The following is a 103,292-nucleotide window of genomic DNA, read 5'->3' as shown; positions in this document are numbered from 1 at the left end:
TTTTCACATTTATTAACTCTAACAACACCCATGACAAACAGATTTATCGTATCTCATCACGCGGAAATCTGTGAAAGGTCAAATCAGGATTTTTTGCCTTTGATGTTCCACAATCGGTGTAGACACAAAGTGCACGTGGAGACGACATGCTGACCACGAAATCTTCTTCGCTAAACACAATAAACCTATCTGAAAAATCTCACGAAACTAGAACGATGTACTTCCCTATTTACTACTATTATTTAACGCTATTTGTTGCAAAAGAACTCTGTAGACTGTGAACAAGAATGACTAACAAACACAGAGACTGCGGCAAAGCTCTCTTCGCGCTGTTTACGCGGCTTTTTTCCTAATCAGAAAAATATGGTTGTCACAAGCAATACTTTTGTAGAGCCTCCTTACACACTCATTAATCATTTTCTTATCATTTATTTATTTTCATTATTGTTAAAAAGTATATTTTACATAATATACTGCGTGAATGATGAATCGTCTGCTGGTGCGTGCTCATATGCGCGACAAGCTGAAGGAAACTCATAGGTGGCGCCGCTGAGCGGTTGGGTAACAGAACTAACGGCCTGTTACCCAAGCTTTCGTCCCCCCATCTTAACACAGAACCGTTCTTCTATAGGAAGTCTATATTCGTTGGTATCAGGTATGGCATTGTTGGACTGTTACCGGTTGCGCGCTTGAAAATTTCTTCGTATTTTGAACGGCCTATTTTCGTCACTACTATACTAATTTAGATAAAATATTATTAACTATATCAGTAATCATCAATAATATAGTCATCTTTAAGATAGTAATTCAATTCAGAATCATTAAAGTATGTATGCAACAAACTTATTTAATATAAACAATAAAACATTTTAATTATATATCAAGTAAGCAATATTTAGCTTAAATATTTTTAGTAACCTTTTTTTCGTTATAATTTATATAAAATCTAATCATCAATTATTGCTTTAACTAACTGATCATTTCGTCAGAAATTCATCTTCATATCTATCATTATAAGAAGTCGAAAAATCCGACAATTTGGCACTTTTCCTTGCGGTAAAAAGTGTTCCATTATGTGTGAAGAACATGCTGATGTATATGCCCGAAATATAACAAAATGTGTCACAATTTTACTGGGATTTACTCCCATTGTATATTTCTTCTTTTTTTACTTATTCCTAATTAAAAATAGTTAATAGAGATTGATTAAATTATTAATTAAATTCTAAGCTATTTCTGAATCCCATTTTTTGCATAAGAACTTGATTAAAATCGATAGAATCAATAAGAATCAATGAAATTTCTATACAAAAAAGGACTAGAAAAGGTAATAGAAACTAATGTTTGATATTAACCATTGACTTTAATTGTTGTTTTTCGTATTAAAATCCATTGACTCCTGTTGATTCTAATCAATTTAAATAGAGCCCTTATATAGAAAAAATAGGATTAAGAATTAGCATCGAATATGTTGATAATTTAATCGATCGATATTGATTTTTTTTCCAGGGTTCTTCTTGGCTCACTTCTTTTTACAAAAGAGTGTGCAGTGTCCCTTTTTACAAAAGAGCGTATATGCGAAATAAAATCTAGTGTACGAAAAACAGCACCCGATTTTCCAGAAAATTTTCGCGTAAGTATGCTAAAGGTCATTTCTTGCAAGCTAAAGTTTTTTTCTTGTGTATGCTAAAAATAACTTTTTGTACAAGCTGTACAAGTTATAATTTTATTTTAGTGTTTCGCATATGTTATAGAAGTCTTTTCGCGTGTGTTAAAACCATCATATGTAGGTACATACAAGTACGTAAAATGCGCTACTATATACTATTTACAAAAAAAATGAAGTAAACAGCAAGAGAGCAAAACACCAGGTGATTGCAGCACAAGTTCTACTCATTGCCAATAAAATAAGAAGAAGAAGAAGCAAAAGAGCAGCTGAATTAGAACGCGTCAAAAGTGAGGTTAACTGCGATTAAATTTTGAATTATGGTTATTATTGTATAGTAGTTTAGATTGGTAACAGTGAGGAGTATATATCCTAGCAAGGCAATATAATAATATTGAAAAGGTGTTTGAATGAGAAGTAGAAATAGCTGCTTATGAAAAATATTCATTTGTAAAAGTTTTGAATAAATACATCTTTATTAGAGAGAAGAAAATACAGTGAGAGTAAATTTTTTTTTAAACAAATAGAATTAATAAAATTACTATGTAGTAATCCTCCTCTCTTAAAAAAATGATGGCCTTTGTTGAGAAACATTTAATACGTGATACTGATTGGTTGCTGGTTGGTTGCCTAGGCAACGAGATCAGAACCGCGCTTTAAATTCATAACCCTCGAAACAGTTATAACTCATAACCCTGGTAGAAATGTTTCAGGTGTTTAAAATGAAATGTGGAAACCTTGATAGCAGATAAAATATATGTAATATAACTAGCAAGAAATTTTAGTAAAAATTAATCATTACCAAGAGTGTGTAGTATTACAACATGTGTATTGAAAAGTAGCACCCTAATCCTATTTGAAGTAGTGATAAAGCGTGTGAATATTATTTAGTTATTTTTTTAAATAACAGTGAGAAGTTCAATTAAAAGAATAAAGAGTTTGAAGATATACTGTGTCTCTGTGCCCAAAGTCGCCCTCGGTGAGGTTTGAGAGATGAATTTAAAGAAAAGTTCACTATCCGAGTCAGTAAGTTTAAGTCAATCATTATACAATGCTCTTTGAATTGTAAAAAGGCTACTAGACATGTTACATAGAAATATGTAACCTAGATGATTCTGATTTAACTGTTTTCGTATTTCACATCCAGGCTCATGCGAATTTTTTAATTGAGCAGGTCAAATTTTACTTATACCCAGTTACGCAGAAACTACTATCTCTAGCACACTGTATTTCTGGTTTCTAGCATATTTTGACTTGGAGAAAGTGATAAATGTTTTGGCTTTTTTGTCAAGGTTTTAGGTAATTAGAATTTTGACTTTTAACAGTTGTGAGAGATTTTGAGACCGATACCTGTTTCTCCATTTTTGCATTTTTTCTCATTCGAAAACTAACAGGTCTAGAGAGCTCATATTTTGCATATAGATTTCTTTTGTGATTGTGAAAAGATATTTAAAGTTGAATTGACCTTACCTGAAAAACTTCTGATTTCGACTCCGACACTGATGTGAATGCAAACTCATGGTATACGACTAAATAATTATCATGGGTGTTGTAGTAGAACACAAAAGTATTTCAGTTAAGGTCGATTCAACTTTAAATATCTTTTCACAATCACAAAAGAAATCTATATGCAAAATATGAGCTCTCTAGACCTGTTAGTTTTCGAATGAGAAAAAATGCAAAAATGGAGAAACAGGTAATGGTCTCAAAATCTCTCACAACTGTTAAAAGTCAAAATTCTAATTAATGCCTTGACAAAAAATCTAAAATACTTATCACTTTTTTCATGTAAAAATACACTGGAAAGCAGAAATACAATGTGCTAGAGATGGTAGTTTATGTGTAACTGTCTACAAGCAAAATTTGATACGCTAAATTAAAAAATTCATATGGGCCTCGATGTGAAAATATGAATGAAAACAGTTAAATCATATTCATGTAGGTTACATGTTTTCTAGGTAGCATAGTAAGTATCTGTAAAATTTCAGTTGTATAGCTTTTTTATAATGCAAATAAATAGCATTGTAATGATAGACAAACCCACTGACTCTTATACTGAACTTTTCTTCAAATTCATTATTCAAACCAATGATGACGACATTGAGCATTATTAATATATTTATTATAAAATAGTTTTGAGGGATTTAGTAACATGTTACATGCTTATAAAATATTAGCAGACGTTAGTGTGCTGCCCAACACTTATAATAGATTTTCTACCAGGGTTATTAGACAGAGATAGAATCAAGAACGCGCGAAGCGCGCCTTCATTCCTATATGATAAGTAATATATGCTACTACTGTCAAAATCTTTTTTTCTACATTGAACATTTTATGCACTTGTTGCAAAATCATGATTGATTTTTATTTATTGGGAATGGCATTATGTTTTCTAATAAACATCTATCCAAATGAAACTTTATCGCTTCAAAAAGCTATTTTGTTTTTGTTTTGCCAAGCATCTTCTTTTATTCTTAAAAGTTCTAATCAGTTTTTAAATGTTGTTTTCGTAACCATACTTCCCAGATGAGCTGTGTTACCATCAGTAATTTCTTTCATTACTTTTGGCCTTTCTTGCACAATTTTTGATTCTTCAAATTTTATGCAGTGAGTATAAGTTTTAGATAACAAAGTATCAGATTGTCATATGATTTGAGGCAATCAAAAAGTTTGATTATCATTTCATGATGAAGAATTCGATAAATTTATTTGATGTTATAAATGGTTCACATTCCTCCATTGTCTGTGACATAAATTGGTATCATAAAGAGATTGTACTCAAAGTACTGCTTTACTGCAAATAATTTTATTTATTTATTAGAAGCCATATGTATAAGCCTTTATAAGGCTTTTTTTTTTTTTTTTTTTTTTATTTAGCTTACCCAAGTTCCACGTGGAACTTATACAGCAATACAAAAAATAATATACATGTAAATACAGTAATTTTTACATAATAGCCTTATGATTATGTTTTACAAACTTAGATTGAGTATCATATGTTTAATTGACAGTTCTTGAAATAATCGCAAATAAACTGCAGTACATTCGGTTTTAGTGTGGCAAGAAAGGATTTGATTGTGAAAGGTGGGAACATTTTTTCTTTTTTTAAACGTGACAATAATACTGTTCTTTGTGCCTCGAATATTGGACAGTTCCACAATATGTGATTAAGGTCTTCTGAATCATAGCCACATTCGCATTTGGCGCTCGAAACAATATTTACTCGAAACAAAGATGCAGCGAGGTTATAATGATCCGCTCTGCATCTGTTGATTGTGACTATGTAGTCTCTAGGAAGGCTTGATTTGTGGAACCAGGGTTTGACATTTTCAGTCCTATACATTTCAAAGTATTCTCTACCTTTCTTTTGGGCCTGTTCTTTGTTAATTGAATCGGTATTGACGAATGCTGTTTTCTTGGCTGATGCTAAAATGTCGGAGTAAGGCACGCGAGAGTAGTTTGAGAAGTTTTTTTCAGTGGCTCTTTTGGCTACGGTATCGGCCCGTTCGTTCCCCTCTATTCCTACATGTGCTGGTATCCAATAAAAATAAAGTTCGTTTTGTGGATTCTTTTTTTTGAAATGGTTATAATTAGACTTAATTTTAAGAATAAAGGGATTAGTATGTATGCCTGTAATAGAACTTGTCAAACTCTCCAGCGCACTTTTGGAATCGGAAAATATAGCTACGTTTCGGTTATCGTGTTGTAGTGCTATTTCGGAGGCTTCATAAAGTGCAATACATTCTGCTGTATATATAGAAGCATACCTATTAATGCTTTTACCTAGTTCTGTGCCCCCAGCTATTGTGGTCATGTTTTTGATGCATTGGTTCAGAATTCTTTTCCTGTCGTTCTTTTTTGATGGTTCTGTCACGTACATTAGTTTGTCATAAATTAGACTACTCTTGTTGGATAGGATTTTACCGAAATATTTGTCGCCTAGATACCTCGCTCGCTCCTGGATCAAAGTAAGCTTAGATTCGGCTAATATAACATTGGTTGGAGTTGACCTTCTATAGCCAAGCGCAACTCTAATGGCATTATATTGAATTTGTTCCATTTTTTTTTGCGTATTGTTTTGTTTTTGGGAAGTACAGAAAAATACCATATTCCATGAGCGATCTAACGAAGCTTTTGTAAATAATAATCAGCGTTTCTGGGTCTGATCCCCACCAAGTGCCACAGAGATATTTCATAATATTGATGGCGCTGTTACATCGTGATAAAATCATGTTGACGTGATTGGCGAATGTTAACTTATAGTCGTAAACGAGACCCAAGAATCGTACATTGTCTTTTGATTTTATTTCACAGTTGTCAATGTAGATAGCTGTTTCACCCGGTAAGATATTTTTATTATTGAAGTGTATTAAGTTTGTTTTTGCAGGCGAAAGCTCGAGGCCTAGTTTATATAAGTTCTGTTGGACTACTTTAACCGCTTCTTCTATGATGCTTTTGCATTTTACAAATGGGACTATACGTGAATAGATAGCTGTATCATCTGCAAACTGTGAAATAGTGACGCTCTTGGGTACGTTTTCGGCTATCTTTGTGACATATATTAAGTAAAAAAGCGGGCTTAGAACCCCTCCCTGTGGGACACCTTTGTTAACTTTTATTAGTTCTCGACCCTCGATATGTGTGTGTATCCATCTCTCGCGAGTTAAAAACTTTGCATATCTAATCATCTTTTTTGAGCATTTAATTTCCGCTAATTTATTGAGTAGGATATCGCTTAGCACATTGTTGAATGCCCCAGAAATGTCTAAAAAAGCAGCAAGGAGATCCTCTTTTTTAGCCAGTGCTTCTTGTATTTCGAGGGTGAGATTTGTCAGGTTGTCTGTGCATGACCTCCCTTTGCGAAATCCAGACTGATTTGTGGGGATGATATTATTTATCTCGACCCAATACTCAAGTCGATTTTTAACCATTCTTTCAAATAGTTTAGAGAGGCAGGGGGTTAATGAAATCGGTCTTAGCCCGCTACCATCTGGTTAAAAGTCGATCGTTCACTTCGTAGATAAACCAGATGAAATCGGTCTTAGCCCGCTACCATCTGGTTTATCTACGAAGTGAACGATCGACTCGGTCCAAGTGGTTGGAAAGTCACTCTCTTGAAACATTTCATTATAAATGTCAAGGAGTAGCAGTTTGTATTTTATAGAAAGAGCGCGTAAAATTTCGTAGTCAATCCCATCTATTCCAGGGGAGGAGTCCTTTTTACCTGAGCTTAATGCTATGTTAAGCTCGGAAAAAGAAAACTGGACGTCGAAAAATAAGTTATTATCGCACGAAGGTATGTAATCCGCGTCGACGCCTACCCAAGGAGGAGCAATTTTATCCAAACAGCTGCGTGCTTTTTCGTTATAGTCATCTTCTACCGTAGGATATTTTATTTTAATCGAACTATTTTTTAAAATTTTAAATGTATTCCAGACTCGCTTCTGGCTTGTTCTAAAGTTGAGAGACTTTGCAAAGTTTTTATGATACTCTATTTTTTTCTTTTTAAAAGTTAGTTTCGCGAGTGTACAATTTTTATTGTAATCGATCAGGTCTTCGAGGTTGTTAGATAATTCCCATTTTTTATAAGATTCGCGCCTCAGTCTTTTTATTTTGTTGCATTCAGGGTCCCACCAGGGAACGGGGTTACTAATCCGCTTTTTGTGGTTATAATTTTTCTTTCGTGGTGTCGCCACTTTAATCGATTTTGTAATAGCGTCTACAAAAAAATCATATTTTTTTGACGGGGCCAACGTATCATACTCATTCTTAAAGAAGTTACTATAGTATTCAGTTAGTTCATTTTCGAATTTTTTCCAATCGGTTTTAAGTGACTTTAATCTGTAAGATTGTTTATGATACGCGTGTTTCCGAGCGTCTACGTACAACAAAATAGGATAGTGGTCGGATGCGAAAGTTTCGTCGTACACTTTAACGTCGATCTTGTCTGCTAAGCTAATGGTAGAGAAAACGAGGTCTATATTTGATTTGAAATTGGTTCGCGCGTTCACGTGCGTGAGTGTGTTATGATTGTGTAGGAAAAGGTTATTGTCGGTCATACTATTATATAGTCTTTCACCGTTCGAATCCGTATGTCTGCAGTTCCATAGTTGATTGTGAGCGTTGAAGTCTCCCATGAGGATAGTATTGTTGTTGTCTGTGCTTCCAGTGATCGCATTCCATTCGTGTTGCTCAAGCGTGCTTCCAGATATTTTATAGCATGCGAGTAGATCCAAGGAGGGCTCGAAGTTTGTTAATCTTATCCCTCCCATCTCAATGTCAGGCACATGTGTCGGGAATTGAACTATCACTGAGAATTTGATGTCTTTTCGTATAAGATAGAGAATACCTCCTCCTTAGGTGTCCTCTCTGTCTTTCCTGTAGGTATTAAATCCTGCAATCTTAAAATTATCCTTGGGTTTAAGCCACGATTCCACACAAACTAGGATGTCTATTTCTTGTAAAATGTGGCCCAGTTCATTCTTGCGCGGTTTGATACTTCTAGGGTTCCAAAAAAGTAATTTGAGAAAAGTGTCTTTTGGGTTCATTTACACAGCTAGATGTATTTTCTATTAATTTAGGGTTCGTCGATATCAAGAAGCTGGTCACTATTCGAAAATGATTCATTATCGTCTGAATTGATAAGCCGATTCTTTATTTTTGTAATACGAGATTTCATATGTCGGTTGTTAATATAGCTATAGATTTCGCTCAAGCTATTGTGAAGTCCTGAGAGGTCAGTTGTAAAATCCGAAGCAATACTTTTTATGTCGGATCTTCCATATGTTTTCAGGATAAAACTTGCCAGTGCGTCTAGGTTCCAATGGTGTTCTTCGCTGTTTGACTCGATGTAGCTTTTAGCTGGTTCTAGATGTTCTTTAATTTCCTCTATGGTATGAGTCACTTTTCTTGCCGGCTTATTTTCAGACGGTTTCTCTGAAGGCTTGGCTCTCTTTCGTAGCTTTCTGTTGATTTTATCTTTTTTTTCATCTGGATTGTCCTTGATATTGCTGGATGTTGAATCGGTTGTTAATGAGAGAGGTCTCTTGGTCGGAGTAGGAGGAGGAGGCATATTATACTTATCGTCCTCTTGCATCCTATTTGCCGGGTCAAGTAGTTGATTGGCTGGTGTTGGATGCTTATTGTTGTTCGCTGTTGACTCTATCCCAGTTTGCGTGGCGTAGTTTGTTTCTATAGTTCTACAGTATTTTTGGGTGTGCCCTTCTTCTTTGCAGAGGAAACACGTAAGCTTGTTGGTGGAAAAATAAATCCAGAAGGTCATGTCGTCATAATTTATTTTAACAGTTTCTGGCAGTTTTGAGATGTCATCAGGGTGTATATACATCTGTCTTCTAAAACTCATTAGATGTGAGAAGCCTTCCTTAGTAACTGAAGAGGCCTTAATTTGCGTGATTTTGGAGAGGGGCGTAACGCCTCGTTCTTTTAACTCCTTCTCTATAACAGCTGCTGGAATGAGCGGCTGTACATTCGAAATAAGAATCCGTTTAGATTTGGTATATAAAGGTCTTATATCGAGAGTGTGCTCTTTGATTGTAACTTTTTTTACATTGTAGACGAGTTTGTCTGCTAGTTCCGAGGAGCTTAAGTACAGGCAAGTTCTCCTTTGCGAAATTCTTGAAACATATTTGATGTTGATGGGAAGAACTATTTTTCCAATTGCAATGCAGTAATCTTCAATTGTTAACCCTTCAATTGAGTTTAGAACAATTGCTTGTTCCTTAGTCGGGTATTTTTCTTGTTGCACAATATTGGCATAGGTAGCAGCAGACTGCACCTCTTGCGTTGTTGTTGACATTTTTAATTTTTTAGTTTCTTATTTAATAGAGAGGATTTTGTGCCACAGGTAGCCTCTGATTTGAGGCACCTGTGGTACTAACTTGATAGAGTGTAGATGAAAAGACTATAGAATATTTTCAAGTGTTATCATTAGAATTTGACTTATACATGAATTCCACAGAAAGTAAACACGCGAGCGAACGCTCTTCGGGAGCAGTGATAAACACGTCTTACTCGGTCAGAGTTTCGCGCGAGACTCCCTTTATAAGGCTTCCTATTCGTCATGTTGCATGAGAGCAGCGCCCCTAGCGGATTTGCAGGTGAACCCTCCACGATCCCCCTTTTGGCCGTTTGAATGGTAAAAATATAGCATTTTATTATTTATACGTTTTTCTGAAGCAAAAAATGTGAACAACATAAAAGTGTCACGCGTCAAATTGCACCAGTAAATCATCGGATATTGGAGTAGCTCTACATAAAACTCCAAAAGATCCTGATATTAGAAAACAATGGGTCTAGAGCTGCAACCTAACCAAAACAGTTGGGGAGCAAACCATTTATCTGCTGCTGTGATCTTAAAAAAAGTGATTATTTTCCAAGTAAGGATTACACAGCCCCACAATAAAAAAAAATTGTAAGTCCCAAAAACTTGACCACGGTACTTATATGTTTTTGGGATCGCTGAATCCGAATCCAGGGTCATTTTAACCCCATCAGATCTTAAGTCAAGGTTAAATAGGGGTCAAATTATCAAAATACATGAAGAAAAGACTAAACCATGGTATCTTTGGGTTTTTGGGGTCGCTGAATGCGAATCCGGGATCAGTTTAACCCCATCAGAACTTTCTCAAGGTCAATTGAAGGTCAAATTATCGAAATACATGAAAAATACACTAAAACCATGGTATTTTGGGATTTTTTCGGGCGCTGAATCTGAATCCGGGCTTATTACAACCCTATCAGGTCATGGTCAAGGTCAGTTGAAGGTCAAATCATAAAGATTCATAAAAAGTAAAATCAAACCATGACATTTAGGGATTTTTGGGGTCGCTGAATCCGAATCCAGGGTCAGTATAGTCCCATAAGGTTATATTTATGGTCAGTTCAAGGTTAGTTCAAGGTCATGGACATAAAGAGAGTGAAAAAAATAGTTATAAACTGAAACAATGCAAAAGGTAATGTAAACCATAAAGCAAAGAACAATATATATGCAAGTACAATCGTATCCTTCAAAACTATATTATAGTTTGCTGCTCCTTCATTTACTTTAAATTTGTTAGAAGTATATGCAATTCAATAAAATACCCGTAAAAATATTAAGCCCATTACTCTTTTTTATGGTAACGAACTATTTTATTGGCAAATGATCTACGAAGTGGATTACGCTTCCGCTTCTCCGATGTTGATGGTAGATCTCTTTTTAACGACCAAGAGTAATCTGCTAACATATTTACGTCCCATCTTCCTTGGTACCTGCGCTCCATTTCCTTGATATCTTGGTGAAATCTCTCTCCCTGCTCTTCGCTGTAATCACCTAGGTTTTCTGGAAACTCATCAACATGCGAATATAAAAAGTGTAATTTTAGATTCATTAGGCAGTCTTGATTTTTGTAACTATTTACTAAATTTAAAACTATTTGTTCGTAATTTGGGCTCTTATGATTTCCAAGAAAATTTTTAGTTACGTCCTCTAAACATAACCATGCTTCTCTCTCTGTATGATTCATTTTCGTAACAAAAATTTCATCATTTATCATCTTACGAATCTGAGGGCCATCGAAAATTCCTTCATTTACTTTAGCATCACTTAATTTGGGAAACTGATTTCGCAGATACTTAAAGCAGCTACCATCTTTGTCTAAAGATTTTACCCATTGTTTCATAAGTCCCAATTTAATGTGCAGAGGTGGTATAAGAATTTTTGATGGATCAACAAGTGGCTTTTCTTTTATATTCTTAGAATCCGGTTCGAACTTTTTTCTAAGGGGCCAGACACTCTTTATGTAATGATTCTTTCTATCCCTACTATCTCATTCACATAAATAGCAAGGATATTTTGTGAATTCCGATTGTTGCTTTTCTATCTGTAATTTCGTTGCGGAATATATCCAACTCGCCTAACCCTTTACTTTTTTAAAAGTTAATTTTTTTTAGAGATTTTAATCCTTTATAGTAGATTTTTTTTGATTATTTTATATTCAACGTCGTAAAAATAAAATATAAGCATCTTTAGTACTTTTCGACCACAGCTTTTTTGTAACATTCTTATCACTAATATGAAATCACTGACTGTTCTAATATACACCACCCTCGAATTATTTCTACACCTCGACACCAAAAACCAGGAAGCGCACCACCTAGACCTCGTCATCGGCCACCCTGTACACCTGGACACCGCGTTCAAATGATTTATACACCTATAGACATCAAAAACCACGGAGCGAAATAGATAGAACAAGCAAGTATAGTATAACAACGCGGATACGATACCCCCCACCACGCCACCCTCAGCACACCTGTGCAGGTGAGAATAGGCCCCGCCCCACCTGTGCAGGTGAGAATAGGCCCCGCCTCCACCTGTGCAGGTGAGAATAGGCCCCGCTCTCATGGAATGTTCTTGAAGCTAGAAGCTTTTGACGTCATCGCAAGGCCTGCCGCCCCCCCCCCCCCCTGTGCAGGTGAAGCCACTCACCTGTGCAGGTGAGAATCGATAAAGAAGGTCACTGCAGGGTACCCCGGGAGGCTCGTTGAGGCTCCAGGCGGTAAACTCCAGTGTTCCAGGAGTCCGCGCTCAAGGTCGAGTCAATGCGTGGAATATTCTAGTCAGGCTGACGTCACCGGCCGACGTGCAACTCGTCGCATCTTTTCGTCGACTCGCGGATCACATTACACCTGTTATTCTTTCTTTATGCGCGCTATGAATTAGTTCGATGACTTTGTATCGCAGCGGCTAATATCAAAGGGTTTCTAGTTTCACGCTTATTTTTTAAGACGATGCATTATTGCTTGTATTAAATACAGCTATGTACATGTTGATCACGATGCGCAGACATCAGTCTGGGGTGTCGGATTGCGTATACTCTAGAAAATTCGTGCGTACATTTCACATAGTATGAATCAGACATACACCCTCAATTATTTTTCAAGATGATTCATTTTCTACGAATTATTTTTCTGATTAATAAGTGCGTGTATAATAAAACTTATTTACATTGGATTTTCGCTTGTTTTGCTGCCCTTATAAAAGGAAAGCGACTTCATTGTTTTTCATTCTATTCATACCATTTAGAGAGTGATCATCATGTCTGCGTACGATTGCAAGGAGCTTGTGAATATTATGCTAGAAGCCTATGGGCTTATAGCTCAAAGTTCTAGAAACGTCCTTGAAAAAGTGGATAAGTGGGTAAAGCTTAATAATAAAAATTTAAGACATTTGAGACTATTGCTTCAAAGTGCTGCAAGTGGCCCCGAAAAATAAAAGTTCCTATCAACAATCGCGTTTCTCAAGGGCTTTAAGGACAAGCTAAAGTGTTTACTGAAACGTGGTGAAGGTGTGCGTGAACGACGACGTGATAGATTAAAATGGCAGGATTTAGAGGTAGCATTCAACAATCGTATGATATCTGGATTGATTACAAACTTGAAACAGTTAGATATAGTAGCATTTATGAAAGACTCTCAAGTTTTATTTCAAAGCCGAATCAAGACTGCTATTAAGAAAGATAGGGTATCATCATATAAAGCTTATGAAAACGACCCGATTTTCAGAGATCTACAATACCCTGTGCTGCCAAAACATATACCTAAGTTTGAAAAACAAAGTGGTATTTCGGTTAATGTTTACACTTTAAAAAAAAATGGAGGAGCATTCAAAGTTGTACCAACGCACTTGACATCATGTAAAAAAGAAACTCATATTAACCTTTTACTGGCACAAAATTAATATGCAGATGAGAAAGAGGAGGTTGATGACAATCTTACAGTTTATCATTACGTTTGGATTAAGGATTTGTCCCGCTTAGTATCCAGACAATTATAAAGACAACACGTTAAACTACACATCTGTAATCGATGCTTACATTATTTCCGAACTGAATCACAATTACAGGCACATGAACGTGATTGCTCACTACTAAATAAATGTCGAGTAAACTTGCCAAATACCAAAAATTCGATTCTGCAATTTAAAAATTTCAATAACAAAGAAAGAGTACCATTGTTAAAATAAAACATACCATTTGCAGTTTACGCTGATTTCGAATGTATCCTCAAAGATATAAAAGTTGGAAATGCTTATCAGCAGCATGAAGCTTTTAGCATAGGATATTATATGAAATGCAGTTACGATGATTCACTCTCGTATTATCGTAGCTATAGAGGACCTAATCCTGCAAAATGGTTTGTTGACGAGCTTTTACAACTTGCTGAAAACATTGAAACAGTATTTTGGTGTCCCATACCTATTGAGACATTGACTTGGGAGCAAGAGCAGTCTTTCCAGCGAGCTACATCTTGTCACATTTGTGAGAAAGTTCTGGAGCTTGATAGAGTACGTGATCACTGGCATCTCACTGGAAGGTAATATTTTCACGTAATAATAATAATAACAACAATAGCGCCCCGATGACAAGTACTATACTTAAATGTGTTTCAGATATCGAGGAGCAGCCCATGAGAAGTGTAACTTGAACTATCAAGATTCTCGCTCTGTTCCAGTGATCTTTCACAACCTCACTGGATATGATTCACACTTTTTAATCAGAGATATTGCTCAATGTATACCTAGTAGAGTCAACCTACTGCCTATAAATAAGGAGAAATTTATATCATTTACGAAACACATTGATGGTAGTGATATCAATTTCAAATTTATCGACTCTTTTCAATTTATGGCATCGTCACTAGACACGTTGTCATCTTACCTCGAAGATGTGAATATCCTCAAGCAAGAGTTTAACAAAGATAACCAGCTGACTGAAGAGAAATATCAATTGCTAAGGAGAAAAGGCGTTTTCCCTTACGATTATGTGAATTCATTGGAAAAACTCAACGTTTCCGAGCTACCGCCAAAAGATGCATTCTACAATAAATTAAACACCTGGAGCAATGGAGTTTACCGCCTGGAGCCCCAACGAGCCTCCCGGGTACCCTGCAGTGACCTTCTTTATCGATTCTCACCTGCACAGGGGGGGCGGCAGGCCTTGCGATGACGTCAAAAGCTTCTAGAACATTCCATGAGAGCGGGGCCTATTCTCACCTGCACAGGTGGGGGCGGGGCCTATTCTCACCTGCACAGGTGGGGCGGGGCCTATTCTCACCTGCACAGGTGGGGCGGGGCCTATTCTCACCTGCACAGGTGTGCTGAGGGTGGCGTGGTGGGGGGTCCCGTATCTGCGTCGTTATACTACTCAAGCATAAGTGAATTGCGTAGTAAAGTTCCCGATCAGCATTGGGAAATTTTATAAAAAGTGTAATGAATTCTTAGTAAATGCTTTTTTTTTCAATAAGTATTTTCATAGAATTCTTAATGTGCCCTGTTGAAAATTCCATGTGGATATTATATATGGATATCCATCTAGTTTTTTCAAAAGTCAAGTTTTAGTAATTTAGTTCTAGTTTTTTCCATATGGATATCCATGTGGATATCCATATGGAATATCCACATGGAATCCACATACATCCACATGGAATCCACATACATCCATATGGAATCCACATGAATCCATATAGATTATCCATATGGAAAATCCACCTGGATATCCAGGTATATATTTTCAACAGGGAGAGCTTCAGGTTTTAACGAATGTCCGCTTCAGAAGCATTCATAAAGAATTATTATTTTCCCTAGTGAAAAAAAATGTAATAAATTGTAATAAATTGTAATAAAACGTAAAAATGTAAAAATATGTAAGAAACTGTACCTTTTTGTTGGATTTAGGACCTTTTTTCTCATACGGTTTTTGTACACTTTCTTACATTTTTAGATTTGTTAACTTTTTTTACATTTTATTAGATTTTATTAGATTTTATTAGATTTTATTGGATATGTTATTTTACCGCCTAATATAGTCATATATTTTTTTAATTATTAATTTTATAACAAAATGTAACAATGCATAAGAAATTGTAAGAAAAAGTAAAATCTTAGATAATATTACGCTTACAGACAATTTTTTAAATTTTGTTATACGTTTTTACGTATTGTTACATTTGTCGCTTCAAGAAGTGACTCCATATGAAATCCTGGATCAATGGATTTGTAATGAATTGTAACAAAACGTAACAAAATGTAATAAAATGTAGCAAACTGCAATAAAATGTAAAAAAGATCCGAAAACCAATAAAAACGTACAAAATGGTACAATTTGTTACATTTTCTTATATTTTATCACATTTTTTATTTCCACTAGGGTTTAAATGAAATTTCGCAGCAGATGCTCTGGTGCCAAAACAGAAGTCATACAGTAATCACCAAGTATTCCTTAGTATTTAGCATGGATCAATTATTACCACTAAAGAAATTGTTATTTATTGCTAAGAAGCTGGTAGTGAATAAGCGATGCAGTATGGTTATTAAACTTTTTATTTGACGATAGTAAATGTGCAAGGGTACACTGCGTGTTGTCGCTATGCGCGCTCGGCGGGACCTGCCGCGGTGATCGACGAGTAGTACATGCGGGGACTAATATGCCCTAAATGGCGCTAACAAAAGAAACTCTCGTGTGTAGCTTCTATTACACTTTACACTCCCACTTAGAAGATGCACACGACGCCTATATCTCTTCGTAATCGTTCGAAGCTTTCTTTTGGTAACGCTTTTGTTAGGACGTCTGCTAGTTATTCTTTAGTACAGACATACTTTATGTTATAAAAATTATCCTGATTTTTCTCTTACGAAGTTGTACTTTATATCGATATGTTTCGTACGACAATGGAACTGGGGATTCTTAATTATTTTTATCGTAATTTGATTATCAATATAAAGGACTAGTGTTTCTATTTTACATGTGATTAATTCGTGAAACAGTCTATCTAGCGAAATTAAATCGCTTCTTAGTTATACCCTGACGTTGATTTTCTCGTATCGTAGTCACCTGCGAAATCAGTGTCACTATATGGTACCATATTTACTTTTTTGCTAGTGCAATTTTGCCCATAAAGCAACCCGTAGGCTGATATTCCCTTTATGTATTTTAACATGCGTTTAACGCCATTCTAGTAGGCTTTTTTTGGTTCTTCAGCATATCTGCTAAAATCTCCCACTGAATAAGAAATATCCGGTCTACTTATCATTGCAAGAAACATCAAGCTACCGATTGCTTTTTTATTTGGGACATTAGTAATTATTTTATCGTTTTCAAAAGATTCTAACTTTGATTGTGTGTCAAATGGTACACTGATTTCATGAGCGTCTGTCATGTTGAATTTTTGAATGATTTTCAAAGCATATTGTTTTTGATTAATGAACAAATTACCATTTGGCATGTGAACAATTTCTATTCCCAAGAATTTGTTTAATTTACTGACAGTTATTTTCCGATTCGCTCTTGAGTGACTTAATAGATTATCGATTCGCTTTACATTTTTACAGGCCATTGCTAATATTAACTTGTCTCTAGAATCTCGGCTTACAAACACGCATGGGTCCGCCTTTGTCTGATACAAATCGAATGATTCGAGGCACTTTAGAAATTTTTCTTTCCAGCATTTTCCTGCTTGCTTCAGCCCGTACAATCTTTTGTTTAATTTGCATACCTCAGTTCTATTATTATTTGAAAAACCTTCCGGTTGATATATATATATATATATATATATATATATATATATATATATATATATATATATATATATATATATATACACGCACACACACATGTATATTGTCTCATGCAAAACGCCGTTAAGATACGCTGCTTTTACATCGAGTTGTTTCAGGAATATTTTGTCGTTAGCAGCTACAGGCAAAAGTGCTCTGATTGAGTCATAGCGTGCGACGGGACTGAAAGTTTCATCGAAGTCTATGCCTGGACGTTGTGCACAACCCTTTACTACGAGTCTGGTTTTAAAACGCTTAGAATCATTTTCCTTTCCATCTTTTATTTTGTAGACCTATGTATTGTTACGTCGCGCGGAGCTTGAACCAGTTGCCAAGTTTGACTTTCTATAAGAAAATAGAACTCTTCCTTCAAGGCTTTTTGCCATTCTATTGAATTTTCGCCGTTAATTGCTTCATTGTACGCAATAGGTTCACACGTCTGAGAAACGAATAATTCCTCCATACAAATGTTGTTTTCTAGAAAAAAATCGTCTCGATATTTTTGCAGTACTCGGATGTTTTCCCTGTTGCGAAGCCTATTGCGTATTGGTTCGTCGTTTAAAAGATTATTTTTATTATCCAAGATATCTACATTTGCTTCCGCGTTTTCATTCTTGTCTATCAAATCTTGCTCTAGCGCTTCATTTCCGTTTTGGTTTAACTCTCCGTTTTCAATAGGTTCTATACTGTTTTCATGCGCGCCTTCTACAGTTTAAAAAATCCTAAAATAACAGTCCGCATTTTTATCTTTAAAATCAGATCCAACATTTGGAGGCTTCAATTCGTCTTTGAAAACTAAATCTCGATGCAACTCAACCTTATTCGTGTCTGGAAACAATATTCGATACGCTTTCACATTTTCGTTGTAACCTACCAAAATGCCAAGCTTTGCTTTCGCATCCCATTTGACTCTTTTTTGTTTGGGAATGTGCACGTATACTTGTGTCCTTATTACCCGTAAGTGTCAGAAGTTTGCTCTTTTATTGAACCAGACTTTGAAAGGCGTTTTACCCTCTACACTAGTTCTTCTTGTCTAGTGAGTTTCTGATTAGAATAGTTCGTGCCGCTTCTATGAGGGTCCGGTTTTCGCGTTCGGCCTTTCCGTTTTGCTCAGGAGTGTAAGCAACGGTTCGTGTTTGATACCGTATTTAGTTGTTAATTCATTCATGTCTTTATTTATAAATTCGAGACTATTATCTGTCCTTAGAACGTTTACCTTTTTACCGGTTTCATTTTCGAATCTCAAAAGAAAATTCTCAAATTAATCTTTAACTTGACTTTTGTTTTTATTAAATAGGTTTTCACGAAACTAGAATAATCGTCCTTTAGTAAACAGAAATATTTGGAACTTCCCAAAGAATTCACCTCCATGGGCCCGCATAGATCGGCATGAACTAATTCTCCAACCCTTAGTGTTTTTGATTCGCTTTGGGGAAACGGCAAACGATGTACTTTTCCTAACACGCACGAATCACAGAGCGGTGCTACCTTTGTGCCATGCCATCGTTCTTTATCCACTCACGAAGTTGTTTTTCGTATTTTGTATTTGCGTCAGTATCCCCTGCGATTTCAGTTGTATTCGGGGCCACTAGCTTCACGTGGTCTCCTGTTACGATCTCGTTTATTCCCTTTAATGTGAAGATTATTCGAAGTTGAAATTTCCATACTCCACAATTTTCGTTGCCTTTCATACTGTTTATTTTTATCGTTTCACTTTTCATTTTGTTCAGTTATTTTATAGCACCTATCACTTGACACCTATTCACTCTGAGTCTGGGCCCATAACCTGTTATTTATTGCTAAAAAGCGGGTAGTAAATAAGCGATGCAGTATGGTTATGAAACTATTTATTTGACGATAGCAAATGTGCAAGTATTCGTAAAACGCATACTTTTTTAGTTAAAAATCGTTGAATTTTTAGATTTCACAAGAGCAAACGAAAAAAACAGCTCGAAAAATCGCGACTAATCGTATTTTGTGAAAACTTTATTGATATTCAACTCAAAAAGTATGCGTTTTACTAAAAAAGTTGTAGAAGCACTTTCGTTTCAAAAATACCTAAATAATGTAACTAAATTTTTTTAAATTGCAAATAACGATTATTTGTTTATTGCAAATCAGTAATTTGTTTATAACAAAAAAACTAACGGGTTTCGGGCTACGTAACCAACAAATTTTGATTCAGCATCCCAAAAAACATAGAACAACTTCAAGTTACTGAGGGGAGCTCAAAATTTACACTCAGATGGCACCAGCGCCCGGACTAGATCGTCGCGCCCCTTTGTCGTGCAGCTCGCGCTGATTGGAAAAATCAAATCGCGTCGAAAAGGCCCTTAGTTGCGCGCGTTTGGGGATGTGTATGCATAGGTGGCTCCTGTTTTTTTCGTGCGTCCGCTTTGCGCGGCCGGGTTTTTCTTTCTTTTTTTCGCAATTATGCTGTGCTTTTCGGCGCTAATACGCACTTGTCGCATTACGATGCTTTGAGCTGGCCACAAAACCGAGCTACTGACGCGGCGAGACAGCTATAATGAAATTCATAATACACGGGTAAAGTGTATAATTTAAAGCGATTCGGAAGGCGTATCTCGTAGAAACCGATATCTGAATTTCACTTATACAAGGATCGTCTCTTGATTCACTTTTAATTAGACTCTGCGGCATTATCTTGTAAAACCAATCGATAAATATTCGATGGCCGAGAGTCACTCGAACTTCTCATTCGCGGTACATCGATATTCAAAATGAATACACTGCTGCCGTGCTTCTCAATTTTTCCCCATCCTCTATTATCCTTATGCACATTTATTTAGCCTTGCTCAACGCGGCTCTTGATTATGCCGAGTCTACTTAATTCGATAAGTGAGTACAACAACGTATATCCTAGAGACAGTAAAATTGAAGCGTGTCTGATCAAAAGGCCTCTTCGCGGAGTATAAGGCAGGCCTCGAAAAATTTCCGATGTTATAAGCTCAAGTAATGTGATATTTGACCACAAGACTGAAAATGCGAGCCTCACTGAACTTGAAATGCCTGTATTTGAAAAGTCCATAGAAGAATCTGATATAGAAGAATCAGGTGAATATTCTGAATATGGTAGCTTTGAAAGTGAAAACTCTGAAGGTGAAAAAGTTGAAAGGAGTAGTGAGAAGTCTGGAGAAGAAGATTTGACTGTAAATTTAGAAATGGAAAATCAGCCTGGGAATTTTGAAAATCAGGCTGAAGCCCCAGTCAGAAGAACTTTAGAAGATCGAGGAAAACTCAAAGCACCTGTAAGATGTGGTGATTGTGTAACTGATTCAGCATTATTAATGCAAGATTTTGATACTGATTTGATAGGCGAAGTAAATGATATTTCTGTCACTAAGGCCCTTAAGGATATGAATTAGAAGAAAGCTATGTCAGAAGAATTTAAGTCATTAGTAGAAATGAAGACATGGATCTTGACCAATAAACCAAAGGATATTAAGCCTTTAACGTGTCGCTGGATATTATGCAAAAAGGAAAATCGAACCCTACTGGAAATGAAAAATGTAAAAAACTGTGAAAAATTGTGAAGAAACGTGAAAGGATGTAAAAAATCATAATTGTATATCAACATTTGGAACATTGCTAACAAGAAAATTGTCACTCGAACTTCTCACTCGCGGTACATCGATATTCAAAATGAATACACTGCTGCCGTGCTTCTCAATTTTTCCCCATCCTCTATTCTCCTTATGCACATTTATTTAGCCTTGCTCAACGCGGCTCTTGATTATGCCGAGTCTACTTAATTCGATAAGTGAGTACAACAACGTATATCCTAGAGACAATAAAATTGAAGCGTGTCTGATCAAAAGGCCTCTTCGCGGAGTATAAGGCAGGCCTCGAAAAATTTCCCATCAGCGCGAGAAAATCGATAACTGCGCGCGCGTATACACACACACACACACATACATTGCGTGTGGAGCGGCATATGGCGAGTATATAGCACAATAGGCTTGCGTTGTCCCAGACGAGCACTTTACCGGCGGCGGCGAATTAATGCGCGCAGGGGCACGAGTTCGTGCTTCTTGCGATATATGCGTATACGCGCGTAATACGATGAGGTGCGAGCGATAAATTTCCAGGGGAGAGAATGCTGTACACAGTCTCCGGATGGTGGAGGGAAACACGACAGTTTTTCGGGGATATTGTGATTTTTGGGGATTCGAATGCGAGGATTTAGCTTCGGTTTTCTATACTGCAGAGCTCGATGCATTATTTTAATGTTTCTTTCTTCGTGAGATTTGTATCAGCGTTCTATACAAGAAATCAATTATACATCCGTTATTATATTAACTAGACAGGTAGTATACAATCCAATGATTTATCCCGTCCGTACATTTCTACGTGACATACTTATCATTAAAATTTCAAAATTAAAAAAAAAATATTCCCGACAAGACCGACATTGTCCATCCGTACAATATATTGCATAAAATATGTCATAAAAATTGTATGTATTTCCCCATATCACGCAAAACTCATCCGTCGAAACAAAAGAGCAAAAAATTGCCCCTAAAACAGCTCGAGCCGACAAGTCCGACGATGTTTATTGAGCGGAATACAAATAACGTTGGTTCAAAGCAGTATCTATCACACACGCGAGAGCAGAGAGTAGAGCGAGAGAAAGCGTGATCCTTGGCTGCGGGGATTTCCTAAGCCTGCATTCATCAAGCGCTCAGCACGTATATGGGGAATTCTACGGGAAAAATGCCATTTTCTGGTTGGAGAAACCGAAAAAGACAAATGTTGGGGCACACTCCCGCAACTTTTTTTTCTTATTGTACGTGTTTATAGAACCATGCAAAATCACGTTCCAACATCTAAAAAGTGCCTTGTGACACTGTTTTCTAGGCCCTTCAAATTTGTCGAAAAACAGCCATTGTTCAAGGGCATGCACCTAATGCATAAGGGCACAAACAGAAAGTGTATTACGGTAGAATGAACTAACGGGAAAAGAGCTTCAATTTAAAAAAAATGCGTTAAAAATGCTTGATTTGGTCAAAAGTTACGCACAAATGATTATGAAAATTGCAGGATTTTTCAAAGTCAAGATATTTGTATCTTAAGTTTTTATAAAATTTTATAAACATGTGACTAAAAATAAATTGTACATAATAATAAACAAATAACTATACATACATATTTCATTTCTGATATAATATAACTTTATTAATATCACTGTAAAATATGAAATTATATTTTTAACAATAAGTAATACTCTCAAATTTTTACTCAACATATTGCGCACTTATAGTACGTAATATCATTAAATGTCTATAGTTATTTATTACCTATGTTTTTGAGAGAGAAAAAAGCGTTTTCTTTCGACATAGTAAAGGTCACACATTTTACTCTGAGCATTTCATAATTTCAAACAGATGTTCGGGGGATCATGGAAGCTTCACCTGAAAATCCAGTAGATGGCGTCGCTCTCTTAACATGACGAATATGGGTTCACCTGAATACCTCCTCGCGGTTTTTCATTTTGTGCATATGATTTCTTAGATGTATTATTATACAAACTCCCTTCACCCCTGAGACATTGATTATTATATTATATTCCATTTTTAGGCACAGAAAGTTGTAATTACTTTGCCTTTTACTCAAGTATTCAAAAAGTAATTTTCACTTGTGAAGTTCTCTTGTAATAAATAATTTTAACTTCCAGTAAGAGACAAGGTAATGATAACTATCTGTATATAGTTAAAAATAAAACAGCCCAAGTGGAACAAAATTCTGTGCCAAACTGTGCCAAAACCGTGCCAAAACCGTGCCAATATATGTCAAAATTGTGTCAAAACATTTTGGACATTTGACACACTTATGGCACAGTTTTGCACAATATTGGCACAGTTTGTCATACTGAAAATTAATAAAATTTGTGCAAATTTTATCGCAATGTCCGGCACAGTTTGGTACAGATTGTCACAATATTGGCACAGATTAACACAATATTGGCACAGTTTGGCACAGTTTTGGCATAGTTTGGCACAGAATTTTTTTTTTCACTAAGGAAGTTGTTTAGAATTATTAAAATCCATAAAATTCACATAAAGAGAGCCTAAATAGGTATTACCATCCGGATGATAACACCAAAACTCTGGTTGTGAGCTCCAAAATTTTTATTTTCCAATAATTTTATTTAAACAAAATTTTATATCGAATACTTAAATGTGTTGATTTGTACCAAACTGTGCCAAACTGTGCCATAAGTGTGTCAAATGTCCAAAATGTTCATGTTTTGGCACAGTTTGGCACAGTTTTGGCACAGCTCTGGCACAGTTATGGCACCGATTGACATATTTTTTATTTCCACTGGGGTTTCCATAAAATATTTACAAGCTTTTTACAGTTGATTGACTCAATAGACATATTTTATATGTTTGGTAGTCACACTTTCAAAACAACCACTGAGCAAAACCATAAACTGCGAACTCATTTATGTGGTACCCCTCACAAGTATGTGTGTATATGCATATATAAAGAATCTGTATTATATTACACATAACATCATAGTTATAGCAATACTCTATTTCATTGTTTTACATCACTCTATATTTCTCCGTTGAATTTCAAAGAATTCAGATAGTTGGAGGATTACAAATATAAGATTCGTTGTCTCAGCAAGGATCAATGCATGACAAAGCCAGAAGACGCAGATCGAACTGCGTTCTAATCAAAAGAAAAAAAAGAGTATGTCGAAGCGTGGCATCCGCACCTTATCGTGCGTGCGAATTTTTTTTCGTCCCAGGTGAAAGGGAGAGCGCGAGAAGATGCAGCGAGCGAACAGCGCATACATTCCGCCGCGTCGCGTCATCGTCTCTTGATCAGCTTTCGATGCTAAGCTTGCGCGGTGCGAGTCGATATCACGCGAGCCGACTACGCTCTCGGCTGCATGAGTCACACTTCTATACTGGGTGATCTGGGCATCTCTGCACTGATAGTGTGCGCACACTTCTACCTTAGTCAGCTAACTTACCTGGAGGCTGAGCGAAGGGTTGTGCGAGTGTGGTAGTGTGTCGGCGAGATGCGCTGCTAGAGGTGGGAAAAGAAAATGGCCAATCAGGGACGTTTGTACCTGGCCAAGGGTGTAGAAGTGAGGAGAGGCGGATCTCCTATAGTCTATCTACTGTCAAACTCGAACTTTTTTTGTTTTGATTGCAAAATAAATCTGGGATGTTAAAAATCTACTTGAATACCACGATTGTCGAGTTTTTACACATATCTAACAAATACTATGTTTTTTTTCCTTGTTTCGTAACAGTGATATGTTACTTAAAGCTTCGAGTGCTTTTTCGAGTTTTTGCCTAAAAAATAACTCGATTGGTTATATGGACTGATTTTTCAGCCTATGAACATTTTTTTGCTTTTGTAATCTATTGAATCTGTTCAATCCGTATGATAACTCAAAATCTACACACTTATAATATATTATTTATGTCTTTGGTTTAATTATTTGCACCATAATGTCGTAACCAAATGTAAAACTCAACTTTTGACTCACACACCTCTAGTGCAAACACGAAACATTTTTTCATGTTGTTACAAATTTATAAAAATATTTTTGATGACAATTTTCATATTTTTTCACAGTTTTTCACATTGTTTCACATTTTTACACATTTGCGTTTTTAGCAAAAAATGAGCATTTTCGTATAACACTTATGCACAGTATTTCACATTTGTCATAAGTATGTTTTTTCGAGTTTGTCCTCGACATAACGACACAACTCTACTTTAAAATGAATTTCGTATGTGCCGGTGATTACTCTAGGATTTTCTTTTGTTTATTTTCAACGAAATATTGCCTTTAAATCCATTTCAAGACAGTATATAAAGTGCTCCTCATAAGAAAGAAATACATCTTATTGTTAGAAGCGTATAAGGTATTATCTCAGGCGGTTAGACGTTTGACTGGCACGCTGGAGACGGTTCGATCCTACCTTAGGTCTCTCTTTTTATTTTCAATTAATCCTTTAGTTTGCCAAATATTTGTAAGGAACCGTGAAAAATCGTGTTTGTGCCCTTATGCATTAGGTGCATGCCCTTGAACAATGGCTATTTTTCGGCAAATTTGAAGGGCCTAGAAAACAGTGTCACAAGGCACTTTTTAGATGTTGGAACGTGGTTTTGCATGGTTCTATAAACACGTACAATAAGAAAAAAAAAGTTGCGGGAGTGTGCCCCAACATTTGTCTTTTTCGGTTTCTCCAACCAGAAAATGGCATTTTTCCCGTAGAATTCCCCATATACGTGCTGAGCGCTTGATGAATGCAGGCTTAGGAAATCCCCGCAGCCAAGGATCACGCTTTCTCTCGCTCTACTCTCTGCTCTCGCGTGTGTGATAGATACTGCTTTGAACCAACGTTATTTGTATTCCGCTCAATAAACATCGTCGGACTTGTCGGCTCGAGCTGTTTTAGGGGCAATTTTTTGCTCTTTTGTTTTGACGGATGAGTTTTGCGTGATATGGGGAAATACATACAATTTTTATGACATATTTTATGCAATATATTGTACGGATGGACAATGTCGGTCTTGTCGGGAATATTTTTTTTTTAATTTTGAAATTTTAATGATAAGTATGTCACGTAGAAATGTACGGACGGGATAAATCATTGGATTGTATACTACCTGTCTAGTTAATATAATAACGGATGTATAATTGATTTCTTGTATAGAACGCTGATACAAATCTCACGAAGAAAGAAACATTAAAATAATGCATCGAGCTCTGCAGTATAGAAAACCGAAGCTAAATCCTCGCATTCGAATCCCCAAAAATCACAATATCCCCGAAAAACTGTCGTGTTTCCCTCCACCATCCGGAGACTGTGTACAGCATTCTCTCCCCTGGAAATTTATCGCTCGCACCTCATCGTATTACGCGCGTATACGCATATATCGCAAGAAGCACGAACTCGTGCCCCTGCGCGCATTAATTCGCCGCCGCCGGTAAAGTGCTCGTCTGGGACAACGCAAGCCTATTGTGCTATATACTCGCCATATGCCGCTCCACACGCAATGTATGTGTGTGTGTGTGTGTATACGCGCGCGCAGTTATGGATTTTCTCGCGCTGATGGGAAATTTTTCGAGGCCTGCCTTATACTCCGCGAAGAGGCCTTTTGATCAGACACGCTTCAATTTTATTGTCTCTAGGATATACGTTGTTGTACTCACTTATCGAATTAAGTATACTCGGCATAATCAAGAGCCGCGTTGAGCAAGGCTAAATAAACGTGCATAAGGAGAATAGAGGATGGGGAAAAATTGAGAAGCACGGCAGCAGTGTATTCATTTTGAATATCGATGTACCGCGAGTGAGAAGTTCGAGTGACAATTTTCTTGTTAGCAATGTTCCAAATATTGATATAAAATTATGATTTTTTACATCCTTTCACGTTTCTTCACAATTTTTCACAGTTTTTTACATTTTTCATTTCCAGTAGGGTTCGATTTTCCTTTTTGCATAATATCCAGCGACACGTTAAAGGCTTAATATCCTTTGGTTTATTGGTCAAGATCCATGTCTTCATTTCTACTAATGACTTAAATTCTTCTGACATAGCTTTCTTCTAATTCATATCCTTAAGGGCCTTAGTGACAGAAATATCATTTACTTCGCCTATCAAATCAGTATCAAAATCTTGCATTAATAATGCTGAATCAGTTACACAATCACCACATCTTACAGGTGCTTTGAGTTTTCCTCGATCTTCTAAAGTTCTTCTGACTGGGGCTTCAGCCTGATTTTCAAAATTCCCAGGCTGATTTTCCATTTCTAAATTTACAGTCAAATCTTCTTCTCCAGACTTCTCACTACTCCTTTCAACTTTTTCACCTTCAGAGTTTTCACTTTCAAAGCTACCATATTCAGAATATTCACCTGATTCTTCTATATCAGATTCTTCTATGGACTTTTCAAATACAGGCATTTCAAGTTCAGTGAGGCTCGCATTTTCAGTCTTGTGGTCAAATATCACATTACTTGAGCTTATAACATCGGAAATTTTATTTATAAAAACTCTGTAACCTAGAGAATCTGTATCATAACCAACAAATAAACCTTTCATTGATTTTGTTTTCAATCTCCCTTCTTTTATGATCTTCTATTAGTACATAACAACCACATCCAAAGGTTTTTAGTTTACTGACATCTATTTCTCTACTAAACCATAAATTAGCTGGACTTTTTCCTTTTACTGTACTTGTGCCAGTGTGATTAATTGGTAACAGAACGTAGTTGACAGCTTAGTCTCACAGATTTTCACCTAGGCTTCGAGCGTGTATAACTGACCTCGCAGCTTCAACTACAGTTCTCATTTCCCTTTCAATACGCCCATTTTGTTGTGGTGTATATGGACTAAATTTGCTGTGAAAAACGCCAAGACTTTTTAAAATTTGCTGTGTGTCACGATTTTTAATCTCAGTGCCATTATCTGACTACAATACTTTGACTTTTGTTTCTTAATAAATATACTGTCCTAAAATGTGTATAATCATCTTTAAACAGCAAAAAATATTTTGCTTCTCCTAAAGAGTAAGTGTTTATTTCACATAAATCTAAGTGTACTAGATCTAGTGGCTTTGTTGATACTTTTGGATTTATTGGATGCGTAAGTCTATGCTACTTCCCATAAGTGCACCCTGGACATACATACTCATTTCAATCATCTTAAATTTAATTCTATTTCTACTTTATACGTCTCGCACTTGTGCAACATTTTTTTGTGCAAGCTTTTCATGCCACTTTCTTAAGGAAACATTTTTCGGATTCTTGGCGAAATTGCATTTAAACATTAACATTGGACTTATTAACTTGTTTCGATACAAAAGCATAACTTTCGAATCATTTGAGGAAGCAAATCACTTTGTCGAGACGGGAATACATGAGGTGGACTCTAACTGGAGGGCTTTCATTCCCAACAATGGGATGTATATTACAGGAATTATATTTGGGGTTGGTAGCGAAACCACTGGGGATGATATTCTCGCAGGTCTTGACCCTATCTCACAAAATGTCATCGATAAGGTGGAAAGAATCTACAAAGTAACTAAGACTCAGGACAATGTCCCCCTCCCCTACAGACAAGGTAAAAATTTTTGCTAAGGGCAAATTACCAAAATACATCTCCATGCTTGGAGTTTTCCACCGAGTATTCTACTTTGTCCCCGCGGTTCTCAGATGCTATAATTGCCAAAGATTTGGCCAAGGTGTGTTAATTGTGGTGAGGGTGAGCATTTGGATTCCACGTCACCTTGTCCCAACGATCCCAAGTGTCCTAACTGCAGTGGCCCACATAAGGCATCAGATAGGTCGTGCATTTGGTTTAAATTTTACAGGGAGGTTAACTCCACTATGTCAGTGCAGAAAATTAGTAAATATAAGGCTTCATTCTTAGTTCAACAAAGGTTCGCAGATAAGATCAAAGCTTCAATAGATAATCCACAAACAAAAATCTTCTTCGATGAAAACAATCCATTTTTAGATAGACGAGAGCTATTTGAGTTGCAATATGTTGATAACTCACACAATAGTAACATAGAATTTCTAAATAGCACCGAAATCGATGACAGGGAAGTGCCTTTGGGTCCCGTCGGTGACGGTCCTGCGGTCCTGGGGTCACCCTCCTCTGGGGGTTGTTCTCTCGTGAAGTCACATTTGCTAGTAAGGTTAAGACGAAGTCAGGCTCTCCTAGTTTACCACAAAATCTCAGACCGATTCTTAGAGAAACCCAGCTTGGTAATAAAAAAAAAAAAAAAAAAAGTAATAAACCATCAGTTTCATTTAAGTCAGAGCTTGATGAAAATAGAATGACGCTGGCAAATCTCTTTACTCCGTTCAAACCAAACAAAGTAGCAAATAATTCAGAGAAAAATAATAATGCAATTAAACCGCCATCTGAAAGTGGTCGTCATCCATCCAAAGTTTCATCTTCAAAGAACTCTGTCATCCTCCCAGAGAGGCCAGGCCTTAGCGATAAAAACAAAGAAAAAAACCGTGAAATTCTTAAAGCCTTACAAGACCTTGGTTCCGAGGTCACAATAAGTTATTTAAACATCGCAGAATCCACATTGTTGGGAATAAATAAATAATATGAAAGTAGTTTCATGGAATGTCAGGGGAGTTAGGGACAAATGGTCTAACATTTCCCAATACATCAACTCATACGATATAATCTTTCTCTGTGAAACCTTCCTCGATGAAAATGATTATAGCTTTCCGGCTAGGGGTTTTAATGAAATAAAAGCTGATAGGATTGACGGCATCAGGGTGTATGGTGGTGGACTTCTACTCTACATAAGAGATAACATCCAGTATGAGAGAATCACCATGCCGCGTTCCCCCAAACACTTAGAATACATTGCAATTAAAGTTATTACCAAATCTACTAACTTTCATCTCATCTTCATATACAACCCTCGTAACAACAATATTAAATTTCAGGACATGGTAAATTGGCTGGAGGAATGTGCGGAGCTCCCTTGCTGATCTCGGGCGACTTCAACGCACAACATAATATGTGGGGTAGCGAAATTGAAAACGGCTTGGGTAGGACCCTGAGGTCGGCATTGGAGTCCTCTCCCCACTTCTACATTCTCAACGACAAGTTAGCAACCAGAATCCATTCCAAGACAAGCTGTCCAGACATTTCGTTAACATCTCCAGATTTATACACCTGCATTAACTTGAAGATGGGAGAGGACTCCATGGGGAGCGACCACTTTCCCATCTGTCACACAATAGAAGCGGGTGAAATTTTTCTTTCTCAGGATCTATTCAGAATGAGTCTCACCAGAATTGACTGGGAGGCGTTTGCCGACGAGGTGGATGTTCGGACTCCAGCCATTGAATCAGTGAACGATATCAATTGCTTGGAGGTATACGCTACATTAATAAAAATTATCTATGAGTCAATAGCTAAAGCGGGGGCAGAGTGGATGATTGCGAAAATCCTCCTCGAAAAACTAAAAAGAGACCCAATAATTACATCTGGTGGGATAAGAGTTGTTCTGCTCTGGTTGATGAGAGAAGAGAAGCCCTTAGTAAATTCAAATCGGACCCCAGTCCAGAAAATATAGCAAATTACTATAAAATAAGTAGAAGTTCTTCTAGAAGCCTCAATAAGATTAAACATATGAAATTCAAATCTTTCTTGGGTTCTTTAAACCCTTCTAACACTATGATTAAAAACTTCCAATTTATCAAAAGATATAAAAAAAGATTCTATAACGAAAACTCCAAATCTTCCAACTCGTTCACTGTTAATAACAACGAACTTCTCGAATTAGCTTTTAAAAAGATTGCTTCATCTTTTACGTACCAAAATTTGGATGTTCCCGAGAACTATGATTTCAGTCCTGATGAAGTACTGAACAAACCTATCCAACTTGCTGAAATGGAATGGGCAATTCAGAAGGCCAAAAACGCTCTGCTCCAGGTCCAGACGCAATCTCGTATACCATTCTTAAACACCTCCCAAGCACTACGGTTTGCTTGATTACGAAATTATTCAACTTGTTTCTGGATTCGGGTAAATTTCCCGATAATTGGAAATCGTTTAATGTTTGCTTTATATCAAAAGGTAACAATAAGGGTTTCAGACCTATTGCTCTCGCCAACTGTCTATTGAAAATACTTGAAAGAGTTATTAATGACAGAATGCAATGGTTTACAGAAAACAAAAACATTCTTCCAAATTCGTTCTACGGTTTTAGGCGTAATAGATCATGCCACGATTGCCTTAGCATATTGGACTTGGATATTAGGATTTCGAAATTACGTAACCTTAAGCTCGGAGTTCTGAGTCTGGACCTGGAGGGTGCCTACGACATGGTTAACCTGGAGAGGCTTTTGGCTATTTTAATGGAGATTAAAATCCCTTCTAAACTGCTGCGTTTCGTAAAAAACCTAATTGACAATAGAGAATTAAACGCATTTTATAATGGAACTAAATTCAACCAGGGCAGTACCAACAAAGGCCTTCCCCAGGGTGCAATCCTCAGCCCTTTACTTTTCAATATATACATTAGAGCTCTCATCAATATGGTATCTCACAATATAAAAACCCTGTCATTCGCTGACGACATCATTATTTATTGTTCTGACTCGAACACTACCAACATTACTAAATCACTTTCTGAAAACGATTAGGGATTGGTTAGATTCACTATCTTTGAGAATATCAATTCCCAAATGTTCATTTATCATCTTTAATGACCCATCCATAGCTCCGGGTAAATTTTCCATTGCTTGCGATAATGCGGAGATAAAGAATTCGGATAAATGGAAATACCTGGGTGTTTTATGGGACCAGCATCTCTCTTGGGAACCACATATTGATAAGCTTAATGAATCTGTAAATAAAGGAGTAGCGATGCTCTCCTCACTGGGAAACTTTAGCTGGGGTGTTCATCCTAAAACTATGATTCTGTATTATAAGTCAATCGTGAGACCTAGACTCGGCTGGGGTTCGTACCTGTGAGCCAACGCAAGCACATCCCAGTTATCCAAGTTAAACAAAATCCAGAACAGTGACATTAGAAAATGCCTCGGTTGCCTCATCACCACCCCTATCAACGCCCTACATCACTTAGCCGGAATCCCCACCTTGGAAATCCGGAGAAAGGCTTTAACCACCAAATTCATCTATAAATCATGTAGTTACGCCAATAACCAACTCATCCCAAGACTTAAACTCATTAGAGAATACTATGACAATCGCCCTCTCAAAGAGGGATATAGTAAGAAATTAGGATTTATTTATTACATCTGGACCTCAACCCTTCCTATTACTGAGAAATTTGTTAATACCCGTAAACTCACAACATTTAACACTCCATACTTTGCTCATTTTTTGAGAGACAGAATTGACACGGAGTTTGGAAGATATCTGAAATCCTACTCAAAAAATGTTGCTTTCGACTTTAAGAAATATACGGATGAAACATTCCCTAACCATTCATTTCTATTTACAGACGGGTCCAAAACCTCTACCGGGGACAGTGGAGCGGGTATTTTTCTCGGCACCACCACGGGGCAGCGTGAGTTCCCTTTCAGACTTCCACCTGACCTCACAATATTCAGCTACGAGGCTTATGCTATCTGGCGGGCACTGCTGATTATTGCTGGGTCAGCGCCTGGAGACTTTATTATCTTTTCTGACTCGCTTAGCTCTCTATCACCTCTGGCAAAAAAACATCATTATCCAGGACCTGTGTGACTGCGGTGAAACGTTTCAGAGTCTAGACCACCTTATCTGGGACTGTCCATTGCTGGCTGACGAGAGACCTGGGTTCATCGAGTGGTGTTCCACAACTCGGTTGAGGTTGGAACCGACATATGTAAATTAGTTAATGACGGGCACCAATTGTTGGGCCTGGATATTGCGGATTTTATTATCCACTGTAAAGTAGACCTGTAGATGTTTTCCCCTCGAAATATGTTGTTTTGCGTTCTATGTTATAACTCATTCAACGCTAATTGCAATCCATCAATTTCATTATCAAGATTTTCAAGATTCTCAAGTTTATGAGATCCAGTGATTCAGTCTACAGAGAGGATATATGGAGCGGAGAAGATCATCCTGAAGAAAGATCTTATACAAGATTTGATTCTGGCGGGCCCTTCCCGATCCTCGCTGTTTAGTATCCATCTCTGTGGCTAGAGGACGCTGGCGTTTCTTCGTACGCAACTTGGGACTGGGTACATACGGGCATCTGCTCTGCGCAGGCCTGAGATAACCCTCACGGAGAAAAAAAAATGGGTTCAGCAGAGTTCACCACAATTGTCGACCAGACGGCCAAAAGCGACACTTTGCTATCGCGATCAAGACGAAGCCTAAGGACGAGAAGAAGAAGGTAGACGAGGAACTGACGTGACATAAGGATAGCAACTTAGCATAGCAACCCAACCCGTCAACAAGTTGAAGTTTACTGCGCTAGGTTACTGCCTGCCGCATCCATTGCAAGCTAGTTGATCAAGGCTGGCCAATAGAAACGGTAGCGAATTCCGGCATCCAATTGCAGAACCTCAAGCTTCTCCATAGGCTCGAGACCCCGTGTAGCTATACACGGAGAAAAATTTGATAGTAGAAATTACTTTTTGGGATTGTAATTTTTACTATTTTCAATAGTAAAGAGAGGACAGACTTATAAGATAGTAGATTTTATAATCCAAAGATAATAATTTTTGATGAGATGAAATTTAAAAAAATTTAATTTCAATTTCGCTTATTTCTATATTTTACATATATTAGAAACTTTGCTGTCATTATTATTTTATTATTTATTATTATTATTAATTATCACAGTCTAGTGCGCTGACCATTTACCTAAACAGACCTGTTATGTACAAAATTTCAGATCTGATATATTACTTGACGTACAAACTAAAGTTAATAAAAATTAACGACGATTAATAATAATAGAGTCAAATTAATAGACACAGAAACTTATTATAATAAAATAAACGTAAAATATCAAATAAAATACTGATTAACGCAGAAAAAAAAATTTATTCAAACCTTACCGACTGAGAATATTATAATTTTTTTCTACATTTTATAGTACATTTTACTATCTTAAGTAGTAAAAATTTAGTTTTATGAAAGCCATAACAATTTTTACTATCTGAAATAGTAAAATTAATATCTCTTATAGTGAATTTTATTATAAAAGATAGTAAAAATTAGCACTATCCGAGTCTGTCCTCACTTTACTATTCGAGATAGTAATTTCTACTATCAAATTTTTCTCAATGTATTCACTAAAAAGGTAACATATTTCAACACTTGCCATAAAGACTAGCACAATTTGATTTTCGCTGCGAAGACTAGCACATTTCAAGGCAGGTGACTAATATATTTTGCAATTTAAGAAAAAAAATTAATAATTTTATAATTATTGTACTTTTTATCCGAGTACTCTAACATTTATAAACTTTTTAACATTCATACGTTACTTGTAGCCCGGACGTGATTGATTTTCTGCAATTTTGTTATGGTTGCAATCCTGTGTGTTTTAAAAAAGTGTGATGAATTATATCTGCACTAGAAATAACATATAAAAATTCTAAATATAAGCTCCGGCCGAAATACGGCTTTCTTCAAGTCGCAGAGAGATACAGCTATCTTCAAATCACGGCTGAGATACGGTCGTCTTCAAGTTGCTGCCAGGTTACGATTTCATTGAAATCGCCGCTGAGATGAGGCCTTATTGAAGTGTCGATATGCAACAACAATATTTAGCTAGTAACACGCTGCAGTAGACAACCGTATCTCGAGGTTATTTCTTCGGAACTCAAATAAACGGATTAAAAGGATGTGAAATTGGTTAGTTATTTTATCGGTTCAAAAAAACACCTTTTACAAGGTAAAATGTTGGCAACTATAAGTTAAACTAACCCGAATTATCTTCGCATTCATTTCGCGTCGTGCGGACTCACATTTACGTCGCGCGGCTATAACTTCGCGCTGAGCCTGTTGCGGTCGCCTTCACGCATATTTATCAACAAGACTCATGTCTCGTAGCAAACTTATTGATTACTTAACGATCGATCTCCACATAAATATAAAAATTGATCGCTTTTTCAATCGAGACGTATCGTTAAACAAAAGTATTAAAGTTAAAATAATACGATTCCAAAACTGCTTCTTATTTTTGCGAAGTATTAAATTTAGCTTTTTTTTTAATACAAACGTATATTTGAAGATTTTTATGAAATAGTAAAGCTCCTTAGATTATAAAAAAATCATTGTAATTTTAATTAATATTATCGGACAGATTCACACCTTAAAGTAATAATTTGAATATTTTATCGATAAACTATAAGACGACGGGACTATCTTAATTTTTGTAACTACTAGTCAGCAGATTCTATCTATCTGCACTGACGATAATCATTTCTTTCTCCAAGAATAATTAATCTTACTCTAGATTCAAGATGAAAATCTACTATTGTGTTAAAATGATTAGTGTGATTAGTCAGATACAATAGTGTTCATCATTAGATTTCAATTGAGAATTTCGTGTAGAATTGTAAAGAGTTTGTTCAAAAGGAAATATACATAGAATTGGACCATACATTTTGTCAATATATATTCATTCAAGTCACTCATTCCCAAAATTCCAAAATATCAAAGGGAGACAAACCCTATAAGGAAGAGTTTTCCATTCAGTGAGTCGTTCAAGTAAAAATCGCAATGTAAGATTTATAAGTATTAATTTGGACCACTACCAAAAGCAAAGAAAGGACAGTTGCAGGCAGGGATACGGATCCAGACCAGACTCCTCCCTGAACACTTGTAGAGCGTGTCAGATAGGCAAACTCGCATAAAAAGGGGAAACTCTTCAAGTTTCCACCTAACAAGGATAAATAATTGTCTGTATTTAGGCGTTAGGCAAATAATGCTATTAATTTAAGCAAATGACGTAGTCCATGCACTTCGTATAACAACGGCCGCGTGGCTCAAATAAACTAAGGCGCGTGGTCATACAAATTTCGCCTCCTGAAAGGCGTAAGTGGGAATTTCCGGTCAGGGATAATTTTTCACATGTAAATCATTATTTAATACGTTCCGTTAATAAAAACTCTCACTAAGCGTTTTAGGCTTGCCTGATTTTTTATATTTATGATTATACTCATTTATTTGCACAAGATGATTCGGATTAGTTTAAAAAGATTAGATGAAGGAGAAACATTAAACGCTAAACAGATTTTCATCTTAAAGCTATAGTGAGATTAATTCTTCTTGAAGTAATAAGAAATTATTGTCGTTAGTGTGCTGATTTTTAACACTTAACACATTTTTAAAACTGATTTTACTATATTCACCAGCGTATATTGATCAAAATACAGAAAAACTTTTGTAAGTTGCATATTAGACAATTTCTTTAAGGATTTCATAACTTTTTGGAGGAGAAATTATAATTATTATAATAAGATACAGATTGGTGAGGACGGACACATAACTTGTAGTTGCCAACACTTTACCTTGTAAAAGGTGTTTTTTTAAACCTGCGAAATAACTAACTTATGATTTATACGTCTAATCAAAATGACTTTGAAAAACAAAGTTACTCGTGTATTGCAAGGTACAAATCAAATAAAAACTCAAGTATACTCATAAGGAAAAATAGCTAAGGTTGTAGGATAGTGGATTACCATCCCAAGCACTGGTGTTTTAATCTCGGACAGAAATTAAAAAAAAAAATTTTTTACTGTTTAATTGATTTTAGATTTTCAATAAATAAACTTGTTTGTAATTATCTTTGTAATAAAATACTAATTTTTAGCAATTAAATTATTTGCAGAAATTCTATAAGTGATTTATCAATTGATAAATAACGTCAAATCGTCCATTGATAAATCACTTGCAAATTAGTTGCTTAATCACTTGGTTAATCGAATAATTTTTTGTGCCAGGGATGATCAACCTTTTAAATTTGATTTGCATAAGAATACTGGTTCAAGCATAATTAGTCGGTCGTAGTCGAACAATGACCATTTCAGACAAATGCATCGCATCTACTTTCATGGAATGGGGTTATCGACTTACAAAGTGTTATTCACTTTAAAGTACAAAGTTTAATTAATCTCATAAAAAACCATCTGAAAAGTAGAATGTTAGCAAGTAAAAGTTTTTGTTTGGCAAAGTAGTGAAATTTCCAAAATCCAAGTAATTGTTTATCATATTTAACAATAACAAACTTATTATAAGCCCATTAGAACATTGAAAGTGACTACCTGTATGACTTATAGATCGAAATTGAAAAAATTTCCTTTGATCGGTCCGAGGTAAAATATGGTTTCATCCAATTCTATTGATAAAAGGATTAGTCTAATTCTAAATTACTTACTAACCTTTTGCATTTCCAAAAGCATTTTTAATCATATACTTTTGATTGAAGTTTCAATTTTAAGTAAGTCTGCGGTGAGTAAAATATGAATTTTGGCCTCGGCAGTGTTCCTGAGTAAATATAATTGTATAATTGATAATATAAACAATTTATTTTCAATTTCCAAAAAAATCCAATATCTGATTTTTTTTATTAAGTGGTGAGTTCCCCTTAAATTATTTAATTCAACATTTCTAAGCTACTCCATACACATCGTATATAAAGAGTAGAGCGCTATGTCATCTTTGATAACCATAAAACTCGCAAATTATTTTAAACTCCCAATACTATGACGAAATTTTTTACTACTAGACATCCCTTCTTTTGGAAGAAAGCAATTAAATTGACGAATTGCTGTATTCTCAACTCACTAGCTTTTAAAAAATACTTAATAATATTATATTATACAATAATTCACAATAATATTCTATATTTTTAGATACAATGATCTATAAGAACCTAGTATCATCAATCATTAAATGCTTGAAGCAATTGATGGAACAAGATAATCTTGCAGCAGATGCTCGTGAAAGTTTAGAAGTATCAATACAGTGCTTAGAAAGCGCATATGGTGTTCAAGGATCAGATGCCAATGAAAATTTTGATATATTAAGTATTTATAAAACGCAACAATGTAATAATACACCATTTGAAGCAACGCCAGACGCTAAAGCCGAAGCTGAAAGACTAAAAAATGAGGGTAACGCTTTAATGAAAAATGAAAAATATCACGAAGCCCTCGCAAATTATTCAAAGTAATCATTATTTTTATATTTTTACAATTAATTGTTCTATAACGGTATAAAACGGTATTATTTAATAATTACAGGCGTAAATGTATTAACCGTTGTAACGCCTCTCCAGATAAAATAACACATACTCGAGTGGAAATAAAAATTATGCCGCTTTTTTCTAAACTTTGTCAAATTGTGTCAAACTGTGTCAAACTATACCCAGCAATGGCAGACCTATGCCATTTTGGACGTTACGCAAAGTTTGGAATAGTTTGACATAATTTGGCACACTTTGGCATAGCCTGGCAGATTGTGGCACTATGTGGCATATTCAAAAATTTTGGGAGGAAATAATGTCTCTGTCGTTTTTTTTCATATCGGCATGTCTTAGCTCGAATCAACATAACCTGGCAAACAGAGTAGCACAGTACGGTACAAATTACCATAGGGCGAAATTGTCTTACACTCACAAAAATAGGTTCTACATATGAGAGGAATCTATTAAGAAATAGAAGAATTTCTTCTTGAAATAGGACCAAATGGATTTATTTTGTTAACAAGAATAAAATTCTCTTAATTAAGTCTACTTATATCAAGTGGCGCAGTAGCGCCACGAAGACAGTTTGAGAAGCAGACGAAGCTTTGGCGCCCGCGACACTATTTACTTCTATATTGGTATCCGAGATTTTACTTTTAAGAAAAACGATACTTTCCATAATTGTTTCTAAGTAATTTTTATATATTATTACATTCGTGTGCTAATCAGTGATTTTTAATAGAAGTTCTAAAAAAAACGCTGTTATTTATATAATATAAACAATCTTGTATATGATTTGCTCAAATCATTATCTTTTTCTCCAGTGTGAAAGGACGGTGAAGTTAGCTGCGCATCAAAAATGATAGGGAATTCCTTTTCCACCTTTTTTACATATCCTCACATTCCTCATATCATTGCGGGGTTACATACAAAAAAATATTACTGCGGCGTCCTATTAAATTAAGAGTTTATATTATAGATGTAAAAATCATTCAAAAGCGGTGTCTAGGTGTACAGGGTGGCCGATGACGAGGTCTAGGTGGTTTGCACCGTGCTTTTTCGTGTTTAGGTGTAAAAATCATTTGAACGCGGTGTCTAGGCGTACAGGGTGGCCGATGACGAGGTCTAGGTGGTTTGCACCGTGGTTTTGGTGTCTAGATGTAGAAATAATTCAAAAGGGGTGTATATAAGAACAATTAGTGATTTCATGTTAGTGATAAAAATGTTACAAAAAAGCTGTGGTCAAAGGGTTAAAGATGCTTATATTTTATTTTTACGACGTCGAATCAAGGGGCGCGACAGCGTTGCGCTGGCAAGAAAAAGTACGAAGTACGATTTGTCGACGGCGCAACCTTATATACTTTGAAATTGGGTTTTCTTAACCTTAAAAAAATCTCAAGAACATTTAAATCATTACTATTGCGCTTATGCGTAATCTGTTGGTATCTACTTGAATATATTAACCTAATCTTTCATGATTAAAAAGATTCATCCAAAAATATTAAGTTATTAACTTAATATTGCAAGTTGAAAATTTGCTCGGTATATTTCTTTTTGTTCAGAGTTTCCATCCTCTCCCGATTTTTTTCGTCTCCTCCGGTCACGTGACTTCCGGTGAGTATTATATTAGGTATTATACACCAGTGGTTCATCTACTTTACCGACATTCGTCTGCTACTCGGCGACACACGCGATTATATGCATATAATAATAATAATGTCATTTTAATATTTAGAGATTTCACTACGTTTATTAGTCTTTTTCTTGCCAAGGTTTTCACTTTTGAAAACAGTTTTTTTGGGAGTATGCAATACTCAAAAAATTTATAAAAAAGGATTAAAATCTCTAAAAAAAATTAACTTTTGAAAAAGTAAAAGGTTAGGCGAGTTTGATGTATTCCGCAACGATATTACAGATAGAAAAGAACTGAGATCAATCAAACAAAGTCAAGTTTATCATATTTAATCGTAATGAAGCAAGGAGCAACTCTCAAGATAATTACTATTTAAATTGCCATGCTCGTTTCAGTTTGTTTATTGGTGGACAACTGATAATTTCTTTTTATGTATTAGAAGGTCATACAAACACCATAAGTACAATGAAACGGGCATGGCAAGTTACGTAATAATTATCTTGAGAGTTGCTCCTTGCTTCATTACGATTAAATATGATAAACTTGACTTTTTTTGATTGATCTCAGTTCTTTTCTATCTGTAATTTCGTTGCGGAATATATCAAACTCGCCTAACTTTTTACTTTTTTAAAAGATAATTTTTTTTTAGAGATTTAGGTATATTCCTTCTATGTCATTCAATTAGAGGAACAGTCATTTTGCAATAAAATGAAAAGTGTTACAAAATTCGAAACATTCCTTTTCATTTAAAATGAATTTTACTATACTTAGTCAAATTTTAAAATATAAAATTTATTATATATTTCTTATATTACATATAAGACATACTCCCTGCTGTTAAGTACATATTGTTTTATCGGACCACTTAGAATAAAATCGTTTTTTTTTTCATAATTTTCCACTTTTCGGTCGGCTGTAAACAAAAAGCATGTACATAATTATTAAAACCCAATGTTTCCCATAATTTACAAATAAAAAAATCTTATTATCATGACTGACTATATGCGCAATTTTCATAAATTCTAGTAAAATATCCTCATTATTTGATAACATAAAATCATTTTCTTTGTAACGCTTACCATTGATTTCAAACCATTTTAAGACATCGTATTTTTCTTTGTTTTTTGTAAATCAAGTTGTAATTATCTATAGAAATATTTGTAATTTTCTAAAGAACTGAGTGCTTTCGATTTTTTAGGCCCAAAGTCTATATTATCTACAAGTCAGTCATTTTTAATGTATTCATAACTTTTTGATAACGCATACTTTATTGCAAGTGATAAGGTCAAATTTATGCGATTTTGGGTACTTCTTGCGTAACTTATTAATTCGCGATGTTTTGCTTTAAACCTCATACACCAGTAATTAATTATTGGTCTAGAAATTAAAAAAAGATCAGCGTAATGTAATAAATAATGATGTTTTGGCTTGAAGCTTTCTGAGGGAAATTGTTCTTGTCTGAATCGTAAATATTTTTTAACTATGTTGTTTATATGTGTTTTGAGCTCTACTTGCAAACTTTTAGATATTAAAATTTCTATTAATTGACGTAATGCCAAAAACCATTCCCATACTCATTACCTTCAGGTACTAAATCTCCCAATATTAAATGTAAATGCAGTATCAAAGTGAGCATCTTAGAAGCATACAAATTAAAATTACCGCTAGTTAAATATGTATTAGGAATTTCGCAAGGCTTATCATTTTGGTATGACCCATAATGGAATTTTGTTAATCTGTCATTTAACGAGTCTAAGGTTATTACATGTTTGTCAATAAAATAATTAATTAAAAGAGGCAAATCATATCGAAAGACGCCTAGAAGTCATGCATCATTTTGTGTCTATGACGCCGCAGTGGAAAATAAATGTAATTATACTCGGCACTCTATTGAAAATATATACCTGGATATCCAGGTATATATTTTCAACAGTGCATACAAGATACACTATTACCGAATAAGTGATCAACAAGTTTTACATATTCGTATAAATATGAACAAGTTATCACATTATAAAAGGTATACGGTATACGATATAATTGCTTATCATACACAGTCATCTAAGAATCTCGCATTGTACGCGTAAGTCAATATTTTTACAAAACATATTTTTATAAACTTAACACATACTTATAACAGCATTGTTCATGACCACCATGCTCATAAATTTTAGAATGCGTGAATCGCCACGCAATGTGAAAATAACTACTAAACAATTTTGAAACCTCTATATATGCATGGACTCTTAAACATTATTTCATTCACTTTCATAGTTATTCTTACATTATTTTGACTAAACTTTTTTATAAACAGTTATATACATATTACTGTTTACATATTTTTATCGGATTTATTCTAAATATATTTAGAAATTAATTTTTTTACTGTGGGTATAAAATGCGATTTATTGCACACGGAGCGTGCACAAAATCGACTTTTACGCACACTGTATGCAAAAATAATACGTTGTGCAACTGGAGGAGGGGGAGGGGGATCGACACATTATAGTGACCGAAACTAAGAATGCACAAAACATTATCCGAGTCTAAACATTTTAAAAATCTTTTTTAATACCTTATATTTTTACAATTTTGACCAGTTTCAAACAGCTAATGAAAAGTTCTATTTTGTTAACAAATGGCATCATAGTATATATTGTAACGGGATTTTTGGTAACCAAATTGCACAAAAGTAAAGCGGCAAGAGTGATTTCACCCAACATACCCGAGATCTCAAGGTGCGTGTTCTACCACTGAGCCAACTACGCACTCATGTACACTTAGCTGCAAGGTATTTTTGCGGAAAGATTTTAAAATAATGCAGCCTGATTGATTAGTTTTTGTAAATCGAGAGCTCTGATAAGAGCAATTCAAAAAATGACGGATAGTTTACTGTTTCTACATAACTAACAATAATTAACGAAAACAATTGTTTTTCAATGTTTAATGTTTAGAAGAAATTTTTAAAAACACGTCATTTTTGTCAATCAGCTTAAAAATCTGATCAGTTCTTTGTTAGGGTATACTTGATGAACCTATAAAGTTTCAGTAAAAAGTACAAATGCTAATACAAATGCAAAAGTACAAATGGGAGTTATAATAAAGAAATTTTTTTGCTTCAATTTTTTAATGTTAAAACCTATTCATTTATAAACGCGCTGTATATTAGTAAATCGATTTCAAAATTTAATCAGTTCTTTGTTAGGTTATACTTGATGAACCTGTAAAGTTTCATCAAAAAGTACGATTACATTCAAGAGTTATAATAAAAAATAGTATATTATGTACCAAGGGCGTAAAGTGGGCTTTTTTAGGCCGAGTGTGGAGTTTGTAGTACGACTCAAGACGAGTTAGCCTGCGCCGAAAGCGAGGGCGTTTACGAGCCGCAGACGAGTACTGCAACTACACGAGGTGCACACCATATTTTTTGTAACGCATGTACTGATTTCCGCGTTTACATACACGAACACACACATATGTGTATAATCATACACACACACACACACACATACGTATATTCGATGTGAACTATTGACCATTTTCTTTAAAATATTTTAGCGGGCGTTTTTAATTTTTTTTTGCCCGGTGGGCATTTTTATTTTCAAATGCGACATATGTGGGCAAAAAAAATGGAAAACGCCCACCGGGCAAAAAAAAAATTAAAAACGCCTGTTAAAATTTTTTTCTGCCCGCCGGTAAAAGAATAGGTCCTTTATGCCCGCATAATAGGTACGAAAAACGCGAAAATCGTGCTTGTGTTAAAAAAAAAATTATCAATGTTTTCACAGAAAAAAAATTATTTTTGAAAACACGCTTCATCTTTGTAAATCGGTTTTGAAATTTAATCAGTTTTTTATTAGGTCATACTTGATGAGCATGTAAAGTTTAAGTAAAAAATATAAATGCGTTAGGGAGTTATCGCGGTAACCATTTTCGCGCACACACGCACATACATACATACATACATATATACATACATACAGACGTACGCTTTTCAAATACCACTTTTTCTGATTTAGGAATCTTGAAAACGTTGACATCTATCAAAATCTTTAATATCGAAATTTTCACCTTCACGAAGCTTTCTCTTGGAGCAAGAAAAATGTAATTGCTTTCTTGCAGCTGCGCAGCTTTTAAATCCCTATGTTTTCCGAGTTATCAATAATTCAATTTTTTTTTCTTTTTTGTTTCAAAATCAATCAATTAAATGCTTAAAAAATAAAAATAACGATTTACCTTAGCAAAATCTAATTCTGTTAAAATTTCAATTGATTTCACCAATTGGTTTCTGAGTTATGAGCCAAACTTTAAAATCCGATTCCTTCCCCATTTTGCTTTCTCTTAGAGGAAGCTTTGTAATAGGAAATATAATAAATTTCGGCTACATCTAAAGCGGGTTAGAAGTTTATTCTGAGATCTTTAGACCACTTTTCGATGTAAAATTTAATTATTTTTTTATTTATTAATATTATTATTAATGTTTTATTGCTTAAACCCTTGTATTTACAATATATTTACATATCAAATTATTCTCTAGATTTATAACATCAAGTTTTAGTTTCCACTTTTTTCACTTTATGTTTTATGTTTTTACTTGCTCTTCTCGTTCTCTTTGTTTACTTCCTCTGTTCAATCCTTCTTCCCTGGACTTGCTTCGCTCAGAGTGCGAGCGCGTCCTCGCGTCTGATCTCCCTTGGGGTAAAGATGTTCCATCCCGCGGTAAACTTCCTGGTAGCTCTGCACGAGCTTGCGTTGCCTCAGTGCATCGAGACAGGCACGGGAAGGACTTTAAGATCGAGGCTATCTAGTCTAACACATTAGCGCTCTTATAATCAGACCTCCAGCACCGTCTAGTGTTTTGCGCCTGTGAAAGTCTCGTTTCACAACCGCTGTCCCCTGCGTTAGGACAGTCGCGCCACTAATGCGTCAATCGTCCACAGGTCCAGCACTCGAGCCTTTTACGCGCTCTTCTGGGCATGTGCTTGACTGCATTATCTGGCTCAGAGCAATTTTCTCTTTCATGCGTCCGCGATTTGCATATCCAGCATCTCATTTCAGTTTCGCATACATGCTTTGATGCGCCGATGGTCGACTTACTCGTCCGATCGACTTTCGCGCCATGCTGGGTTTCCTTTTTATGCAAATGGCCGTCTTGCACTTTTTGCTTCCGCTTTTCATGGGGCAAGTGGCTTTTCTGGACCGTGGTTATTCGTTCATTCTTGCGCCTTCGCTCTACTCGCTCGACGAAGCGTGGTCCATTGGACGGAGAAACGCGTTCCCTTGCTTCCTCATTACTCTGCCCTTTAGGGTGCTTGTGCGGGATATTGCGTCGTACTTCATTTATTTTCTTGGTTTTGCTCTTCTGCGAAGTACTGGACGCTAACGCTGTCTTTTCTCCGCGCCTCTAGACGTCGCGTGTACGTGAGGGTCCTAGAATCTTCCTCACGTAACTCGTTGCATGACGAACAAAGCTCCGAAGTCCTCTGTGACTCTGTGTCCGAACTGAGCTCTTCGTTGAGAGTTAATTCGCTGTTCATCGTTGGTGACGTCTCGCTCGTTGTTGAGGTTATGACAGCGTTTTCACTTGATCTTTTTTCTCATTGACCATCGGATGATGAGGGTCCTCCCTCCCCCAAACGCTGTCTATCCTCGACGTAACTGTCTCACAGTTGTCGGCTGGTCTTGGCTCTCGGCTGCTTTCCTCAAAGGTCTGTGCGCACTCTTCGTCGGCACCGGTGAATCCGCTATTTTGCGCCCTTCTCGTCTTGAATGACGTCTATGCCAAGATCTTCAGACGTGACGTAATCTTCCTCGATATCGTCGCCTATCTGCCGTGCCTTCAGACGCCGTATATTGCTGCTATGGTCATCTGAGGTTTTTCGGTATCAGCATTTCCAGGGCGCGATTCACTTCCTCTCTTGAAAGCTTCAACACCCATTTGTCGACTTCAGTCTCTGCCATAGACTGTGGTGTGCTGAAATCGGTCCGCGTTTCCACTGAGCAGTTCGTCTACATCGGACGGTACAACTGTACTATTGGATATACCTCGCCGGCGTCATCATTGGATCCTAACAATGAGCACTTTGAGCGTACTAAGGCCTCTTCGGACGTATGCTCGATGGTAGTTAGGAGGGCCGTATGGAGAGACCGGGTCCAGGCTGTTATAGCGCCGGAGGATTGATGTATAGGGGAGCGGTCCCCTACCCTTCGACTTCTGGCTGCATATTGGGGAAGCTAGTTATTTATAGCGTATGAAGAGAAATGTCTGACGGTGTTTTTCCCTCCCGGCCTGTAAGGTGTATCCGGTATTTTTCCCCTCTCTGATAGAGATATGCGGATGTTACTCTATATTACTAGCGTCTTATAGAGTATCACTTTTGAGTGATGATGCGTGTGACCATTATGACATGCTTTAAATTTTGTTCTACGTAAGAAATATTTTTGGGGGCCCTGAAAAGGGCTGATTGTTTATATAAAATAAATTAAAATCTTTTGTAGCCCTTTGTTTCTTGCGCTGACTTAAAATTTGTAGAGAATTTCTCTACATACGATTTAAATGTACTCTTCTCTTCTTTTTTTTTTTTTTTTTGTTTTTCTTATCTCCGCCAGGTGGCTTGTAGCCAGCCTTTTAAGTGCTCTGCTCCGGACCTATCTTGATTGTCGTGCTGAATTTGATTGAAGCGAATCAAATATTTCAGGGCTTTTCTAGCAAAAAATAAAAAGTATGAAGAGGTGGAAAGGTGTTACTATACTCGTATGGGTATGTATTTATTATCAAAGATTATTCTTTCGTTTAGATTATTTGTTCTATTGGACCTGCGAAATTTCTCAAATTTTGTATGTTGCTCTTCATAGCGTTCTGTAACAGTCTTTCTTTATGCCTTTCTATTTCTTTATTAGAAGGATTTTGTGAGGTTAGGAAAAAAGAACTTATAAATCCTTAAATAAAAATAGTTGGTTTCGACAACTACATGAATTGGAGTTAAGCTGAGATAGAGAATGATATCAACTCGAGGAACTTCAGCAGTTTTTCAAATAAAGGCCTAGCCGTGCATATGTACAAAAGCAAACGTAGTGATACAACGACAGTATTAATACAGTTTCCTCCTGAGGTATACAAGTTTATCAAGGAGAATAACAGCAAAATCTTCGTAGGATACCAAAGCTGCAAAGTCTACGACTATTTAAGTATAAGACCATGTTTCAACTGTGGTAGATATGGTCATAGTGGAAACAAATGCAAAAATAATACAGTTTGTCTAAATTGTGCAGATAGTCATAAGACCAGTGACTGCACAAACAATATAATAAAGTGCTTAAATTGTGAATATTCCAATGTTAACTAAAACACCACATTGGACATTAAACATGTTGCTAGAGATCAAACTTATGCATAGAAAGAATCGACTATCCGACGAAACCTACCTTACCATCTGTGATCCCAGATTACCTAACAAGGATAGTAATTTATCAACAACGAGACAACAGCCGTTCTCTACGCAAATTCAATCTAACCAGAAAGGATCAAAACTTAGAAGCGGTAAAAATTTAAATAGATAAAATGGCTACTGATTAGTAATAAAAATTATTTAATTATGCACCTAAATGTTAGAAGTATGAATGCTAATTTTATTTGAGAGTCTAAGTATCAAACCATCTGTTGTAATATGCACGGAAACTTTTGAACAAGCTAATCATAGTATTTATGAACTGATAGGATCCAATGGAAAATATGACTGCTATTACAACTATAGTAGGTTAAATAAAAATAATGGGGTTATAGTCTTTGTTAATAATAATTTAGTACAAAATACCGAAGTAGTTAAATATGGTAGAATTAAGATTGTAAATACTAGAATTAAGTTAAATAGTAATAGTAATATTGAAATATCGTCCATATACCGATCTCACGAAATAGCAAAGACTGAATTTATAATGAATCTGAATAAATACTTAATCAAAAAGAAAAACATCAAAAATCATCTTGTAATTGGCGATTTTAATGTAGATCTGTTAAAATGCGATTACATGAGCGAGGAATTACTGTGCAATTTTCTAGAAAAAGGTTATAAAGAAAAAGGATATATATATATATATATATATATATATATATATATATATATATATATATATAAAGGATCCTGCATTGACAATATATTTATAAAAACTAATAACATTGCCACAGTTACCTATAAACTCAAAGCTACAAAAACCTATTTTTATTACTGTCAACAAACTGAAAACAGAACAAATTAAACCTATAGAATTATTAAACTACAAGAAAAGAAAACATATCGCGGCTACCATTAACTGGACTGAAATATTGTCAATGCAAGATCCTAATATAGCTATTATAACGGTGTACTGGATGCAGTTGCTCAGTTTCCAGCTCCGCTATAATCAAGGTCCGTAGACCTCGTTACTCTCGAGAAAGAGAGTCGTCGGGATAGCACCTAGTGCTGAATAGGTTCCGGCCAGGCCAGTTATGCTGCGATCTCGTACATATGCGAGACGCAAGCCCGTGGAGGCGGCTGGGTCGGTGATGGAGCGAGGTACAAGTATACGCGTAGGAACATGCAAAATAACGACTGTCGAGATTGTTGAGGAACTGTCACAGCGTTTATTGACAAACTATATGCAGGGCTTGCATGCGAGCAGGCGAGGTCGCAGGTACGAGGGAGGATAAGGAGAGCCCTGGCGAGTGTAGCGTGAGAGAGAGAGAGAGAGAGCTGGCACTTACAATTAGCCGGTATCGCCCTGATGTTCGCTGTCAGCAGTCGGAACCCCATCGGTGCAGTTCCGGATGCGGTAGCGAGACGCAATGTCGTATACGCACGCACACTCACACACTTCAACTTTTACTCTCCTAACAGCTATCTCCCGAAAGTACTGAGCGTCTCGCGAGGAGCCAGTTCAAAGGTCGGATCGTATCTGGCGGCACGCGTCTCAGTCGCGTGTCGCCGAATTTTCTCTCTCTCTCCCTCTCTCTCCGCCTCTCTCGCGTCGTCCAGCGGCTCTCCCCGCCTTGCCAGCGCTGGTACCTGTAACAGTGTGAATTTAGTACAAGTCTTTCTTCTCGCGGCATGCTGAGCTTATGACGTGCTAATATCGCCCGTCATACACCCCCCCTCCAGACGCTGGGTAACCGCCAGGTGTACCAGCTCTCACTCTATAAAACTCGCCAGCATGCAATAAAAAGGTTAGTAAGGAAGGGTAAATAAATCAACATTGAGAGACGGAAAAATTTTTGAAGAGGCTTATTTATTGAAGGAAACTGTATTTAGAGAGAATGAGAAAAAAAAATAAATAAATAAGGGAGTAGGAGAAAAAAATAGAAGAAAAGAGAGAAAAAAAAAATTTTGAAGAGCCTTAGGCCCTTATTCTAGGGTGTTTCTTCCCGCCGCTTGACGAGCGAGGCGCAGCAAATTCCCGTGGTTCCGGGCGTTCGGGCATTCTCTGCCCCTCTCCACACCTAGCATGCCGCAGATGTAGCACTGCGGTGCTTTCTCTCCCTTCAACAGCGCTAGGTTGAGCCTAGCGAGTCGCAGTTCTTCCAGGAGCTTGGGGGGAGGGTGACCGAGATGTCGCCGGTCCTCGTAGGCTTGGTTGAGCTCCTCGACCAAGCGGGTCCCCTCCTCGATGCGCTGCTGAAGCGCTTCCTTGGCCTCCTCGGCTGCGCGGCGCTTTTTCCTCCCCTCGACGTATTCTTGGCGGCGGCGTCTGACGTCGCGCTCGTCCGCCACTAGCTTCGGGTAGTTACCCGCGAGCGCACGGCCGTCCTCCCCGAACTTCTCCAGGAAGTCGTCGAGGGCCAAGAAGGCTTCCTCCTCGGCTTTGAGGGCTTCCCTCTTCAGCGCCCTGGCTTGCTCCAGCTGGTTCTTGGTGGCCTCCCAGGCCTCCTCGGGTGTTCTCGTGGGCGCTGGTGCGTTGGAGCCGTGGTCTGTCGAGGGGGTCTTTGCCGTAGTGGAGGGCGTAGCGCCCGCCGACGTGGTGCTGTCAGGAGTCGGTGGTAGAGGCAGATCCTCTATCTGAACCCAGCGGGTTCGGCCCCCCTCCACGACTCTGATCCAGCTGGGGTCTGACGCCATCATCTGCAAGGTCAATAAGAGGGAGTTCTAGGAAGTTTATGAGGGTCTTTTGGACCGAGTACGACGAGGGGACAGGACAGGAGGAGTCTCTCGCTTGTTCACGGAACCTTTTGGGCGACCTCGCTTTTTCAGGGGTACTACTAACGGGGTTACCTCCTCATTCTCGATACTAGGAGGTGGTTCGCTAGTTTTCTTTCCGCGCGTGACTCTAGTTATCGCACGGTTAACAACGATGCGCGTCTTCCGCGGTCTACCTCGCTTACGTGGCGCTTCCACGTTTACAGACGTATTAGTCGAAGCCGGGGCAGCATCTTGTGGATTCGCAGTCCTCGTTGCGGTGTCTGTTGGTTCTTCGTCGCTCGATGGGTCTTCGTCGTCCTCATATTTCTTCAAATCGACTACATGTATCTTTTCGAACTTGTCACCTTTGTCGTTCTCGAGGGTGTACACATCTTGTCCAATTTTGGCCGTAATTCTGAATGGGCCAGCAAACTTCGGCGCGAGCTTCGCATTTATGCCTAATAGAGCGGACGAAAGAATGCGATTACGCTTCCAGACTAGGTCACCGACCTGATACTCGGATTGTCTGCGTCTCGCGTTATAGTAAGTTGCTTGTTTTTCAGAAGCTCTCTGTGCGTGTCTCGCTGTACGGACTTGCAGATCCAACAAACGTTGCATTCTATCTTCCCAGTCCTTGATGGCTTGTTCTTCTGCCTCTTCTTTCTTGAGAATCTCTTCTGCTCGGCGGCTGTTGTGGGGTGGCTCTAAGTGCCGTCCAAAATTTAGAAAGGCCGGACTAACACCTGTGGTCTCTTGGATAGCCGTGTTGTATGCAAACATTAGTTGGGGAATGTGTTTATCCCAGGACCTGTGTTCACCTTCGATAAACGTCGTAATCATTGTCTTGAAAGTGCGATTGACACGTTCTACCGGGTTGGCTTGAGCGTGATACGGTGGGATAGTTCGATGTTGTATCCTCAGTTCTTTAAGAAATTGGGCTAGCACCTTGTTTCGAAATTCCGTCCCGTTGTCAGATAAAAATGCCTCGGGCACTCCGAAACGTAGAATAACACGTTCATTTAGGTTTTTCCGGATCGTTTTTCCATCCGCCTTGCGAATTGGGATGACTTCGATCCACTTCGTGAAAACATCTAAGAAGATGAGGATGTATTGGTAACCTTGAGTCGACCGGGGGAACGGACCCATAATGTCAGCGGCGACAATTTCCCAGGGTCCAGGGACTCTTCTCTGACCCATTAACCCAGCGGGTAACGCTTGTTCTACCTTGCACTGCTGGCAGACCGTGCAAGTACGAACAAAGTTACTTACATCTCTATACATTCCCTTCCAGTAGAAGTATCGTGCGATTCGCTCGTAATCTTGCGGCGGCCCAAGTGACCAGCTGTGGGCTCGCAGTGCGATTCCCGCATCGCTTCTACGGTCTTCTGGTGGCAAAACCATTTTCCATTCGTCCTGTTCGTCTAGGATATCGCCTAAGAGAGGATCAGGACGTAGATGATACAGTCTGCCCTCCGAAATCTTCCAGTTTGGATGATCGGTTGGGTTTTCCCTTACCTTGGCACACATGTCAGTATACCATGGGTCGTCTGTAAATTTTCCTCCTATACCGAATGTGGCTAAGGGCGTATTCTCGTCTTCATCCTCGTACATTCGGGATAAGGCGTCTGGTACGCAATGTAATGAGCCCTTTCGATGGATAATCTCGAAATCATAGGCTTGCGATTCGAGAGCCCACCTAGCTAAGCGACCGTTGGGGTTACGCATATTACGCAGCCACTTCAGACTACTGTGGTCGGTAATAACTTGGAAGTGATAACCCTCAACATAGGCCCTAAATTTGCGTATCGCCCACAATACAGCCAAACATTCGCGTTCAGTGACAGAGTAATTTCTCTCGGCTTTTGACAGGGTGCGGCTCGCAAAGCTTAACACGCGTTCTTCGCTATCATGGACTTGAGTCAACACTGCACCCAGGCCGGTGTCACTAGCATCCGTCTGAATCGTGAAAGTTTCGTCGAATGATGGACTACGTAGGATTGGAGCCGAAGCTATCAGCGTTTTAATTTGTAGGAACGCTTCTCGCTGCGATTCGCCCCAGTTATATCTCACGTCTTTCCTGGTTAACTGAGTGAGAGGATCGGCGAGTGTCGCAAAATTGTCCAGGAATTTCCTATACCAAGAGACCATCCCTAGGAACCTGCGGAGTTGTTTTAGATTCTTGGGGGCCGGGTAGTCTAAAATTGGAGCAACCTTATCCGGATCGGGACGGAAGCCATCTCGATTTACCATCACCCCAAGGTACTTAACCTCGCTGCAACAGAATTTGCTTTTCTCCCAATTAATCGTGAGTCCAGCATCGCTGATCCGCTTGAGTACGACTTCTAACCAATGTAAATGGTCTTCGAACGTATCGGTAGTGATAATAATATCATCCAGGTACGAAAAAGCATGAGGTTCCAACTCAGGCCCGATAATCTTATCGCTAAGCTGTTGGAACGTCGCAGGGCCACCAACCACGCCATAAGGAAGCCGGGTGAACTCAAAAAGTCCGAGTCCGGGCACCGTAAATGCCGTGAGGTGCATGTCTTCCTCCTTCATGGGGATCTGGTGGTAGGCACTACTCAAGTCGATCGTCGAGATGTAACGAGCATTCTGCAATTTGCTAAGGATGGAGTCCATGAATGGAAGCGGATACGCACTGGCCTTGGAAACGGCGTTGAGTTTACGGTAGTCTATGCAAAACCGGTAGGATCCATTGGCTTTTCGCACCATGACTACGGGGCTCGACCATTCATTGTTCGACCGTCGAATTATTCCTGCTTCTAGCATTTCCAACACTTGCTTATGCATCTCCTCCTCAATCTTCTTCGACACGGGGTAGTACCTCTGCTTGATAGGTCGAGCGGAACCCACATCAATGGCGTGCATGATCAATGAAGTGCAGCCAAGTGGTTGTTCGTTCTCTGGTAGCCACCTATCCAGCAGTTCGTTTAAATGGTTACGCTGCCGCGGCGTAACATCAACTAGGCCAATGGCCGCCAGGGCATTACTCTCGCCGTCAGTGAGACTAGATAACTCCAGAGGGATAGTCTCCGACGTGCCCTCAATCTCTAGGACATTCTGACGAGGTCTAAGCGTGGCGCCAAATGCACGGATGAAATCCGTCCCTAAAATGCAGGAGGAATCAAGTTCGCTCATGATCATGACTTTCAGTACTTTTCGACGACCCTGTACGTCAAAGGGTAGGTCGACGTGACCATAAATCGGCACTAACTGGCCGTTAGCGAGCTTCGCTCCTGGTCCTTTATAGGGCGTAATAGTTTGTCCACAGGCCGAGGCAATCTGAATGTCGATCGGGCCAATGGCGGTGCGTGCAGCTCCAGAGTCGAACAAAGAGCGGACTCTGAACCCTGCAATTCCAACCTGCACCCACCAGCGACGGTGATCCTCCGGACTTGGATCTTCGGCCTTCAACGGCATGAGTGCGTCCTCGCTCTTTAAATCGAGCGATTCGCTAGAGGCCGTTGTTGCCTCGGGAATAGTGTTGGCCTGACTCACTTCTTCCCTTGGTCTTTTCCCGACTTCTGGGAGCATTCTGGGCACGAACTTTTTACGTGTTGTGGCCAACTGCAACCATAGCATTTAACGTGGGGCTTATATGGCCCACGAGCCTTCTGGTCTTTATTGTGGTCACTATCCGGTTTGCGTACCGTTCGTTTCGTTTTCTCCTCTACTACCTCTTCAATTGTCACGGTAGAGACACTTTTCGGCTTCGACTTCTTGCCGTTCTTCGGGTTATTTTCACCCGCTGTGATGGCTTTCGGCTGTAGTTGCGATGGTTGCTGCTGAAAGGCAGCAATGCCCGCAAGGCCTAATTGGGCTAGGGCCTCCTTTACTGCCGTCGCGACTAGCGTGCTCTGGAGCGGGCTCGCTGGTTCGACGGGTTCTGTTACAGCGTTCACGCTAGGAGTTTTCGCAGTGGTGGCTGTTGGTGTAGCCGGCTTTTCCTTATAGGCGACATGCGGTAGCAGGCTACGTTCCGGTGGAGGTGGCGGCTTGTAGTTGTCTCGATCGTGAACCAACTTCTCGGCGTCCCTCGCTAACGTAACTAGGGCGTCTTAGTCTGTGACGTCTTTACGTGGTACAATCATCTTGATTTCTGGCAACATATTGTCATAAATCATCTTCAATTGTACGTCTACCGGTGGAGGTTCATCTAACCTGCTGAGGATCGTCAGTACTGCGAAGATGTGTTCCCTCACTGACTCCTTTTTCCCTTGGGTACGCGCTTGGGCTTCGGCTAACAGCTGCATTTGGATGTCCTGATCGACTCCGTAACTTCGCCTTGCAGCTTTGCAGAAATCTGTCCATGTACACCAAGTGTGTCGCAGTTGTCTACACCAGATTAGTGCTGGCCCCGTTAATACGTGCAACATAGCATTCAGCGAATCGGTGTCGTCTAGATGAGATGACATTCTGCATTCGTTGACTCTCTGTAGGAACTCTTCGATGCAAGTGTCTTGGCTGCCATCAAACTTTATTTTCCATTCTCGGGCGATTTTTCCGATGTCTTTACGTGATTGTGATGTCCACGTAGGAGTGGGTGTGCAGTTGAACGGATTCGTTTGCGTGGCGTCAAATGGCCACAAAGGATTCGTGCTATTAGCGTTTGGTGTTTCCCCAGGCTTGAGGAATGGATTGTTATTACCAATCGGTGATCCGCCCCTCCCCTTAGACTCTTGATAGTCTGGAGTGTTACTCTGCCTTCTGAATGGATTTTGCCTAGTCTGATAGTTCTGTGTACCGTCTAAATTAATTATCCACGGGTTTTCGCTTGCGTATCGCGTACTATGCGCGTCAGGTTCAGGGTGTCGAATATCCAGCGTCTCTTGAAATCGAACTTTCCTACTATCAGCTGGCGTCGTCGGAGTGTACGAATTACTGGATTCAGCCATGTCTAAAACAACTTGTTCCAGCTGTTCTAGTTGTTGTCGTAAAGCTTCCTTCTCTTTGACGTCTGCGATGCGCATTCTAATCAGTTGTTCGTTTTGTTGCCTGAGGTACTCTTCGTTTCTCTGAGCATTGTTTGAGTACGTTACTTGCCTATTCGCTTGCCTTGTTCCTTGTGCTTGCGTTGTTATTGTGCTGGTACTTGTCGTTGCCGCTGTGCTGTTGCTAGTCGGCAACACACTTGTACCCGTTCGCGTTATGCTTGACAGTTGTGGATTATTAATCAGAGGTTCAAACTCATCTATGAATGTCGAATTGTGTCGAACACGTTTACTCTGCTTCCTCTGCGCCGTGCTATTATGCTATTCTTCAGCGACGTAGGTAACGTTTTATCTGTCTGTATTAATCTGTGGAGATCTGTGTCTCTTCTTGAACTAACTATAAATATTGGATCACTTGATTCTTGAAAATCTTCTGCAGTGTAGTCTCCGCGAAGTCGTCTAGCTAACCTACTTACATTTTCTAGCCTTGAATTACTCCGAATAAGATCTAGTTCGATTAATCTATTTTGTAATTCCAATGGCGACAGGGAAAGCGCCCAGTTTTCTATTTGTAAATCTAGTTCTTCTTGAAAAAGCGCCATCCTCTGAAAAATTCTTTTTGGTTTGCTATAACGAAAGGGTAAAGAGAGAAGAAAAGAAAAAAAAATTCACGCGGTTCTGACTCACTGTATTTCCAACAAACAAGAGAAACAAGTGAGCGCTCGTCAGATGAGTAAGCTTTGTTCTCCTTAAATTTTATAAGCGTTTGTAAAAAAAAATAATCAAGTCGAATTAATTTCCGCGTGTCGCTCTTAAACAATACCTCTGCCTCCAATATTTAATTAGTATTGTGAGGGTCCGATTAATAAAGAAAAGTTTGATTTCACCAGGAGGTAACAAATTGACAATAAGGGGAAAAGTAATTCAAACAGATGTAATCACTGAGTAAATAAATAAAATAATGTTTGAATTACTCGCGTTAGCTACGAGCAGCTGTATTTTTAAGAGTGTACTTTAAGCTTCGGAGACTATTGACAGTCTTACTCACTGTGCGTTATATAACGGTGCGCTAGAATTTAAATTCGGCAAGCAGGTAATATGTTTATATCTAGGGCCGTATACGTGTGGGACGCTTAGGAATACTCAGTGAGTATGTACCTCTATAGCGTGAGCGCGTGCCGTATAAAACCACCTATGTTACTGTAAGCGTTGTACTGTACGTCTGTATGCCTATATGTATCGTACGCAGCTATCCTATAGATCAGACTGTATGTACGCAACTATATACCTATGTGCATGTACAGTGCGCTGCTATACTATACTGACTACACTGCGCGCGGTAAATATTCGCTTCGACTTATGTGTCGTACTTATAGTAGTAACTGTATGGGACAAAAAAAAATAGAAGGAGAAGAACAAAAATAATTGTTTGTGAATTCGTATTTTCGGTTACTAACTACGACTAAACAAATTTTCTACGATACATTTGAAGTCGTATCAAAAAAAAATTTAGATAACACGAAAAGGAAAAAAAAAATTTTGAAGGTGACAAAAAAAACTCAATACAAATTCACGTACACAGAGATACGAACCGCCCACAACAACTGTTAAAGCGAATCGCACAAACTCTTTCCGAAACTTATACGCTAAATGTAATAAGTCGTAATATAATATTTCGGCCGCGTCGACTTCGTCGAACGTCTACAACGCCGGAGACCGGTGTTGTTTATCTCGTGCGGCGAGCTCGCTCGACCGCGATGTCAACAAAGTCGCGCGTCGCTATGCTTAGCGTGTAACTTGCGTTCTCGCTCTAATATAAGCTTTTGTTCGCTGTATAGATTTTATTTCGGTGCGACTATTATTTTTCTTGCGATGCCGAAATTTGAAATCTTCTAAACAAATATTGTTTAATCCCAGACGTTGGGCGCCAATATAACGGTGTACTGGATGCAGTTGCTCAGTTTCCAGCTCCGTTATAATCAAGGTCCGTAGACCTCGTTACTCTCGAGAAAGAGAGTCGTCGGGATAGCACCTAGTGCTGAATAGGTTCCGGCCAGGCCAGTTATGCTGCGATCTCGTACATATGCGAGACGCAAGCCCGCGGAGGCGGCTGGGTCGGTGATGGAGCGAGGTACAAGTATACGCGTAGGAACATGCAAAATAACGACTGTCGAGATTGTTGAGGAACTGTCACAGCGTTTATTGACAAACTATATGCAGGGCTTGCATGCGAGCAGGCGAGGTCGCAGGTACGAGGGAGGATAAGGAGAGCCCTGGCGAGTGTAGCGTGAGAGAGAGAGAGAGAGAGCTGGCACTTACAATTAGCCGGTATCGCCCTGATGTTCGCTGTCAGCAGTCGGAACCCCATCGGTGCAGTTCCGGATGCGGTAGCGAGACGCAATGTCGTATACGCACGCACACTCACACACTTCAACTTTTACTCTCCTAACAGCTATCTCCCGAAAGTACTGAGCGTCTCGCGAGGAGCCAGTTCAAAGGTCGGATCGTATCTGGCGGCACGCGTCTCAGTCGCGTGTCGCCGAATTTTCTCTCTCTCTCCCTCTCTCTCCGCCTCTCTCGCGTCGTCCAGCGGCTCTCCCCGCCTTGCCAGCGCTGGTACCTGTAACAGTGTGAATTTAGTACAAGTCTTTCTTCTCGCGGCATGCTGAGCTTATGACGTGCTAATATCGCCCGTCATACTATAAAAAATTTGATAGATAAGATTAAGCTATGTGTAGAACAAGCTAAATCGAAAAAAGTAATAATAAACAGCAGGGTAGAAAGAATTGGATTCCTGATAGAATAATTAAATCATGTAAAACCAAAGAACTTTTATATAACTTATGGCAGATGGATATTACAAATCATCAACTCAAACTAGATTACAAAAACTATGCTAAAATGTTAGATAAAGTTAGCAAAGATTCTAAAATTAAATATGATGCAAAGCTAGTTCAAAATAATGTAAACAATCCTAAAAAACTTTGGGGTATCATAAACAACATAATAGGAAAACAGAAAAATAGTAATACCATAAGTTATATAAAGGTTAATGATAATAAAATTACGGATAATGTAGAGACAGCTAAGAGAATGAACAAATTTTTTTGTGATATTGGCCGTAAATTGTCTGGTGATATAGTTAAACCAAATAATGCCGAATTTGAACAATCAGATACAAATCCAAATTCAATATTTCTTAAACCTACAAGTACGAGTGAGGTAATAAATATAATCAACAACCTGAAGCTGAAAAGCGGTGGTGTTGATAAGATAAATAGTAAGACCTTAAAGATTCTTGGAAATTGTATCTCGGTACCATTAACACATATTTTCAATATGTGTATTGAAAATGCGATTTGGCCGGATGCATTGAAAAAGGCTGAAATCGTACCAGTGTATAAAGCAGGTGAGAAGCATAGATAATTACAGGCCAATTTCACTCATATCTAACATTGCGAAAATTTTTGAAACAATAATATACAATAGGTTGTATGAATTTGTCCATAAAAATAATATTTTATCCAAGCATCAATTTGGATTTAGTAAACATATTGGATCAAAGGATACGATAAATTATATTACGAAAGTATTGTATAATCATTTGAATAGGAATATACCAACAATTGTAACTTTTCTTGATCTGGCCAAGGCCGTCGATACGGTCGATCATAAATTACTACTTAAAAAACTTTACTGTATAGGCATTAGGAGTCAGGCTTTGGATCTTCTTTCAAGCTATCTTGATAATAGATACCAGACAGTTAAAATCGAAGAAAGTAAAAGTGATTTTTTGTTAATAAACACAGGTGTCCCTCAGGGTACTATCCTGGGGCCACTACTATTTATATTATATATTAATGATGTCTTGAAGGAGATCCCCCTGGACTCCATACTGTCTTATGCTGACGATACTGCCATAATAGCCACGGGAGAGACTTGGTTAGAGGCGCAAAGTAACATAAATAAATTCCTATTGGTCATAGATAACTGGCGGGCGATGAATAAATTATCGTTGAATGTAGATAAAACAGTCTGCATGACAGTCGGAAGCTATTGTAATAGTGTACCGGCTCACATAGAAATAAAAATCCAGAATAGAATGTTGACTAGAATGGAGAGCTGTAAATACCTTGGAATTATTTTTGACTATAATTTGAAGTGGGGTAAATATATTCAATATATAATTAAAAAACGAAGTACTTAGTATATATTTTTTATAAGCTAGCAAACATGATGTCGACGGTAACACTACGAATGATATATTATGCTTTTTTCCATAGCATGATAAGCTATGGAATCTTAGCCTGGGGTGAAGTGTATAAAAATAATCGAGATCTGGTACAAAAATTACAAAGTAAAATATTTAAGATAATTAATAAGAACAGTTTCAACGTACATGATAGCCCTCTAAACCTAGAACAACTTTTTATCTTCGAGGCAATAAGGCTACATTATAACGACCTCAAAATTCAGTACTTAAGTTCTACAAGTGTTGCTAGGAAAAAGATTTTTATTGTACCTAAAAGTTATTGAACAGTCAGTGATAAAAAAAGTCTTAACAAACCAATCATTACATACAATGCGCTACCAAATAGTCTAAAAGTAGTAGATATAAATAAACCATCGGATAAGAATTTAATCAAGAAGTGGATTAAAATGAATTGTTGACTATTTATATGCCATAATTTAACATTTAACAATTTAACATAATTATTTAAATAAAATTTGTTATTATTGCGTGCGAAATAAAATATAAGTAAGTTATTTATAAAACGCTCCATAACAAGTATGCGATTGATGCTTTTAGTTTGTAACATATAGAGTAAGAAGGAACTTTTCTCTAGTTTTAAGTATTTTATAATTTTGTATTTTTGTATGTAATGCCAGTGCTTGCGAACAGGTAACACGTTTACCTCTGCAAGGTACTGATCGACTGTATCAACTAGTTATACTCTGTACTACTCTGGAATAAATAAAAAATAAATTGTTGGAGTGGTGGATGAATAATTACAACACTGTGAGGTTTAAATAATAATATGGTATATTGTAATATAAGGTAGAGTGGCAAATAGCCTTGTCGGCACGTCCGACTACATCGGAGTCTAACAGAAGAGAGAGTGTAGAGTACAGAACAGCATAGTCTGGCTCTACACACGGAGTATAGTACGTAATAGGCGCTTAGAGTATAGTTGCGAAGCATGCGCGATACGCTCGCTCTGACTTGATCTCGTCTCACTGCACAAAATCGTTGTCTGCCAATAGATGGCGCGACGAGTATCGTTATGGTATCTCATCAAGATTATAATACTTAATATTACAACATAAATAAATAAATAAATATATACAGTCATAATTTAGGTAGGAATATTTGTAACAATAAAATCTAGTTCTATAATTTTTTTAGCGATGATCCAAGTGACCCAATTTATTTCTATAAGCAAACATGTATTTAAATAATTTATCACTAAGCTTTGAATTTTTAGTCTATAATGGGGATTAAGAACAATTTTTTCCTACAGTGACTTTCTTTATTTTGATGTTTTCTACCTCTGTGATTTTTTTTAGGAATGCTTCAAGCAATTCATAAGCTTTGCCACAGACTTTCAATATGAATTTTAATCATTTTAGCATAAATTTATGGATATCTTCATTTTTAGCCAAAGATACAGGGTCTCCGCTATTTTGGGACCCATACAGGAACTTTTGCACTATAGAAAGGTATCTTCATAAATTTTTTGGTGGTCGTAGTCCGGATAGAACTCTTACTTTCACCAATAGTGAGGTTTAAATGGCTTATAAGGTGTGTGTGCGTGCGCGCGTGTGTGTGAGTGTGTGTGTGTGTGTGTGTGTCTATATATATATATATATATATATATATATATATATATATATATATATATATATATGACTTTAAGGGTATTTTTATTGAAAAGGTAAGGAAATTTTACAAGAATAGTACATTACGATACCTGTGACCTAAGTGGCCGATTATTGCACGGCGTGTATTAGCGCCCGAGCGCAGCGTGGGTGATAAAACGCCGTGCACTAATGGGCTGCTTAGTTCACAAATATCGTATGCAATTTTATAACACAGCTGCTTAAATCCGCGAAGTCACGCCTATCCGTAATCTAAGTAGTCCATTATTGTACCGTGAGGTTAGCGCACGAGCGTAGGGAGTACCTTGTACACCGAGACACCGCCCTTGAATGATGTATTTACCTTGACATACAAAATTACGAAGCGCACCACCTAGACCTCTTCATCGGCCACCCCGTCTTCGAATATCCATTTATCGTCTCCATTTATCTCGACCAAAATTGCAGATTTTATCTTGTGATATGAATGAATACTTACAGCACTTGTTATTGTATGCCACGAACACAAAACTTAAAAAAAAACGATTATGTCTGCACGAGTAATTATTTGTAGCATCCCTTTTATCTAGACTAAATTTACTGATTACATCTTATGATATGCACGAATACATAAAGCATTCGTCATCTCATATTCACAAATAGATGGCTTAAAAAACAGCATATCTGCATAAATATTGATTTGCAGCATCCCTTTCATCTGGACCAATTTTAAAATAATCTTTATTCATCCATGTGTGTGTGTATATATATATATATATATGTGTGTGTGTGTGTGTGCGTGTGTGTGTGTGTGTTTGTCATAATATATGTCAAAAATATAAAGAAGCATTCTTTTATTGCTAAAAACTAATTAATATTTGATTTAACATTTTTTTTCGGTAACCTAAATGATTTAAGTTCAAAAAGCATTTCTACCGTAAAATAGATTAAATTTGTTTGTTTTTACGAGTTGTAAAGGATTTTAAAAAATAGACCGAATATAATGTTTTTTTAATTGTTTTCACAGCTTCTGATCTACCTGGACCAAATCTTGAAAATGTTTTTTGGTAGAAATGTATATTTTTATCATATGTACCTGTCTTTACCAATCAATAGTTTTAGATATTAAAGCGATACACAATGTTGAAGGAATTTACATGCCAAAGAGTTGGCAGCGGTTTTTTCGTTTGAATAGATCTATCCTTTATCAGGTAGTGCGACACAACTGAATTCACAAAATTTAAATTCATATCATCACTTTTATTTTTCTATATTTTTATTTTATTTACTTTTGATGTTGAAAATAACTTCAGCAAAAGTTTTATTTTTCGCTCCTGTTGTATTATCATTCTGTTTATCTAATAATGTTTACTGTAGTTTATTTCTTTCTTTCAGTTTGTTATTTAAATCTTTGAACATGACGTTTTGCCATTTTAAATTGTTAACGTCATCCTCATCACTTCCTTTTTCTGATTCATGTAACAACTCTGTTTTTAAATCCTATTTTTGCACTGATTTAATATGAGCAATTACTAACCTTGCTTTATTACTCAAAATGTCATTGTTTGAATTTGAGTTTAATTTTAAGTCCCAATGTTTGGGATATTTTCTAAGGACAAGACAATCTTACAGCATTTTCTAATTCATCAAATTCACTAAAATGATATACATTTTTACAAATCAGGCATACAATTGTCTTAAGGGGATGGATACACCTTAAATAGTAAAAAAAGAAAAATTCAATTTTTTGTTTATATTTTCCCAAATTGTTTAAAAATTAATTTAACTATTACATATATTCAAGTATAATGTAAGAAACATAAAACTATGTTTTCCCAACACGCGCATGAAATGGGCCTTTTTTCATGCCTAAAAGTAGCGTCGAAAATCGTCAATTCCAAGCGTGTTAGAACAAATTTGAGCTTAAAAAATAATTTTCTCCCCGCTTGCCTAGCGGGAGAAAAAAATTAACCCAAGTTAACCCAGTTTGAGTTAAATTAACCCAAGTTATCTCTGTTAATACCCGTTTTTCAAATCTCTCAATTTTTTTAATTTTTTCAAATTTATCAAATTTTTTGTGCACAACTTGAAATTCACGATCTTCTACCTAACTTTCACGCATAAAAAAGTCCCTTTTGTTCGAAGTAGGTTGAAATCGTAGTATTTATTTAAGAGACTTTATTTAAATAACACAGCCGAGTTCGTACTACAAAGTTATTACAGAAACTAGTAACAAAAGAGCAAAATATAATTGTGACACTTTTTAGAGAATTAATAATATTACACTGAATAAACTTTATGTGAACAAAATAGAGAAAGCTTGTTGTGCCGCTGATTTGTTGGCTGGTCTGCGGTTCTTGAAGAAGTGAGGCCCTGAGCCTCTGCGTCTCTGCTGGGGAGCGTCGCGTCGGTGGTGCGTCGGGTGCAATAAAACCCAGGTAGCAACCCTCGGACCTCTGCTCCGCTATTGTACAGCTATAAGCTGTGTGTATGTGCGTATCGTTGTATGTGCGAGTACTTTCTCAACACCTCTCATGCCCTTATTGGAAAAAAACACGGTGTGCAACACGGGAATAAAAGCTATGACAGACTCGGGTGAGGTGTTTTCAGCACACCTCACCCACGCTTGACATAGATTATTTTCTCCCCTTGTTGCACAATGTACTATTGATGACTAGTTTTCGAGCTATAAATCAAAAACAAAAAAAAGGGGGTTTTCTATGTCGTACGATTGCGGGAGTAAAAAGGCTTTAATTAAGTTGAAATTTTGGGAAAATATCGATCTTTTGATGACCTCCGCTAGGTTTTTTTGCAGCTTATAAAACTGTTTGATTTAAAAGATATTAGGATTCAAATTCTTAGTCTCTTATCCTGTACCCCGTACAACTGAAAATTACTATTTTTGTTAAACCTTATAACTCGCTAACTAAATTTCAGAATTTTTTAAGAGAATTCATGATTTTATGAGGTTATGAGAACCCTATAATATTTAATATCTAAAATACATTTAACAATGGAAACTATAACTTGCCATGCCCGATTCATTATACTTATGGTGTTGTCTATTAGTAACTTATTTGTACATACTTATTTGTGTACATACATTTTGGGCATAGCCAATCGAGCAAGTTACAGTTTCCATTGTTAAATTATTTATAGAATTTATATATTTTAAACTTAACTATTTTCTATTGATCTCATTACCTTTTGAATCTATGGTTACAATTATTACATTTGCTACAGCATTTATTAAGTCTTAATCAACTTTGACAAATATAAGAATTGTTGTAATAAATATGTATGAAATGCTACGTGATTGTCGTCCATAAGAATTTTGCGGAATACATCAAACTCGCCTAACCTTTTACTTTATTAAAAGTTAAGTTTTTTTAGAGATTTCAGTCCTTTTTAGTAAATTTTTTTGAATATTTACCACCCAGACTTCGTCATAGGCTACTCTATACACCTCGACACAGTCCTCAAATGATTTTACACCTAGACACCTATAACCACGGAGCGCACCACCTAGACCTCGTCATCGGCCACCCTGTACACCTGGACACCGCCTTCAAATGATTTTTACACCTAGACGCCAAAAACCATGGTGCAAACTACCTGGATGTCGTTATTGGCCACCCTGTACCCCTAGACGCCATCCTCGAATGATTATTACACCTAGACACTGAAAACTACCTGAACCTTGTCATCGGCTACCCTCGCAAGCTAAGTACTGCTCCGGAACGCAGAGTATGCACCGGCAACCTCTTAATTCTAAATATCGTGTGTGTGTCTTCATGGACTTCACGGTCCTAACGTTTTTCTGTCTGGAGAATCGCAAAATCGCACATCGTTCATCATTACATATATAAAATCGGCTCTTTGCTAATATTTTTACTGGAAATCTTAACAAAACATAAGCCACTTGATATAAGCTACAATTTTTGTAGCAGGTTAAATGACGGAAAAACAATAATGAATAATAAATCCAACTACTGTGCATGCGCAGCTAACTTAACAGTCCTAACATTTGTCTGGAAAGAGATGATTTGAGCATTCGGAAATTACACATCCATTTATTTTGAAAATGAAACAGTTTTTTTGCCAATATTTTTGTAGAATCATAGTTTAGCACAAAAACATGCTAATGAGTCAAATATTTATTTAAAACAGTAATAATATGCATTTTTTCTGTATACTATAAAAACCCGAACACCAATTTAGAAGTAAATAGTGTCGCGGCGATGCGACTTCGTCTGGTGCTCCTTCGGTAAAATAATTAAGATTGAAAGTATTTTGAAAATTATCAATGTACTGTATATTTAAACAATATTATATCTACTGGAACTATACATTTTGTTGGAGGAAGCTTGTAACGTGGCAGTTCGACTGCACGTTACAAGTGGAAAATTTGCGCCGCGCAATAGAGAGGCGACGACAACCTCGCAACGTGGCAGGTCGAGCCGCGAGTAGGCGCACAGAAGGGGGAGTAGTTCGCGTGGGGAGCGCGCGCAGCGCTGGCCCCGCGGCCACGTGTTGCCGCGTCGCGAGAGCTCGGCCTCTTTCGCTCCGCAACGCTGCTACCGATAGGACGCCTGCGCTGCTCACCGAGGCTTTCGATTGTCCCGGTACCCGCGCGCCATTGCAGCTCGCCTTCGCTCTCGTTATCGTAGCAAGTAAGTAACAGTGTACTTAGCGTGCGAATAAACTAGTGCGGCTGTGCCTCGGATGAACGCGTCGCGACACGATTAGTGCGACGCAATGCACTTTGACGGTCGTGGCAAGGGCGGCGAGTCGAGTGTCGTGAGGTCTCGTCGCCTGTTGCGAATTTTGTAAGCTCTCTTTTTTCCTCGCTATCGTTCCTTTCACGCTACCGTTACCCTCCGCTCAAGCTGCCGTTTGTCTTTTCCATGCTCTCGCTCTCGCACAATTCCCCACTATCGTTACCCATGTATTGTGCATGTTTCCTCTCTATCGCTCTCCCCTCGTATTGCACCCCCCCGCTATCGTTTCCTCACCCCCGCTATCCCTATCAGCTACCGATTACTGCGTCTTACCGAGCTACCGTTAGTAAGTAAGTTAGCGATTAAATTAAATTAGCTATTAGTAGAGTTTCCGTTAGGTAGCTGTCAGAATGCACGAGTGTGCGCGGAGAGGACGGGCAAGTGTTGTGTGTCGTCGCGCGGCCGTGTCGAGGTCGTCACCTCGTGAGGTGGTTTTCGGGGAGTTATTATAGAGTACGGGTTTTTCACGACGCGGTATATGGAAAAATAAGCGTCTGATGGGCCGGGGGAATCGCACAACTCGCGAGAATACGCCGCGACGGCGCGCTGGTCATCGGGGCCGGTAGACGATCAGAGAGGCGAGGCGGGTATTCGCCCGCACCGACAAGTCGGCGGACGGCGCGCTGACGAGCGTGGCGGTGGCGTCGATTGCTCGGTGGGCGCGGGTGATCTCCCCGGAAGGTGGTTAGAGTTATTAAAATCATTGTGGGGCCGCGTGTAGAAGTTCGCTCTTAATCACGATGACCTTGATCGGCGGCGTGACGTGCCGCATAGTAGTTTAGTTAGCTCAGCGTAGTGCCTCTGGACTGTAGAGGCCGCAGGTTTTCGGCAGGTTGCCGTGGTTGTTAAGAGGGAAAATGAAGAATAAATACGACATATCATATCCGCAGCAAGCCTTAATGAGTTTTATAACCCACGACCCTGTTCGATACTCCACCCCTTCCTTAGAGCTAGCCGAGCTCATCTCCCACGCTGTCGGGTCCCAACACACGGTGGCGCTCACACGGAAAGGGGATCGCGGGATCCCTGGCATCTCGATGTCTGGCGCCCTGGGCCGAGGCGGCCCGCCACCGTGTATGCATTGGAGCGTGACGGCGCGCGAACATAGATTTAAGAACGCTGGGCTGCGCTAGCAGACCCCAGTGTTTCAAGCTACATGGCAAAGAATTGGCAGCGTTTTTTTTAAAGTAATTGATAAACTTAATTTACAATGTTTGTAAATGCTCTCACGAATTGAACGCAAATAACCGCATTCCATCTTATTGCTCAAAAAATCATTGCTTTATTTTCTCGACTTTCAAATTTTCGCGCCTTCAATGATTGGAGGCCACGTGATCGAATGGTCACTAAAAATTTTACAGGAGAGGATGGAAACTTTAAACAAAAAGAAATATTTTAAGCTAAATTTCAACCCGCAATATTTCTAATCTTTTAGAATGAATTTTTTTTCTCCAGAAAGATTAGGTAAATAGCTTTCAAGTCGATTGCGATAAGAGCATAGGTGCAACAATAATGATGATAAATTCATTTGGAAAATTATTTTGAGGTTAGAGAACCCCAATATCAAAGTATATTAGGAACGTGACTCGCATTGTCATCGTGTCGTATACTTCGCATACTTTTACTCGCCAGCACGGCGCTGTGGCGCTTATTGATAAAGAAAAATTTTGACTCAACGATATTAGTATTTAAATGTGTCCTTTTATCATTTAATTCATTGTATATCTTTATTTATTACAGAGCTATTGAATTGGACAGTCAAAATGCAGTTTACTACTGCAACAGAGCAGCAGTATACAGCAAAATTGGGAACCATCACCATGCGATAAAAGACTGCAATACCGCTTTAGAATTTGACCCTTCCTACAGTAAAGCATATGGCAGACTGGGCTTAGCTTATACAAGCTTAAATAAATATAAGGAAGCAAAAGAAAATTATAGAAAAGCTTTAGAATTAGAACCTGATAATGAGAGTCTCAAAAATAACTTGCAAATTGCTGAAGAAAAACTGATTCAGAATAGTAACGAATCGGCATTAGATGGCCATGCGCCTTCTAATAATTCTAATATGGATCTCAGTTCACTATTGAGCAACCCGGCTTTGATGAACATGGCAAGGCAAATGTTATCTGATCCAACCATGCAAAATATGATGAGTAATTTAATGAGTGGAAATGTCGAACAAGGTGGAAGAATGGATGCTCTAATAGAAGCGTGAGTAAAAAGAATGTATTAAAGCTCAACGTAATAGTACATTACATAAATAGGGGCGAAAGTTGGCTTTTTCAAGCGAGGATGATGATTGAGCACGAGAGGGAGTCGAGGGCGTTGCAGGCGTATGGGTGTGTTTATACGTATATAGACACACAAAAACACAAAAAAGGCCTTTGGCCTCAGACTTGAAAAACTCTACCTTTGCTCAACTTTTTCGTATGCAAAAAGCGCGTTTTTGATGCACGTGTTATGAAAAATACTTCTTCACAATATGCGCATAAAATTGACTCTTGATCATACTTTGAGCTTGTAATGAAATATTATAAATTTTAAGCGTGTTCCTAGAAACTGTAAAAAATATCCATTTTCCCCTATCATCTAATAAGAAATAAATCATTTTTTCTTTGATAAAATGATCTATTTCTTACCGGTTTTAAGGCACTCGCTCCGTATAAAGGGTTTCGAAGAAACCTTTTATACCCAGGATGAACGCCTATTGGATTTGATCAAAAAGTTGTTTTTTTTTTCCAATTCTTTCTGTGCTATTTTTTACAAAAAGGTTATTTCATAAATGTAGTCTAGCTATTTTGTAGAAAACTAAATTTGAACAAATTCACAGTATTTAGAAATTCTAAATATCTAATTAAAAAGTTTCCCTAGTAGCGAAGCCTAATTCACCAAAAGTTAACTTTCCGTCCGTGCGCAGAACAACAAGATGTGACCTTATATTACACTTATATTACACACAAAAATTAACTTAATTATCCACTGACTTTGGAAAATTACGATCGAGTGTATCATTTAAAAAGGTACCTCCGTGACTTTTTTGGTGATCGTATTCCGGAACGAAATCTTAGTTTCACCAATATTAAGGTTTAAATTGCTTATAAGATAGGTATAATATATATATATATATATATATATATATATATATATATATATATATATATATATATATATATATATATATATATATATATATACGTATGTATATACACACAGGGTGGACCATTTTAATCTATTATGGGAAATATCTCAGATTTATGGTTGGATACAGAAAAATGTTTTAGACAACAGTTGTAGAGGTCAAAGGGGGTCAACTTTTGGTACCAACAACTTTGACCTTGAACTTGTTTTTGAAGGTCATTTCAAGGTCAAGATCATTTTTTTAAATAGTAAGACTTACTTTTGACTTCGGATTTGAAAAGTGCAGAATATTTTACGTTCAAAATGATATTTTGAATAAGGTCACGGAAGGTCATATGAAGGTCAAATTTACGAAAATTGTTAAATAATGTGTGTTAGCTCGGAATAACGGTTGGAAACATCAAAATGTTTTTAAAAAACATTGTCAAGGGTGGAGAGTTTCACTTTCTGGTTGCAATAACCTTGACCTTGAATTTGGTTCTCAAGGTTATGTCAAGGTCAAAGTGATTTTTCAAGCGAGAACCCCTGCTTTTGATCTCCGATTTGGTAAAAATAAGAGAATGCCCGTTGGAAATGCTAATCAAGGTATAAAATGGCTGATTACCCCCCAAATGCAATTGTGGACATGATTTTAGGAGAGTGCCGAGGTGTTTTAACAGTTCTCGCAGTTGTTCACCTTAATCCTCACATTAGTTCTCGAGAAATTGAAAGACAACATGGAATACCAAAATCAACAGTTCTTAGGATCCTCAAAGCCCAAAGGTATCATGCTTACCACATCACATTAATTCAAGAACTAACGCTTCGGCATTTTGCACGTCTTCAGTTTTGTCAATGGGCATTACAGCATCCAGAGTTGTTCACATTTGTTATGTTTTCAGATGAAGCAACTTTTAAAAACATTGGGGAATTAAACAGACATAACTGTCATTACTGGTTAGATGTGAATCCACTTTGGCACAGAACAGTTGATAATCAACATCGTTGCAGTTTAAATGTTTGGTGTGGAATTGTAAATGGATATGTAATTGGTCCTTATTTTTTTAACGGTAATGTCAACCAACACAATTTTTGGAATTTTTGAGAGACCATTTATCTGGCTTGTTTGAAGATGTCGATTTAGAGACCAGGCAAAGAATGTGGGTGCAATTGGATGGTGCACCTTTTTACGGCCAGATGAAAATCACACAACTGTACCAACGAACGCCCTCTTTGCCTTTATCAACTCTTGGTAAAGGCGCACCTAGCTCCATCTTCTGTGCCCTTGTTCCCCGCGGTACGACCATCGAGTAGTGCTTCGCGGGGGGGGGGGGGGGGCTTTTACGCCCTCTTCTAATAGATGTGGTCGTCATAACGTTTCTTCTTTTTGCGTCGTCCGGGTGTCTGCTTCTTTCCGCATCGTCCAGTCGTCTGCTTCGTGCGGCATCGTCCGGCTATCCTCTGGATAGCCTCAACCCCGACACGGTTCAGTGACCTCTGTCTAGCTACATTTTTATTCCGCTGTTTCGCCTTGTCTTTGCCTTCTTTTCTCTTCGTCATTTCTAACCTTCTTGAGGATAGTCCTTACGTATTTGTTTACTGCGTTCCAACAATCCTCCGACGTCAACATAGTTGTCATCATTGACTCAGGTGTCACTCTGGTCTGGAGATAACACTCGAGTTCTTCTCGTTCCATTTAGTATCGCGAACAGTCACAGATAACATGCTCCGCATCTTCGTTAGCGTCCAAACAAGCTTTCATCGCCAATAGGTCAAATGGCGGCATACCAGCAATAATGCACACCGCATTGTCCGATACTGTACGGTAAGCGGACGCCACTCTTTCCTCGCTGCTCAACATTTTTTCCTGGGACGCCACGTTTCCACATGCCCAGATCGCTGCTTCGTCAGTGTCGTCTGTTTCCCACGATGTCTCGTCCAGTGCCCTGTATGGTTTACATATAATGGCTACGTTGACCTCCGTCTCATGAACGTACTGGTTAAGTAAATCCTGTGCTCTCTCGCAGTGATTCAAGTTCAACTGCACTATCTTTATTATCTTCGTTTCTTCAACTTCTCTACTGCCGCTCGGTATACTAGACATGTGTAGCTATCAGCAGCATGGTCACTTTTCTCTGTTGCTCCTTTTTCTTGGCAGAGAACGCAGCTTGGTTTGTTTTTACAATCTCTTGCATTATGTCCTTCGACTCCACACTTGCAACAGTGGTTACTTCGATCCTGTGTTACTGTGCAGTTTTTGCCGATATGTCCAAATCCTAGACATTTATAGCAGTGAAGTGGACGTGCATTCCGCTTTATCTCTCGCATTCTGCATATTACCCAGCCTATCCTGATTTTCTACTTTGCGATCATCTGCTGAGTCATTTTTGCTGTCATTTGAATGACCGCCGTCTGCGTATCGCCATATGCCTTGCGCACAGACTTTACTGCCGTTTCCTCCACTGCATTTAAGCCGATATCTTGAAACTCCCTCCGTAGCGCTTCCACGATGTCCTCCTTAGTGGTTAGAACATCAAGATCCTTCAAAGACCTCTACATCTTGTAGGGTTCTTACGGTGACACCCTCTTCTAGCACTTCTTGCACCGCTTGCCAAAGTTCCGTTGCCTTCCCTTCCGATTTGCGTTGGAGTTCCAAAAGTAAGTATCTTTTATGATTAGAGCCTCCGGTCGGGTTGGTCTTGCCCTTGGCGGCTTAGATTTTGTAGTGTCTTCCTGATCTACAACACCATTGTTAATCTTATTGTCTTCTTTTTCCTTTTTCTTCTTTTTCTTTCTTGTTTTCATTCTCTGCCAGGGTGGTAATGTCCCTGTTGTGGGAGGTGGGTACTGAGTAGTACTGGGAATCGTCGCTAGTGGCGCACTCTGGTCATGCTTTAGCGTCTTGTCCTCTTCTTTTCTTATTTGTCTCGTTCTGTGTAGGAGACCGTTCCTTCCTCTTCTTTGGCGTTTCAACCTCCCGTTTTTCTTCTGAGGTGAGCGAGTTCCGTGAGCTATTTGACATCATCAGTCCAAAGCTAGACTTGGTCTTGTTCGACGCCTCTCTTACGTTGATGAGCCGTTTCCAGAAAGACATGACCTTCCTTATGTCATCCTTAACACTCTTGTGAATATTTTTGGCTGGATCTACTGCAGCATTCATCTTGTCCAGATGGTTCTGAATCTTGTCCATCGACTCTTCTTCCGCACGATCTGCTGTCTGAATTTTAGACCATACCTCGTGCATTCCCCTGTTTATGACTCCATCACATCTTAATGCGTCACTTGAGGCTAATCTTCCTTTGAGGGCCGAGTGACCCATCTCTATAACCTCCTATCTTGTTTGAGTTAATTGGCTCCCCCCAACATCCATAGAGTCTGCGTCGGCCACCGGGGCTTTCACCCGGTCGGAACCGACGTCGGGAGTGGGCTGTAAAGCTTGACCCGCTTGGGGCAGTGTTATAATTAACGCACTGTTCATGATTGATTTATATTCGGGGTTTCTTCCCCTATCCTGTATCCCAGGAAAGAGCCCTTTAACGAGGTGCTGTCATACGGGCCAGATAAGCCTTGGTTATTTTAACGAGGTTACTATTCCTTCCACTCCTACTTCCCCACCTCTTGTGTGGTGGGGCCCCGGGCTTGGGACCGGCGTAGCGGAGTTAGGGACTGGCTTAGCGGTGTGTGTGTGCGTGTGTGCGTGTGTGTGTGGATGTGTATGTATACCGTTATATTTCTGGAACTACTACGTCAATATCAATAAAATTTGACATGCATATATAATTTTGGATTTTTAATTCAGGAAAAACAGTTATTTTTCATTTTCTCAACTATTTTTCTTTTTATGGCAATTTTTTGATTTTTGAAAAACACTATTTTGCGTTTTTCTCAATCATCCCATTGTTACAAACAATTCAGCTATAATGCATTTGAAAGAGAATACAATTACCTACTTTTCCTCGTTTGGTACTCGGGATCGACCGCTTTCTTCGGCAGATAAAATGAAAATAATGATTTGATATCTCTGAAACTATATCCCATTAAAATTTCAAGTGATTTGACTACTTATTTCTTCAGTAATAAATCGAAAACTGAAAAAAATTAGTTTTTTTTGTGTCTCGATTACGGACGCAAAAAGGCCTTATTGCACTTGGGATTTCGGGAAAAAGTAGATATTTTATGTGTTTTGGCTAAGTTTATTGTACAGCTTTCAAACCTCTATGGTTCGTAAGATATCAAGGTTTCAATTTTTATTGAAAATTTTTTAATTCCTCATATCTCTAAAACAATGTAGTCAAATGCTTCAAAATTTTATTTGATGATTCACCATAAAAAATCTATCTGCTGCTGAAATTTTAAACGACTTTGTCGAGCGGTTTTAAACTAAAGCGTTAAAATGTAAAAATTGTTTTCTCGAAAATTTCGCGAGTGACCTGTCTAATGAATGTGAGGTTGGTTAGGAACACATGTAAACATGCGTGACTTTCTGTGAAAAAAAATTGACGACAGTGCTCGTATTCTATAATAAAAAAACAGAGGGGTCTGCAAACTTTTGGACACTGAACTATCCAAAACTTATATTAAATTATGTATCAAAAACCGCCTCATACATTAGCAAGCAGATATATAGATGTATTAAAACAATATTTTATTTATTAGACCTATAAATTCAGTTTGAGGAAGCTACGTGCCAATGAATTGTCAGCGGTTTTTGTTGTAAAGCCAGCGTTATTCGTTAAAATTTGACGCTATTTACCATTTTTGGAGTTAATTTAGCTATAACGCATGCGTTATTTGGACTTTAAATTTACTGAATACGGCCCCAGCTGAAAATTTAATTGAACAATTGTAAACCAAAAATAGAATTAAAAAAAAATTCACGATTCTGGCATCTTAGTTAATTAAAATATTTATACATTAATCGTTAATGATTTAAAGTAGTTGCGGGTTTTTTCCACATTTTAGCAATGTGTCTAGACCCCAGGTATTTATAGCAACCGAGTGGCAGTCTTTCCCGTCTTATCTTCCTTATTCTTTAGTTTACCCAACCCACCATAATCTTTCACCATGAGATTGCTTGTTGGGCTATCTGAGCTGGCAGCTGGCAGCGTGTGTGTGTATAACCGTAACGTATTTTGTGCGATCACGGATCATAATTTACCACGAATGCTTTGGTAAAAAAACTTCAAAAAGAAAATATAGTTAGTTTAGTTTTTTCATAGCTTCAGCAATTTCGCGCAGCGGTACTGTCGATCTTTGGTAGAAAAAGTAAGACACCTTTGAAACACGGAGTTGGTCTCCTCCCCTCCTCCTCAATGCCAGAATGGCAGTACGAGACTGCAGGAGCTGTACGACAGTTTCGTCATCTACGACATGTCGTATGACACTTATGACGGTTTATGTCGCGTTCTTGCGCCCTATAGTTTTCGACTTGTTGAGCGAAGACAGCGCTGCTGTGTGCTCTCTCTTAAACAGATGTGTTCTTATCTAAATAGTTCCCAATTCTGTTACTAAGGTTAAATGAGATATATATTTATGGAGCAAATTATATCATTTTGTGCGTTAAAAGTATAAGCTAATGTATTTTAGCAAATTATTAATATTCCGTAAAAGCCATGAAATCATGTTAACAAATTGTGTAAGGAGTGAAGCTGCCTTTGATTACTAATAGTGTTATTTTAGTTATATTTATGTATTTTATGATTCCGATCGTTTGTCCAATTTTAATATTAAAGTTTACGCTCCATATTAAGTTAGTATTTTAGATTTTAGTTTGTTTTTACTTTTTGATTGTAAATTGTATTGCATATATTGTTGGTGAATAATAATATTCTCATCAAGCGCACGCACAGGTTCAGCAAAGCCTCAAACAGCGCAGTGGAAGCGTGCTGGACCCATAACCTGTTGAAACTAAACCAACCATAGCGTGACTTAGAAGAATAAAAGAACACTATTTGTTGGAATAATAATAACGTTCATTATTCGTCGAGCTTACCTTCCAGCAGATTTATACAAAAGTAAAGTTAGATCGGATCGAGCTTGTTAAACAATAGTAGTATAGAAACTGGTTAGCGCGGACGCATTTTTCTTTCTCAAGAGCACATTGAAAAGTGAGCGCCGCCGCCGCAGCCGCGACGTCGGCGCTGGCCGTAGGTAGCTGTTGCGTGGGGAGAGAGCGGCCCCATAATGCCTCGTGCGCATAGCATCTCTGACGGGCTGAATTCTGCTCGCTTATACTCAACAGTCCCTCCCGAGCAGATTTCAAACATCGTCGACCAGCTTCACTGTTTAGCGTCTGAAATGAAGCAAACAAACATTAGTATTCTAAATAATAATTTAAGAGCAATTTGGTTAGTTTAGCATGTAATTCAAAAGGCAACGCCTTTGTGAATATATCTGCTATTTGTTGCTTAGAAGCAATCCAACTGATTTTGACTACATTTCTGGCTACGCACTCTTGGACATAATGTTCTCGAACTTCAGTCATGTGCCTGAGTTTGTTTGTAAAAAGACTCCATATCCTGACAAGCTTTGCTTATCGCTACGTACTCAGCCTGACAAGTAGACAAACCTACGAAAGACTGCTTATGGGTTTTCCACGTTACTGTGTCACCATAAAGTTTCATTACAAACCCACTCGTTGTAATCGAGCCTTTGCAGTCAGCAAAGACTTCTGGTGTGTTTCAGATATCTACAAACTCTCGATTAATTTGATGTCTACTTAACACGTTCACCGCATATGCTATGTCAGGACGTACAGTGTTGGCAAGATACAAAAGAGAACCTACTATCTCTCTATAAGGATCGTTTGTTTATTCAGTGTACTTTCGAGCTGATTTTCGCTTTCCTCTCTTTCTCGTCTTTCTCGATTTGCCATCTGGTTTGTCATCATTGGCGTTCTCTGAGGATGCATTTCACTGTACCCAAAACGTTTTAGGATTTTATCAATGTAATTTTCTAAAGTCATCGTTCGATTTTGTCTGTCTCTATTTATTTCAATGCCAAGGAAGCTCTTGGGCTCACATATATCAGACATTTCAAATTCCAGCTTAAGTGTAATTTCATCTAATTTGTGTGTGTCATTACTGGCTATTAGTATGTCATCAACATACAGCAACATAATCAGATGTTTCTCATTGTTGCGCCAAGTAAAGAGACAGAGTTCTGAATCATGAGACTTGAGCCCTAGTTTAATTGCAACTTCTGTAAATTTCTCATACCACTTTTTCGGACTTATTTTCTAACCGTATCAAGCACGTTGAATCTTACAGACTTTATCTTGCTTGGTTTCTGGTGAACAGTCAATACCCTCAGGTATTTCCATATAAATTTCGCTGTCGATTGTTCCATTCAGAAAAGCTGTTTTAACTTCGAGCTGTCTTACTTCAAGATCGAACTTATTTAATATGACTAACGCTGATCTGATCAGAGGTAGCCGAGAAACAGGTGCATGTGTTTCCATTAATATAATTGTTTTGATCTTTGAAACCCCTTATTACAAGTCGAGCTTTATATTTGTTTTCATTATTCAATCCAACTTTTGTTTTTAAGACCTACTTTGAGTCAATTATGTTAGGTCTTTTTCCTCCTTGAATCATAGATCTGTCGACAATTGTCCAGACTTTATTTTTCTCCATTGAGTCTAATTCACTCCTAATAGCCTTTTGCCATTCAAGATTATTTGTTCAAGTTCATTAATCGTTTCTGGACTTTTTGTTATACAGAATTTTATTTTGTTGTCGATATCCTCATCGCAAATATCGTAAGGATCGACTAATAAATTACGGTTATTATATGAACTCGTTAATTCATTTAAAAATTTTTGGCATTGGGCTTAATTTAGCACTGACCGGAGTGGTGAGTGAAGATCAACATCATTAGTTGTATCTTCCTCGATAATTTCTATATAAAAATGCTCCATTTTCGATTCTAATAAATTCTGATTTTTATAAGATATTTTTTCAATTGTATTCTCTATACAAATTGTTATTTCATCGTATTTTGTATCTATAAGAAAACCGAGCTCTTTGATTGCATCGATTCCAATAATACAATCTCGTATTAATTTTGAAATAATCAAGAAAATCAAGTCTTTTGTATAAGTACCGATTTCTGTAGGGCACATCAATTGTTTATTTAACCGAGTCGATTTTAATCTCGTCGCACCTCTGATTATAGTACCTACGATAGGCAGTCAACATTTTAAAATTTTTCTAGGTTAGAATTGTAAAAATTTTCAGAAATACATGTAACTTGGCTACGGGTGTCAATTAAGGCTTTTACTGAAATATTGTTGATTTTAATTAATTTCCAGGCAAGCACAAATTTCATCGTTTGTAGTGTTATCGTCTGGCTCATATCATAAATCCTCTCGAGGATTGTTGAAAATCGTGCAAATTGGAATTTGTTTATTAGTTGTTTGTTGTATATTTGAAATTTTATTTATATTATTGTTCGAGACATAAGAAACAACTTTTATTGGTTTTTTGACAAACCCAAAGTGTCTTTTAAAGAATCATTTAAAGAATCGTCTAATGAAAAGTTAATCGTAGTAGGTTTAGAACTTATTGTTTTGGGTTTTGTACCCGTTTCTTTAACAGGGGCTTTTGCTGTGTTACTCGCTTTCGCCTCGATTGCATTCAACATTTGTGATTGTGGAGGATTCTTTTGAAAATTTTTATTTTGAAAATTCGCTTGTTGATTTGCAGGTTTTCTTGATTGATAATTGCCAGAGGCTTCTGCGTTTGAATCATCAGGATTTGTTTTTTCTTAAATATGGATTGTCTTTGACTGTGACCGTTGTCTTTAAATGCAAGTAATTCGAAAAATTTATCTTGAGTAGTAATATTTAGTGATTTTACGGTAAACCGAATATCCCAGTCGAAATGATTGGAAATTTTTCGTACAAGCTCGGCTTCCGAGAAATTTCGTTCTAAGTCTTGTGCGAATCCCCAGACGTACGTAGCATATTCAAAATGAGTATTTTGAACCTGTATTATATCGGTTGTATTCTACTTTCCGAGACGACTCATCTTAAATATCCTCGTTCCAGAATCGCGCTTTAAATTTTTTCTCGAAATCGGATATAGTGTTAATTGTTTGCTGTGCAATATCGAACCACGAGGAAGCCATGTTCTCTAATGTTTGGCTAATTATGATGTTCATTTTGGCGCCTACTATATTTAAAACATCTGTATATCTCTTGAGGTCGCGCAAATATCTCAGAGGTTTTTCTTTGCTGTCGACTTTGAACGTTGGTGGTTTTAATTTAGGGGATTTCGACGCGATATTCAGAGTTGTGTTATTTCCATCGAAAGTAATTTCGTGACTTGAAGACCGAATTTTGTTGATTTTACTCGTTAATGTTTGAAACTCTTCTGCAAAAGATTTATTTGAATTTTCGATACACGCTTTTAAATTTTGTAACGATTCGTCGCATTTAAGAAGTGCGTTGTTATATGTTGTGTGCTCTACCTCAAGGGCTTTTTTCATATTTGTTAATAATATTTCCGCCTCTTCCTCGTGTTTCTTTATAGCCATGTTTATTAAGGCTTCTACGAATTTTCAACGTTCTCTTTAAATTTTTCTAGATCATCATTATCTGGCATGTTGATAATGCTAGAATCTATTTCATCCACTTTTATTCTAAGTGTATCATAATTAATATTTAAAGCGGTGTAATTCAAACCGTTCTGTTTGACTCGTTCGTATGTATCTGTTTTTTATTTAAATCATTGACGATCTCCGACGTTTCGCCCGATCTTTCTAATAGATATTTTAACGTTTCGTGGACTTTACGCGCCCAGTTGGCGTTCAACGAGGGATCATCAATCATAGACATAAGAGTATAATTTAACTGTGATTTCAAGATTTCCGCTAAAGCGCTTCGAGTGACTGGACCGCTGTTTCTAAGCGTGCTAGAAAATATGCTCTTGCCTGCGTCCGCCATTTTGTGTTCGCCTGAATTATTTGTGACTGCGTAAAATGGTTGCAAGTCTGTTTGTTTGTGTAGATTGCTTAATAATGCAAATCAGAGTTGTTTATATTGCATAAATTGCAATTGAGTTATTGCGTAAAGTTCATATGTGTCATAGAATTTGATTATTATTGTAATAAGTTCCACTTTGAAAACCCGGTATCCTGGCAGGATCGCTAATGAAACGGTCACGACTTATCTCGGTCCGTAGCGCGTATGCGATTTTAAATTTTAGAGAAGAGCAGTAATCATTTAAATGAATTTTGACGACAGATCATAAATAGGAAAGTAATTATATATAGTAGTGTATTATTATCATATAAGACAGGTCCGGGATACCAGGTAGTGGAAATTTATTTCAATAATAAAAGTTTTTACAACAAAATAAATATATTCAAATTATATTTAAGGATAAGAATATTGCATTAATTGTTGCATATATTCTGTGTCACAAAATCAATGAATAAATCTGCTTTGTTTTTTACAAATAAGATTTTAAGTAGATACGCTTAAATTTGCGTTATCTGCTTTAGTTCGAAATTTTTATAAGTGTTTGACAAGTCTTTGAATTTATGACAAATGTAAGACTGATACGCTCTAAGATACAATATCGTACCTGACTCAAAAATTTTATAAGTTCAAGAAATATTCGAAAATATTTTAAGTCTTTTATCTGCTCAAGACGTAATTTGCTCAAGAGCAGGGACTAGGCACTTTAGTTGCGCTGGCGCTTAAGTTGCGCTTCGGCTAGTGAGCTAATACGGGTTGTGCGGGTCCTTTTATAGGCCACGGAGAAAACGGGAATCGAGCCACCGGAAAAACTATCACATTCATACTTGCACACACTCATTCACACCTATATACAAAAATCATTTACACACTTATAATATAATGCGCACGCCGCGCCGCCGCTCGCTCTCTACTCCTACTCACATTATAAATGCTCCGCTGCGCTCGCCTCTCGGTCTATATAGATATAGGCGCGTGTTGCGCACTCTTCTTTCCGCTTTCTTGCTGCTTGCCGCTGGCTGGCTCGTGGCGCTGCTGTTGTACTGCTGCTTTGAGCTCAGCTGTCAGCTGTGGCGCGTAGCTTCGTATTGGGAGTGGGGGAGCATAAGATGCTCTTGTATAATCTAAAATGTTGTTTCATATAATTTAGTATTTAATATTTATACATTTTTTTTGCGGAGCTTTTACGGGGTGTTACATATTATTTTCATTTCCATCAGAGTTATTTGTCTCTAACTCTATTACCCAATAAGGTTGCTCATATATCCCAGAGACAAAGATCGTCTTTGACACTGGATCAAAAATATCGATTCTCTTGTTGTCCATATAAATATAAATTTCCATATAAATTTCGCTGTCGATTGTTCCATTCAGAAAAGCTGTTTTAACTTCGAGCTGTCTTACTTCAAGATCGAACTTATTTAATATGACTAACGCTGATCTGATCAGAGGTAGCCGAGAAACAGGTGCATGTGTTTCCATTAATATAATTGTTTTGATCTTTGAAACCCCTTATTACAAGTCGAGCTTTATATTTGTTTTCATTATTCAATCCAACTTTTGTTTTTAAGACCTACTTTGAGTCAATTATGTTAGGTCTTTTTCCTCCTTGAATCATAGATCTGTCGACAATTGTCCAGACTTTATTTTTCTCCATTGAGTCTAATTCACTCCTAATAGCCTTTTGCCATTCAAGATTATTTGTTCAAGTTCATTAATCGTTTCTGGACTTTTTGTTATACAGAATTTTATTTTGTTGTCGATATCCTCATCGCAAATATCGTAAGGATCGACTAATAAATTACGGTTATTATATGAACTCGTTAATTCATTTAAAAATTTTTGGCATTGGGCTTAATTTAGCACTGACCGGAGTGGTGAGTGAAGATCAACATCATTAGTTGTATCTTCCTCGATAATTTCTATATAAAAATGCTCCATTTTCGATTCTAATAAATTCTGATTTTTATAAGATATTTTTTCAATTGTATTCTCTATACAAATTGTTATTTCATCGTATTTTGTATCTATAAGAAAACCGAGCTCTTTGATTGCATCGATTCCAATAATACAATCTCGTATTAATTTTGAAATAATCAAGAAAATCAAGTCTTTTGTATAAGTACCGATTTCTGTAGGGCACATCAATTGTTTATTTAACCGAGTCGATTTTAATCTCGTCGCACCTCTGATTATAGTACCTACGATAGGCAGTCAACATTTTAAAATTTTTCTAGGTTAGAATTGTAAAAATTTTCAGAAATACATGTAACTTGGCTACGGGTGTCAATTAAGGCTTTTACTGAAATATTGTTGATTTTAATTAATTTCCAGGCAAGCACAAATTTCATCGTTTGTAGTGTTATCGTCTGGCTCATATCATAAATCCTCTCGAGGATTGTTGAAAATCGTGCAAATTGGAATTTGTTTATTAGTTGTTTGTTGTATATTTGAAATTTTATTTATATTATTGTTCGAGACATAAGAAACAACTTTTATTGGTTTTTTGACAAACCCAAAGTGTCTTTTAAAGAATCATTTAAAGAATCGTCTAATGAAAAGTTAATCGTAGTAGGTTTAGAACTTATTGTTTTGGGTTTTGTACCCGTTTCTTTAACAGGGGCTTTTGCTGTGTTACTCGCTTTCGCCTCGATTGCATTCAACATTTGTGATTGTGGAGGATTCTTTTGAAAATTTTTATTTTGAAAATTCGCTTGTTGATTTGCAGGTTTTCTTGATTGATAATTGCCAGAGGCTTCTGCGTTTGAATCATCAGGATTTGTTTTTTCTTAAATATGGATTGTCTTTGACTGTGACCGTTGTCTTTAAATGCAAGTAATTCGAAAAATTTATCTTGAGTAGTAATATTTAGTGATTTTACGGTAAACCGAATATCCCAGTCGAAATGATTGGAAATTTTTCGTACAAGCTCGGCTTCCGAGAAATTTCGTTCTAAGTCTTGTGCGAATCCCCAGACGTACGTAGCATATTCAAAATGAGTATTTTGAACCTGTATTATATCGGTTGTATTCTACTTTCCGAGACGACTCATCTTAAATATCCTCGTTCCAGAATCGCGCTTTAAATTTTTTCTCGAAATCGGATATAGTGTTAATTGTTTGCTGTGCAATATCGAACCACGAGGAAGCCATGTTCTCTAATGTTTGGCTAATTATGATGTTCATTTTGGCGCCTACTATATTTAAAACATCTGTATATCTCTTGAGGTCGCGCAAATATCTCAGAGGTTTTTCTTTGCTGTCGACTTTGAACGTTGGTGGTTTTAATTTAGGGGATTTCGACGCGATATTCAGAGTTGTGTTATTTCCATCGAAAGTAATTTCGTGACTTGAAGACCGAATTTTGTTGATTTTACTCGTTAATGTTTGAAACTCTTCTGCAAAAGATTTATTTGAATTTTCGATACACGCTTTTAAATTTTGTAACGATTCGTCGCATTTAAGAAGTGCGTTGTTATATGTTGTGTGCTCTACCTCAAGGGCTTTTTTCATATTTGTTAATAATATTTCCGCCTCTTCCTCGTGTTTCTTTATAGCCATGTTTATTAAGGCTTCTACGAATTTTCAACGTTCTCTTTAAATTTTTCTAGATCATCATTATCTGGCATGTTGATAATGCTAGAATCTATTTCATCCACTTTTATTCTAAGTGTATCATAATTAATATTTAAAGCGGTGTAATTCAAACCGTTCTGTTTGACTCGTTCGTATGTATCTGTTTTTTATTTAAATCATTGACGATCTCCGACGTTTCGCCCGATCTTTCTAATAGATATTTTAACGTTTCGTGGACTTTACGCGCCCAGTTGGCGTTCAACGAGGGATCATCAATCATAGACATAAGAGTATAATTTAACTGTGATTTCAAGATTTCCGCTAAAGCGCTTCGAGTGACTGGACCGCTGTTTCTAAGCGTGCTAGAAAATATGCTCTTGCCTGCGTCCGCCATTTTGTGTTCGCCTGAATTATTTGTGACTGCGTAAAATGGTTGCAAGTCTGTTTGTTTGTGTAGATTGCTTAATAATGCAAATCAGAGTTGTTTATATTGCATAAATTGCAATTGAGTTATTGCGTAAAGTTCATATGTGTCATAGAATTTGATTATTATTGTAATAAGTTCCACTTTGAAAACCCGGTATCCTGGCAGGATCGCTAATGAAACGGTCACGACTTATCTCGGTCCGTAGCGCGTATGCGATTTTAAATTTTAGAGAAGAGCAGTAATCATTTAAATGAATTTTGACGACAGATCATAAATAGGAAAGTAATTATATATAGTAGTGTATTATTATCATATAAGACAGGTCCGGGATACCAGGTAGTGGAAATTTATTTCAATAATAAAAGTTTTTACAACAAAATAAATATATTCAAATTATATTTAAGGATAAGAATATTGCATTAATTGTTGCATATATTCTGTGTCACAAAATCAATGAATAAATCTGCTTTGTTTTTTACAAATAAGATTTTAAGTAGATACGCTTAAATTTGCGTTATCTGCTTTAGTTCGAAATTTTTATAAGTGTTTGACAAGTCTTTGAATTTATGACAAATGTAAGACTGATACGCTCTAAGATACAATATCGTACCTGACTCAAAAATTTTATAAGTTCAAGAAATATTCGAAAATATTTTAAGTCTTTTATCTGCTCAAGACGTAATTTGCTCAAGAGCAGGGACTAGGCACTTTAGTTGCGCTGGCGCTTAAGTTGCGCTTCGGCTAGTGAGCTAATACGGGTTGTGCGGGTCCTTTTATAGGCCACGGAGAAAACGGGAATCGAGCCACCGGAAAAACTATCACATTCATACTTGCACACACTCATTCACACCTATATACAAAAATCATTTACACACTTATAATATAATGCGCACGCCGCGCCGCCGCTCGCTCTCTACTCCTACTCACATTATAAATGCTCCGCTGCGCTCGCCTCTCGGTCTATATAGATATAGGCGCGTGTTGCGCACTCTTCTTTCCGCTTTCTTGCTGCTTGCCGCTGGCTGGCTCGTGGCGCTGCTGTTGTACTGCTGCTTTGAGCTCAGCTGTCAGCTGTGGCGCGTAGCTTCGTATTGGGAGTGGGGGAGCATAAGATGCTCTTGTATAATCTAAAATGTTGTTTCATATAATTTAGTATTTAATATTTATACATTTTTTTTGCGGAGCTTTTACGGGGTGTTACATATTATTTTCATTTCCATCAGAGTTATTTGTCTCTAACTCTATTACCCAATAAGGTTGCTCATATATCCCAGAGACAAAGATCGTCTTTGACACTGGATCAAAAATATCGATTCTCTTGTTGTCCAAATAGATATCTAAACTCTTATCAACAAATTTTCTTAACGATAGTAAAATTTCCGACAATGACTTAGCATAAATCACATTGTTCAAGCTTAAGAAATCATTATTTTTGGTGTACCCAGAAACATCACCTACTCCCTCTGATTTTATAATCGCTGAATCATTGTCGTTTGCGCACCTAATGTCAAGCTTTTTGGTATTATCGAACTTTCTAAAAATTAATTTCGAGTTAGTCATGTGCTCTGTAGCACCAAAGTCTGCCAGAAATCTAATCAGTTGATTTTTATCGTTTTCTTCCGCATTGGGGAACGTACTGTCTACATACAGACCTATGCACTCACCAGATTCGGACATTTTGGTAGCATTTCCGTTCCTTTGTTTATTTTGTCTACCTCTTCCTCGTGATCTGCCTCTAGCACGGCCACTATCAGACTTGTTTTTCTTAGGATCGCTACCCACGACTAAAGCCACCACGTTTACCACCCCGATAAGAATTTGGAAATCCATACCTTCTTTGGTTTTCATTCTCCTTCAGAATCTTTTCCAGCTGACTTTGTGTCTGCTTGAACATGCCCTTCGTACCTCTTGCATATGAAGCACATCTTGCCGTTCCTGGTATACTTATGCTAATAGTGACCCTTGTTACCACAATTGTAACAAAGCACCCCAGGATGCGATACGTAGTAGGCTTTTGCTCCAGCTTCTGTCGTCTTTCCAGCTAACTCATTCGATCCAATTCGAGCTGATTCCTGTTGTACAGTGTAATCTTTAAGTTAGTTTTATGTTAACCGTTTACCTGTAGTGTTTTTGTTAAAAAATTCGGACTCTTTAATTTGAGGTAAATGTGTAACAATGGCTTCATAGAATGCATCGCTTATCTCTGTTTCAGATAAGGGAGGTGTACCGGGCAACTTATTGTACAATCAAACTATTCTATCAAATCTATCCCAGATGCTTTCTCTTTATGGGGATTGTATTTAATACTGTGTAACTCTTTTCTTACACTTCTAGTAATAACATTTAACTCGATTTCTTTAATACGTTTAATTTCATCCAGCATTTCTACAGGATCCCGAATATCCGATACCTTTTCATAATAAGATATATCAATTCTATTTATAATAATGTCTCGAACTCGAACTTTATCATTTTCCACCTTTGTTTGGTCAAGCACACGTGTTGGCCGAACTGTCGAATCAATCACGTACAACAAATCAGCAAGAGTCAGTTCTGAATTTAAAAAATCTAAGAATGTGTTAATATTCAAATTTTGTGTTAATTTGTATTCTCTACGAAAAGTATTATCTCTGTTTGTTACTCCGATCTGAATTTTGTCTTTGATGTTACTAATGCTTTTATTTGAATCAATCTTACTAACTTCATCTTCAACTAATTTCTCTATGAACTCTCTACTTAGATGAGCGTTTGTGTTCGCTTTATTAGTAACGTTCCGACTCGACGGAAGGTTATTGTTTTGTGCAGTCTTTGTATCTGCCGTATACTCGGTTGATCCGTATTGTACTTCATCGTACAAACGATCCTGTTCCGCCCAAGACTGCACCTTTTCTCCCATCCAGCTGTACCTTTCCACCACCGCATATTTATGCCTGACCAGTTCTGAGACTACATCATCGTGTACTTCTTTACACTTGGTTTAAATAATCCCTTTGAGTTCTTTATTTTCCTTCTCCAACTTATCCAGTTCGGTCATGATTTCTGAATTTTCAAGGTTTTCATTAGTATTATTTAAAGAAAACTTTCCGAGCTTAGTTGTCCTCTTTTCCTGAAAGAATTTGTTCAGTTCCAAATCCAGTTTTACTATATCGTTTGATCCAACAATTTGGACCTCTCAGTCTCATCAACATCGAGCTTTTCGGCCGGCCTAACGTCATCAATCACATTTTCATTATCCAGCTTAGAGGACAAGGTATTCCCATGTCGGCTTTGTTATACCATGACAAACGAAGCCACCTCTTCGGTTTGAACTTTGTTGATATCTTTCTTCCACCGCCGGTTCAACCCCCCCCCCCCCATTTCTCCCCTAATTTTCCCCCTAATTTTCCCTAGCGGCTTCGAAAGTCCGCGCGTCCAAGTGTGTTTAATCCTTTTATTCTCCCCTACGCCCGTATAAACCTAATTATTATGATTTTTGTGTTTACCCCAAAAGAAATATGTCCAACTTATATTTTGAATAAATTATCTTTTCACATCGATCTTATGATTTTTCCTATAATATTTCCTTACGGAAATATAAGATGGAATCCGGGGGAGATCAGTACTTCGCACTGATTGTCGCGGCGGAGCTGTTTGTGTGATAATAAAACACCAAGGAAAATTAAATTATTAACGAGAACGACTTACTTGTGTTTGTTGACGGGGATGACCCAAAGGTAGACGATCTAAACTCTCAAATCAAGTAATCTCTTAGACTCAATTATTTCACTAATTCCTTTATTTGTTTCTGGAGACTTCAAATAATTTTCAAGTGGAATAAGACACAATTTCGGTAAATGATGATCAAGACGGAATCACAATTAAGACTAAACTCCAAATTAAAGACTCAGAAATATAACTATAAAATCGAACTCTTGAAAAGCGTCATTACTCTTGGATCGCACACACAGGAATGAAAAATCGGGGGAGGCGAAGCTTGAAGAAAGCGTCATAGCTTTCTCCCACGCAGGGTCTACTTCTCCTTCGCACTTCACACACAGTTTAGCCGCGCTCTCTTTCTTACTCATTAGGCCTTATGGGCCTAAGTACGGTCAACGGCTAAACTGCAGCGTCGACTGTGCACGCGCGCTTTCAGCCGAGGGAGGAGAAGTTTGTTTTGGTTTAGGGTTACTTCTTACGCTCGTTAAGCGTCGAAGTTTCTGGATTTTTCCTGCTGTCTTTGTTTCATTTAATTTAATTTTTCTGAATGTTCATCCAGAAACTTCGTCACTTAACAATATCATATAGAATATTGTAGACTAAATTTTTTAAGATATAATCAGAAAAAATTACGTGCAGAATATTAACAAGGTCTTGTTGATCACGTAACAAAAAGTGCGCTTAACAATAATACAAATTTTGAAAATAACGAAAGATTAGGTCATTTGTTTGTTTTGCCATCAACTTACATAGGAAGTCCTAGATACATGCACCAAAGTTTCCTTGATTCAATGGCTATAATGCGAAAAAGAGGTAGCCCACCGGATATATTTGTTGCGATAACAACTAATCCAAAATGGCCTGAGTTGAAAACAGTACTAAAAAAATTTCTGCCAGGAACTTCATGCAATGTTATCGCAACAATTACTGTTAGATTATTGTATAGTAAATTTTGAGCAATCTTATCTAATATTCTGAATGGGAATATTTTTGGAAAAATTATTGCTTATGTATACGTAATCGAATTTTAAAGAAAAGGTCTTTTGCACGCACATTTATTGTTAACATTGGATCATAAGTCAGAATTAACAAATCCTATAAGATTGATGAACATATTTTAGCTGAAATTCCTGGTGACAATGATGTGGAATTACAAGAATTAGTACTCAAACATATGTTACATGGACCTCATTAAAAAAAAAACACTATGTTATGATGTAGTTAAAAAAACTTGTTCAGCAGAATTTAAAAAAGCTTTTTATGATGCAACGCACTTTGAAAAGAATGGTTTTCCTAGATATCGTCGTCGTAATAATGAAAATAAAAACTATGTCTAAAACAAAATGCTTTATGGTAAACCTGGAAAGGTTGATAATAGAATGGTTTTTCCCTTTAATCCAACTGTTGTTAGACAATATAACTGCCATATTAATGTTAAATATTATGCATCTATTATGAGCATCAAATATTTATACAAATATTTACACAAAGGGCATGATCGTGCTTTTATTAAAGTGAGTAAAAATTATGAAGATAAAGCAATATACGATGAAATAACAGAATACATGGATTGTAGATACGTAGGGCCAATGGAAGCTGCATGGCGTATTCAAGAATTACCAATTTGTGCTTGTTCTTATAGTGTAGTTAAATTAGCTATTAATTTACAGAATCAACAAACAATCAAACAATAATTTTTGATGAACACAACATTGATATAGATTTTCTCAATCACTTGACAACTTTAACAGCATGGTTTAAACTAAATAAAATTGAGGATTATGCCAGAAATTTTTGGTATTGTGATATATCAGAACATTATGTTTTTACGAAAAAGAAGTGGATTAGACGTAAAAACTATTCAAATACTTTAGGAAGATTAATCTGTGTGATTCCCAACGAACAAGAGTTATTTCACTTAAAATTCATATTACACAGAAATAAAGGGACAACCTCATTTGATGATTTAAAGAACTAATCAAAAGTTATTATAAAATTAAAAAGTAGATCAATTTATATATTTTTAATATACAATCAAGGACTCTAATGCTCGTTGTATTTCAATCCTAAACTTTTTAATATAGTTAATACAAAGAAAGTGTATTATATTTTAAACTATTTGTAAAATTAATATGATGAATTTTATTTAATTATCAATTTTATAAAAAGATTATACTTCCCCTGGTAGAAATGAGTCTAAGAACAGGCTAGTAACTGGCCAGTTCTTAGGATTAAACCTTGTAACGTGGCAGTTGGAAAATTTGTTCGTTACAAGTGGAAAATTTGCGCCGCGCTAGCAGACCCTAGTGTTTCAACCTAGTTACTACCTAATAAATGGCCAGTTCTTAGGGTCATTTCTACCAGGGTCGACATTAGTTTTTTTATAAAAATAATAGAAATTACATACGTGTCATTGGGGTGCGTTGTAGCACGGATTGGAAATATTTTCATAAAGTTTGATGATTTTACGATCAGAAAGCGAGCGCGGCACCAAGTACGAGCAGAAAAGACACAGCACGCATCAGAACAAACACCAGGGCAGTAAGCCGAAGAGCGAAGCGCTGTGTTACAACTGCAACAAACCCGGACACTTTAAGCGAGATTGTCCGGAGGGAAAAGAGGAAGCGAGCGCGTGAGGAAGGTCGACACACGCTCGCGAAACTCCAAGAAGACCGAAAAGGCGGTGAGTAGGAGCGCGAGCCCTAGAGTCACCAGGGCAGAGAAGAGATCAGTCTCTGCAGCACAAGCTTCAAGAGCAGAAAAGAGGAGTGCACGCCTCGGAGAAGCGTGCGCGGGAGAACCGCGCACGGCGAGCGAAAACTCGCCTGAGAAGCAGGAGCGACACGGCGCGATAATAACGCCGAGTCTGAAAAATAAGAATAAAGCGCGGAAGGCGGGCAAGAGCATGCAGGAGCCCGCTGCGCTCTCATCACTATCAGCAGAAACGACTGACGAGGGAGATGAGGCAAGCCAATGTACGCAAGAGCACAGAGAGCCTGGCAGAAGCGAGCGAGATGCGGACGACGTAATCGACTCGATTCTGGAGAGTCAAGCGGGAGAGGAAAATAACCTCCCAGGCTACGAAGACAATCCCTAGGAGAAATTCTGGTGGATGGAGGCAAGGGTAGGAAGTTTTCGATTCCGCGCCTTATACAACAACGGCACATCTCACGTATGCATGGGTCCGATCGGACTGCAGCTAGCGAGCGCACTGGGACGGCAACTCATGCCGAGCCTCGGTCGCGGCGCCAAACTAGCAGACGGTAGCTACACGAAGATCATAGGCTACGTCTGGCTGCCCTTCAGAGTCGGCAATGCCGAGAAGGAAGTCCGCGTGGCAATAATACCGGACCTTCCGACGGACTGCATTGTCGCCGTCAACTTTATGCTAACATTCAAGGCAGTGTTAGATCCTACAACATCAAAGCTGCACTTCAAGGAGAATAAAGAATATGTCAATGTCGAGTTAGCGGCGATGGAAGGAGGCGAGCTAACTCTAGCCTCCATGGGGCTAGCGGACGTAGAAGAGCAGCAGAGAGAAGCGCTCCAGGAAAATAGAGGAAATGCACGAGCATGTGAGAGCCATGCTCGCGGTAGGTATACTCGAGCCATCGAACAGTGCTTTTGCGAGCCCAGTGGTGATGGTGAGAAAAACGAATGGAAAATATCGTTTTTGCGTCGACTTTAGGAAAGTCAATGCGATCACACGAAACGACGCTTACCCATTGCCACAGATGAATGCGATACTGAGAAAATTGCAGCAAGCGCGCTACATTTCTACGATTGATTTGAGTAGCGCGTACCACCAGATACCGCTGAGCGAGGAGAGCAAGCAATATACAGCTTTCACGGTGCCCGGGATGGGGCTTTTCCAGTTCAAGCGCCTACCTTTCGGCTTATCAGAAGCGGGAGCCATGTTCCAAAGGCTGATGGATAAAATAATTACGCCAGAGCTGCAGCCGCACGCCTTTTCTTATTTAGATGACGTAATTGTCGCGACAGAAACGTTCGAGGATCACGTTAAAGTTCTCAAACGCGTGTTAAAAAGAATCAAGGAAGCAGGGCTGACTGTCAACAGAGAGAAGAGCGTGTTCTGCAAAGAATAGGTGAAATACCTCGGCGTCCTTGTAAACAGAGCCGGCTTCAGGCCAGATCCGGAGAAGATCGCTCCGATAGTGAATTTTCCACAGCTAAAGAATCTAAAACAACTGAGGCGTTTCCACGGTATGGCCTCGTGATATAGGCAATTCTTAGAGGTCTACGCAGCGTTGGCCGAGCCACTGACCCGGCTAACAAGAAAAGATCAGCCGTTCGTATGGGGAGAAGACCAACAGTCAGCGTTCTAGGCGATAAAAGCTCTCGTCGCCTCGGCACCAATACTGTACTGTCCAGATTTCGACCAGCAATTCGTCATACTAACCGATGCGAGTGATACGGGTCTCGGTGTTGTATTGACACAAAATATAAATGGACAGGAGCGAGTTCTTGAATTCGCCAGCCGAGTGCTCACGCCGGCTGAAAGAAACTATACAGTCAGCGAGCGGGAGTGCTTAGCCGTACTGTTTGCGGTGCGCAAGTTCCGCCAGTACATAGAAGACTACGAATTTAAGGTAATAACAGACCACAGCAGTTTGAGGTGGCTGTGTAATCTGCGCAATCCAACAGGCCGATTGGCTCGCACGGACATTTCGGCCGCGAAAAAACATACAAGAGAGTGACGGGAAAGTATTTCTGGCCAAGAGTGTATCGAGACGTAGCATGATACGTACAGCGCTGTCGACTCTGCCAGCTGGGAAACGTGGAACAGCGCGCACCGCAAGGGTTTATGGGCAAGCGCGTGGTGCGAAAACCCTGGCCGTGGGTGGCAGGGGATATCATGGGCCCCTTGCCAAAGTCAGCCAAAGGTCATGAATATGCACTGGTCTTCCAGGATCTATTCACTCGGTGGATAGAGTGCATACCTCTCCGAAAAGCAAACGGCAAATCGATACTCACAGCACTGAAAGAAAGAGTCATTCTGAGATTCGGAGCGCCCGAGATCTTTCATTCCGATAACGGCACCGAATTCAGAAATAAAACGATAAACGAGTACATGGCAGCTCAAGGCATCCACCATTCGTACTCGCCACCGTACCATCCGCAAGCTAACCCGGTTGAACGGGTAAACCGAACGATCAAGAGAGAGATCGCCGCGTTCGCGAAAGAAAACCATAGAGCGTGGGATGAGCATCTCAGCGAGATCGCATTCTCGTTTAATACCGAGGTGCACGAGGCTACAGAAGAATTTCAAAAATTTGGGTTGCTTGATGAGTTATAAAATACATTGATTACTTCCCTCTTAATCTAGGAGATGTCAGTGAAGAACAGGGAGAACGATTTCATCAAGATATAAGTGTAATGGAGAATCGATACCAAGGAAGATGGAATGTCAACATGATGGCAGATTTTTGCTGGACCCCTGAAGAGAGACATTAAAACAAATAACAAAAAGAGAAAAAGAAACCCATTGCATAGGTCATTTGAAGTAAAAAGAGTTCTAAGCTAGTGGAAAAATAGCAAAATAAGAAAAAAATATAAACGAAAGCAACTTTTTTCTGTACACCAGGTATTATGTGATTAAATAAGATTTTTTACAATTTTTCGGTATCTTTTTCCATTTTTGGAAAGTTTTGATATGACATTTTAATCGGTTTAAACTATTTCTTCTCAGTTTGACCTTGAACTGACCTTGACCCTGACGTGATGGGGCCAAACTGATTCCGGATTTGGATTCAACGACCAAAAAAACATGAATATATAGCATTTTAATTTTTTTAACCGTTACTTCCCAATTTGACCTCGAACTAACCTTGAACCTAACGTGATCGGGTAAAACTGACCCCAGATTCAGATTCAGCGACCAAAAAAAACATAAATGTATGGCATTTTTATTTCTTTTAACCATTTCTTCACAGTTTGACCTTGAACTGACCTTGAACCTGACGAAATGGGGCCAAACTGATTCCGGATTTGGATTCGGCGACCAAATAAACATAAATGTATGGCATTATAATTTTTTTAACCGTTACTTCCCAATTTGACCTCGACTTACCTTGAACCTGACGTGATCGGGTAAAACTGACCCCGGATTCGGATTCAGCGACCAAAAAAAACATAAATGTATGGCATTTTTATTTCTTTTAACCATTTCTTCACAGTTTGACCTTGAACTGACCTTGAACCTGACGAAATGGGGCCAAACTGATTCCGGATTTGGATTCGGCGACCAAATAAACATAAATGTATGGCATTATAATTTTTTTAACCGTTACTTCCCAATTTGACCTCGACTTACCTTGAACCTGACGTGATCGGGTAAAACTGACCCCGGATTCGGATTCAGCGACCGAAAAAACATAAATGTATGGCATTTTAATTTTTTTAAACCTTTTCTTCTCAGTTTGACCTTGAACTGACCTTGACCCTGACGAGATGGGGCCAAACCGATTCCGGATTTGGATTCAGCGACCAAATAAACATAAATATATGGCATTTTAATTTTTTTAACCGTTACATCCCAATTCGACCTCGAACTGACCTTGAACCTGACGTGATCGGGTAAAACTGACCCCAGATTCAGATTCAGCGACCAAATAAACATAAATGTATGGCATTTTTATTTCTTTTAACCATTTCTTCTCAGTTTGACCTTGAACTGACCTTGACCCTGACGAGATCGGGTAAAACTGATTCCGGATTTGGATTCAGCGACCAAAAAAACATAAATATATGGCATTTTAATTTTTTTAAACCTTTTCTTCTTAATTTGACCTCCAACTGACCTTGACCCTGGCGTGGTGGGGCCTAACTGACCTTATATTCGAATTCAGCGACCCGAAAAACATAAAGATAGATAGGTCTGATTTCTCGCGCAGACAACTTTTTTTATTTTGTGTGCCGGTGTTATCTGTGTATTTTATAATATTTTATCTATTGATCTATTATAGTTAATTTTATTTTTATAATCTTTTGATATTGGAAAACATGATAAAGTTAATGTATCATACATTCTAATCAAATGTTCTTGCATTTTACCAATATTAAATTGAACATTGCATGGGCAAATATTAAATACAGTAGCGACTGCAAATGCTTTAGCAAAAACACCACAATCATAATAATTAGTCTGATACTGTACTTGTTCAAAATATATGCTGAATTATCTTCTTTCGGAAACAGCCTATCAATAAAAATTTGATGATTATCAAGACATTTTTTGTTAATACTATCACAAATTCGTATTACATTGTCTTTGTACTACAAACAAATTCAGTGTCTGTTTGTACTTGAACGAGAAAAAAGTGTTTAAATATATTCTTTATGTCTATCAATAGGTTGAATATAATAACAACCTCTGAAAATTAACTGTAAATTGCATATCAAAAATTGAGTAAAATTTTGAAATGTTGTTGAATTCATCAGTATTGCAAAATATATTTTAACCTAGCGATGTTAGGAGAGAGGTGAATCGCGCTAGTTAAATATTATTACAAATAATTTGTAAATCGCGGGCGAAGCAAGCGTTTCTTGCTAGTAGGAAATTAAGAACTCCAATAATTGTAAAATTTTTAATATTTTAAAAAATTTTTAAACTTCTCACACTTTCCGAAATTTATAAACATTTTTCTCCCGCTGCAATCCTTCATTCATTTCTTATGCACGAAAAATTACCTTTTTTTACTCCCGTTAAACAATTATTTCTACACACATATATGCATTACGGTAGTAGAATTCATATTTTAATATTTCATAAATTATTTCAGGGGACAGCAGCTTGCTCAACAAATGCAAAGTGCAAATCCAGATTTGATTGATTCACTTCGACGTCAAATGGGTAGAAATCCAAATGAGGCAGAGTCTTCTGAGAAATAAAATTTGAATTTAAAAAATTACTTAATACATTATTTGCGATGTTATATTTTTAATTTTTTACTAAAATAAAAATATATTGATCTTTTTGTTCTAAACGATAAAAATGTTGATATGTATTTGTTATTCGCTATATTCTTCGTATTGGGTCTTCAAAAAAACATCTGATTCATTAAAGAAATTTTCTGTTAGACTTATTTGTGATGTTATTTTTTTTAAATAGGCTACCTTCCAAGCCCTATAACTAGTTTTAATCTATAGATTTTAACAATCGAGATGTAGAATTGGAGATTTGCATAAAACAAATGAATTTTGAAAGCCGGTGGCCCTAAATCGTCTGAAAACTGACGAAATAGCGCACTATAAGAAAACTACGACAAGAAACGCAGACGGGAGATACGTGGTGCGACTATTTTTCCACAACGGCAAATCCGTTTTTGGTGATTCCCGAACGCGAGCGTTCCGGCGTTTTTGCGCTCTCGAAAGAAAGTTCGCTAAAAGACCGGATTTAAAAGTCGACTACGGTAAAGTGGTGCAGGCGTGCATCGATTTGAGGCACATGACATTAGTGTACGTTGATAGCTTAGAGGGTTATTACTTACCTTATCTTGAGATTGTTAAACTTCTGATCGCCACGACTAAGATTCGCGTGGTATTCGATGCCTTGGCAAAATTAAGCTTAATCTTCCCGCTTAATAACGTTCTGTTAGCCGGTTCCACGATACGAGATAAATCATTCACTCATCTACTTAGGTTTCGATCGCACTTATACGTTTTGACAGTCTATCTAGAGAAAAGGTATCGACAGATTCTTGTTTACCCGTCATTTTCGGCATATGCGCGACCCCTTATTTAGCTATCCGTACCTTACCTCAACTCGCAGAAGACGAGAAGGCGAGTTATTCTCGATCAGCCGAAGTACTGAAGCGCGATCGTTCACGATATTTTCGCATCCGTTCGAAATGATTGCTCTTTTAAGGGGGCACACCACCTTTGAAATTAAAATCAAAATGTTTCATTAAAAATGTATAAATACTTATATAAATAAACCAAATTTTTTTATCATTCTTAGACATAATTACCTTTACTTTGATGGTTTTAGACCTTCTATTTACCGCTATAATACCTACGTATAGTAAGGAGTCCATAATTCACTGACCGTAAGATTCCAAAGGAGCGAACTGCCCAAATGAGCTCAAACTCCAGGAGATTGTTTAATAGTACATTAGTCATGGTATGAATGAGGGGATTTGGTTTAAATTTCATAGAAAAAGTTTTATAAGCATATTACTGATTTTTTTATCAATTTTTGAATAATTTTAACATAATTATCATATGACTTTTTTTCTGTGAAATTTAAACCAAATCCCCTCATTCATACCATGACTAATGTACTATTAAACAATATCCTGGAGTTTGAGCTCATTTGGGCCGTTCGCTCCTTTGGAATCTTACGGTCAGTGAATTATGGACTCCTTACTATACGTAGGTATTATAGCGGTATATAGAAGGTCTAAAACCATCAAAGTAAACGTAATTATATCTAAGAATGATAAACAAATTTGGTTTATTTATATAAGTATTTATACATTTTTAATGAAACATTTTGATTTTAATTTCAAAGGTGGTGTGCCAGCTGAAAGCGAGGTAATGTCAATATCCGGCAATGACCTTCGAATCATGGTCACGCCCTCGATAATCTCGATGAAATAGCGCTTAAGAAGAATCTTGTATACTCGGTGGACTTAATAGAACTTCCGGCCACGATTACCAAAAGAATGATTTTATTAGAGATCGCGAAAATCTATCCGTTAGGACTCTTAGGGCCAGACGGTTTGTTTACGAAGACTATTAAGCAGGAATGTTCGAAGGTCCAAGACAATTGAAGAGAATCGATCTCGCTGGAACTTCACTCATGTTGGGCTATTTCGCTTAACAATTAGAGCTTTTTCGAAACGTCTCCGTAGAACGTCCAAACGAATTTCGCGGCTTCGGCGACGCCAGCAAGGTAGGCTATGGAGTGTGCATTTCCATTTTTCTTTTATTTTTTTTTATTTATTCACCAGAAAAAATTTTACAAGGCATTTGAATCATGCCTGAAAATTCTGCAGAGGGAAACAAAGTTACCTGTTAGCAGGCCCGGTTACAACAAAAATATATATGAAACTTAAATTAGAACTTAACCTATTTAAAACTATTTATGTACATATTTGTAACTGTCGCTAAACAATTTTACTTGTTGTTTTTAACAACAAGTTACCATTTTTTTTATTTTCTTATTTATTACTATTCTTATTATTAATATATAAAAATATTTTTTCAACAATTGGATTTAATCCATTCTATAATTTTTCTCTTTTGAGAGATTTTTTTTTATATTTAATACTTTTAATTGGTTAGGAAGCTAAAAAGTTGTACTATATTTAGAGGATTGTCGTGTGATGGAAACTTATTTTTATTCATAATTTTTTTAATTTTATTTTGTAGCATTTGAACTTGGTCTCGACTATTTCTATATGCTCCACCCCAAGCAATGATACCATAGCTAATGATACTATGGAAAAAAGCATAATAGATCATTCTGAGAGTTTCTGTAGGCATGGTTTTTGAAATTTTGTAAAAAATGTATACTAGGTATTTTGTCTTGCCGATTATATGTTTCATGTGATTTTCCCACCTTAGGTTGCTATCAAAAAAAATTCCTAGATATTTAAAATGTTCTACCCTAGTTATCTTTTTGTCGAGAATTTTGATTTTTACTTGAGCTGGTACACTTCCGATACTGCTCCCAAAAGTCTTATAAATAGTCTTTCCTACATTTAATAACAACTTATTTAATGCCAGCCACTCCGATATCACACTTAGAAAATTGTTCATGGTATCTTGGGCTTCTATCCAATTTTTACCAGTGGCTATAATAGCAGTATAATCTGCATACGAAATTATAACCTCGACGGGGGGGATCTCCTCAAGACATCATTTATGTACAGGATAAAAAGTAGCGGTCCCAAGATAGTTCCTTGTGGAACGCCTGTGTTAAGCACAGAGTTATCGCTTTGAATACCGTCTATTTTGACTATTTGGTATCTGTCACTCAAATAGCTGGTAAGGAGATCCAATGCAATAAAGTTTTGACAGTAGTATGCTATGGTCAACAGTATCGAAAGCTTTCGCCAGGTCAAATAAAGTTATAATCGTAGGCTTACTTTTATCAACATTATTATATAGTTAATGGTTCTGTACATCTAGTTGCCATAAATTATATAAAAACTCTTTAGTTTCACACGACCTCACTATTGCATCAGTTATCCAGTTTTTTCTACCAGTGTGTTTTTTAGCCTTTTTTTTTGTTTTTGCCAATTCCACGCATAGCTTGATCTCGTTCAACAATTTTTCTACAGCCAAATTTGGATCATCCATCAACATAATTTCATTCCAGTTTCTAGCAATTGCATAATTTGTTAATTTTTTGTAATTTAAGAAAACATGGTTTTTTAGTTACTTCCTTCAGCTTATTTACAGCAATTATGATCGGGTAATGGTCCATTATATCATGCCTAATCTTATATGTGGCTGTGTTAATGTTATGAGACTTAATGAAAATATTGTCGATACATGATCCCTTGGCTCTACCATCGATATATAAAGTCGGACAGATAACGGTTCGACTAGCGTGTGTGAAATCGTGAGTAGCCCCGCTAAAAACAACTACGATCCCTCAACTGGAATTGTGCGGAGCGTTAACTATCTCGCGTTTATACAAGGAGACGCGATTAGCTCTTGGCTTTCACATTTTTTTTATTTGGACTCGACCATCATATTGAATCAGCTTAAGAACCCACCGCAGGTCTTGTTCTTTCGTAAAGAATAAATCTATAGATTCATTCTTTACGAAAGAACAAACCGTACGATTTATTCTTTTAAAATGGCGGACCGAAATTTCATTTTTTGGAAAAGATTAAATCGTGCGTTTTATTCTTTGCAAAATAATAAACTCTGACATTTATTTTTTTTAAATGGCGGACCGAAATTAAATTTTTTGGAAAGATTAAATTGTACGTTTTATTTTTTGCAAAAGAATAAACTGTGACATTTATTCTTTCAAAATGACGGAACAAAATTTAATTCTTTATGAAAGATTAAATTGCGAGATTTATTCTTTACAAAAAATTAAAATGCGAGGTTTATTCTTTATAAAGATTAAACTTTACGTTTTATTCTTTACAAAAGAATAAACTGTACCTTTTATTCTTTTTTCCCTTGTCAAAAGTATAAAAGTAATTATTTATACTTTTCCAATGAAGAAATCAGAACATTTATTCTTCCTAGCGCCTGTTTTTGTTTTTTAGACTTTAGTAATCAAAATAGCAGGAGTACGGACGCCTTCCGACAAGTGTGTTACAAATTTTGCTTGTTACAGCCAGAAAACTGCAACAACATTGATTTGTATTATATGTGACGCAGCATATCATTCCAGTTGTTTAGCACAAAAAACAACTAATATTAAAATTATCAGTGGAAACCTAATAGTGTGCCCAGAACAAGATTCTTGATTGCACAAGTAAAACTAAATAAAAACAGAAGAAGTAAGGAGAGAACTATTACTTGAAGCATCAACATCAGCACAGGATAAACTTGACATCCAAATTGAAGAAAAATACAAACTGATTAGAAATGAAAACTTACTTCTGGAACGGCTAGTCAGTAAATTGGAGGAAAAAAACTTACTACTTAAGGAAAAAATGCTAACAAAGCAAAATGAAAGTACCGCGACTAGTTTCTCATATGCAAAACTAACAAGCTTTTAAAAACTACTGCAAAAAAAACGTGCCTAAGATAACAGTAAAAAAACTGGGCAATAAAGCTGTGGACGTCAAAAAAAGGTTATAGAGATTTTAGTTACCGAAAAAAAGATCCAAACAAAAAAACACTGCCAATTCTTTGACACGTAGCTTTCTCCAACTCAATTTATGGTTCTAATTGATAAAATATTGTTTACATATATAGGATATTAAACCTTTTTTAAATATTTTCTATCTTATAATTATTTTACTGAAGGGCCAATTTTCTTAGCAAAAGACTGGTAATCAGAAAGATTCATTCAAAATCTTTAAAGTACGGAATGGGTGACACTTCAAGGTTAGACCGCAATCGCGCCAACTAGTTGTTAGACGGGCGCTGTTCCCATCCACCACCAGTCACCATATCAAATTATATAATTTTCATGAAAAAATTCAAACCTCAATATTTCAAATACTATAGGGTCCTTCCCTGGTAGAAATATTGAGGAGTTGTTGCCGATCAATACCCGAATTTGAGAAATTACGCAAATTTATTTAAACCGTTTTCGCCAGTTACTCCGTGACTTGGTGACGTTAACCCGTGGAAAAGTCGATAACAACCCGCCAAGCAATATGAATTTAAAATTTTAGGTTACAATTAAGTGCAAGAAAATATATCATTTAATATAAAATAGAAATTATTTATTATTAAGGCATTAAACATTTAACTAAACATTAATTTGAAAACTAGCAGCAGATGCGTCACTCGCTGGCGCTCGCTCGATTGTATATCGATGACGATCGTATATATAAATACATTTTAAATATGTATATTCATAAATACATTTTGTAGTATTGTAAATTATAATTACAGATAATCTGACACTGTTGAATAATGAAGATATTAATTTTAGAAAAAATAATAATAATGAAAATAATGAATAAAAATATGACGAAATTAACCAGTATCTTAATACAAAATATTTATGTCCACCAGAAACTATGCACAGATTATTAGAATATTCTTTACATGAAATATCGCATGCTATAAAACGTTTGGCTATTCACAATAAAGTTGAACAATATGTTTATTTTGAAGAAGGGAAAGAAGAGAAAATAAAAAATAAAATAATCGAAACTACGTTAACTGCATTTTTTAAATTAAATAAAGTAGATCCTGAAGCACGAAATTATTTATATTCAGATATACCTATATACTACACATTTGATGAAAAGCTGAAAGTATGGAACAGAAGAAAGAAATTAATAAACCGATATTAAGCAGAATGTATTTAGTAAATCCAAAAGATCAAGAACGATATTTTATTAGATTATTATAATTGCATGTTAAAGGACTAACGTCATTTGAAGATTTACGTACTGTTGACGGAATATTGTATTCTACATTTTTTGAAGCTGCTGTAGCAAAACAACTTGTTACTGAAGATGAAGAATGGGACAAATGTTTAAAAGAAGCAGTATAAATACAATTTCCTATGGCATTGTGTGAGTTATTTCCATTCATTTGCATTTGTTATAATCCTATTAATGTGCAATTTTTATATGAAAAATACAATGATAATTTTTACCATTCTAAATATGAACAGAATATAAGTGAAAATATGCAATTGAAAAAGTTACAAGTCAATGGATTTACCTTAAGTGACTTTAATTTGCCTAAAATAACTACGCATATTGATGATTGGAATGATGTAACATCCATTCATCAAGAAAGTATAATGCTGAACGAATTACAAAAAAAGGTGGAATTGTTAACTATTATCCAAAAAAATATATTTGATACGATTTTACAAAGTTTTGAATGTAAACAGCATAGATGCATTTTTATTGATGGACCAGGTGGAAGTGGAAAAGGTTATTTACTTAATGTTCTAATAGACTATTTAAAAATGCATAATATAACATTTTTATGTGTTGCTTGGGCAGGCATTGCAGCAAATTTGTTAACTAATGGAAAAACTGTACATACGACATTTAAATTACCGCTTAATATAACTGACAAATACATGTAATGTAAAACCTAACACAAAAGATGGCAGACAATTGAAAGATGTACAAATTATAATATGGGATGAAATATCAATGACATCCAAATTTGCTTTTGAAGCAGTTAATCGTTTATTACAAGATTTATGTGATGTGAAAGAAATTTTTGAAGGTAAAACCGTAGTTGTATCAGGCGATTTTAGGCAAACGTTACCTGTCGTTTGTTATGGTAGTAGTATAGAAGTTATTGAAAATTCTGTCAAACATAGTTGTTTATGGCCATATTTTGTTCGAATGAAATTAAATAAAAAACTTCGCATATGTAATAATGATAATAGTTTTAAAAAATGGCTATTAAGTGTAGGCGATGGCAAATACTGTAATTCGTACGAAGAAGAAAATGAATTAATTGAAATTCCGACCGATATAATATCCAAAGATATTATTAAAGAAATTTTTGGGAATTAAATAACAATAAACGATAAAACATTGAATGATAAAGAAATTTTGGCTCCTAAAAATAATGATGTAATTTATATTAATCATAAAATTCTAAATATAATGAAAGGATGCTGTTTTGAATATTTAACTATGTCTAAGTCTAGTATTACTATTCCGTATTACTTTGTGAACATCTTAGCGATGAACCCTAATATTTACATGGGTGTCCGGATGGAAATTAAAAGTATATCACTTGAGAAAAATTTAACTTTAAATATTGTTTCATTATTGTAAAAGAAATGTGCATGCAAAAGATCAGCTGTTTACGAATATTAGTTTCTGAATGAGAGCAACAACTAAATTTGAAAATCAGTCATCATGTTCAAAACCACTTGCAACTTTTAAAAGTCATAATTCTTATTAATGCATTGGGAAAAGAGACCAAGTTATTGTAACTTTCTGCATATAAAAATACTCTAGAAACCAGAAATACAAGTGGCTAGAGTTATTAGATCCTCTGCAACAAGCCTAACAAGAAATATCACCCGCCAAATCCAAAATTTCTCATAGCCCTCGAGCTGACAATTCCAACTAGGACATTTAAGTAACAACTGATACGGTGACTAATTTCTAAATAGTTTAACAAATATCTGTAAAAAAATTCTAATTTCTAGCTTTAATACAACACAAACGGAATAGTAATAATGAACTTGGACGTCGACTACTAAGACTATGGCTCCCATTTAACTTAAGTCACCAACATAACCAAGATATAAAATAATGTTTGATATCACTTAATTAAAAAATAATCAATAAAAATATAAGCCTTGATTAATAAATCATGTTCATCTTATATTGAATAAGTGTTATTATACTGCATCATAATAACCTCAAAAGGTTATGTTATATGCGCGCGCATGCGAATTCGGCTTCCCGAGTTGTTGCCGAGTTTTTCTGAAATTTGTGAGAAACAATTCGTCTTTGGAACTAGCGATGTGCTACTGTACTGACTAGTTTAACTCGTCAATTTTCTACCAGGGTTATAACCTCATAAAACTATGAATTTTCTTAAAACAGTCTGAACTTTAGTTTCAGCAAGTTATAAGGTTTAACGAAAATAGTCATTTTCAGTTGTACGGGGTGTACAGGATGTGTTCCGGACGTAACCGAGGACCATATGCGCGAATCGACAAGGCTATTCGTGGCTTCAGGCCAATATGGTTAGAAGTGATTTTATAATCATTCTTAGACTGCCACGACCTCAGTCGGGAGTTTACTCCACGGATTTTGAAGGTTACTTTCAGTGCGGAAAGGCTAAAGGGCCGATCTGTGACTGCCAGGCCCGAGAGTCGAGTGGCGAGAGGCGTTCGCGCGGGCACATGACTGGGTGTGTATAGCTATAGATATAGAGGAGCGCGCGCACTGCTTCGAGTCCCTTCGGTAGTCCTCGAGAAAGTGTCTTTGTTTTAGCGGGCCCGAGTTTTCGGCGGCGTTTAATGAGTAGAGCGTCAGTTCTCGGCGACAACTTGTGAGAGAAGGTCACACCAGGACCTGATCGGAGATTACAATAAAGTCATAATATCTGATCAACAATGATTTCACAGTTTATTTTTGAACCTTAATGTAGTCTTGTCCCATACAGGATGAGACAAAGAATTTGAATCTTAATATCTTATGAACTGATCGGTTTTATAAGCTGCAACAAGAACTTAGACAGAGTAAGCAAAAGATCTATTTTTTCCCAAAATTTCAACTTAATTAATAGTACATGATGTAACAAGGGAGTAAAGTCCATGATTATTCCCGCGGGTGAAAGTCGGTCACCACTCTTTTCAGTCCTGAATGCGTAAAACGAATTTAGCTTTTATTGAAGAGTAGTTCACATTTGCTGATCTGCGTTGTAATTATGCCGACAGATCATAAATAGAAATTTGATTCTATGTTTGAAATATATTAATATAATAAAAGAGGTCCGGGATAGTGGAGGAATGTTACAATAATAATA

At 37.2% G+C, this 103,292-nt stretch overlaps 2 protein-coding genes across 11 annotated transcripts; both read left to right on the top strand.

The window, feature by feature from the left end:
- Positions 1–632: 632 nt before the first annotated feature.
- LOC100116690 (small glutamine-rich tetratricopeptide repeat-containing protein alpha) lies at positions 633–94,255 on the top strand. Of its 10 annotated transcripts, none has more exons than XM_032602139.1 (6): positions 636–826; positions 32,287–32,352; positions 32,483–32,636; positions 37,646–37,961; positions 67,091–67,564; positions 93,953–94,255. In XM_032602139.1, exons 4-6 carry the CDS (start codon positions 37,651–37,653, stop codon positions 94,059–94,061), a joined length of 894 nt encoding a protein of 297 aa, XP_032458030.1. In that variant the 5' UTR covers positions 636–826; positions 32,287–32,352; positions 32,483–32,636; positions 37,646–37,650; the 3' UTR covers positions 94,062–94,255. The 10 variants fall into 10 exon arrangements, with proteins under 10 accessions (XP_031788693.1, XP_032458030.1, XP_032458027.1 ...); XM_032602136.1 differs by lacking the exons at positions 32,287–32,352; positions 32,483–32,636 and adding exons at positions 1,510–1,633; positions 1,736–1,956; XM_032602137.1 differs by lacking the exons at positions 32,287–32,352; positions 32,483–32,636 and adding exons at positions 1,510–1,633; positions 1,736–1,956 and having other exon boundaries at positions 636–884.
- Positions 28,667–32,956, top strand: LOC107981174. The gene is made up of 7 exons (XM_032602133.1): positions 28,667–28,907; positions 29,756–30,189; positions 30,285–30,765; positions 30,894–31,380; positions 31,463–31,757; positions 32,287–32,352; positions 32,819–32,956. Exons 1-7 carry the CDS (start codon positions 28,667–28,669, stop codon positions 32,954–32,956), a joined length of 2,142 nt encoding a protein of 713 aa, XP_032458024.1.
- Positions 94,256–103,292: the final 9,037 nt, after the last annotated feature.

Source organism: Nasonia vitripennis (assembly GCF_009193385.2).
Source record: "Nasonia vitripennis strain AsymCx chromosome 5 unlocalized genomic scaffold, Nvit_psr_1.1 chr5_random0002, whole genome shotgun sequence".
Taxonomy (NCBI): Eukaryota; Metazoa; Arthropoda; class Insecta; order Hymenoptera; family Pteromalidae; genus Nasonia; species Nasonia vitripennis.
Note: the sequence above shows the minus strand (reverse complement) of the source record. Positions and strands in the feature narration are given on the sequence as shown.

What these genes read in the sequence shown, in the direction of transcription:
- LOC107981174 (XM_032602133.1), top strand. Translation starts at nt 28,667, where the DNA reads ATGTCAGTGCAGAAAATTAGTAAATATAAGGCTTCATTCTTAGTTCAA. An exon ending in CCAGGTCCAGACGCAATCTC is followed by an intron (nt 30,766 to 30,893) that starts GTATACCATTCT and finishes TTATATCAAAAG; the next exon opens with GTAACAATAAGGGTTTCAGA. An exon ending in TTCTGTATTATAAGTCAATC is followed by an intron (nt 31,758 to 32,286) that starts GTGAGACCTAGA and finishes TTCTATTTACAG; the next exon opens with ACGGGTCCAAAACCTCTACC.
- LOC100116690 (XM_031932833.2), top strand. Translation starts at nt 37,651, where the DNA reads ATGATCTATAAGAACCTAGTATCATCAATCATTAAATGCTTGAAGCAA. An exon ending in GCCCTCGCAAATTATTCAAA is followed by an intron (nt 37,962 to 67,090) that starts GTAATCATTATT and finishes TATTTATTACAG; the next exon opens with AGCTATTGAATTGGACAGTC. An exon ending in ATGGATGCTCTAATAGAAGC is followed by an intron (nt 67,565 to 93,952) that starts GTGAGTAAAAAG and finishes AAATTATTTCAG; the next exon opens with GGGACAGCAGCTTGCTCAAC.